The 105,317-nt window shown below is 40.0% G+C and overlaps 2 protein-coding genes across 3 annotated transcripts; one reads left to right on the plus strand and one right to left on the minus strand.

Moving 5' to 3' along the window:
- Positions 1–4,248: 4,248 nt before the first annotated feature.
- Positions 4,249–72,638, plus strand: OSBPL9 (oxysterol binding protein like 9). Of its 2 annotated transcripts, XM_082483266.1 has the most exons (24): positions 4,249–4,429; positions 16,346–16,396; positions 20,181–20,259; positions 33,131–33,207; positions 44,712–44,807; positions 46,887–46,934; positions 52,150–52,179; positions 53,040–53,090; positions 57,431–57,469; positions 60,492–60,585; positions 61,129–61,230; positions 63,534–63,693; positions 64,395–64,507; positions 64,782–64,900; positions 66,337–66,422; positions 66,903–67,077; positions 68,556–68,640; positions 68,905–69,015; positions 69,392–69,455; positions 69,566–69,706; positions 70,629–70,707; positions 71,097–71,188; positions 71,633–71,768; positions 71,877–72,638. In XM_082483266.1, the coding sequence occupies exons 1-24, from the start codon at positions 4,319–4,321 to the stop codon at positions 71,949–71,951; spliced, it is 2,214 nt and encodes a 737-aa protein (XP_082339392.1). In that variant the 5' UTR covers positions 4,249–4,318; the 3' UTR covers positions 71,952–72,638. The 2 variants fall into 2 exon arrangements, with proteins under 2 accessions (XP_082339392.1, XP_082339391.1); XM_082483265.1 differs by lacking the exon at positions 57,431–57,469.
- An 802-nt stretch (positions 72,639–73,440) lies between these two features.
- Positions 73,441–102,702, minus strand: NRDC (nardilysin convertase). The gene is made up of 31 exons (XM_082483264.1): positions 102,343–102,702; positions 97,376–97,703; positions 97,113–97,194; positions 96,346–96,499; positions 94,476–94,549; positions 93,202–93,297; positions 92,152–92,274; positions 90,619–90,676; positions 89,504–89,577; positions 89,244–89,313; positions 88,763–88,840; positions 88,220–88,340; positions 88,083–88,141; positions 87,413–87,467; positions 84,788–84,892; positions 84,388–84,511; positions 83,757–83,843; positions 83,440–83,559; positions 82,630–82,681; positions 81,363–81,513; positions 80,099–80,226; positions 79,573–79,735; positions 78,253–78,284; positions 77,813–77,951; positions 77,290–77,337; positions 76,873–76,925; positions 76,163–76,246; positions 74,716–74,806; positions 74,286–74,402; positions 73,936–74,025; positions 73,441–73,658 (listed from the first exon to the last, which is right to left on the minus strand). Exons 1-31 carry the CDS (start codon positions 102,666–102,668, stop codon positions 73,461–73,463), a joined length of 3,480 nt encoding a protein of 1,159 aa, XP_082339390.1. The 5' UTR covers positions 102,669–102,702; the 3' UTR covers positions 73,441–73,460.
- Between the last annotated feature and the right edge of the window lie 2,615 nt (positions 102,703–105,317).

The raw sequence follows: 105,317 nt of genomic DNA on the forward strand, positions 1-105,317 counted from the left end.
GGGACAATAATAATGCAGGTCTTTATAATGTTCAGAAAGAAAAGTCCCTTCTCTTGTGAAACCTAGTCCAAACACAGCCATAAGCTATAAGTAGAAACAGAACAGGGACCCTGAGGACTTTAATCCCATACAACCTGTGGTAATTTGATTTCTTCTGGTGTATGCTAATATGAAGTCATTTAGAAGACTCGGAAAGGTCTTAGCCCTCAACGAGGTTCCTTATCTCTGACCTAGAGGAATTTATGACAATTCATTAAGATCAGAGAAAAAATAGATTAAAATGGACAGGATTGGGAAAATTTATTGCTAATGGTTTTTATTTGCTGGGATCACACAGAAATTGGCAAGAAAGGCCCAAGATAGAATTATTTGTTTGCCTCAGAAAGACAGAGAACCAACTACTATCTTCATTCCACTGTAATGCTGATTTTTTTCATAAACATTTATTTTAAAAACAGTGACAGTATAATAAATCTATGCAGAAAATCTACTTACGATGGCACTTATTGGCATACTTGATTTAATTATCCTCTTTTAAGAATGATTGTAGGGTAAAGGTGATTCCTTCCCATCTATCTTCTCTCTGTAACCCCCAAAACCAAACATAATTCTGAAGAAATAAAATAAAAAATGTTTAGGCTCTGACATTGTTCTTGTTCTTAGTGCAGTTGACAAATGCATAGAGGGATTAGAAAATACCTTTAAAGGACAGTAGCAGGAGACTGAAGATGACACAGAAGGCTTCATCTTGTACTTGACTGTAGTTTATTAGTGCATTTGTTACCCATAAAAAATCAAATGGAGAAAATTTTTCCCTGAAGGTACAAATAAAAGACATTACTTGCTGCCAACAAGCAGAAAAAGAATCATCCACCATCAGGCTAAAACATAATTTCTTAATTATGATGATTATGTTGTCAGTAGTTGACACAGTGACCTGATATGACAATAAATACAAAATGAAACTACCAGCCCATTCCTGAAGTGGGAAAAGAAAAGGAAACAAAACATCATTAGTTCTCTTCTCAAATAGCTTCCTTATGTTCTACAGAACCCCAAGCAATTACAGCTGTTGGGAGAAGCTAAAGCTACTTTCACTGCTGCCAGTCACGCTCCCAGACACCCTTAAGGAAACCCACAAGCCACACAACTTCATCACTGAAGTTCTTAAAAGTAAGTTCAGCTGTAACTTCAGGAAAATTTACAACAGAAAAGCATTTTCCTCTTAAAGAATCAGACCTTCAGTACACTCCTGCTTCTCATTCCCTCTCCCCTAGTCCTTCACTGGTATTTACTCTAAATTGGCAGTACCTTCCTCTTGGCTAGAAACCATACAGATTTAGCCTGTAAGGGCAAAAAAAAAAACAAACAAACCAGATGTAATTTATGGGACAACCTTGGACAAAGGAAACAAACATAGAAGAATTTTTTAAAAGTAGGGTGCAAGTTGGGATGTCCTGGAAAACACAATAAGGATTGGGCATATCTGAGGTTTCCCCTTACATTCCTGCTGGGACACTCCGAGTACTCCAGAGCCACTTCATGGGCTAAACATGGGCTGGTCAGGAAATCTGTGTGTGGCTGGAACACTACAGCAAGATAATTTAGTCAAGGCTTCTATGTGGCAAGACAATGATGCTGGACAAGATTTCCAGCTGATGGAGCAGCACAAGGTAACAGCTGCTGCTTTCCCCGCAGTTCTGTTGATCGCTATAGTACCTAATTCTCTCAGATGACAGTAAGTACTCCACTTAGTGTTAAAGGGGGTAACATACTAGTCTTAATTTAAGTTTTGTAAAATATGGAGAACGCCACAATAAAACTATGATTACAGAAAATAACAGCTTTTTGTAACTGTTCCAAATTGGATACAAACGGAACATGTTAAAGAAAACTAAATTCTTCCATTAAGGAAGTAACTTACTAACTTCTATTTCAAGTAATTTTTTATTCAAAATCATTGATGCTGATGAGGCAATATACAAAGTATATAAAGGTAGGCTATATCACAGTTGTGGCTGATTTCAGTTTGTTGTACTAAAACATTTGCACTGATCTTTCAAAACTATTTGGATGGGCACCTAGAATCTTTATCAGAGAGATCTAGCTAATTAAGCCCAATTCCTTCAACAATGCCCTCACGAACCGTGTTCAATATATACTGGAGTAATCTGATATACACAGAACACACATCATCCTGGCATGTCAAGAAAGTACATAAAACTATATGATACTCTATCCTGAATGCTGATAAGAGACTATAATTTCATATGTATTTATTTCAATTTGTGTGGGTTTTTTGAAAAGTGATGATTCTCTGATCTCTGCCAAATTACCTAAAGAGAATACCAACACTACATTTCTAAAAGAAACCTTGACAGGTATTCCCCTTTAACACCTGTTAACACAACTTTTCCATCTACTGTAGGGCTTTTAAGGTCTACCTAAATTGAGCTAGCTAAAATACATGCTTTTCCTAGCGGAGACACATCTTCGGCATATTTCCACTGAAAAAAAAGTCAAAGACAACAAAGAACTAGTAAGATATTCAGTGTATGCCAAAGTTCAGCAAATTCAGCCTCTGGCAAACCAAGCTCTTCTGTGGAGAATTTCTCATTGAGAATGCTCTGCCTACAGACAGCCCTTTCACAGTTAAGCCAAGAGGTTTTTTTGCACAAGCTCTTTGCATAGTTTCAACTCTTGTGGCATAATACAGTCCAAGTAGTGATCTGAGATAATAAAGCTCCAGTCCAACTACAGCTTTGAATAGTAGTACTAGTAATGTTCTGGCACCATCTGATGTTTTCTGTTTTGCTTGCCTGGGTATAATCTCTAGGCGGCCACCCTTTGTTTAGTCAGTGAATCTAAAGAAGAAAACAGACTACTAAGGTCATATGCATCTTGAAAAAGAATGTTATCAAAATTAACAAGCTGGGGTTCGAGACTGAATTGTGCATTAGCTAGATTAAACTGGTAACATCACGCATGAACACACCACCACGTGACTCCAAGGAGTATTATAAAGTCAATGCTATAAATTCCACTTGGTAACAAACTAGTAAGCAATGTGACACGTAAAATGGGAAGATGGATTAGAAATATGGAAGTATTTCTTATTTTCTAGAATCAAACAGCAGCTCCGCCTTTGTGTGGTTCTTTTTCACAAAAGGGGTAACTGGGGTGATTTTTCTATTTAAATTGGTTTAACTTAGCAAAAAGTTGCAGTGTTGTAAGACACTAGACCTCCTTCAGCCCTACTATAACAGGATTTTTATATTAAAATAATAAAAAGGAAAAAACCACAGGTTTATATTTACTGGGAAAACAAAAGGGAAAAAAATGTATTCAATGAATACTGCAAAGATTACACAACAAACACAAACCTCATGGTATAAGCACTATTTCTGCTGCTATATTGTCGATCCCTAGGAAGGAACATGAATTTTTTATGTTAATGTACAACTGAAGTTACATTCTTGTATCAGAGAAGACCAGTGCCAAAGAACACGCCTTGCACTGAACAACAGCTTTACAATCGCCCATAGCTCCTGGGGAATTCATCCCACATTCATCCCTGGGGGGATCAGCCCACAGGAAAGCCGTGCGCCGTTTAAATAAGCCTTACCCTAAAAAGGTTCTCTCGAGTCACGTATGTTTGTTACACACTCTGGCCATGCGGCTCCTTCAGGAGAAGACCCGGGCCCTTGGACGCGACTGGCAAGCCCCACAGCCGCTGTGGACAGGCCAACAACAGAGAGGCAGAGGCACAAGCAGAACAGCGAGAGAAATCAGAAGGTGAAGTGGTGCCAAATATTTCAGGGGACAGGATAACGCCCTCCCGCCCTCACACAATCGAGGGCGTCCCGTCCCGTCCTGCCCTGCCCTGCCCTGCCCTGCCCTGCCCTGCCCTCACCTCACCTTACCACCGCCACCCCGCGGCCCTGCCCTCCCTCCCGCCTCGCTCTCCCTCCCCTGGGCCGTGAGGAAAAGCCTCACCATTGCAGGGAGCGGGTCCCTCAGGCAGCACCCACAAACCCAATCCCACCGGACATACAGCCTCCCCTCGCTCTCCCCTCGCTCCCCCCTCCCTCTCCTCACCACACACTACCCCGCCCCCGGCGCCCGCCCGACGCACGTTCCCACTGCGCGCGCAAACCACGCCCCTTCCCCGCCCGCCCTCCGGGGAAGTGTGGCTCCTGGCCCCGCCCCCTCGCTGCGTGCTCCGCCCCCTCCCCTCCTGGCGGCCGCCGTGTCTCTGCCCGGCTCCCCTCACCGAGCGGGCGGTGTGTGTGGTGGCGGTGCCGGTTCGGTGCCTAAGATGGCGTCTATCATGGAGGGCCCGCTGAGCAAATGGACCAATGTCATGAAGGGCTGGCAGTACCGCTGGTTCGTGCTGGACTACAACGCCGGTCTCCTCTCCTACTACACGGTGAGGGGCAGCGGCGGGCCGGGCGGGTGAGGAGCCGGGAGACCGGCTGAGGCGCAGGGTGGGGGTGGGGAGGGGACTCGGGGCGGTGTCACCGCGCGGGTGGCCAATGGGGAAGGAGGAGGCGGCGGGAGCAGCCAATGGGGTGGCCATGCGGGGAGATTGATCGGTGGGGGCGAGCGGCGTTGTTATTGTTGGCGGCCGGGGCGGGGGGGGGGGGGTGCGGCCGGCTCCGGGGCGGGGTCGTTGGGCGGGAGCGGCCGTTGCCCCTAGCCGGGAGTTCCTTGGCGGCCGGTGGCTCTGGAGCCGGCGTCGCCCGTGGGGGGGGGGTCTCGGAAGCCGTAAGTGGCTCCCGCCGCACCTCCCCCCCGGCGCCTCACACCCGCCGCCGGGTGCCCCAATGGAGCGGGGCCGGCCCGCTCGCTCCGGGCAGTCCGGAGCCTTGCTGGGTGATGGCCTCAGGCTCCCGCTGCCTCCGCGCCCCCCCCTTCTAAGCCCAGCGGGAACTTGCTCCCGCCCCGGTTTGGCCGTTGTGCCCGGGCGACGGGCCCGTGAGGGTGTCGCCTTTGCCGGGCGGCCCGCCCGCCTCAGAGACGTCTGCGCGGAGCAGCGATCTCCGCCGGCGCTTCCTACGCCGCGGAGCCCTCCCCCCCCCCCCGCGCACGGCGGGTCGCTCCCCACTTGGGGACGGACTTTCCTGTTTGCGTTGAGGACTTCCTACTTTCAAGCACGAACTTTTATAGTGCAGTGTGTGAAGAAACAGTGGTGTTTTCCTTCACTTTTTTTCTTTCTTTTGTGTGTGTGACAGATCCTGACTTGCTGACTTGTTCAGCTTCTTATATAAAAACGTGAATTAAGTTATAAATATTTTAAAAGTTAAAATTATTTTTTTTTTTCAAAGATAGGCCCTTAAATGAGAAGGTTAATTGGTTGAACCACGTGCACGCACAGTTTTCTTAGCATGGAGCAATTACCATTAGTGTGTCTATCTGGGTAAAACACAAATTCAACCTGGTGTAAATTGTGATAGCTTTACAGCAAATAATGTAACTTGGAGTATCATGCTATCTGTGAGGGTATATTATACAGAAGCATTGCATATAAACCTTTTTTTTCCCTAAATCTGGATTTCCAGCCCTACTAGGAGAGAGCTTATCTCTCCAGACCTAGGAGTTTATAAGGCTCTCAGCATAAACCAGTTACTGACTCTCAAACAATTTTGGTTCAAAACAACGTAAGTTCAAACTGCCTCACCTGGGATACGGATGAAGAAACAAAAGTGCTTTTATAGTTGCTTTTTAATGGCTGTTCAAATGTCAACTGCTTGACTAAGATGAATTAGTGAATGTAGTCTAAGTAGAGGTCCAAGGTGCAAAGTCATTTAATGCTCAGTTACAGAAATAGAAATCTTTGCCGATGACTAGTGTGTATAATAATAATTCTGGTTATTGCAGTGACTTTCATTCTATGGTCTTCACCTGTTTAATCAAAACCAGTTCTCATATTTCATTATTTCCTATGATTAGGTATCCCTACATATGCATTACACTTTTATTTTGTATAATGTTATTATAATGACTTTTAGTGCACACATTTAAAAATCCTTTTTTTAACTACCTGCCCTAAAACATTCAAGTTGAGATCAAGAAATCAAATCACATTCTTTGCTTTGTGTGCCTTTACCACTAAGAAATTCCTGCAGTTAACATTTATTTTAGAATGCTTGCTTTATCCATGTGCTATCTTTTCTGCACATATGTCCGTAAAGTACGTGTTATGCCATTCTCTAGGCATCTGAATTCATTCTTGTATCTAAGGGTGTGTGTCGTGTTAAACTTCAGCGAGTGAAAGACTGGCTGCTGAAAGAACCGATCCTTCAGCACACACTCTTCTTCATGTGTGCTGGCCTGATTGCTCACAGGGCTGGAGGGTCAGCTGGAGCATGGCTTTGAAAGATAGTTCAGATCAAATCCCACTTGACCACGTGCCTAACAAGTCCTAATATTAGCACTAAGAAGGTAGTGGGATACTCCTCCTTTCAGCTCTACCTTTAGTTTTAGAGTAATGAGTCCTGAATGGTAGTTTATAAGACTGTGGTACATAAGCTACGTTAATTTGGAATGTTAGCAGGTTTGGGGGCTTTATGTATGTGGGGAACTCGCCTCTGGTGATTCTGTATATGCAGACTTGTATTTTCAATTAAAGGCGTACCTATGTGATCAGGTACATAGGGACATGTACTCTGTTCCCTCTGAGCCAGTTTCAGTCTGAAGCAATATAGTTGCCTTGCTCTGCTTGTGTAAGTGCAACGGAATGATTTCCAGCCTGAAACTGGCCCTTCCCTCTGAGGGCCCTCCCCTCATGCATGGGTGGGGTAGGCTGAGGTTGTTCCACCCTGGCTGTATAGACATGCAATCTGGAAAGAGTTTTGCTGATAGGAGAGATTACAGTCAACTGATCAGCTTTTACCTGCTCATCACGGCTCGCAGACTCCTTAGTCCGTTTCAATCCCCAAAGTTGCGCATGCAGGAAACACTTTCTCCAGTAGATCGAAGAGCCAATTAACCTTTGGCAGAGGAGCTGTGGATAACTGCAGGGTAGTAACTTCTGATGCAGCTGAACTTTACGTTAGAGCTAGATACAGAAACATGTAGCTTCATAGGTGTGTTCTTGCACTGCTGTATTTAGCCTTCTTTGGTAGTAACTGAAAACAGACTGCAGAAAAGTATCCTTAATGTGGGATAAACATTCAAATAGTTAATGTACAATATAGTATTGCACTTGTGAAAAAAAAAAAGCACATAAATTAGTATGCTTTGTCTTTTGGTAAAATGAGTAGATATTAACCTACATATGTTTTGGATACATACATCAGAAGCAAATGAATTCAATTAAATTTACATTTCTGACATGATTAGAACTTTCAGGGAGCAAGGCAAAAGATTTTACGTCAAGTCTGAGTCGGAAGAAAAAGCAGAATTTAATGTTCATGCTTATTTCTGTTTTCATTTGTGAATTCCTTCCTCTCTACTTAGTTGTATTGCAGTGAACACTAGTAATACTATTTTCAAGTGTGAAGGCAAACGTTTCTCATGTGCATTTCCAAATTGTTTTACAAAGGTTTTTTACAATGCCAAATTGTTTGCTTTTTCCCCACTTCTTCTGTAGTTTGTGTTTTTTTTTCTCTTTCAGAATAGAAATGTACCTCCTCAAATTTGCTTATAATTACATTTGTTTAAATTTATTTATGAATTATGCATTTCAGAGAGTGTGATCTGGACTTATCCAAATATTGTCTGTACATAGTTTTGCTCAAATAAATGATTGTCTTATATCACAAAATGGCTATTTTTTTTCTTTTATTTTGAAGAGTTAAATATGAAATAAATGACTGTGTGCCGTTTTGGATCAGTTTGACAAATTACTTCTTTTTTCCCCTCAATATTCTTTGATTTGTGAATCCACCAATGTTTTCTCTTGAAGGTATAGCAAATGTAACTCTACTGAAGCATTATGTTTTTTTCAGTGTGTAGCTGGCTGCATTTATTGCATCTCTATTTAACAGAAAAGTCTCGAAATAGCTCATTTCTGCCTTCTACTGGCACAGCAGCTGTAAAGTTGTTCCGTGAGCTGGATTCCAGCTGAAAAATAACTTTCTGCTGCTTTATTTTTTCAGCTGAATTTGTTCTGTCATTTGTTTTCTGCATGTCAGTCTAAAAATGTGTGTTGGCATTGTATTGGAAGATAGCACGAAGACAAAGAAATGGCTAGGGAGGAGGAGGAAGTTGAACACAATTTGCTTTTGTTTGTGTTTTCTGGCAGAAGTGCTGTCTTAAATACACATCAGCTATAGCCTTGATTACCCTTGGGAATCCTGTAGAAATAGTCCAGAGAACCCCTCAAGGTTGAAAATCAGATTTAAATTCTTGGTTTGAGTGTACTCTTAAAATAAATATTTTAATTGTGTAATAAATTGAAAGCAGAACTGGCAGAGCTGTGCAAACAGTGCTAAAACCAGGGCCAGTAGATAGGAAGACCAGTTCCTTAAAGTATTTTAAAACTTTGTGGATATCTTACATATAGTGATATTGAAAGGAGAACTGTTCAAAGTGTTGTAGACTTAAACAGCTGCCTTGTATAGTGAGTGAGGGTTGCAAGAAAAAATTGTTGGTTTTGACAGCTCCATAGTGTGTATTCTTGAAATGAAACTGGGTAACTCTCATCATCTTAATGGTTCTTGCACCAATGAATGCCTAAAGAATATATTTCAGTGCTTAGATACTCTGTTGTTGTTTTGTTAATCATGCGTTCAAAATACTCTTAAAAACATATGCTGGTTGAATGCAAAATCTGTGTGAAAACAGTCGTTAGGGGCAAGCAGTTGTGGTGGTGTAAAAATATTTTTCCCCTCATGCTTTTTAAAGATTGCTGCTAGTTAGCAACTTTAGTACTGGTTGTACTCTATTGAAGAACTGCTTGGGGATTGTACAGTCCAGATATTGAGGAGGGGGACTCATATTTTGCAGCAGTTTCACAAACCTTTGGCGGTGAACTGAAAACAAATCTCGTTAACTTGATTTCAAATGATGCCTCTGAAGCTGGAGTCATGGCTCAGTGCCCCTGTGCTACAGACTTTCAGTTGAATCTGTTTTCGTGCTTTTTCCAAATACAGTTTCTCAATCAACAGCTGTGTGCAAAAATCTCAACAGGAAAAAAAACATCTGCTTTTGCACAAACATTCCCTTTGAGGTCTCTGCTTTCCATTCTCAGCTGAGGTGACACTTTCTTGTAATAACTTGATCTGTCAAATGCACTACAAACATGTGCTCAGTGGGTCTAATAAAAACAGACAAAACTATAAGCAAACTATGTATAATAAGAAAAAGATTTCTGAATTTACAGACACACGATAAAAATATTGATGGCTATTATGCAACACTAAATTGAGTTTTGTACGTAGCTTTAACTTTATATCAAAGGTGTTGATGCACTGAATGAATTGTCATAAGATTATAATTTAAGTAGTGGACTCCTCTTTAGTAGTTCAACTATGGGTCTGGTTTTAGGTCTCCCAATACCTGTTCATCACTTTGCAGTGCGTGCCTGTGGCATTTCTCGTCCGCTATAAACATATTATACCTGTTCAGACCTGTTCAAAAATGTCTGATGGGTTAATTTTGTACTGGCACTCTGAACTGCAGGTCGACTGTCCTCTCAAAGCTGGCCGTGCTGTCTGCTCCATTAAGTTGATGAAGTGTAGTTGGTGCTCACATAGGAGCTGGATCAAGATCAGTTTGGTACAGTTTGGTGAATCAGTAGAGTAGAGATTGTGCTAATTGTGGCTCCAAAGAAAAACAGTTCAGTACTAAATATCATAGAATCATAGAATAGTTTAGGTTGGAAAGGACCATAAAGATCATCGAGTTCCAACCCCCCTGCCATAGGCAGGGACACCTCCGACTAGACCAGGTCGCCCAAGGCCATGTCCAGCCTGGCCTTGAACACCTCCAGGGATGGGGCCTCAACAACCTCTCTGGGCAACCTGTTCCAGTGCCTTACCACCCTTAAGTGAAAAACTTCTTCCTAATGTTCAATCTGAACCTGCCCTCTTCTAGTTTAATGCCATTCCCCCTTGTCCTATCGCTACATGCCCTACTAAAAAGTCCTTCCCCAGCTCTCCTCTAGGCCCCGTTTAGGTACTGGAAGGCCGCAATAAGATGTCCCCAGAGCCTTCTCTTCTCCAGGCTGAACAGCCCCAACTCTTTCAGCATCTCCTCATGGGAGAGGTCCTCCAGCCCTTGGATCATCCTCGTGGCTCTCTGGACACGCTCCAGCAGGTCCATGTCCTTCATGGACAAATATATTCGCTTACCTGCAAAATCTCATCTATTGTGTTTTTTTTTATATATTTTTATTAGGTGTGCAAAATAAAACTGGTAGCAATCTAGAGGATGAAATTTTGTTGTTGTTGTTAGGTTACAACTTCGTTTTTTGGTTTTTAGCTATTTAGCAATCTTTCTTCAATGCAGGCTGGGATGGAGTAGTTGAACTGAGTCTAACGAGCTAATGAACTATCAAGTGAGAGAGACAGTTTAATGAATAAGCTTTATTTACAATAACTTAGAATTATACCATATGAACTTTTAGTAGCAATTACAGTATTTAGAAATCTGAGAAGATCAACATGGTGGTCAGATAGCCAGTCCTTTTGCGGGATACAGGCTGTTTAGTCTGTAGCTGTGCTTCTTGGGGAAGAGGCTGAAGGGAGGGTCCTGTGATTGTGCCCTATTTTTTACATCTTCATCCAGTTAAGGCCTCTCATGTATTAATTTCTTGTAGGATTCTATAAGCAGTGTAATTGCTTTTCTGTGTCAGGACTCATAAATTTAAGCCTTATTTTTTTCAGATGTACATTGCATCTGTTGGGGTAAATGAGCCCCAGTGGCATCCTCAATTGTGGCTGCAGTGTTTCGGTTCCTGCTGGATGACTGCATCCACAAAAGTCAAAGCTTTAGCTACAGCAACAACATGGCTGTTAGATGCTGACCCTCTGCTCAAGGAGTTTCTCCTCTGAGACTGGGGTGTACCCGGCAAGGAAGCTAGAGGAAGGGTGGGCTGGGAACAGCGTGTAAAGTTTTTAAATTGTTGGGGTTTATTTCTGCTTGAAAAATGAGGGTTGCCTTAGCGTTTGATCAGAACAACAACTATTACGGAAAGTGGTCCAAACTAAAGCTTCTCCTGTAGATGTAGTTAAACTGCAAAAATCACTGTTTATAAACAGAGCTTGTTCCAGGTTCTTCTTCCCTAACGGGAAATAAATGTCGTAAATGGTTTTGCTCATCTCTGTACTTATGTTAGAGATTTCCTTGACAGCACTGTGCAAGTCAAAAATGCACGTCTTCAAGTTCTGTGCTCTTCTGCACAAGCAGAAGTTGTACCTGAGAACTTTTGGAGGCAGACAGCACCTGGGTTTTATACTGAAATCTTAAACTTTCCATGCAACAGCTAAAATTCAAATGAAATGGCAGTAGTTCTAAAGATGAAGGAGGGCTGGGGGCCTTTAGGGGGTTAGGATTTAAATTTTGGGTTGCTTTGTTGTTTTTTTTTTTAATAGAGGCAGTTATTATTTTCATAAGAAGTTGTAGATTACCTGAAATGCTTTATGTTAGATAGTTCTGTATTTGATCAACTTCACTGTATGTAAAAAATAAACCAATGAAGGCCATATTTTGGGCGCGAGATACCTACATTCCCTCTGCATTAACACTGTATAGCTTTGGTAATTTTTACAAATTTTTATTTGAGTTCCAGTTGAAATTTATCTTGTGTTGCTGTCTGCTTGTAACCTATTCAAATCCATTATCATCAAAATCAGTACTCTGTGTATTAAAAGTTTATTGGAAATATCATTTTGTCTGGTTATAAAACTGATCACTGAAAAAAGATAGCTGCATATTAAAACTTTAAATATAAAAAGAAAGTAAAGTGTGGCTTTTGTATTAGACATTCAGGGATGTCTTTCTGCTGTATGAGATTTTGTTCAGTGAAATAGAATAATTCCTCAAAACAATTACGGGATGGCTTTATTTATCCAAGAATACTTGACCAAGTATAAGACATATTGGATACGCATTCCTAATTTCAACCAAAGGGTAAAACATAATGCTCTAAGGGGAAGCTGAAGCTGTCTGAATCACATTTTTTATAAAATCTTGGGCGGGGGTGGTGGTGGGTGGGGCAAATCTAAAATGTCAGTTGAGTTATGTTTTAAAGTGCTCTCCTGCAGCAATCAGTAAAAGATTTGCTGTATTCCAGTATGTGCGATGATAGCTGCATGCTTTAGTGCACAGGGAGTTCAGATACTGGAATGATAGGTGCTTTATGCCACTTAGGTGGAATGAATTGGATTTACCGCTTCATTATAATTGGTATTAACCAATTAAAGCTCTGTCTGGAGATGAGAAAGTTGTAAGTATATAGGACCACACTGTGAACCTGTGATTTATCTTGTGAATCTTTTTCCAGACTAAGAACATTATAAAGTTTAAACTTAATTTCCATTCCATTAAAATGTGGTATACAAGAAAAAGGAAGGCTTTTACAGTATCTTTTGCAGCTGAGTTGATAGCCAGTCTGCACAGTGGAAATGAGGGTTGTTGGGATTCTGCCCTCCCTTGCACTAGGACTTGCTCTCATCTTCCCTCCACTTACCTGGTTCAGGGATCTAATCCAAACCAAAATGCATGTCTCTTCTGCTCCCTTTGCATTTTTTTCTGACTTGGTTCCCTGCCTGCGGTCAGTACAATGAGCTGGGAGCGCTTTGCCTGGCGTGCCGGGGGGGCTGGAGTGTGTGATCCCGGCCGTCAGACCTGATGGGTTTCTTTCAGCTGCTGCAGAGTTGCATCCTCAGTCCAGATATTTTCTTTCCTGCTATGATTATGCGTATATTTCTTCTTGAAACCACCAGAGGGAGTAAGAGGCTCTCGCTCGTGTCCTCCCATTTTAGGAGGACTGTCAAGGCAGCGAATATAAAGAATGTGTGTACTCTAGTGAGGTGTGTTCCAAATATATACAATTTCTGATAGAAAATTATTGGAGTAACTTTGTTTCTAGATCCTTTCCTGGTTTTGAGCTTCAAAAAAAGAAAAAAAAAAACCAACTTCAAAAAATCTTCCCTATGTAGAAGTTTTCATTTGGGAAATCTACAAGGAAATTACATATCTGTGGAATTCATTACAGATGCACTGCTGGTCTTTACATCCATTTCATTTTTAACAGCTAACCTGTATTTATGTGAAAACAAGGAGACTAGTACTGATTGTAACATTCAGAAGAAAACTCTGACAAATTAGAGACAGAATTGAGTGAGCTATCAGCAAAAACATAACTTTATGTGAAACTCTGACTGCTATTTTCAAATTATATTTAGTGACTAGGACTTGCTGTGACTGCTTTGTGCTTTCCTTGCAGCTATATCTCAAATATGTAGCAGATGAAGAATAATTTCGTAGAATCATAGAATGGTTTGGGTTGGAAGCGACCTTAAAGATCATGTAGTTCCAACCCCCCTGCCATGAGCAGGGTCACCTCCCACTAGACCAGGTTGCTCAAAGCCCCATCCAGCCTGGCCTTGAACACCTCCAGGGATGGGGCATTCACAACTTCCCTGGGCAACCTGTTTCAGTGCCTCACCACCCTCAGAGTAAAGAATTTCTTCTAATATCTAAACTAAATCTACCCTATTCCAGTTTGAAGCCATTACCCCTCATGCTATCACTACATGCCCTTGTAAAAAGTCCCTCTCCAGCTTTCTCGCAGCCCCCCTTCAGATACTGTAAAGCTGCTATAAGGTCTCTGTGGAGCCTTCTGTCTCCAGGCTGAGCAACCCCAACTCTATCAGCCTGTCTTCATAGGAGACATGCTTCAGCCCTCTGATCATCTCTGATCTGCTTGCCACGCTTCTTCTGATGCAGCCCAGGACGTGGTTGGCCTTCTGGGCTGTGAGTGCACATTGCTGGCTAATGTTGAGCTTCTTATCCACCAACACCCCCAAGTCCTTCTCCTCAGGGCTGCTCTTGATCCATTCTCTGCCCAGCCTGTATTTGTGCTTGGGATTGCCCAGACCCACGTGCAGGATCCTGCACTTGGCCTTGGACTTCATGAGGTTTGCACAGACCCACCTCTCAAGCCTGTCTAGGTCCCTCTGGATGGCATCCCTTCCCTTCAGCGTGTCGACCACTCCACACAGCTTGGTGTTGTCGGCAAACTTGCTGAAGGTGCACTCAATCCCAACATCCATGTTGCCAACAAAGATGTTAAATAGTACCAGTCCAAATACCCTGAGGAACACCACTTGTCACTAGATGCCACTTGGACACTGAGCCATTGACAGCAACTCTTTGAGTGTGACTGTCCAGCCAATTCCTTCTCCACTGAGCGGCCCATCTGTTGAATCCATGTCTCTCCAATTTAGAGACCAGGATGTCACGCAGGACAGTGTCAAATGCTTTGCACAAGTCCAGGTAGATGACGTCTGTCGCTCTCTCCTTATCCACCAATCCTGTAACACCATCGTAGAAGGCCACCAAAATTGTCAGGCACGATTTGCCCTTAGTGAAGCCATGTTGGCTGCTACTGATCACCACCTTATTTTCCATGTGCCTTAGCAGAGTTTCCAGGATGATTTGCTCCGTGATCTTACCTGGCACGGAGGTGAGACTGACCTGCCTGTAGTTCCCTGGGTCTTCCTTTTTTCCCTTTTTAAAAATGGGGGTTACGTTTCCCCTTTTCCAGTCAGTGGGAACTTCACCAGACTGATGTGAATTCTCAAATATGATGGATGGTGGCACAGCAACTTCATCCACCAGTTCCCTTAGGACCCGCGGATGAATCTCATCACGTCCCATGGACTTGTGCACCTTCAGGTTCCTCAGCTGGTCTTGAACCTGGTCTTCTCCTACAGTGGGCAGCACCTCATTCTCCTAGTCCTTCCCTTTGCCTTCTCCAACTTGGGCAGTGTGGTTAGAATCCTTACCAGTGAAGACTGAGGCAAAAAAGTCTTTGAATAATTTGTTGCTGTTAAGACTGATAGTTCTGGTTCCTGTCTTTTTTCCCCCTGATATCAACAGGATTTCATTGTCTGATGGCTTCAGTGAAAATAGGGCTGGTCATAATCACATCAATATATTGTCTAGATGGAAGTGTTAAGATACTGTTGGGAAAAAATGGATATTTCAGAAGATGACATCAAGAGAACTTGTTCATGAGTTGCCAGTGATAGCCGTTTTCATGACTTGAAAGAATGTAGTTTGGATATTTGGATGGTAAGAGAGAAGGGGTTGTTTTAGACAAGACCTTTGCAGATAAGGCTACAATGGCATGTAATGTATCATTTGAAAAACAGAAAGAGTGTGTGTGTGTGAGTAGTTGAAAACCGGAAGATGTTTTGCATCTATCAGAAAACTGAGTATTTAGGATGACCTAAATGTCTTCTTTTTTTCTTTATCTTAAAAGAGTTTGCATGTGTGCTACATGGGCTTGCCAATATTGCCCAATAACGCTTACGGCATTGCCAGAAAGTTACCGACAAATCTACCCGAGTCAGTGCTGGGAGTAGCTGAAAGTTCAAGGTGTCACAATTTCAAGTTAGAAGTGAGTTGGCTGTTTAGAGTTGTCTATTTGTTTGGGATTTTTCCCCTGGAATTCCCTTGTCAGTGCTTCAAACAGATAGGTTCAGTAATTTAGCTGCAAGGAGGGCTAGTCTATAGGTTTGAGCACTGGTTGTGGGAACAGGAATCCTGTTTTCTGATCTGGGTTTTTACTGCTTAAATGACTATAAACATAACTTTTCTAGCTGTTGTAATGAAAACAGGCTGTACTATCTAGGAAGTAGACACAGAAACCCACCTAAACATGGTTTGCATCTGTATGAAAAGGGGTATGAATCTGGGAAACTTTCTGTCAGAGGTATAATTTCATTGCACAATTCAGCCTGCACAGCTGGATTTTCTTACACGGACACTTTTCTGACAATAGAAGAGAAAGGAGGAAGATGTAAATCACTATACTGCTAATTTTTAATATTTCCTGATTCCTTTCTTCTTCACTTCAGTTTACTTTCTATAAAGGTGTGGACTGTGTCTTCTAAATATTTTTTCAAGGTATCTACAAAACTTGTTGAAGTGGGATATTGTATGCTTATTTTTTGAAGGGTTATTTTTTCATACCATGGTTGTGTACTTTCTTTTGTGTGAGAACTAACCTGTTTTGTAACAGAAGTTGCATCTCATTTCATCAGTCAATAAAGCATTACACAAAAATGTTTTATTCTTTCCTCAGTTGTTTTGAATAACTAACTTTCTCCTGGCAATTCTTACTGTATTTGTTAATCCAGTGATCTGCTTTTTTTTTCTGTTTCAGTCAAAAGACAAAATGATGAGAGGATCACGCCGAGGGTGTGTTAGACTCAGGGTAAGTGTTGTTTTATTCAGTACTTAATGACTTACTGTCTATTATATGGCCTAATGGAGAGAACTGCAAGGAGGCTTTTGAGGTTTGAGCTCTATTCCTGACTCAGCAAAATACTGAAATAGTGAAAGTATTTAAAGAAAGAAAACATTAGAGGTCAAGTGACATGTTGTGCTAATTACATTCTATAGTTTTATATATTGTATAAAACCATACCTTTTATACATTGTGTAAAAAAGCATTATATGACAGAGTAAGATGGGTTAGTATATACAATTATTTTTAATTAAAAAGTTGCTGTTTGCAGTTCTCATTTCTTTGTGTGAAGATATATATGTGTGTGTATATGTATGTTCTATACCTACAGAAGTCATTGCAAAACGGCTTCCTTCTGTCCTTCTGACTTGCCTTTATTCTGTTACTGTGTCTTCCATTCTGCCAGTCTGGACGCTCTCTAGGCTGCCATTTGACTGTGCTTGAACTTAGTGAAACCAAGGAGGACTGGAAAGGGAAGGAAGAACACAGCAGGCAAATTTTTTGAAATATCAGCTGGGGTGGGGGGCTACAAAATGGGGAAACAGAGGTAAGAAGATGCAGAGTGGGAAAGCTGAGTGTTACCTGTTCAAGGCACTCTGGTTTGGCACATTTAACCTTGAATGAATACTGCTGTTGTAGCTTGAAGTGACAGTACTGAAGTGAGCTGGGAATGCTGTGATGTCTTTGCACATGCCCAGTTTCTACCTTGTGGTCATGCACTTATCAAAAATACTTCTTGCACAAGCCCTTCTATATTTTTTCCCAGTTCTCATAGGATCTCTGGTTCCAGTATGCACTGATCTTGTCAAGAGCTCATGTAAATAGGGGGAAGGAGTCAGGAGGGTAATGGGTATAAATGGGAGGATTTTGAGTCTAGAGAAGTCCAGGGAAGGTGAGCTGTGGTCTGACACACAATGTGATGAGTGTTGCAGCAGAACTCTGCTTCTTCCAGTTATTCCTTCCTTCTGCTGTTACTCCTTTCTTGTCTTTCTGTGGGCCTAATAAAGGGGTACCAATAACCTTTTGAAACTCTTACAGAGAATTTATGAAACCCATACAGAGAATTCACCTGGATTCCAGATGACTTTTTTGCACTTTACCTTGTTCAATGTATTGATATCTTAATTTAGAATTTCTTTAAGGGTAATGCAAACTTAAACTGCTGTCTAGAACATTACATTCCCAAAGATTCATGAGGATATTTTTTGCATTGGGCAGAAAAATTTAGTCTGAAAAATCATGCCTGCTTTATTAGTGTTGTGAGCCTGTCAGTGTGGAGGTTGGCCTCAGCCTGTCAGTTTAAGAAATATTAAAAGTGAACAATCTGTTCAATATTGCCTGAACCATCTTTATATGTATTTAATATAAAACAATCCCTTTCTCTCCCCCCATCTACCACTCTCCCACCCCAAATTACTCTTTGGAGTTTTCTGAAGATTTGCCGACTCCCCCATCCTTTCTCTGAATGTGTGTGAGGCTTTTTTTGCGAGGGAGGAAGGAATCTTTCTTTTTTCTGCTTTTGTAAAGCAGCTCCTCTGGCAGATGACAGTGACACTGATAGCTGAACAGATGGGCCTGTGCAGTCTGAAATTCTATCAAAGAGGTTTTCTGTTTAGAGTAATTGTTGATTTGTAACTGTAGGTGTGAACATAAACAAACATGTAATTTAAGCAATTTGGCTAAAATACTTCCTTTTTCTTGAACAGATTTTTAAAAGCTCTTCCTCACCTTTTTGCGCTTGATACCCATGTTTCACAGGCCTGAAGTTTCACCTTCAAGTTCTTTTGTTGACTGTCACAGTGTATTTAGGAAGGTGTGTTCGTAGAGCAGACCTTTTGCATTGCAATTAAGAGCGTGTGCCCTTTATGTAGCTTTGTGCTGAGATCACACACTGATGTGCTCTTCTTGCTCCTCAGTTTCCTCCCCCCACCTAGGATGGAGCAGGACTTAGCTGTCCTACCTAGTCTGACCCTTTTAGCCTTTCGTTACTTTTACCTGTATCCTCTGAGGAGAATATCTTTGTCATGTTCTTGCTGTCTGACTTAATAGAGTTTTGACATAGCTGGTGAGAAGTCGGACCATGATTTTGTACAACTTGCAGTGATTTGTTCTGATTTATTGTGTAGCAAAACATGTACTTAAAGCGCCAGATGTTTTTTATCTATCGGTCTATTGAAAAAAAAAAAAATCATTATGGCAAACTCAATCTGGCCCATAATGTCATGTCACTGGGACACTGCATGATTACCAGATAGTCTCTGAATGTAATGGCTGGTCATCTTTTTTTTGTTATGTCCTGGCACTAAAAGTATTCAGAATTATACTGGCTTGGGTGCACTTTTTGGGTGCCTCTTTTATAGTGATCACAGAACTGTCCTTGGAAAGCCTACATGGAAGATACTGTCTTGGAGAAATTAAGTGCTACGTTTTTGGCGGTGAAGGGGAAGAAAAACAGTTTGGAGCTATCCTTTCCTGCTATGTAGCCTTGCATTACATACGGTTGGTGCTATTCTTAAATAGGACCTGTTCATTCCACTCTGTCTTGTGGTGCCTGTGATAGTTGCAGCCACACATGAGCTGGTGCCATTGGCCAGAAAGCTCGTGTAGGGGCTATGAAGAATGTGTATGAATATGATTGATTCAGATCCCTAAGTCTGTACCAAAACAATTCTTATGTTTTGGCCAGCCTAATATTTACCTAATTCCGTCCTCTGCAGTTGCTGTTTGATACTTGGCTGAATGAAATGAAGCACTTGTTGGAATTGACGCACAGGCACTTGTACTACTGTTACTTGCTGTTTACTCTGACAGTAAGGTCGGAAATTACCCTTTAAATATGTGCACCTTCCGGAGATGTCTTTCCATTTTGTGGGAGGGGGAAGGATAAAACAGGTCCTGATGCTGTGTCTCCTGGAGAAGGAGAAGAGAAACTGAGTAAATCCATTAGTGATTTTTGAACTAAATGTTATAATTTCGTGGAGCTGGCAGAGGCATGGAATGGTTCTTTTTCAGTGTCGTCTTCTCCCGGGTAAAAAACTGTGTTATTTATTAAGTGTTTGAGGGGGGGCAGGAATGAAGAAGATGTGGATAGATTTGTAAATAGCCGAGCACAGATGGCCTTTAACTGTATAATTTATTTGCATTTCCTTGAAATAATTCATGAGGAATTAGAAGACAATGCTAGCTGCTTTTGATATATCCTGTTGACTTACTGTTAATATTTGCTTAGGGACTGAAAATTAGATCATGCAGTGTACCAGTGACATGACATGATGGGCCAAATTCATTCTGCTAGAATGATTTATTTTTTTATACACTGGTAGATAAAATCAGGTCAGGAGCTTCTTTTTGTAAAGTATCTATGAATTAGTATTTTTATACATGGGAAGTACTTACAAAATATTGCTCCTCACTCTTCTTTAAAATATAGGTCGGAATGTAGTAGAAAACTGTTTACTATAATGATGCTGTAGCATAAAGCCACCTCCATTACAAAAATAAAAGATGCATATTATTATCCAGAAAATCAGTTTTACAAAATAATTGCTGTTTTTTTTCCTGCAGCTAAAAATTTGTTCTTTTAAAGAACTGACTTGCATCCTATAATTAAACAGAGAATCTTTCTGCTCTTTACAGTATTCAGTTTGCTTCTAATTTGTCAATGCTGTTTAAATTCCAGTGGTGTAGTGATAGAGTGTATGCTGCTGATGTCACTGCTTGCCTTATCAGGATTTTGTTCTTTGTTTCACAGGGAGCTGTGATTGGTATAGACGATGAGGACGACAGCACCTTCACAATAACTGTTGATCAGAAAACCTTCCATTTTCAGGGTGAGCTGAAAGAAGAGATTGTTTTTTCTTATAATAGATTCCACTTGTATTTGATGGATGATTTTAAACGTTTGGCAACAGAACAGCATGAATGAGCACACTGAGAACATTCTGGATTCAGGGGTGCTGCAGGTTAGGCAGGGATTTACATCTGCAGTGGATACATATGTGCTAGAAAACGACTGTAGCTCTGGCAGGATTTGGAGATTAAAAATGTAAAGAATAAATCACTCAAGGGGAGAAAGTAATGGGCTTCTGATTATGGGTTTCGCTTACAAAATGTTTCTGATCTTCGTTATCAAGATACAATTATGCATTTCTGTATGAAGAGAATCAAGACTGGTCTGAAGGTTGCAATTTGTATCCAAATAGAACTTAATGCTCAATTATGAGGAGACTAGAGGCAACATTTGGCTTCAAGGTGGAGCTTTGCTTCAGGATTTACCAGCTTGCATTCATTTCATCTACATTTCTGTGTCTTGTCTGCCAGTCACCATTTCTCTGCTATTATCCTTTTATTCACATTTACTAACACCAATGCCATCTGCCACTGCTATGTTTCGTCATTGCATGCTATGGTTCACCGGTAGAAAGGGTAAGGTACTATATAATTGTTATCTACTCCTTAAATGATTTTTATCTGCAGCAATAGGACAAAATACTGTGATAATATTGACTAGAGAACTTCTGTTTTCTGAATGTTGAAATCCTAGGGAAGTGTGATGAAAATATTTTCAACTAACATTTGTTAGTCCTTTTGCTTTTCCTCTAAAATGTAGTGACTAAATCATTTAATTGCTTTGCATAGAGCCAGAAACTGTAAATATCCAAGAGGCACATTTGCATGTAAGCAGTCTTATTCATTTATATAAACTGGAATTATTCTATAACCTATATTGTACTGTTCATATTTTAAAATTAGTGATTTGGAAATGGGAGTTATCATTAATACTGCTGTTTTTATGAGAATAGTTCTAATGATAAATATTAACTATACACCATATTGTCACTGTCATCTGTATTCCTTGTGCTACAGTTCTTCTTAAATACTGCTGCTGTACTCTGGCTTTTCACTGCATTAAGCCTTATAAACATACCTTCATAATGCTGAGCTCACAGTAATAGTTAAATCTACTGTTCCCAAGGATAACTGATAAAATGCAAGCTAATTGCTAATGCAGTAATGGAATACCGTACTGTGGCAGTCTTTCAGTACTGTGAAGCTAAATACTGCTGAATATTTGAGAACTTGATACAGGTACATCTAGAAATCTCTCATCTTTAGTTACTAAGATACAACTTTTTTATATGTCTTGTTTGCACTGATTCCTTATATGCTATATTCTTTTTTGGGTAGTCAGATGTCTTAAAAGAAGACTGATAGTGTTTGATACAAGTAATGTTCTGCTCTAAGTAATATTGATAATTTTTGAACACCAGTTTTGTCACATAACATCTCATGCTTTATAATCTCAGTTTGTGTGCATTTCATATCAGGTCAGGATTCGTGTATGCTCCTTTAGTGTAGAACTAAGATGTTGTACACTGTTTTCTGTATTATGCTTTTTCTATTAGCATATTATGAAGATAACATCCCTGATATCCATCAAATTGTAATGATACAAGCACAGTATTAGTATATGTGTCTGTAAAGCAAAAATGTAAAAAGAAAGGTAAGATATTAGTGCTGGGATATTTCACTATAAAACAGCTCTGCTTTTTTTATACACAATCAGATAGAGCTTTTGGTCTGCGAGATAGTCATGGCTATAAATACATTCACCCTTTTTAAAAGAAGTCTTGTACAAGAGAAGACTGCTTTGGAAATGGCAACTTTTTAAAAGAGACAATCTCTTTCTGCCTGCCTTCATTCTCAAAGACAGCCAGGCATCCAAACAGTGTGGACCCTAGTTGGGAAAATGACAGAACTTTAAAAATACCAAGATTTCAAAGATCTGCTGACCTCTGTGTGCATTAGGGTCCCATCTGCAGTGGAATGGTTTCTCTTTGAGGCTGCAGAAGAAAAATGTTTTTTTGTACTCAGACTTTGAGCATTGGTTGGTGAAGACTTGAATCTTCTTTGGCCTCAGTGAAATTTTGCTGACAGGCAGTCATATAATTTGAATTTGGGAAAAGAAGGAAAAGCTGCTTACTGGGTTCATTAATTATTTCTTAATATTAGTTGCTCAAAATTGCACATCTGTCTAACGCTCTAGAGATGTAAGGAATGATATGAAGGGCAAATAAGTCATTTAAAGATGTCTGATCAGCTTCTCACAGGGATGTTGTTTCTATATGTATGTGTATGTGTGTAAGTGAATTTTTGAAGCGCTAAACCTCCAGCATCTCCCACTAAGATTTGCCTGTCACTGGATTTTGGGAAATTCTGAGTCTTTCCAGTGTGTAGTTGGTATTTTGTTGCTGCCTCTGACAGTCCCCCTCTATTCTGTTTGCAAATCTGCTTCCTAGTGGCCATCTCTGTATTGAATATTAGTAAAAGTTAAAACGTTATTGTTACAAAGAATATACAGGCTTTGAATGATGACTGCGTACATATCAAATGGTATCCATATACTTGGTACCAGGGTATAAAGGAATGAAGTGAATTGAATAAATATGGGCAATAAAACAAACAACATGTTTTGGTTTTGTCAGCTTTGCCAGAGCGCCCAGCAGATTTTTTCCCTTTATTTTATTGGTCCAGGCAGCTGTATTGATACATTCTTGACTGGGGGGAGAAGGGAGGGGTAGAATGTCCACAGAAATTTAAAAATTTATTTAAAAGTAATTGATTTCATCTCCCAATTGGTCCTTGTTTAGTCATACTGTGTATCCAGTTTCATGGCTTGATTCTAAGGCTTCTGAATTGGTAGATCTCAAAGCACTCCCTCATGGGCTTGTTCAGATTAGATGCAAAAATCCATTCAAGTTGCTGCAAGACATTTGGGATAATAAGGTCTAATGTACCTTCCTGTCAGGAAGCTCTTTCTTGATAATACATTTTTTCTTGCTGTAATACATGTCCCTATTCTAAATGATCCATGACCTTCAAGCACTGTGGTGTTTTTGTTTTTGTTTTTCTTTTAACATCTTCATATCATCACCTAGCTATAAGCTCTTTCCATTTGGAAAGTCAGTTCTTCTATCCTTCATATCACTTAGCTGCTCTTTCTGCTCACTAGGGTGCTCGTGGCTTAAATTCAAGAGTGGGAACATGATGTTCAAGATAGTCCATCAAGGGTATTGTTCCCTTCTTAATATTTGAATTGCTGTCTAACCTGAAGCAATAATAGCTTTTATTTGGACTGAAATACTTCACTAAACACACATTGTGTGCAGCAACAAGAATTCAGATTTTTAAACTCCTACCTGAAAATCCAGCTCTTATTTTTACAGCCTGCAGCACAGTTCCTTGGAAGGCAAATCAGTCTTGTCTCCACTGGTTTCTGTAATAAAGGATTGAAAGATTGGGAGCAGTCCAGTGCATTGATCTGAGATGATTTTGCTTTAGCTTTTGTCTTTCCTTTCCTATTCCTGCCACAAAAGTATCTGAAAAATGAAGCATGAATGTTGCTGTGCAACTTACTCTATTACATGAAAGCTGTTGGCTGATAAAGGTAGATTTCTCCTTCTTCCCCATCCTGCCCCAGTTTCTAGCTTGATTTGTGACTGCCTACCATCCCAGCTGAAAAGAGAGGGAGATACGCACAGGTTGCCTGAATGTTAAAAAAGCAGGGAATTTTTGTTAATGTGGGATGCAGCTATTACTAAGGATATACTGGGGTCCACAAGGGCCTTAGTTGCTGAGCAGTGTCAGAGTTTGAGATTTGAAGTATTTGTGTTAATTGTCAAAACTAAGTATTGTCAAAACTAAGCTTTAGACCTTAATTTCACCACTACTTGGGGAAATAGTCAATATTTATAGTCTTCTATAAAACCTCACTGTTGTCCACCAAATAGATGACAGGAAGCTGAATGCCCTTGAGATAAAAGAGGCATTTTAATCTATCAGATTACCCTGTTTAAATAACGATTCATAAATTGCAGCCTTTTCCCAAAAAAAGTTTTGAGAACTTTTCTAGATTGAAAAATGCCTAGAAAGAGATTTTGGTGTGAAATCTTGGTCTGTGCTGGTTTCCTCAATGATGCATATAACTGTGACTGCATCGTTTGCTCTAAGCTAACTTTTTTTCAGGGTCTTTTGGGGTTCTGGTAATGCTGAAACAGTGAATTCCTCTATGCTATGCTCAACGGTGCGTTTATATTGCAGAGGAGGTTGAGCAGCTATGTAAAACTTCCAGCCCTGTCTCTTCATACGTTTCCATCAGAGCTGTGCTGCCTGTCCTCCTCCCTTTTCATAATACAAATGTAACTTCTGCTTTGTGATCCTGACCACATCTGTGCTGCACAAAGCTCTGGGCTCCATCTCGTCCTCTCCTGGTTGGCAAAACTGCAAAAATTCCTCTGCGAACCACAACTAGGTTTAGCTTTTGCAGTATGACTTTTCCGTCTTCCTCTCTCTTCTGTCTACCTGCCTTTTGCTACTACTGTATTATACTAAACACTCTGAGCAGTTGGAACTTGTGACCAGAGCACAGAGAATGGTGAGTGGTTGTGCATTTACGGTTTCATGCAGTTGCTTTCTGCATCTGCAGCATCCTGTATTATAAGTGTCTATTTTCTAATCATACCATGAGTGTGCCATTTTTGATCGGCCTATCTGCACTCAATTTTTATGGTCATATGTAAAAATCTCTTGGTTTTCCTTTTCTTGAGGTCAAAGTAGCAGATTTCAAAATGTATGTTGAACTTGAGATTAGCAAAGAAAATAATACCGTGAAACAGTATCTGTGTGATGTGTCCAGTTGTTTTCTTATTTCCTTCCTCTGCAAGAAACAGCATATTTATTGCTTGTTACTTTTGGCATCAATATGAATCTATGATCTCAACTGTATATATGATACTTGGCAACTATTTGGGAAAGATGAGCTTTGTTGGTGTGAAAAAAAGGCATATTGAAAGGGAAGAAAGAAATGGTCAGAAAAGGTCACACTCTAAGGAAGGTAGGGATACTGAGAAGTTCAACGTTCTTTTCCCTCTGTTTTAACAACAAATTCCAATTAGCAATAAACTTGAGTTTGACCTGTTAAATTGAGACCTGTATTATTGGCTAAGAAAAACAGTTATATTTTTGTTCTTCTGTTTTTTTTTTTTTAGTTCAAGCCAAAATATGTTTTCTACCTTAAACTAGTAGTTTCTGACCTAGTTCAGTGTGATCTGCGAAGTCTTAGATGCACGCATACCTTGAAAGTCATTTCCAGAGTATACTATCAGGAGAAAGATTAGTAGAAGGGGGAATAATGATTGTGACAACTCCACAATTATACAGAGGAAATAAGGTACTGAAACTGTGTTCAACCTACTGACAGATATGGGAGCTGCATGTGGTAGAAGGTTATTTGTAAGCAATAAAACTATAGTATTTTGGTAGGCTTGTATGAAACTCTGCTTCATCTTGCTTGTTTTTCTGTGGTTTGAAAGTCCTTCAGTGACTTCAAAAAGATATTTATTTAGCCATGGAACAGCCCACTGACGTGTGACTTTTCCACCTTATTGGGCACTACTGATAAAATCTCTCTCCATTGAAATTGGTGGCAAAAATCCTATCAATCTCGATAAAGTCGTAATTTCACCTCTATCATCTGCTTATTTATGTGTAAAGATACTACATTACTTCTGCACTTGGTTGAGAAAATACAAGAATTTTGCATAAAAATCAGTGGAAGTTTTGTCAGAATGAAGGCTGCATAATTGACTCTATTGACTGTGGGTGTAATAGACTTTTTTACTGAGTTCTGCCTGTAAGTAGGTCACAGTGAATGAAAATAAAATATGCATTTCGCTTTGTGACAGTATCGTGTATTTATAAGTAATCTAGTGATTTTTTTTTAACTAATTCTTAAGGTTTTTCCTTCATCCTCATGCCCATGTAGATGCACACAGGAAAAAAAAAAGCACCAGTATGCTAATTCTGAGGTGATGTGTTTTGTATATTCTGTCTTCCAAGTACAGCTGTGCATGACCTAGAAATGCTAGTGGTAAATGCTGTATCGTGGAGCGGAGTTGTTAAACTTGTTTATATCTAATCTTTAGATGCTATCAAGCTTAGGCTAGGAAAAGTAATCTCTTTTATGATGTACTTTAACATTTGGTATACGTTATATAAACACATATAATCTCTTCACAACAAAGCAAGTATTATAGAAACTCTAAATTACAAAATTTATTCTCTTTTTAGGAAATTAATAGAGGCTGAGAGCATTTAATGTAGTTGCATTTCATTTGCCTTCTTATCCTCATAGAATAGAACTTTTTAAAATCCCTGCCATATCTGACTTAGCAGTTTGGGAAATTCAGAGATAAGGGACTATTTTAGGAGTCGTAAAACATCATTTTTCTGAATTACAGAAATTTCTCAGTAGAAGCAATGATTCTTGTCTTTAGTACTTTTTTATTCTATAATTTTCTCCTTGGTAAAATAATTGCTTTTCTTTCTTTGTACTTCCTCTAGGAAAGAGTTCAGAAATTTTTGTACTAAAAAATGGATGTTAAAATATCTTACGAATAAGATTGTAAAAAATGCACATCTTTAAAAATATTATTGTATTAAATCTCACTGTAATGCAGTTACATACTTTTCAAGTGTGCTTCTCTGATCTGGTCATAAATAGGACTGTGATTGTGTTAAGTATCCTCTGGTTGTCTCACACATGCCTGAGATATCACAACAAATTATACACGTAGCTTTCAAAGGATGTGCTATAGACACAGAGGGGTGAAAGGTTAAGCATATGGGAACAAATTGTAATCTAGCTCATAAATACTAGTTCTACTAGAAAAATGTAACAGCAGCTTAACTGACATAATAATGGAAAATTTGCAATGTTTCAGCCATTAATGATTCCAACCTCTTGCATACAGCAGTGAATATATAGCTCTATATGGATTTAGCTGGTTCTGTGTGCACATGTTCGCTGGTAAATTGCAGGGAAAATTGAGTTAATAATTCTGGCATTTAAAGTAGAGAAAAGCACAGGGACTGTTACTGTTCTCTCAACTGCAGACAGTATTCAGATATTTGTGGATAGTTGATGCCCTAGTAAAATTTGAATTTCAGCTGACAAGATAACTATTGCATTACTCACCAGATTAAGAACCACAGTGAATATTCATGTTATGTAGTGGGCTCCTATTTAATTTCTTTTTCTAATTAGTGTAAAAACATTTTAATCACTTACAAACAGCTGAAGTAACACCTTTATGCGTTTTAAATGCCAGATGTTTCTCATGTAGATGTCTCAGTGTTTCTTACTTGTCTTTTGTAATAGTTATTCTAGAGCCAGCCAAGGAAAATGTAACTCGTTTCTCTCTCTTGTGCCTGACCCTTCTTCTCTTTCTAGAATTTTTATGTCAGGAGGGAACAGATACCACCCCTCCATTTTTATATAAGCACAGATACTAATGAAGTTCCTTGGACTAGATAATAATTGTATTATCCCAAATATGTTGGCATAAAGACATGCTGGAGTAGCTTTCTTATAGGAGTAAGGGAGTGGAAGTAACTTTAAAATGGAGCCCGATCAAATCATTAAAAAGGTTGGCGTGATTTCAGGGTACTTGAGACAGGAACACAGGACGAATGAGCAAGGCGTTCTTGTCCTCTATCTGCTGAAGAAAGGCTCCAGCATTTGCTGGTGCGGAGTGGCTATTATGTTGTGTGCATCACAAACTTCTTTAGCTGAAAAGATATTAGAGCTTTTTCTTTGGCCAAAGTTGCCCTCTTTAAATCAAAAAGGGCTTGGATATCTAGCTTTTCCTACAGATGGGTGGATAATGATCTCTGACCATTGTGTGTAGATTTTTCCCAGAAATTGTTTCTGAGTGTGTTGGCTAATCTCTTTTTTGAATGTTAACATTGATTTTTTTTTTTTCGTTGGTGATCTTTTGGCAGCTGTTCAGTTCTAAATCGTTTTTACCATTAGAGGGCTTTTACTTGCACCTAATCTCACAGTAGCCATTTTGATTAGATTTAATGTAACTTTCCTTGCAGCTTGCTTTACTAAAAACTGCATCCTACTGTTTTCTGCATGGTTTTCTTAAAAGAGTGTATGGAAGAGAGCCAGGAGGATCTGCAGTTGATGATCATAGAATCATAGAATTGTTTGGATTGGAGAGGACCTTGAAGATCATTGAGTTCCAACCCCCCTGCCATAGGCAGGGACACCTCCCACCAGACCAGGTTGCCCAAGGCCACGTCCAGCCTGGCCTTGAACACCTCCAGGGATGGGGCCTCAACAACCTCTCTGGGCAACCTGTTCCAGTGCCTTACCACCCTCAAAGTGAAAAACTTCTTCCTAATGTTCAATCTGAACCTGCCCTCTTCTAGTTTAATGCCATTCCCCCTTGTCCTATCGCTACATGCCCTAGTAAAAAGTCCTTCCCCAGCTCTCCTGTAGGCCCCCTTTAGGTGCTGGAAGGCCACAATAAGATGTCCCCGGAGCCTTCTCTTCTCCAGGCTGAACAGCCCCAACTCTTTCAGCCTCTCCTCATGGGAGATATCCTCCAGCCCTCGGATCATCCTCGTGGCTCTCCTCTGGACACGCTCCAGCAGGTCCATGTCCTTCTTATGTTGGGGACTCCAGAGCTGGATGCAGTACTCCAGGTGGGGTCTCATGAGAGTGGAGTAGAGGGGCAGAATGACCTCCTTTGACATGCTGGCATACTTCTGATGCAGTCCAGGACATGGTTGGCCTTCTGGGCTGCGATCACACATTGCTGGCTCATGTTGAGCTTCTCATCAATCAGCACACCCAGGTCCTTTTCCTCAGGGCTGCTCTCCATCCATTCCCTGCCGAGCCTGTATTTGTGCTTGGGATTGCCCCAACTCAGATGTAGGACCTTGCACGTGGCCTTGTTGAATTGCGTGAAGTTGGCTTGGGCCCACCTCTCCAGCCTGTCCCGGTCCCTCTGGATGGCATCCCTCCCCTCCAGCATGTCTACCTTGCCAAACAGCTTGGTATCATCGGCAAACTTGCTGAGGGTGCACTCAACCCCACTGTCCATGTCGCTGACAAAGATGTTGAACAGTACAGGTCCCAGTACCGACCCCTGAGGAACACCACTCGTCACTGCTCTCCACTTGGACATCAAGCCGTTCACTGCAACTCTTTGAGTGCGACCATCCAGCCACTTCGTCCACCGAGTGGTCCGTTTGTCGAATCCATCTCTTCAATTCAGATAGATGATAGATAGTCTGAAAGTTAAACCAGTGTCCTGAACGGAGTGTGCTTAAAAGGTTACAGTGGTTTGTTTCCCTGCAGTAAGCAGTCTTCTCGTGGCAGCATTCCTGGATTTATCGTGGCCGAGACTTTGTCTTAGTAGGGTTGATGAAATTCATGTGTTCTACCTCAGGATTGATCATGCTACGCCATGAGTTTGCGACATCTAGTATATGAGAAAAAAATACAGCTTTTTTCCTTTTGCTGGACCTTGGTAGAAAAAGCTGTAAAGTGGGCTTTTGGAGGAATAGAAGCTTCAAAAGTTTAGTTTATTTACGAGCATGAGAAAGCCAGTTCAGTTTTTGAACTGTACTGATTGGTTGGTTTCTAGGTCTTCCCTGTTGCTGTGAGCCTTCTCTGTTCTGTTTGTGCTTCACATACAAATCTTAATGTGGTAACCTTTATTAACGGGCCACTGTATATTGAGATTAGTATTGAACAAATACAGTGACCTCTTTTTGCTGGCAGTATGGAAGGTCATAGGAAGTCTGTTTCAATACAAAGATTAATTCACTGGTCTGCAGCTTAATTGTTCCTTTTTTAGTTTAAATAATGGTGGGCAAAAAACTTGAACACATGATTTTTGTATCCCGTGAATTACTTACTAGCTCCTCAATGACTTGTACCCCAGTTCCCCAGTAAGATGATCTTTGGGACTGGGAGATGGTTGATTAAAAAAACCACAGAAAACCAGAAAGCAAACCCAAGAAATATTACACACATTGAAGTATGTTAACCGCTGCCACTTTGAACGCACATTTGAAAAGCTGAAGTATTTGAAGTACTGATAGATGAATGACACAAGTAACTATGTTTTCTGTTCAATGGTGACTGGTGTAAGAGGCATAAGCTTGATTGATATGTCTGTCAGGACTAGGCAAAGGGGCCTGTGCTCTGTAAGCAGAACCAAAGAAGCTAATAAGCATTACAATTATAGGCCAGAGGAAAATACACCTGATCCTAATTGACTAATTCAGTAATTGAAATTAGTGTTAAAGTGTATGCTGTGCTGTGAAAAAAGAACAGGGTGTTTGTGTGTGCATGTGTGTATATAATGTGAAAACAAAAATTACAATTTGCACACTGCAAAATATATTGGCTTAATGCAGTCATCTTGGCAGAGTTCAGAGGGTTTCTGTCGCTTCATCCTGTCTGGTTTCACTGCATTATAAACTTCTACTCAGCACCTACTTCAGATTTTCAATTAAAATATAGAGAACTAGCAGGAAGAGCCCTTGTAAGTTAGTTGTTCTTTCTAATGAGCTTTTGAGAGTAATACAAATGGCAAAATCCAGCTTTTTAATACTTGGTGCAGTTCCTGCAGGAAAGTTACTTACCTGCTGTTCCAAGTAACATTTAATTACCTTAACTTCTTCCTACAGGCTTTCTTTGTGCATATGAGAGCCTTTCAGATAGATACTTTCCCTTATGTGTCATTTCTATTTGTGCAGGTTAATGGTGTCATTACCAGAATATCTGTGGCAATTGATCACACTTTACTATTTTAAAAGACAATGAATAGGGATTGACTTGTAGTATCTGGGGAAATATGTATTTTAAAAAAAAAAAAAACTAACTAGATTTCAAACTAGGCTTTTATTTTTACCTTGTGTCTAATGGAAGTTTTGCCCCACTACTTTGTGAGGCCACCTCATCAGTTAGACTTGGAGCAAGTTTCTATATTAAGACATTCTTACGTACTTCTCACAAACAAATAAATTGTCAGTTCTTTCCTGATAGTTTTGTTAATTTGACATAATTAGTGTATATATACTGAAGTAAATGATGCAGTATGTTTATTTTTATATTGATAGGGTTTTCTCTGGGGAGTCTGGAAAAAGCTACAGCTTCTTCCACCTAAAGGCAGGGAGGGGCATGAGAGAGATTCTTCTATGGATTTCTGCTTTTCCCTCCCTCATCCCTTCCTCTGGCCAATGAAATACCCTTTATAGTAACTGATGTGTGAAAAAGTAATAATTTCCTAAAGGAGGGTTTATTTAACATATTTGGAAGACCTATGGTGGTTTTGAGTATGGATGGGTTTGAGCTGCAGGATTCCAAAGAATAAAAGCAATGGAAACATAAGGGTGAGAAAGGGAACACTGAAAACAAAGCATTTTGAGGCTGGAGAGTACGTGTCAGTATAAAAACTTACAGATATTTCCTCTGAACTCCATAACAAATAAGTCAGATAGGAATCTTGGTTCCCTGATTCATAATAGGTACTAGCTCACTTAAGCTTTCCTTGCTTTTAGCAGGCTTCCTGTTTCTTTTAAATACCTTCCACTTGAATGAGGAACTAGAAACAATTGTCAATAACTGTTCTAAATCTGTATATGGGCCAGTTTGCTTACAGTCTATTTCATGCCTGTGGATTTTTCTCTTCTTTCTTCACCTGGAGTCCGCTGATTCTGTCTGCTCCTGTGTTTTTTAAACACTTTTAGAGCCCAGCAAGTAACTCTTTCAAACTAGCAAAGTAAAGGAGGCATGTCTGTACTGGCGGTAGGGGGGGAGAAAAGCATTATTTGGGGAAAAAAAGAAACAACAAAAAAAGGCAATGGTAGTCCTTAGTCTGCTTTGATCTGTTCTTCATCTTCCTTCTCCAGCTCCTCTTCTCTTCCTTGTCCCCCAAGTCCTGAAAGCCATCCACGGCATCCTTTAATCATCACTTAATATATTGCTTTCTTAACTATCACCGTCTGCAACTGACAAGCATAATCATTATCTTTTGTCATTACTTCCTGACATCAATTCTTAATTAAAACTGTATGGTGGTCTGTTGCAGAAGTATGAAAATATTATTGTGTGTGTTGTTTTTAACATACAATTCAGGTTCTATTCAGTTATACAGTAGGATTGCCTTGAGTTTAAAAAAAAAATTATTATATATTTCAGATTATTCTTTGTGCTTCATTATTCACACTGGTGACGTGTTAGAGTTGGTGTTTGTCCTGTCTTATGAATCTGTATCTGAAAGGCTAACTTATTCAAATTTACTGTGTCCACACTGAAGTAGAATTACTGGATAATATATTACAGATTGAAAAGCTTCTCATAACTAAGAAAATTTAAAAATGACTGAATGAATTAAGTGAGGAATATCTATGCAAACTCTTTTCTCATGTATGCCCCTAAAGACAGACAAGAGACAGGTAATCACAAACAGCAATAATGCAGAACTTTCTTATATTTGTCATATTCTTATATTTATATCTAATTTTTTTTACTTGACATCTATGGTACAGAGTCATTAGTAGAAAAAAAAATATATCAAAGCATAAAAGCTTTTTGCATGCATGATTATTTAAAACATGTCTCCAGTACCGTAGAGTAGATTAACACAATAATGTTACAGAGCTGTAAGCACAGAAAAATAAACAGGATATTAAGACAACTGTGGAATTACATCCTTGGTGACTTAACAAAGATAGTATGGTTTGAGTTCCGTATTTAGTGAGGATATCAGATCTGTTTGCTTATGGCTTTTAGTATGCTGCATATAATTTAACAATATCTCTTGAATACTTTTTCAGCTCGAGATGCTGATGAGAGAGAGAAGTGGATTCATGCTTTAGAGGACACCATTCTCCGCCATACCCTCCAGCTTCAGGCAAGTTTCACTTTCACTTTTAACTTGTTTTACTTTCTGTTTTTGAAAACTATGAAGTACTAGCATGACTGCTAATATCAAACAAATCCTGTATAACATCTGGTAATTCTATAGCCTATACAGTCAGATATAGTAAGATGTCAGTATAGTTACCTGAGATTAGGTTCAAGTCTTTCTGTTACTATTTTCTTGTCTTACCATTATGAAAAGTCAGTATAAGACTTCCCTTTATTAACTCATATTTTTAATTGCTGGTTCGAGACTTACTGTTGGACATTTAGTTCTTTCTTTTTTTAACTGGGAGGTAGTCCTTTTTTTGGTCAACCCTGCTGTGTGCTTGTACACCACCTAATTTTGAAATGAAAATGAGACAGCAGCATTGAACCTCTTTCTGAATGAATGACAAAAATGGTAAATAACTTGCATTTGAACCCACTGTGTAAGCTGGATATTGTCAGTTTTCTGTTTCTAAAAACAGATGGTTAGACTGAAGATGGTTCTTAGCACTAGTTATTTAAGATCAGTTTCTGGTGATACTCTAGACTTCGACACGTGTATAAGACTTGCTAAACCTTTATTTTTGCCCTGGAGGGAAACCCAAACTCTTTGTGAAAGGGATTTTCTCATACTTGGTTTGTACCACAAAGGTGTCTGACAACAGTGTAGAAATCTCAAACCAGGTATTCATTGTTTGTGTTGAACAAAGGTTTGGTATGCTTTCGGAGCATGGCAAGAGAATTAGGTCTCTTAATGATTGATGCTGTATGAAGAAAGATACACTAAAATCCCTAATCACAGAAGGACAAGCAGCTTATGAAGACTGATTTAGGTGACATTTGCCCAGTCCAAAGAGTTAGAACAAGCCTGAATTTATCCTGTCCAACTTTAGGCACTTGTGCTATCTCAGTCAATTTCCTTTAATTTCCCATTAAACCCTGGTTTTCAACATTTTTTGACTTACTAAAGACCACTACAGATTTTCTAGTGGATAGCAGATCCCTAGATAAAAATTCAAGTTTGACAATCAGCTTTGTATCCTAGTAACATCATGGATATTTTAGAAGTAATCTCTCTATCAGTAGCTGACCAGAGACTGAAGAACTCTGCTCTGCAGTGGGTGCGAGGAGACAGAGATTATCTAGAGAACAACGTATGGATTTAGAAGGGCTGAGCTGCCTCCCAGGGGATGCCTCTTTCCTCAGAGTCCTCTCCTTGGAGAGAGAAAGTGAATAGGTTAACGTCAGTGGTCCCATTTAGGGTCTGAAATGAAATAATAATCTGTGCAGTTTTCTTTACCCGGAAGACTTTTTGTGGCTCGGAGATACAGACTAGAGAAATGAAACACCAGAATATACTGCAGTTTTATCAAAATGTACACTTCCACACGGTCTAGAAATTGTGATCATAGTTTTATTGGCAGACATAGATTTCGCGATTGCAGCTAATAATGGAACTGTTTCACATTGCATAACCTGTTCACATTCCAGGAGTTTTTCAAACAAGTAAGGAATATTTAGATTAAAAAAAAAAAAAAAACCAAACTAAACTAAATTAGTAATTTATCTGGTGATATTTGACAGAATAATTAAAAATCTAGAACTGATTCGTTAGAAACATGTCCTGATCCCCCTTAAATATGTCCAGCATTAAGCACGATACCTCGTGGGCCGCTGTTGTGTGCTCACCATTCATTTTCAAGAACTTTCTCCAAGGTGGGGGCGATACAAGCTTTTTGTTCCCGTGGCCCTTATTTCCAGACTGGCTGGAATACCGTTCGCTTACACCCCCATTCAGGAACCGTCAAGGCTCACCATCTTCATTGGCGTGAGCTGTTGACCAAACAGCAACTGAAAAATTTAACAAGGCTACACCTCCTTTACACAACCTGTCCCTCACGGGTCAGGCCGAGCGCTCTGTCACCGCTCACCTGCGGGGCGCTGCTGCCTCACCGGTGGGACGTGCTGGAGGAGCCAACAACCTCTGGGCTCAAGTTAAGGGGTCTCCCAGCAGGGCCGAGCAACGGCTGTCTCCCGAGGCAGAAACCCCTCGGTGTCGACAGCCGGCCAGCTCCGCCCGCCGCGGCCCGCCTCCCCTCACGGCGGGGCCGCCGTCCCCCCACTACCCCCCGCTGACCGCCATTCTCCTGAGGCAGACACGCACCCCGCCCACCAGCCAATCGGCGGCCGCCTTATTCGTGATGCGAGGGGCGGGGCCGCACCCGGGATGGGGGGGTGCCCTTTCCCGCCCCCGTTCCCCCCCCCCTCCCGGCGGAGCCCGGCGGGCGGCCAGCCAGCTCCGCCGCTTCGCACGCCTCCCTTCGCCGCGCCGCACCGCGCGGAGGAATGGCCGGTGTGAGTACGGGGGAGGGAAAGACGGAACGGGGAGGAGGAGGGGCGGGGGGGTCAGGCAGGCGTCTGGGCTGCCGGTTGTCCCCCCTCCGGGGGGACAGGTCCCCTACCCGCCGCCGCAGCCCCGCGGCGCCTCCCTGACTGGAAACCGAGCGCTGCCTCCTCCCCGCGGCGGCCGAGCGGCTCCGGCCGCTGTCCCGCCCCGCCCAGGGGACCGGCGGCGGAGATCGGCGTTAGGGGAGCCCCCACCCCGCGGGGGGACACGGGCTTCCAGCGCGGGGGGACTGGCGGAGGGTCCGGGAAGCATTCGGGTTCCTCAGCGGAGTCGCCGCCGGGTTTCCGTGCGCCCTGGAGGGAGGGATGCTTTCCACCGGTTACAAGAGCCCGTTGTATACAAACACGTCTCGGCTTCAATTAACATTTAAAACAAAACGCCACTTCATGCACTTGGTGTTCTTTTGCTTTCATTTTTACTTGGACAATAAAGTCAAATGAGTGCTTTGGGAGGATTATTGGCTCAGCGGGTACGGATGGGGGTTTGAGAGCTGTCGCAGAGATTATTTTCTGTAAGGGTGTTTTCTTAGGTTCTTAGTTTCAGTCACAAACAGAAACGTGGTTATCTGGCATATAAAACCCTTATGCATCTGGTTTTGTCGAAAATGATAGATCTTTTCTGAGTCTTTTCAGATTTTTTCATGCCACTTTCGGTCTGCCTGTTCTGGAGATGCAGTGTTCAAGTTTGGAAAGTCAGGCTCTGATTAAGTTTTCTTCAGAGTGTCAAACACACGTGAGAAAGTGTACTGAAAGTACTGAAGTGTACTGGTGGTTGGTGTGTTGTGCGAACCAAATCAGAAACGATAAGGAATTAATGCAAGGTGGAGAGGTGAAGTGGTATCTGGGTGTTCTCTAGTCTGCTAAGTTTTGCTAGTTTTGTTTTTGCCTGAGTGTCCTACTGTGTTGTCCTTCAGTCTTTATGATGGAATTGTTTTTGAAACACTTAAAAAATAATTAAACACGCTTCTCCCCCCCCCCCCCCCCCCCCCCCCCCCCCGCAACAAATCTAAACTTGCAAGAATGATCTACAGTCAAGGAACTGAGGAAGAACTGAGTCATAAATATATAGAATGAGTAAAGGCATCCTAGCTGTCCAGACGGCTGACAATTAGTAATGTTGTATTCAAATGAAACAAGAACAGGGAGGAAACGTTTCAGATACGCTTGTAATCTAATTTCTCTGAATTTTGAAACTGAAGTCTGTTGTTCTGCTTGCTGTGTTTTTGTGTGTTCTTATATTAAAGGCATCGCTAAAAATATGCATAGTTCTTCTAGTATGAGCTTTGTCTATTGAAAAGTCCTTGAACAGTAGATGGTGCGGTAGTATTGGAAGTACCTTTCTGAATCCACCAGTGTTTTTCCCCTTACCCCTCCCAAGATGATGATGTGGCATTAGCAGGTCAGTGGCTTTGCAGTGGCAGCACATCAGTTGCCTCATACCCAGAAGAGACAGGAGGAGGGGTGTGCATGGGTTGAAGGTATATTGTGGCTTGGGTTTCTTGTTTGTCTGGGCAGAGGCAGGAGGGTGATAAGTTATCTCAAAGTTTCTTTTGTTCCTCACCAGAATCTTATGTCAACTAGCAATCCCATTCAAACAGCAAATGCTTCTAGTCGTCTTGTTTAGTGTAAATGTTCTGCTTTCCTTGTCTGTCTTTCAAGTGGCACCCTAGTGCTACAAGTACTTTTTTGGCTTGAATTCTCCTGTGCAAAAAGAAAACCCCTTGTAGATAACTCGTGTTTAGGACGGCAGTAACACATTAACTTTCTTCTTTGATCTGAAAACTGCGAGATCAGTTACAATATGAATGTACCTAAAAATCACCGGTAACTATACTCTTCTTTTGCCTAAAGGGAATTGGGTAAAAAACTGAATACCTTTAAAAATTATAAATGGCTGAATGTGTGTGTATTCTGGTGGTGTTTTGGTAGTGTTAGGATCCTGTCTGTAGGAGACTGGTCACTCTGAGCTGGAGGGATGAGCTTTGCTTTTTTTTTTTTTACTACTTCCCCTCCCCCCCCCCCCCCCCCGCCCTTTCCTCCCGTTAGCTGAAACTTTCACACTCATTCTTGCCTTAAATCCCATGTCTTGAAATATACTTTTCTCCTCTGCTGTTCTAGTGATGCTAGAGCATCTTCGCAAATGTCTTAAAGTGGCAACTAAAGAGGCTGTTAAGAACTGGATGAAAGACAGCTACCTACCAACTTGATTTAAAAAAATAAATAAAAATACAAAGCTGAAACTTGCATATTCTATAAATAAGTTGTCTTTCATGCTTTCTGAGGAGATATGATGGTGATAATTCACATTAGAGAGTCTTTAAATACTTGCAGGCTACAAAATATTTCCTACCCAAACTTATGAAAACCCTTCAGGTAATGCCCCAAACTATTTTAGCCTCTAAGTGAATTCACTGGAGAGACAAAGGAACAGAAATCGCTGTCGGTAGAAAGGTGAGCCATTTCTTACCACAATAAAAGTGAAAGGAATTAAAAAAAAATTGCTCTGTAGCTTGGTACCTCTGTAATTTAAACAAGATATTTGCTTCATAAGTAGCAAATAGTAGGGTAAGAAAACTATATTCTAAGTGGATCTGGGATGGTTGCTGTGAAGAATGATACAATGGCTTAAATATAAAGAGTTCCACCATGGCTTCAGTAATACTGAAGAGTTGGTACTGCTGCTGGAAGCAGTCCTGTCTCACTTCTCCTGGCAAAAGGGAAGAGGCAGTGCGGCAAGAACAGCAGAATTTGGAACTGGTTTCAGAACTGACCCATATTAAAAATACTTTTCCTGCTGCCCTCCCTTTCTGAGTTTAGTTTTAACACAGATTAGTTTCTGGGCAAGGTAAATGTTTATGCTGACTCAAAAGAAAGAGCAGAGTAGAGGTGAGAATAAACAACAGAGGAACTGTTGTTTTCTTGTTCACTTATGTGGTGTAAAGTGTTTGTGAAACCTTTGCTAGTAGCAGTTCACCTAGTATAATGTTTACTAGGATTTTTGATGACCTTTCTAAAGCTGCAAACTAGAAAAAAAGGTAAAGTAAAACTTTTTTATATGTATCTCAAGTATATTCTATTGTTACTCACTGGCTTTCCAATGCTGTTTCTAGTGTGAGTCAAGAATTCTTGTATAAAACTAAGAACAGGTTCTTTTTAGATAAAGAATATATCCAGTATAGATGTGTTTCAAGAGCTGGTGGAAAAGCATAGAGTTGACAGGCATGCTGCCCTTTTTCAAATTTTACTAACAAAGTAACTATGATAGTGAATAAGCACGTTAGCACATGTGCATTATCTACCTATATAATAAGTTATGTAGGTAAATGAATGGGGCTCTAGGATATACTTAGTATTTGTGAGGTTTCAGAATTGTAACATGCTTTACATCAGTATGTAAATACTTCTGGTTTTTGAACTCCTTCTGTTTTCCTAGAAGACCTGATAATATCTATAGCTACACAGTCTTTGCTAAGCATTTTGTGTTTTGCAAAGCAGGTATACTTTTATTTTATAACTGCAATATTCTTACTGTTTGGAAGGCTCATATGCTTTCTAGAACTCAGACATTTGTTTTTAAACTTATTTTGAGACACATTCTGAGCTTTAAATATGACTTAAAAATCTAGCAGAGGAAAAAATATGGTTGTCTTTGCCACAAATAAAAAGACAAGAAGGTGCCATTGTTTAGTGGCTTACTAGTTGATTTGTTGGGGTTTTTTCAGTTTTCTATCAGTGGTTCTTATAGGCAATGTCCTACCTGACAAAATCAAACATGCTGTAGGGGGTATATTTTTGATGAGGTATTGTGGATGGAGGGAAAACACTCATTTTCACTTCTTTAAACTAACTTCCACAAGATTTTTTTGTTGGACTTGAAATCCTAATTCAATGAAGAACAGAGCATAAGTATCTTCAAAAAGATAAGAAAGTCTGCTCTGCACAGCTTTCCCTTTTCCTCCCTCAGTAAAGCTATTCTGCAAGGACAGCTCTTGTCAGTCTTTGCTGTTGCCTCTATCTTTTTCATTGTTTCCCTGCCTTCATTACTGTTCATTTTCCACAGAGGTCGTTATTGTAATGCTTTTATTTGAGAAATATATTTGAATTTTTCCAGTATGCTGCTTCTAAGGATGATGCAATCTTTTCATCCCATCCCAGTTTGAAAGAACGAGCTTAAATTAGGCTGGAATTTCTTCTCAGCATGGACAAGTTTTGAATACAAATGCATTAGTGGTATGCATGACTTCTAATTTGGAGTACAAGGAAACAACATATAGACTCCCTTAGTGCTAGCAGTTCTGCAATGGAAATAGGGCTCATAATATATATTTTTAATTGGCTTATATTTTGTTGTTGCCCTCCTGTTTACCCCCTCCAAAAAAAAAGGGTCATGTATGAAGGGAATAATTTTGCAGGACTCCTAGTATGAGAGTTCCTTACTGAACCCAGACCAGCATGTAAACCCTTCCTAGGATAACCTTCCTGTCTGCTCACTCCAGGTTACTGGATAACACTGGGAGACCATTAATTGGGTAGTCAGTGTCGTGCCGGGCCCCGCTTTTTCCTTTCTACCTCTACAAACATTAGGATTGGTGTATGCCCTATAGAGTCTGCTCTTAGAGCTTTTGATATGTCCTGAAGGGGACATCCCAGAAGTTGTAGGAGGAATGAGGCAGAGAATGCTGTTACCTTTTTCTCTCTTCTCTAGAGTTGTTACCAATATGGGTTTCTTTGTGGGGAGGAGCCAGATACCAAATGTATTGTTTGGGGAGGTGGTGGGTGGACTAGAGGTTATACAAATTACTTGCTTTTGCAGCCATTTCACCTGGTAATATAACTGTTAATGCCTTAAAACATACATTAACACAAAGTAGTTGTTATTTGAGGGAAATAAAGTGTACTTACCAATAGATCTAGTTATTCAGTGGAAAACTTTGGATTGGTACTGACAGTAAGAAAGCATCAGTGTATTTCTGAAGACCTAAAATAGTCTGCATTCCTATTCTTTTTTGTAATTTGAAGATACTTATTTTAGAATCACAGCATAAGTTCAGCTGGAGAAGACCTCTGGAAGTCAGCTGGTCCAAGCCCCTTCTCATTGTGAGACCAACTTCTATGTTAGATCAGGTTGCCTGGGGTCAAATCCAGTGGAGTTTTGAACTCTGCCCTCCGAGGGCGGGGGTTCAAAAATATCTGCAGTTTATGAATAGGTGAGCAGCATATAATACAAGTTTCTCATACAGATTTGATTGCTAGTTCAGATGTGCAGTTCCCTAATTTACGTGTTTAACAAACTGTTAAATGCCATTCTATTGACTCTGCTCACCCTTTTCTTTTGAAATCTCATTTCCCACATGGCAGGGGAGGGAAGAAAGCTAAAGAAAGAGAAAAGGTCCCCTTTTTTTCTCTACTGTGTCTTTGGATGACCAGATAATGAAGAAATAAGGATTTTTTTTTTTTTATTCAAATCTGGACTTTGTATATCTGCTCTTTCTAAATTACTGCTGGGTTTGAAATACTGATTGATTTTGTGTGCTATTTATACAGTGTTTTTTTCTGTGCTATTGCTAATCTTGATATTTTTAACTTTCCAATTATCTTTTGGTTTTCAATTTTAAAACTGTGAGAACTTAAAATTATTAACCTAAGCTCATATAACACAAACTAGTAAATTTGCATAGTGGGTTATGAAATTTAATCTAAACTGTCTTTATACTAACCAAGAGCAAATAGTGAAGTGCCACGGCTTTAAGTACCTGTCCTTCTTTTCAGAATTATTTTCATATTTTCTCTCTGTACTATGTCAGCTTGACACTATACTTGGGTTTATGGCTTTCTCTTGATGTTGATTGAACATTTAACTTTCTAATAGCACTTTTTAGGTCACAGTTTTCACTAGTGTTTGATGTGGAAGTCTGCTCAGTTATAACACTAAATGTTTTAATCAGCTTTTCCCTTCGTGCTAAGAGGTTGAAATTTAAGAGTGGCATTTTATCTTTAAGCCACCAGTAGAAATACCAGATTGTTACATACTAGTAGTTATAGACTGACTGAAATAAAAATCAGCATTTTTATGCGGCATACAGATGACTTGAACCATGAACTATCCTATAATGGTTTAGGTTGGAAGGGACCTTAAAGATCATCTAGTTCCCACAAGAACAGGTTGCTCAAAGCCCCATACAACTTGGCCTTAAACACTTCCAGGGTTGGAACATCCACAGCTTTCCTGGGCAACGTGTTTCCGTGCCTTACCACCCTCAGAGTGAAAAATTTCTTCCTAATATCTAATCTAAATCTATCCTTTTCCAGTTTAAAGCCATTCCCCCTTGTCCTATCACTACATGCCCTTGTAGAAAGCCCATCTCTAGCTTTCTTGTAGGCCCCCTTCAGATACTGTAAAGCTGCTATAAGGTCTCCTGGATCCTTCTCTTCTCCAGGCTGAACAACCCCAACTCTCTCAGCCTGGAGCACCTCTCTCAATAGGAGAGGTGTTCCAGCCCTCTGCTCATCTTTGTGGCCCTCCTCTGGACCTGCTCGAACAGGTTCGTGTCCTTCTTATGTTGGGGGCTCCAGAGGTGGATGCAATATTCCAGGTGGTGTCTCAGGAGAGCAGAGCAGAGGGGCAGGATCACCCCCCTCAACCTGCTGGCCTTGCTTCTTCCAACGCAGCCCAGGATGTGGTTGGCCTTCTGGGCTGCAAGTGCACGTTGTTGGCTCGTGTTGAGCTTCTCATCCGCCAACACCCCCACTTCCTTCTTCTCAGGGCTGCCTTAGATCCATTCTCTGCCCAGCTTGTATTTGTGCATGGGGTTGCCCCGACCCACGTCCAGGACCCTGCACTTTGCATTGTTGAACTTCAGGAGGTTCATGAACTTCAAGACTGCCACAACTTCTTAAATATGATGCATAGTGGCTTGGCAACTTTGTTCACCAGTTCCCTCAGGACCTGCAGATGTATCTGATCAGGTCCCGTGGACTTGTGTACCTTCAGGTTGCTCAGCTGGTCTCAAATCTGATCTTCTCCTACAGTGGGCAGTTTGTTGTTCTCCCAGTCCCTGCCTTTGCTTTCTGCGACTTTGGTGGTGTGGCTAAACTATGTTTCTGTGTATAGTATCTTCAGCAGACATTTTCTGTATAGATCATGCAGTTTTGGTGTAGGAAACCTGACCTCCATAATTTTAACTGAGCATGCTAGACCATTTGCTGAAATGCTAGTGTTGGCTGCTAGCTGTACAGACAACTCAGTTTTCAACAAGGAAATGGAATACTAATTTCATATAGTTTCAGATCTAGTTTCATTGTCATTTAAACTTTACTGGTTTGAAGGAATGTCAAAAGTTTCTTGGTTGAGAGGACTCTCCCTTCTGCCTGTTAGTTTCTTTTTGATAACTTGTTACACTGGGTGTTTTTAATCTTTTCTTAATTTCTTGGCATAGTCAAATTGGTTGCCTTCTTTTCTTCTCTTCTTGTCCCTCCTCTTTGTTTCAAAACACTATTTCTAAATTTGTCCAGTGTGGACTGTCTAACACAGGGTGAAGTATTGTTTTGGTTTTGTTTAGTGCTGGTTTACAAACTAATCTGTACAGCTAGATTTACTCATGTAGAACTGTTGTCAAGATCTGGGGGTTAGTCTGTAGCACAGTTAAAATTTAGCAAATGAATAAAGAATAATATCTTCTACAGTCAGTAGGTGGCTTTATGTTTTAGGGTAGGCATGATACCATGCACACAGCTTGATAGACATGAGTAAGAGCAAGTCATTCTTCTATTGCTCGCAAGTGTTCATGCCTCTAAAGAGCCATCAATAAAGCTCTTAATAGGATGGCCAATTATCATACAAAAATAAAATAAAGTATCTGTGTTTACAAAGCAAACAGTGTCAAAGAAAAATTTATGCTAATCTGGAATTTCACAAATATGGATTGCCCCTCTTCCCCCATATGAAATGTTTCTTCCCCGCTGTCTGATCTTTGCTCAGACTCGTGAGATTCTCAGCAGTCAAAACAGCACAGTTGATGTTTCATAAGAGTTTGAAGTGAAGACAGTATATTTTAGATCAAGTATTTAGGCCAGTAGGAGAGTCTTGTCACTGCTGTAATGTTCTCAGGATTGTGTTTCTGTTATAACTGATGTTTGCTTCTTTATCCTCCATTTTTTTTCCTCCTATATATTTAACTTGCATTGTATTTTTATTTTAAGCTGGGAGTGGTTCAGTATTTGTTTTGCAGTTCCGTTTGCATTAAAGGTATTATATAAATAAACCTTAAATGTGTTTACACAGCATATGTGCATGAAGTCAGGAGTAATCAATTTCAAGAATCCTCTCTTTTCTTTCCTGTCATTAAATATGTGGTAACCCTGTGGGAGTTTGTTCAGGTCTTTAAATACATGGTTTATCGGTTTAAAGGTAGGAATTATGTTATATGCAGAAGTGTGCAAGAAAATACAAAAGTAATCATTCTCATGGCACTGATGCTTTGTCCTTGTTGGCATACGTGCAACAAAATGTAAGAAATCAAATGTGGTGACAAGGATGCAAGTCATTATAGCTGTAAAGGAACTAGAGAAACCAGGAATAATAATTTTGAATTTTTCAGCTTAAAGGTAGGTCAGTATTTAAGAAGAGATTTAGCACTCATTGGTTCAGTTCTTAGTTAAGAAGCTGTGGGTTGAGCAATATTGTCTGAAGTGTGAAAAGTGCAGTCATCCAATTGGGCATGGTTTTGTCTTCCTGAACTGAAATGTAGGAACATGTAATCACAAGGCAGTCTTCAGAAAAACTTGAATTCTCCATTATATTTTCCAAAGAAACTTTAATTAGTGTAATGTAAGGGGATTTGTTCAGTTATAAGTAGTAAAATACTGTGGTGTGTGATGATTATACCGCCAATGAAAATGCATAGCAATTTACTGTTACTGATTTAGCTGCAAATGGAAGACAAATGTGTTCAGCTGTGTGCCTGTGTTTGCATATGGCAGGATGAGAGCCAAGGCAGCACTTTATCAGTCAGTTGGCGGGCAAAACCATTATTTTTGTTATCTTTTTTCCTCTTCTGAAACTCTAATTATATATTTGATATTTATTTATTTATTTATATCTAGGGTGTGGATTCAGGATTTGTTCCCAGCGTTCATGATTTTGACAAGAAACTCACGGAGGCTGATGCTTACTTACAGATCTTGATAGACCAGTTGAAGGTATGGTAACTAACTGGTGTACTTACTGTATTGGAGTCTGCTTGTCAGTGTGGATTTCAAGGTCTGCTTGAAAGGAAGCTCAACAGAAGGAGAGAGTCGTGTTTTATGCTTGGCACGTGTTCTGGTCAATGTGGGAGGCAGAGAGAGCTCATCTGGCTGAGCTGACTGTGAACTGGAGAAAACATACCTTTTTTTATATATGCAGTCTGCTGATGATAGAATTTTATTTTGTCTTTTTCCCTAGCTTAGGATGTTACATAAGTTTTAACTACTTCTGAAATACAGGGATTTTTACTATAAGTATAAAAATGAAAAGTTATAAGCTAAGGGCTGAAATAAGCTGGAAATGGCTTTCTCTTAGAACGGATCTTGGGATTGTTAAAATAGAGTCAGAAAATTAGAATAACCCAAACAGATTTTATAGAATGGCTTACAGTGGCTGAAACATTCTTTTGTGTATATAGCTTCATGGAAATGGCAGAAATTACTTAGGTTTAATTTTAAAAACATAATTAAATCATTGTATTGCTCATAGTGTTTTTAGAATGTTATATATATAAATTTTTAGAATTTATCTTGAGAAAATGTTGTCAAGTAATATGTAACTACACTTGCAGATAGTTTCAGACTTTGTTGCAGTAGTGGTAGATCATCTATTCTTTGTCCTTGAGTGAAAACATTCTAGAAATTTTGTACAAATACAGTTCTCTTACATTTTGTACCTGTGTTTTAAGAGTTGGTGGGAAGGTGAGGAATGATGAGGTCATACATATCTCAGTACTCACCTTATTGAAAAAAAACCCTAGTTTTTGCTGCTGGTTAGGACATTTTTTCCCATGAATCAGCAGGTTAAAATTGCTGTTAAGATTGCTTCAGTTCTGCTGGTTTGGATTTTTTTTTTCCTGATATAGAGGGCAAATATTGCATGTGAGATATTCAGCAAAAATTCAGTTGCAAGGGAGGGTTGAGAGGGGGAAGAGCATACCAACAAAATGGAGGTGGGCAAAAGAGATGCAAACAGAGTTCAGAGCTAAACTGCAAAGACTTGATCAGGAATTAGCTTTGTCTCCTGCTCCGGAGCCATCTAGCATGTTTCACTGAAGAAAGGTATTTCAATCTTTACACCTTCTAATTGTTATTTTGGGCCAACTGGGGGAGGGGGTATAGGAATTAATTAATAATGAAAGAAGAGTGAATTTGAGGATGGACAGAGACCAAGACTACAGTCTTTTTTTAGAACCAGAAATCATCCCTCAAGGGAAAGGGAATGCATGAGTAGGTTTTAGGCAGGCAGTTGAGTGAAGAACTGTAGCTCACTTACTAAAAATTACAGTCTCTTTTCTGAGCAAGGGTGGATGCGATGAACTTTTGAACATTACCCTTAATCTTTTTTCTTCCTTGAACAATTTGTACTTAATGGTTATTTGTATGTGCATCTTAGAGCGATCTTGGAGGCAACTTTTAACTGTTTCAGCTCAGCTTGTGTTAAATACGCATGCAAGCTTTTCATTAAGAATTTGTTTCACTTTGCTTAGCTGCATCTCGTATTCCACTTTTAAGAAAATAAATAGAAGTTAATGCTGGGAAATCATTACATATCTTCCCAAAATAAGTGCTTACAAATTTTATGTGATTTGAATCGTGTGCCTGAATAACAAGGTACTTGGAAGGTTTGATAAGGGTGAGGCTGTTTTGATAAGTACTCTATATGCCCCAAAGATCTTTCCTGAAATAAAAGAAAGGCAGTTGGAGGTGTTCTGACAAGTGTCACTTTTGTTAATTAACCTCACTTTTTTGTTCAAATTGTGGTAGAATCATGGCAGACTGAGCTGTGGAACTAGCCAGGCTTTGAGATTTGGTCTCTTGCAGGATGGGATAATGTTAGAAATTAGTTACAAATTTGTTATCACAGATGCTGTAAAGAAACACTAGACAAAAATGGCTTTGAGTCGTAATACCAGAATTGTATAACTTAAGTACTTATTAAAGGCTTTTGGTTTTGAAATTTTGTGTTTCTGCATGATTTTGTATGGAAAAAGAACACTTTCAGTATTTTTCACAAGTATCTCTTTCTTTTAGCTCTTTGATGAAAAACTCCAGAACTGCAAAGATGATGAACAGAGAAAAGCAAGTACATTTTGTCTTAAATATTGCTTATTTTGCTGTAGTCTGTAGAAATTTAAACATTCTTGGTCTATTTTCATATTCCTCAAGCTGTCAAAATCACTTAAAGCAATTTGAATAACTGATAACATTTGTGTTGTGAATAGGCGGTAAACAGAATTTTTAGTAATAATGGGTCATAACATTAAAAAATATTTCAGTCCGTAGGAAATGATTACTTCTCTGTTATCCAACCATCTAAAGCCTTTTAAACTTAAATTTGCTGTTTTTTCATCTTAAACAACGATGAGTGTTTAATGTTCGTAGGAATAGCAAAGCTATTCTGAAGGACAAAAGTAAATACTAAGAATCATGTATTTTGCATAATCAGTCTGCATCCTGCGTAGTTCTGTGACTAGCCTGCCACATGTTGGAAGTCTGAGAATACCGTAATTCATTCACCTTAAACGAGGATGCCAAAAACGTAGCTTCCTACATAAGGAGCACTACTTTTCTACTGAGGTTCTAATTCACTTAAGTGTTGTGTGTTTTTTTGCACCTCCTCCTATTCCACTCCAAAGTCAAGTTTGTAGGTCCGAATTCAATCACTATGTTTAAGAAAGGCTAGCACATACCTTTGGTGGTGTGCATTTGACATGAAGTAGCATGCTGGTTTTGTGTGTTAATTTGTGTGGTGTGGAGGAGAGATTTAACAATTCCTTATGAAGGTTTTATTACTGAGGAGTTGCTTTTTTTTCTCCAGCAAATGCAGTAATTTCAACGTCGTAAAGTAGTGGTGTATCTCCTCCTAGTTTTCCACCTTCCCTCCGGTTTCCCTTGTGAAAAACAAGCTGATAGTCTCTTGGTGTTTGGTTTCAGTTTTGAAAACAGTTTGATGCTTTCAGTGTTTAGTTTACTTCTTTATGATGGTTGTGACCTTTCACTTGTTTGATCCATTATGTGGCGTCTTAGAGACTTCACAAGTGATCGTCTTTCTGCAGTGCTTTTGCATGTACGGGCATTTAAAATAACTTTGAAGTACAAATGTTCTCTGTGTAAGCATGTTTAATCTCTAGACAGCTGACCAAAAGAGTAAGATCTAGAGATTTTTTATTTCTCCTTTGGTGTGTCTTACTGGGAAAAGTTCTCCTTCAGTTTTGACCTCTCTCCAGATGCTACTTTGCAGATCAGGCAGTACTTTCTTCTTCCCTGTGACAGTGTTTCTAATCCCTGGAGACTTTCCACGTGTTATGCTGATTTATTTCTTTCTTTATCTCTGCAAGGTATCGATGGAACAGAGAGATTGACTTTCTAGAGAAAGCAGGAGGCTTGTTTAGAGGAGGTCAGCTTCCTCTGGTTTTAAACCTTGATGAGCGTTGCTATTACTATAGATTCCATTTATTATCTATTAAAACTGAAAAAGACTTGGCAAAGCATTCTTTTGATCATGTCTCTTCCTGTACTAAAGCAGCTAAAAGGCTTTTTGATACTGTATTTAGCAGTTTTGGTATTTGATCATGGAAGTATGGTTCAGCTGACAAATTAAGAGCTGAGCGTAACCTGCAGGATACTTCCATCCAACCCATATTTTTTTTCCTCTGAGGAAACAAGGTTTGGTTATTTGCGTGTTACAAGCTTCCCAAGTAGCTGAGTGCTGTTTTCTGCAACTATTTATGGCCAGGCATTTAAAACCCAAGCTCTTGTTTTTGCAAGTGTACAGAGCATTGGATGAGCTGGTTTTCAGTTACAGAATATTTGGCCTTTTGAAGATAATGTTGTAGGGTTATAGGTGTTCTGAGATGCTTCTTCTTTCTGAGATATGATAATCTGTTGAACTTGGAAGAAGACAGTACAGATGTAGACTTGATGAATTTTGAAGACTGAAAAATATTATCATGAATTCCCTGTGTTATATCGATACTCCTGGCAGAACTACAACTAGCGCTGTATAATGGGATCATACTGTCTCGCAAACACACTATAACTAGCAGTGCTGCCAGTTTTGCTGAGTCTGCTAACAGAGTACAATGTATGTATCCAGTTATGTAGGAAGTAAAGGAAGGAGCATGATCTGAGGGTACGGGTGTTTCAAGGTGAAGACAAGACAGGACCTTGCTTTCTTACAGTGCTAGCAATATTATTGATGAGAACTCGAAGTAAACTTTTCTGTTCCGTTTTGTGAAACTATCTTGACCACGCATAGCAGGGAGAATAAAACTGTAAGCATTCAAAAGCATCAGAACAGCGAAGAGGTGTATATTTGGCAGGCTGGAACAAAGCTGACATGACTTAACAAGGTTTTGGAGGGAAATGTAGCCTGCTTAAGCTGTTTGATTCTCAACAAGTACTTTTTGTGAAGTAAATCCAAGGCTGAGCGCAGAGATTCAGGTTGTACCATACTGATTCTGACCACAAGTCAGCTACCCCTCTGTGCCTCTGCTGCCTCTCTTTGCTGGATGAGCTGATCCTTCTGTAGTCACAGAATTGTTGAATGAGGCAAAAATCATGTTCAGTGAAATAAAATTAGCTTTCTATTGGAATACCAGTGGCTTCATAAAAAATCAGATGTCAAGGAGGTGCAACGGGCAGCAAGTAGATGGAGTAGTTTCAGCAGCAGCCTGCAATTTGATTAGATTAGGTATAGCATGTGGCTGCATTCTGCAAATGTAAGTCTGCAGGGAATTGAAATTTGAAAATATGTGTATTCATTACCTAAAACTAGGGAAACTGTCTTATTAAAGTTTTCTCTTCATTAGTTTTCAAAGAGTAGGGATATTGAAGGGAGAAAATTGTGATAACTTTTAGTAGTAAATTATATTCTTTGATTTTTAATTAATTTTATTGGTAAGGTTTTTTAATCTTCAAATACCCTTTTTTACTTGTTTATGATTTCCTTACAATTTTGTATTTTCTAAATTACCTATATTACTTTAACGTAAGTTTAAATAAAAGATGATAAGACTAAAGTTAAAAGGATTGTAGCAGCGTGTACACATAGCAGTGTAGTTCTGTACAACTGATGAGATGAGATACAAGCGTTGTCTTAACTTCTTCTCCAAACCAACCACTCTTGTCAGCATGCCGGTTTTGTTGCTAGTGACCATCCACTTGTTTTCCTCTCCCCTGTGTCACGTGTATAGTGTGTTTGTGTAAGATCTTACAGGGGGAGAGTTCACAAACTTTTTTTTATGGCTGCTTACATCACCGTTCTAAAATAACGCATTGCTCATGAAAATCATGAGAATTCCATGTCACTGTTTGCCTAGCCCTAAAGAAGGGGGCTGGTGCTCTTTAGAAGGCTCTTCACAGGGACTGAGTATCTCTGTCTTGCCTTCCTCGCTCTCATAGTTTTGTGTACATATGAAGAAGACAATATTCCAGTTCCGTGTGCTGTATTCCTTCAAGGTAGCCATATATCACAAATGTGAAAAATAATGGATTGATGTGTACTGTTACTACTTAAGTTGGCCAGCTCACAAAGAATTCATTTCCATAGAGGAAAAGATTGATTCTATAATTTGTGGCTAGGCCTTGGAAACCAGGTGTCCTGAGGTTTCTCCTATCTCAGATCTTCTGTGTTGGACAAGTTACCTATTTGTGTGTACCTATGTGTAAGAATAACAGTGCCTTAACTAGTTTATTGCTTGGAAAATTACCAATGGGTAGGGGGGAAAACAACGTGGCTGAATTTTGCGTTGTATGGCCTGGTGTCACTTTCAGATTTTCAGCAAAGATGGTATCAGTGAAGGGAATGAGATACCACTTCGTTTGGTGTGTAAATACTCTATAACATTTTGGGGAAAAAATAGATAAAGAATAATCAAAACTGCTGACAGCTGCCTACTGTTGGCTGTAAAGCTTTGAGGCTGAATGATTTATTTCAGCCGCATAATCTTTCATCTGACAAGATCTGTACATTTGGGTACATTGCCTATTCTGTTTTGGTGGTAAAAGGGTTAAAACTTCACTGCTGTCATATTTAAAATGCTTTTTTTCAATATGTGTTGATAAAGTTTGGACTGGAAGTATAATAGAGACATGAAAAACAATACAAAGTAATTTTTAGCTGTTGGCATATTTCTCTGCTAGCAGCATAAGTAAACATGATATAACTTTGTGATATAATGTCCATGATATGCTGTTTCCTAGATCAGCATGATGCGGTCTTTCCAGTGGAAAAGTCAGAGGCTGGGTGCTATTTGGCCACCTCTTGCCAATTAATCATGAAGAAAATGTACCGCATCCTTATGAATAGTATATAGAACAGAGTATAACTGAAAAAAATTTCCCCCAGGTATTGGCTAGGAAGCTGTCACTGCATTCTTTTTTTATTATTTTTTTTAATCCACAAGCTGAGACTGTTCATTCCTGTAGATTTATAGGTGCACGTTGCTCTCTTATGGTGTACAATTTGGCTCGCAATGCTGTGCGGGGGAAAAAATTTCCTTTCCACACTCTCATTATTTAACAATCAAAAAGACTGTGACTCAAGTCACGAGACACTCATACTAATCAAAACAAAGAGGTCCTGTAATTGAATTAGTAGAGGTTCAGTGCTGAGTCCAATTTAATAATTTTCCCTTCTGCAGACAGACCCAAGGACATCAACAGGATGCATATGCTTCTTAGATAGGTCATGCTTATGTTGTAAAATGGCATGCAGATGCCTTTTGCATGCCTGAAGTGCAATTCCACACAGGAAATCTGTATGAACCAGTGTTTCTAGATAAAATTAAGTAGGCAGATTTCCAGATGCACTTCACTGGAGGCTTAGAAAAGAGCAAGAACATGTGTGCACTGTTATTTTCTGTGATTTTGTTAAAAAAACTGCTGAACTCCATCTGTTTATTATACTTGAGTGATGGTAATTTCAAGTAATACTGATTGTTGGAATGTGCCACCATTCAGTACACTATATAAGGATATTAACTTATAGAGTGAATTTTCATACTGTATTTCATTTTTGTTGGTGTTATGCAAAACCAAGTGTAGACTTTGGTTAAATATGTATAGTGTCACTGCTCAGAAATTCCTAACCTTGTCATCTTTAAGCTTTAATTATCAGTTTGACTTTTGGCTTGTCAATTGCAAAGTGAAAATTGTGTCTTTAACATGTTTGTTGCTTTCCCTGCCCCCAATATAAGATTAAAATACAGTGCTTGTACAGTATTTAGGTCAAACTAGATGCTGGGAATTCTGTCGTTAACCACTCGATTTTGATTTTATTTTTTTTTTACAGAAAATTGAAAGTCTCAAAGAAACAACCAGTGTAAGTTTCTTTAATTTTTGTATCTATTGTATATAGATTCTGAAATTCACCTTATTTTCTTGTGAACATTTTTAAAGCTTTTTACAGAAAAGTGGGAGTCCATAATAGGTCCAACAGTGTGATGGCAGAGGGAGCTTGGTTCTGGTGCTGTATTCAGATTCATGTCTAGCACCTTAGGATCATAAAATCATAGAATCGTTGAGTTTGGAAGGGACCTCTGAAGTTCAGGTCTGTAGTCCAACTCCATGCTCAGAGCATGGTCAGCTAGAGCAGGTTGCCCAGGACAAACTCCAAGGATGAAGGCTTTACAGCCTCTCTGGGAAACCTGTTCCAGTGTTTGATCATCCCGAGAGTAAAAAAGTGTTTTCTTATGTTTAAGGTAAATTTTCTGTATTTCGCTTGGTGGCCATTGCCTGTGGTCCTGTTACTGGGCACCACTGAGTAGAGCCTAACTCCGTCTTCTTTACACCCTGCCATCCCAAGCAGATATTGATCCCCATTGATAAGGTCTCCCTTCAGTCTTTTCTCCTCCAGATTAAATAAGCCCAGCTCTCTCAGCCTCTCTTCACATGACAGTTTACCTGCTTGCAGTTCTCTGAAAGTTTGAAGCTGACCTCCATTTCACCCTGACAACCTGTGTTGTATGTGGCTTTTGGAAACTTCAGTTTTCTACTGCTATGTTTTTGGCTGTGGAAAAAAAAGGGGAATGGAAAGTAGGGGTTCTACAGAATTGAGCATCCATTTAGTTCTCACTTAATATTTCAGATAATATTCTGTATAACTAATAAAAATACCTGTAGATACAAAATATTACATGATAGTAATACAAGGGTTTTTTTCTGTTATTTTTGTTTCCCCAGAGCATGGTAGAATCAATAAAACACTGCATTGTGTTGCTACAGATTGCTAAAGTAAGTACACTATAGACTATTCTGAATGTTAATTATACAGCATTAATCTGTGTGAAAAAAACTGAAACCTAAAAATGGCTTCTATATGATCTAGGAAAAAAAATATAAATAATTGGTATAAGTTGATTTATGCTACTAATTTAATTGAGTTTCTGCAATACTGAATTCCACAGCAGGCGGTCCTGTTAATGTTTGTGCTAACAGTCATGTTGATGACAAAGCTTTTTCTTTTAGATAAACTTTCTTTTGTAGAGTTTGCTATTACACTAAATAAGAACTTCAACAAACATAAGGGTGACAGAAGAGAAACTTAACAAAACTCTTCTTTCTGCTTCATTTTAAGAATGACTAACATAAATAGAAAAAGGGAAAATTGTGATGTTAATTATCTAAGCTGGTTTGACAAGGTTTTTAGTGGGTCTGAAGTTCATGATGATGTTGGAACTTCTTGAAGTTTTGAGAATGCACTGTGGGTAATGCACTTACATTCTTGACTTAAATATATTGTTACTTTTTAAAATTTAGTGAGATTTGGATTTTTTTTTTTTGTCAAGGTCTGCTCTTATAGGCTTTCACATTCTGTATTTAGGATATGTTAACTATGAGTTGCTGATTTATACCTTGAGACCAAAGTGAAGTAAGTGTGTTGCAAATAAATTAATTTATGGTATTTTCAGAATGTAAGACTGAATTCAATGAGAACACATTCTGATTTACTCAGAAATAGGCATAAATTCTTCAATCTTTTTTATGTAGTCTAGATCACCTTTTTGTAGCTTTCAAATATGGTACTGCTGTTTGTCTTCATTCTAAATGCCAGATATGTTGTACAGAATTTTGAGGCCAGTGAAAACGAGTATATAGAACCTTGTAGGATCAGCAGTCATTCACTAAAAGGGTCAGTGCATATTTTGTGAAATTCAGATTCCATATCAGTAGCTTAAGAATTCTGAAGAAAAAGTGCATTGGTTAACAGGCTTATACAAAACTGGAAATATTTTACAAGTAGTAGGGTACATTGAAATAGTTGGTGCCACATGAATCTAGAGCTACAACACTCTTTATTTAACGTACAGTGATACTATTTGAATCCTTTGCTGTAGTGATAGCAAGAAAAGCCGTGTCAGTACTTAATAATTTGCTGTTATTTAGTACTGGCTGTATTTAGAATTGTTTTAGTACAGTGAAACCAGTAGAGCGTATGTCATTCTTTAGGGATTTGGTGGAGTCAGTTATAGGTAGATTAGATAGTAGTATGCTAGTTTTCTTATGCAGCTATATGCGGCGTGCTTTATTAAGGTAACTGTTGGAGAAACTGTGTGCAACAAATGACTTGCTCATTTTTTGTTAATTACTATATAAATGTGTTTAATAGTTGTTATTTTGACAGAGGTTTAATTCCTCTGAAATTTTGCTCTTTTTCAAAAAGCTCTGCTATGTAATTAACAAATCTGAAAGAGCAGAATTCTAATTTTCTTTTCAGATTTTTTATCAAAATTGGCAATAGGTGGCTGAGTTAGCTTTCTTGTTTCTATTGAATATCAAATTCTATTTCTCCTATGGGTAAGTTTATTGGGGGACAGACAAATACGATTGCTTATCTTGGGCTGATGCTAAGCTTATTTTGAAGTTGGTTAGGTGGTTTGCTGATAACGGGCAAAACTGAACTTGTAGTGGCACTTGCAGTCATTTTTGGTCAGGTTCAGTGCTTTACTGCTCCAACTACCATAAAAGCGTAAAGGTAGGTAGAATTTGGGCCCCCAAAGATGCTAAGACTTGGTTTCTGTTACACTAAATCAGACCTTGAAGTCCTTCATTCAGTAACAGTAAATATTAACCAGTGCATATAGATGGGTTTATCCATTGAGGAGTAGGGATTTGTGGTTGTGTTTTGCTAAACCGTATCTAAAGCTCTTGTAGAACTATTGAAGATAAGGCGGTTTAAATGTGTGGTTTATGCAGAGCTAAGTGGAAGATGTTGATCCACATATAATGAAAAATACCCTCTGTAAATCTACTCATTATTTTAATAACCTTTATTCTACTTCATCTCTTCATCTTCTTCCTCTCTCTCTCTCTCTCTCTCTCTCTCTCTCTCTTCTGCAACTATACTTGTTGACTGCATGGCACTTCTGTTCCCCCTCCCCTCTTCTGTAAACTGTGTTTGGGTATCCTCATTTCTTACTGCTGTGGGAAATGAAGAATACAGGATTTTTTTGTTTTTACAGTTCTGTAAGTTGCATGTATATGAACCATTATATATGTAAAATGTACTGTGTCTGACTGATAGCTTTCTGTTCTCCAGTATAGAACCTTTTAAGATTCTGCAAGTTTTTTTCCCAAAGCTGTAAGGCAAGTATGACTGCTGACTTACACTGCTGAAAATAAATCATATTAACAACACCCCCCCCCCCCCCGCCCTTTTTACTTCTACAGTGCCTTTCTCACTAGGAGACAGACTTCACAATTTCATTCTGGTTGTTTGCATACCTTGAAAATTGTTACCACTTCTCTATATACTCAGAACATCTCTCTGTTTCAAACACACAGCCATTTATTATTTGGATTATTTGGGTACATTCGAGGCAAACCTGGGGTTTTTTTGTGGTTTTGTGTTTTTTTTTTTTTTTTTTTTTTTTTTTTTAATTGTGTGTTAATTTGAGCTGGTTTGTGTTTTTTTTAAACAACCTGCCTTAGAACTTTTTCTTTAAACTTACTGGTAAATCAAGTGTGTAATCATGCTACTTGTATTTGAGATGACCCAAGGCACTTTCAAAATAATGATGTAAATACCAGCTAAATAGGAATATGTTACAATACATACGTCGCTTATCAAAAAGTGATCAAAATAAACTAAGTGGGATAGGTAGGTGGAGCATTTGGCTTGTGTTTTCCCCTGTGTGTGTCCGACAGATGAAGCTGTCCAGCTTTGCGGATACTCTGTGTGTTGTAAAAATATATGTAATGGTCTCTCAGTGATTTGGTAAGCTACAGTCTTATAACAGAAATTATTATATGTTTTATGAAGTAGCTCTTATAATTTAAATATTTATTTTTGCATCTTTGTCTTCCCTTTTTCACTCCTTCGTTTCTGATCGGTCTTGCCTACTTGGTTTTGTGGCATTTCTTCCTTCCTTACCTCATCAACATACCACGTTGCTGGTCTTGCATTACTGAGATAGAATAGCCAAGCTTCGGTACAAATGCAGCATCTTTGTGGTTTATTTCTTAGGTCTTAGACATGATAGCATAACATGGGAATTTTGTATGTTGAAAAAAAAAAAAACGATAATGTATTTGGACTTCAGTGTTACTCATTTTTTCTTTGTAAGTTTTCAACCCAGTGGAATTCATTGCCCTTAGTGTCACTTTTGTCATGGAAAGCCTTGCTTAAGAAGTGCCAACTAGCATACTTGACAGTTGAGCAGCCTATTGCCAACTGTCTCACCTAGGGAAGAACATATAAAGTATCAAAACATGAGTATATGCCAACTTTCTTAATACTATTTACAGCTTTTTTTTCTTGTTCCTCTTAACAACTGGAAATTTGGGGAAATACTCTGCAGACAAGTTTTATGGCTTGCACTGAATAAAATTATGGATTGATATAATGGTAATATGAACTTTGCAGCGGAAGTGAAGAGATTTGGCATAGTGTTTAGTAAAAATTTATACTGTTGCTGGTACAATGTAAAACTATGGTAGCTGTAGATTGACACTAACTTGTTTGTTGATAGGCTAATTTCCCCTGATGAGAGTTTTATTCCATACATTGCCTGCTCTTTCACATATGCTTCTGGGCAAAACCCCCCAAATCCTAGACTGTAAATAATCTAAAAACATTTTAAAATCTAGTGAATTCCAAAAGGCAAAAGGTAAAAAACATTTTACTTATAAAGGCACCTCTGCCTTTCAAAAGCAGAACGTGCTTTTGAAAACTTGACCTATATGCTAATTGCAGTTCTTTGGAAGCTGTGAACTTTGTGTCTTCTGGTTTTCAGGGACTCAGTGGTGCTACAGACCATGTTTTGGGGGAGTCTTAGTTATTTGGGAAGAACCTACATTGTTGAGAGTAATTGTGCTCAGCAGTGCAGAAAGGGTATTTTAAAAATTGTTCAAATTTGTGTGGACAGATCCTCAGAAAACACTAATCTTCAGAGGTGCAGTGATTATGTGTAGAATTGTTTCTTCTAAGTTTATTTACTGTATCGGCTGATGAGGAAGATTTTATGGCTGAAAATGTAAATGTTCCTGAGAGAAACTTGCTGTTCTCGCATAACGCAGAACTGAGAAGTCGTACAAGATTGTTATGTTGATATTCTTAACATTTTTTCCTTAAGGACCAAAATAATGAGGAGAAGCACGCAGATGGACTTATAGTAAGTTTAAACCTAATCTTTATCTCCCTTTATTTCTGCAGAACATGTGAACAGAGACCTGAATTTCCACTCATTTTGCAGCATACTTTTTCCTTTCTCTAATTTACTGCTTCAAGTGTCTTGTTACTGTTGAGTCGTTAGCTTCTGAGGTTGGCTAACACCCTTGACTTTAGAAAATACAGTGATCAGTTTGATGCTGAGTGTCTTAAATGGCAGTATTGTAACTAAACACTTAGATAAAAATCTGCCATGTGAACAGATGAAAAGGAAATCATTGGGACAGAAACAGTTGTGTGTTCCATCTGAAGTATCCTTACGTATGAAATAGATGAGCTGTCCGTGTGCTTCAAGTAGTTTGTCTTTCCTACAGCGCTGCTTATTTGACTCAAATTTGTATTATGTCTGTTTCAGCAATGTTTCTTCTTTAATCTAACTTCTGCATTTTTAATGTAACTTCTGTCATCTTTCGTTTCGGTCACATGTGACTTCTCTTTCTTCGTTCTCTTTTTGTCACTTGAGTACATTTCAGATACTTTTAATAGGAGATTGGTTTCAGTAAAATGTAACTCTAAAAATCATAGTGTTTTCATTACAGCTGACAATAATACTCAAGCTTTCTTTGTCGTTCCATTATATACAGCTTTAGCAGTATGATTTTCTGGTATGAACTTTGGAGTAAAGATGCACATGCAGATTTTGGTTTTGTGCTTATTGTAAGAAGATAAACGATTACCCTGTGGACAGTCACATAATTCGGGTCTTAGTGTAAGGGAATAGGTTCTGTTGCGTGCCCTGGAAAAGAGAGGTCATGCAGCAGACACTGCCACAGTTCTGTGGCAGAGGTGGTGGGCACAGTAGATCTGCAACTCGGAAACTTCATATAGATGTTACAACTTCCTGTAGTCTAAATTTGATTAGCCACTATTCTAATTGTCTGTGGGCTGGCTTATGCTGGGGAGGAAAAAAAGGTATTTCTGTAAGAATATATTCATTAACTGATGCATCAGTGATTGTGAAGACTGCGATTTTGATGCCATTGAGATTGATGTTAGCTCGGGCTAAAGGCCAGGATTCCACTTTAAACTTAGGCAGGAATATGATCAATATTTGATACTATGGTGGGATGATGGTCTTGTTTCTACATGGTTGGTTTTAAGTTGTTATTATACTCAGACAAGGAAACTTTCAGGTCTGCCTTCATCTTTTACTAAACCACGAAGGCATACCCCAAAATATCTAACAAGAAGCTCCAGTTCATGTTGCAGTCTGGAGAATTGTTTAAGGATAAGTTTGCAATCCTGCACACAAAGTCAAAGTTACTTTGTTGTTGTTTTTTTTTTTTCCTTTATGACACCAGTGTTCTCTATCATGTAGAGATTTTTAGTTTCCCTAAAAATTAGGGGAGATAAGGATAGCAATAGCATCCTGTGTATCATAGGACCGTCTTGATTTTTAAATTTCTTAACTCTGAAAATGGAATCATGATTTTAAACTGTGAAACATGTGGGAGAGGGACCTACCTGTGTTGCAAGCATAACTGCACAAGCAGTTGAAGTAATGTGTGAGGGACGTTGATTTAATGCTGGAATACAGTGGAGTAACAGCATGTGTACTGGATTGTTTATTTGTATACTATTTAGTAACACCAATGAACATGTAGAAAGCTATTTTTATGCCTTTTTTTAAACTTGAGATTTTTTGAAGATAAACGGAATAATAGTTTTGTTTTCAATCAAATAAATTCTGTGCTATAAAAAAAAAATCTTCACTGATTTTTTTTTTATTATTATTATTTTTTTTAATGTAGGATAAAGTTTAAAATTACAGTTAACCAGGAAAAGAGGCAAGAAAAAAGTCTTCCTTTTGGGGGAAGATAGGTGGAGGAAAGTTAAAATGACCCTGTTTCCCTCAGTCTGCATGCAAATAGAAATTAATAGACTAAAAGGGGGGAAGAACAGTTGGAGACTCTCTTCAGTTTTAAATATGGATCTAAAAAGAGGATAGGAATAAACATACTGACTAAATTCAAAAGCAAAACTAATCTCTTTTTTAAAAGCAGAACTTTTTTTTTAAAGTAGAACTCCGTATTGTCTGACCACCCCGTGCTTGATACTCTTCAACTTAAGCACAATAGCAAGATTTCCTAGCAAACGGAGGCAAAGATTTTCACAGCTCTGACACAGATCGATGGTTTGAAATTGCAAGATGATTGGAAAAGGGGTTTACGTGCCTTTTTTCCAATTAACAACCCAGAACAATGTACAAGTTCTGGGTTTTGTGTGTAAACATATAAACCAAACAATGCTTAAGATGATAACAAAATTACAGGCCAGTGACGCAAGGCAAAATCATGCTGCTTTGGATTAAAAGACATTGAAACTTAGATTTCCACGAGGCTTGTTGTATAAATGCCAAGAACATATACTGAAGTCAGTGACTTTTGTGAGTGTCGGGTTGAATTGGTGCTTCATTTTCAAAGTGCCCACATTCATAAGTAGACTGAAATGTCCTCTTCTGAAAATGCACTGAAAACTGTCAGCTTGCGTTGGAAAGAATTTTGGCAACGAGGCCACCTCATGGCTGTAAGCATGCTGATGATTCTTGTTTTAATTTATGGGTTGATTTACTACGGTCTGGACAAATTAATTAAAAAAAAAAAAGTTTTAAAAATACAGATTACCTATCCTAATTTTTGCTACATAATTTGTATCTAACTTTCCATTATTTGCATGCAATACTTATTAATGGAAGGAATATCAGAAGCTAGAACTTGAAATAAGAATTCTTTATAGGACAATTCAAATCTGTAGCAAATCCAGTTTGGTGTAAAGAATTAAAGTATTACCACTTTGAAAGTATTTCTCATGTCCTCAACTGTCAATTTGTGTTTTACTTTCTCTCTCAGGAATTTGCTATCTTGCATTTGGGCATTTCTTGTGCTCACAATGTTCTTGCTATCTATGCTTTTTTTTTTTTTTTATAATTGAGGAAAAAAAATGTGCTTTTCTTTCTTTTGTCTCAGAGCACTATAAACCCGGTTGACGCGGTATATCAGCCCAGCCCTTTGGAGCCGTCAGCGATCAGCACGATGCCTTCCCAAGCGGTCATACCTCCAGGTATGGTGTGCAGAAAGAACCTCAGCAGAAATATTCATGAGCAGAGCGGGATGCAACTGCGGTCTAGATGGAGGGGCTGCGTAATGGTGGATAGCTTCTGTGTCACATACGAAACATAAGTGCACACTGCACTTAGTGGTGTACGCTCACCACAGCGGTGCAAAGGAAGGGAAAGGAGCAGGACATGGAGCTTCCTTAGCCACGGGTAAATCTGGCTCTTGTTCTGTGGATAAGCTGGTATATTTTAGTTGCTCTAAGTTACTAGCTTACATTTCTAATACACTTCATTAAAATAAATGAAACTAATTCTTAGAAAATATAATGCTTAAATAACTGCAATTTTTAAAAATGCCATCTTTACTTAATAATAAAAACCAGCAAGATAACAATGAAGGAAACGTTTTTCTGTCTGAATGGCTTTTATAGGAAATCATTTCATTTTTGAAGATGAGGTGAAATAATGTGGAAACTCCTTCCCAACAAAAGTATAATTCTCATATTTAAATATACATTTTGGGTTTAACATATCAAAATGTCCCTTAGAACCAGCTCAGTTGTGCAAGTCAGAGCAGCGACCCTCATCTTTGCCAGTGGGACCTGTAGTAGCATCACTTGGAAATCAGACTCCAACACCAAATAGTACAGGTACAGTTCTGTGTTACTGTCTTATTGAAGTACAAGAAACAAAACCTGAATGTATGCTGTCTGTAACCTAATGTAATTAGCTGTTAATACAACATTGTATTGGCCTACATCTTGATTTTAATCGACACGTATTTCAGTGTTGTTTTAAAATCAAATTATTCTGCTCTTTCTCACACACCCCCCCATGTATGCATAATACATAACAGTATTACCAGTTTGCTATTTTGTCTCCATCATTTCAATCTTGCAGTAATCCACACAATAACTTTGCAGGTAATACATCATGTGTGGCCTTTGGGTTTTTTAATTCATTGATTCCCTTCTCTCCCCCTTAAATAATAGCATTAGTTGGGCTTTTTAAAACTGCAATAGATGCTTCGAAGCAAAAGTTGCTATAATAAATATGAAGTTGCTCTAATGATCTGTTTACAATTCCTATAATATTTTAGAGAGTTTTTTTAAAAAAAAACATAGCTACATATTTAACATATTTTTTTTATTATCTGTGTATGTTGACTGTTACTTTCTGATAATTTGTATTCGTTATATTGTCCAGTCATGCTAAAACTCTCTCAGTTCCCTCCCAAGTTTTTTTCTAAGCTTGTGTGTAAATGATTTGGTTGTTACTTTGTTACTGCTCTTCCTTCCCAGAACACTAATATGTGTGTTAAACTAGTATTTCCCCCAATCTGAAAAATGAAGGATACCACTGCTGGCTTTTTCTCCTGCCAGGAAGTTTCTTTTTTTACACCTTACTCTATGCATCTCATCTTCTAGTTAGTTTCTGATGATTGTTGTTTGTGTGAATACCTTAGTTTGCTTAATAACCTGTGTTGTGACTTAGGCTTCCACAAAAGGTCTGTGTCAGTGTAACCTGGTTTAATTGCTATGACTCTTTTGAAAAATGGGGAGTTAGCAGTGAGACAGGATTCATGTAATCCAATTTAGAAACTATTAATTAGATTTTTTTTTTACAAATATGTCTGTAGCTAAATTGGAAAAAGATGTTTTGGGTAAGTAGAATACAAGTTGAGTGAAAACTGGCTGGACTGCCAGGCACAAGGCTTGCGATCAGCTGTGTGAGGTCCAAATGGCAACCAAGTGACTATTGGTGTTTCTCAGGGGTTGATACTGGGTCCAACACTGCTTCACATCTCAGGCAACCTAGACGCAGACGTTGCCAAACTAGGGAGAACAAGGGATAGGACAAGGCTGCCATTCACAGGCTATGACCAGCTGGGGAAGTGGACTGACGGAAACCTCCTGAAGTTTGATGAAGACAAATGCAAAGTCTTCCACCCACCTACGATGGGCATAGCCCTCAGCCTGCCCTGTTGCATGGGGTTAACTGCAGTTTGGCGGAAGAGTAGCCAGGGGTCTTGGTGAGTAACAAGTGGAACGTGAGTCAGCAGCGTGCCCTTGTGGTGTTGAAGGCTTTGCTGTATACTGAGCTGGATTAGTGAGAGTGTAAGAGAAGGGATTGTTCCTCTCTACTTGGGATCTGTGAGACCACATCTTGAGCTCTATGTATAGTTTTGGGTTCCAAGTACAAAGACATGGACCACCAAGATGAGGAAGCTGAGGCCTGTGATGTACTTAGAGGCTGACAGAACTGGGTTTCTTCAGCCTTAGGAAGGTCAAGCTAAAGTGGGATGTTACTGCTGCCTTCTGCCAACTATTGGGAGGATATGGAGAAGACAGAACTGGGCTCCTCTTGGAGATGCACGGCAAAAGGATGAGGCAGTCAGCACAAGTTGTAAGAAGGGAAATTCCAAGTACATATTAGAAAATGTTTTGTTGTTCTAATGAAGCTGATCAAACTTTGAAATAAGTTCCCCAGAAAGATTATGGAATCTTCATCTTGGGAGATATTTAAAACCTGCCTAGATGCGATATTGAACAAACTGGTATAACTTTGAAGTTGTCTGGGCCTCGAGTGGGAAGCTGGACCAGATGACTTCCAGAGGTCCATTCCAACATAAATCATACTATGAATCTATACAAGTTTCCAATATTGTTGTTTTGCCTTTAATTGACAACTTTAGGGAAAACATGTCCCTATATTTTATTGGTTTTCTGTGTTCTTGATTTTCCTTGTGACCTTTCTTTTGTTATCTGTTAAATGAAGCTGAACATGAACCTGACTAATTATCACTTCTATTTTTTTTTTTTTAAGATGTTATACCTTCTGAGTTCACGTTGGTCTTTATTGATTTGAACAGTCTTACTTATAAGTTAGAACTGATGGATTTTAAACTCATTTGTTTGTTTTTATTAAATCTGTAAATTATAATACTCCATAGGAAGTGGGCAATCGGCACCTAGCAGCAGTCTCACCTCTCCAAGCCATGTCAACCTGTCTCCAAACACAGTCCCAGATTTTTCGTACTCCAGCAGTGAGGATGAATTCTATGATGCTGATGAATTCTATCAGAGCAGTTCTTCCCCAAAGCGATGTATGGAGTAAGTGGCTGAAAGTACACAGTGCGTGCTGAATACAATTTTTATCTACAAGGGCATGGCTTGTCTGCTTGTAGAATTTAGTTAAGCTAAATAAGCGAATAAGCTACATTGGCTTTAAAAAAACAAAACAAACAAAAAAGGCGGGGGGCGGGGGGCAAAAAAGCCACTCTGTCCAACAGAATAAGATTCCTCCTCCTCCCCCAACGCAGTTGTCTGTGAGGGATGCAGTATTTTCCTCTGCTCCTTCCCATCCCATCGGGAATATATGTTGACAAAACTCTTAACATACACTGAATTTGGGAAGCCAACAGCTCGGAGATTCAGTCTCAGACCGTGGTGTATTTCATAAGTATTTGTTGCAGCTTTTGGTAAATAGCCAAAAAATTTTTTTGAAGTTGACTGCCTTTTCCCAAAATCTCTATTTACTTATCTTTTTTATGTATCAGAAAATTAATTTTAAGTGATGCTACACATTTCAAAGAGGAATTAGTCAGCTGTTTTATGCCTTCAGGTGTTACTATCTTACACTGCAGGCTTTCCCATGCGTTCAGCTACAGTCCATTTTAAGTTTTCTGTGAATTAGCATGCAGCATGTCTATCAGTAAACTTCTTAGGGAATTGTTGTCTATGTATATCAAATTAGAATAATTTGGTCTGAATTAGTTCATTGTGAATTGTGAGAATTTATGACTCTTCTTCAGTTCTTCAGGGTCTGCTGCAGTCCTGACCCGGAGCAGTACAGGAAGCAGTCTGAAACGTCCAGATACCACAGAGTCCCTCAATTCTTCCATGTCTAACGGGACAAATGATGCTGGTAAGTGGACTGCGAGAACTTTCAGTAAGGAGCTCTTGATCTTTAATCTTTGTATAAACTGTGTCAGTATAGGTATGATGATATATATATGACAAGGTACTTACAGAAAATGGTTTATCTACTGTTTCTTTACTCATGGAAGATTGCTGAATTGTAGGATTTAAGAACCTTAGTTTTATTTATAAGACCTTTTTGACAGCTAATATATATGCTAATTAAATATAGTCTGTCTTTGAACATTTAGAGAAAAACAAAAGCAATTTGGTCTTTCTAGATCTCTTCGATCCTCCTGATGATCGAGATGATGATGGGGAAGGAGAATCAGTGGAAGAACATAAGAGTGTTATTATGCATCTATTGTCACAAGTTAGATTAGGAATGGATCTAACGAAGGTAAACTTGCTGACTGTTCATGGGGAAGGGAGGGGGAGTAAACCCTGAATTCTGTGTAAATCAGTTCAATGTTAAAGAAATAATTTAACTCTGTATTTGTTCTGAGAGCTACTTAAGCTATGATCTCTCTAGCATGGTATTTTTTTAATTGGAGTTGTTATTGGGAGGGGGAAAATGAATGCAGAATAAATATATCCAATTGCTAAAATCTGTTTGGGAAAATAGCTTGCTATGGGAAGTAACTGTTTGTTGTCTTTGAACCTGGCCCTTGGAGTCCCTGTAGAGCTGGGATAAGAGGAATGCTGTATGCAGTAGTAATGTTTCTCCTCACTAGAACAAAGATCTACAAAGCTTCCTAGAACAAAGATCTACAAGGTTGCAGTGTATGGTGACATTTAATAGACGTGAATAAAATAAAAGAGGGAATTAAGCGTATAGTGAAATGCTTTGCTTAATGGGGATCTTGTTGAGTAAGTTGCTTGTGTATTTTAAAACGCTACCTGTAGGTCTGGCAAGTAGAGTTGGGTTTTTCATTAATGTGATTCATGTTGGTGTCTTCAGGTTAAACAAACAGCATTCTGAAGGTGTTGATCTTTCTAGGCAGCTTGGTTAAACTTAAATAAGTAATTCCAGATTGAAAAAGACTAGGAGAGATCAATCCTATCATTAGTTTCCTTAAGTTAGATGACTCTTTTAACTGTCCAGTCTGGAACTCACAATAGAGAATAAAAAGATAAACTTAGAACTTTTCTGGAGAAATAATCAGCAGCTCACAAGCAAACTATGGAAGTTTCTGGCAGTTCTCAATAGAAATTGATGCAAAATGTGTCTGTTTTGGGAACTCCTGGAATAGTTGAAAATTACTGATCTCAAGTTAAGCTGCCGAGAAGCATCATGAGCATGCATCTTGGCTGCATTGCTTTAAAGTCAACAACAGCAATCAACACTGCTTTCAGCAGAGGTCTATACTGCACTGAAGCAGACAGCAGATCCACAGGAACGGAACCTGCAAATGCTGTTAGGGAAAAAAAGTAGTAGGGAAGAGATTAACGTTCATCTTGATGAAGAGACACATGAGAGGATGTGACTACATGGAATGAGATTCTGACTATACCTGAAAATTGACACTGTACATAAAGATGAAATTAAATGATCAGTGTTATTGTAATCAAGAACACCTTTTGATAAGCTCAGCTGTGTAGTTGTATATGCTCTAAGGAGAACTTGAATTTAAGTCAGACAAGAGACAGTTCCTCTGAAATCTTTGGTTTTATAGAAGATGCCAACTGACCTGCATATGTCAGAACTCATTGGCAAATCAGCTTACAGGCGTACGAAGCCTTGGGTGCTTTGTATGCTATTTACAGTTAGTACGTAGAATGCTTTTGTGCCAGATGTTAAAGTGTCTTGATCTAGGGTTGTTTTTCTTCACCTAGGTGGTTCTTCCAACTTTTATCCTGGAAAGAAGATCACTGTTGGAAATGTATGCTGACTTTTTTGCACATCCAGACTTATTTGTCAGGTATTTGATTTTTAAAGTAGAGCATTAACTGCTTCTGATTATTCATAGAATCGTAGAATGGGTTGGGTTGGAAGGGACCTCAAAGATCATCTAGTTCCAACTCCCCTGCCATGGGCAGGGACACCTCCCGCTAGACCAGGTCACTCAAAGCCCTGTCCAGCCTGGCCTTGAACACCTCCAGGGATGGGGCATCCATAGCTTCTCTTGGCAACCTGTTCCAGTGCTCAGCACCCTCAGAGTAAAGAACTTCTTCTTAATATCTAATACATTGTTATTATTTATGGCCCTGTGGGCTGCCAAAAGAAAGCTTATAGTTTTAAAGAATATGACTTGGGTTTAAATCTAAACTTGAAAAATAGTCAAAGTAGTCCATCTTCTACTTGTAAAACAACCAAATATCCAAAAAGCTTTCCTGTATTTGAGGTACCTGCTTGTATTTCATTTTGCCTGTTCTTCTTTTCTCTCTTTTGGCCCATGTAGCATTAGTGACCAGAAGGATCCGAAGGAACGAATGGTTCAAGTGGTTAAATGGTACCTCTCAGCTTTTCATGCAGGAAGAAAAGGGTCGGTTGCTAAAAAGCCTTACAATCCTATTTTGGGCGAGATCTTCCGATGTCATTGGGTATTACCAGGCACTGAAGGTGAAGATGATATGGTTAGTTTCTTGTGGTATGTTTTTTGGTGCCTAGAATGCATGTGAGTAACTCCCAAAGCTTTATTAATTTACGGATTGAAATGGCTTATGCTATGTTTAAGTAGCAAAATTGACAAACAGTGGCAATTTCTTAACTGACTTCCTCCTGCTCTTTGGACAGAGGTTTAAAATATCTTGCATAACAAAATTTGAGCAATTAGCTTTTTAAGAACTATTTGACATGTTGGAAAGTGTTTTCTTTTTTTCCTGAACTGTTTTATAGCACTGAATATGAATTCCTTTTTTTCCAAAGTTCTGATTTTTGTCAGTTCTCTAAACCCTTCTATTTTTAACAGTGGGACTTCTTTCCCTCACTTACAACCTGGAAAGAAGTGCAGTTTCTCCGGTGTATTTTAATTCTCCTTTTAAAATCCTTTTGTAGACATCTCACGTTTGCATTCTGAGCTTGGATGATGTTTCAGTTGTACATCTGTGTCTGGTCAGTACTTTGCCTTTTGTACTTTACCGGAGTACAAAAGGCAAAGTGAAGGACGCAGTAACAGTAGCGCCACTCTTGTAATCTGAACGCATCTGCCAGTGTGGGAGCTTTTCTCTTATTTGCCCAAGTTTCAGTGAGGCTCAAGGATTAATCAGACTTACGCACGTGAACCATAGTCAACAAGGTACCCCACTGATTTGAGAGAAAAGCTCCAGCACTTACAATGCGGCCTGGTGTGGGGGCTTTGTGGGGTTTTTTAACACCTCATTTAGGCTTCTCAACCTGGGCAGTGTCAAATGATGACGTGGGAAGTGCTGTTGTGAGAGCACTTCACGTACCCTTGGTATAGTATATCTAAACGTGTGATTGTTCAGATATAAAACACATATTTTTCCCCACTTAATTTGCTTTCCCCCTGCAATTAATTTGCTAGTTTGCTCAAATCTTTCTCTTGAGGTGAATGTTTGGAGTCCCGTTTACTGGCAAAAAGACAATATTGTATTTGTGCTTCCGGTATTTCAAATGATGAATTACAGTTTTCATGATTTGCCATAGGAAATGAATGTTGTTTTATGGCTTTTTTATACATATAATCTGATCATTATTAATACGCATATCAGACTTTCTCAGAAGCAAAAATGAAAACTATTTCTGCCACTTATTTCTTACTAGTTAATAAGAAATTAAGTGGATTTAAATATTACTTTGTAATTGGTTTTATACATGACTCTCAGTTTAACTGTTGTATCTCCTCAAATACATTTACACTTAAAAACAAGAGTAGAAGCTGCATGTTGTTTAGAAAGCATCGTAGTTTCAGGAGTAAGGAGTTATCACCCATCAAATTAGCAAACTCACAGATATGCTAACATCACTGCAATACATTTTCAGACGCCTTCTTTAAATGTGGAAGCAACTTCTCTTGGAAGCATCCAGTCAGTCACTTTCTGCTGTTTTGTAAACGCTGTCAGTGATGAAAATCCTCTCTATTGTCACGCAGGAGCCCGTTTCAGAAGGACCAGTTCCATGGGTCAGTAAAAGCAGTGTAACGTTTGTGGCAGAGCAGGTCTCTCATCACCCTCCAAGTAAGTTGACAATACCTTTGCTAATAGAGATGGCATCTGGATAGGAGCAACAGTAAAGTCAGCTTTTGGTTTAAGTCTTGGGCTTACAATTTCTCTCCAAATTTAAAAGCTGAAAGTTTTCTCTATGAATTGTTTTTGTGAGAAATAAATTGCAAACTCTGTTGCCACACAAGTATGAGGCACTGAGATATTTCCTGATGAATGAATTTGGAAACAATAATATTAATGTCTTGTGCTGCTGTTTTTTAATACCTTTTTCTTCAGTTTCAGCATTTTACGCAGAGTGTTTTAGCAAGAGGATACAGTTCAATGCTCACATATGGACCAAGTCAAAATTCTTAGGAATGTCTATTGGGGTTCATAACATAGGGCAAGGTATGTGTGTGCAAATTTAACAATAGAAAAGACATTTACATTCTGCAACTAGGATTTTTGCAGCAATTATTTGAAGTCATCCTATTAAACAAAAGGAATGTTTGATTTTATGTAATTTGAGCTTACGTATCTAGGAATTGGTGATTCCTTCTGCACACTTTGGGTGCTGAAATCATTTAGGGCCCAGTTTTTCACGTAAACACAACTCTCCCTGCCCTCTCAAGAAGCGAGGCATTCTCAGCCACTAAATAACACTCTTCACCTTTCCTTTTTATGGTACCTGGTCTTAGTGAATTCTTTTAGGAGGTCATTTTGAAAAGTTTTGTAGAGGATTTGCTGGAGGTTTTTCAAATCTGTTTTTATTTTTCTTCCACAGGGTGCGTCACATGCCTGGATTACGATGAACACTATATCTTGACCTTTCCTAATGGTTATGGAAGGCGAGTAAATGCTCTATTTGGTATTTCCATTTGTAATGCTTTTTAATATTTTGTTATTCGTATTTATCAGTTAAAAAGTTATAAATATATACATACATTTATATTTGCAGGTCTATTCTTACTGTGCCATGGATAGAACTTGGTGGAGAATGCAGTATTAATTGCTCAAAGACAGGTTATAACGCTTCCATTGTCTTCCACACAAAACCATTTTACGGAGGAAAGAAACACAGAATTACAGCTGAAATTTTGTAAGCGGGTTTCTTCACTTAATCTCACTTTTTCCTGTACTTAAATGTTGACGGTGTTTTTTCAAGACAGTCAGGAGCGCAAAATGCCGGAACAGCTACACCCAATAACTTAGCTCATGACTACCTGTCATGGGATGCCATTTTATAGCCAGGATTTGTGAGAGGAAACCGGTGTAAGCCTGCGTCCTACCTTGTCCTGCTTGAAAACACTCAGCTCTTGACCAAAAGGAATTTAAATTTTCACTCCTGAGTTATCCAAAATTTCTTAATTGCTGTCTCTCCTAAACACAAAAATACTGCAGCAAGCCTTGTAATACTGCTGTTCGTAGCGTGTCATTAAAGCTTTGCTGCAGATTTTTACATATTTATATATGGGGTTTGGTGGATTTTGGTCAGACCCTGTGCACATGCCCAGAGCAGAGAATTCAGTGGAGATTCTCATCTTATTTGGAGATCTGCTGTAATGTCAGTAAGTGATGCTGACAAAATGAGGTCCATCACTTGGTTTTAAATCACTTCTTGACACGTAGTGGTAGACATCATTTGTGAACTAGTGTTTGTTTTTCCCAGTAGTCTGGGGAGGAAGCTTTGAGTTTGTGAAAGCTTTTTACTCTTAAACTTATAACTCCAAATCTGTTTTGAAAGCCTCTAACTAGTTTCCTGAACTCTCAATGCAGATACAGCCCTAAGGCAAGACCTGTCTTATCCTGGAACAGCACTTCCTTTTAAGGCTTATCCAGTTGAACCAATTCATGCAAAACTCACTTGTAGACAGAACCCTCATCTTTTCTGTATGGGTGAGGGATGTTTGAAGGGCTGATATAAATCAGACTGTACAGCAACTAGGATAAAGTTTTGATCCTTTAGGATCTTTTAGTTACTGTAATACAACTGAGAAATTACTGTTTCTTTTTCTGTTTAGTTCTCCTAATGACAAGAAACCCTTCTGCTCAATTGAAGGAGAATGGAATGGTGTCATGTACGCAAAATACACAACAGGGGTAAAGCAGCTTTTTTTCTTTTTTTTTTTTTTTCCCCTTTTCATCATCATCAGAAATGGAAGATTGTGCTTAAAAGTGGGTTTTTGGGTGGTTTTTGCTTTTGTTTGTTTTGTCTTTTTGAAACAAAACAAAACAAACACGAACAGTTGGAAACTCCTATGAAGCTGCCCAAAAGATAGCAAGATTGCTGAATTCAGGATAAAAGTTCTGAATTTACTTTGGTAATTTATTCTAAGGTAACTTGATTTTTATAGCAAGAACAGAATCTAAAGAATGATGGGTTTTCATTTATTTCCTGACACCCCGTGTACTAGAGTGTAAGCATATATAAATTTTAAGTCTGGATAAAGAACTGATTTTTTTTTTTTTTTTTAAATCCCACTACCTAGGAGAATGCTGTCTTTATAGATACCAAGAAAATGCCTACAATTAAGAAGAAGGTAAGGAAATTGGAGGACCAAGACGACTTTGAGTCTCGCTGGTAAGAACTTCAGTTAAATGGGCAAATTAATATTATTTTTTTTTAGTTAGACCCAAGTTTGCAGTACACAGTTTGAGTAATGGTACACTTAATCCATTCATTGCATGGCCAAACTGTGCTCCTCGTTAGCCTTTGCTGCAGGTACAGGGTACAAGCAGGTTCGGGTTTTAATTGGGAAGAGGAGACCTATAGTTCTTGGTCACATCCTCATTGGGACCAAATGTTCCAGGGAGGTCCAGAGAGCTTCACTACAGCCCCCCCATTCCTGGCAACGGACAGTTCAATTGTGGTTTAATACATACTGGTTTTTTTCTGCCTTTTCAATAAGCAAGACCTACCTTAATTCAAGCTAGTATCAATGACCAATAGCCAGTAATATGTTCTACAGCCTTGTAGCACTTGGCTTCTCTAAAGCAGTCTCCATTCAAATTTCTTTTTTTTAAGCTTATGGAAAGATGTAACCTATAACTTGAAAATCAGAGACATCGATGCTGCCACAGCTGCAAAGCATGCGCTTGAAGAAAGACAAAGAGCTGAAGCCAGAGCCAGAAAGGAGAATGAGACCTCATGGGAAACAAGGGTGAGCTTTATTCAAACAGTGTAAATGCCCTCTAACCTGTAGCATTTGTTCCTTTTCAACTGAGTCATAAAAAGCTTCCATCTACCTGATTATTGCCTTTTTTTCTAGTTATTCCATGAAGATGGAGAATGCTGGGTTTATGATGAGCCGCTGTTGAAACGACTTGCTGCCAGTAAACATTAAGTGGGTTATAAAACCAGAAAACATTCAAGCCTTGGCTTAGCAAAGTTTACATCCGATACCAAGATAGTCATCAGTTATCACGTATGTACCGTTTGGAGAACCTGCCCCCTCCAGCTACAGTGGTTCCTATCTCAGGGATACTGGACTTACTGATGCAGATAAGCAATTAAACGAAACCAGAAACGTCTTGGCTGTGCAGTAACTTATATTGGACTCCGCTATACTGGCAGTGTACTCGGGCTCCAAAGGCAGGCTGCTGGAGCCCCCTTCCTGATGCTTCTCGAGCAGGGAGAATCTGGGCCGTGAAGCATTTACACTTTGTATAACCACTGTGAAGGCCATGGCATTGGTATCACTTGCGTAATAATCCTGGGTCCTACATATTTAAAAAACAAGAAAGGAGATGCAAGACGTCATTTAAATCTAGCTAATGTTTGGAATGTGTAAATATGAGGATTCCTTTGATGGGACAATTTGTTAGAAAATGCTACGTAAATGTTATCTTCCACCTGTATGATAATCAAATCTTTTGGCATTTCAGTGTCTTGCCCAAATAACTTTGTTATTTTGAGATTAAAATGTAACCGTAGATAATTCTACTCAATGCATCTTAAAGCTTCATAAAATAGATTTTTCAAACTTCTCTTATGGACTTTTTATTTATTTCATAATAAACCTTTGCAGCAAGACTGTTTATTCAGCTGACTGATGATCGATTGTTTTATGTGACATATATATTATTTTTTTTCCCCACTGGAATCCTTGTAGCTAAACCTCCTTCTGAAAGTAGTTAATGAACTAGCAAAAGGAGCAGCATTTGCACCACCCACAGGAGAATTTTTCTGGAATCTACATCCAGCTTTGCTTCATTAAGAAGCTCGCCAGCATGTTCAGTATCTTTGCATTTCTGTGCTTTTGCTTGAAGTTAAATAATAGCCAAGTAAGTAGCTATATGTAGCAATCAAACTATTTTTCTTTCCACAGTTAAATCTAGCTTTTATTTGATTGCATCTCAATTTCGTCTATGTTGCATATACAGACAAACTAAAAAAAAAAAATACCAACCCCAAAACAGTGTGAGCTTGAGGCCTTGGGCTTCTTTTCCCCCTCCTACCCACTCTGTCACTCCAGGAGAACCGTGGAGTGCTTTCTTTGAGAGCTGTAACTGCTGCAGCACTGCAGGAACAATGCACAAGAGTCTGAGCAAAGAGGTGCACAGCCCACCCCTTCAGACAGCCGGAGGGGAGAACGGGGCATCTTTCTGGTGGTGGTGGTGGTGACTCTGCCGTTGCTCCAGCTAGAAGTCAGAGCTGTGCCTATTCTTAATGAACGTGGGAGATTAATGAGAAAGGTTGGCTGGAAACTTACTTAAGGAACGCTTCCTCAGGATCTGAATGGACATCTTTGTCCCAGCTAACGCTACAGCCCAGTTTGAATACAATAGGTTTGTCATGTTTATATTGCAGAAAGCACCTGTATTACACATCACTGCGGGGCAAGATGTCACTTTTATTTTAATATTTTATGGTAAGGGAGAACATTCAGAGTTGATGTGTAAGCTTTGATGTCCTTGATGGAAGTAACGTCTGTCATCAAAGAAGATGGGGGCAAGAAAATAAGATGAGGTATTTCACCAGATGAAGAATTCTGTACTTCTGAGAGCGCTGTAACCTCTGAGTCCCCTTCATGTTTTCCATATCCAACCACCTGGAAAAAAGTTACCAAAAAAGAAATTTGGCTCTAAGCGCCTATAATTTGGATCTCACTCCATGTTTCTCTATGCTGACAATTACGTACAGATACTTGAATGCAATTTGAATGACAGTAGGAATTGGAAATGTAGACAATACGACCAATAATGTGGATAACCACCAAAAGAAAAGTTGAATTACGCAGCTCTTCTACCACAGCCTTACTGGGCTCTCTGAGGTTATCAACGTTTGGCGTTTCAGAAGTTGGCAACGTGGAGTTGGCAAACACTCACGTGTACGCTGAGCACTTTCTTCTTGTTGCTTCTGTGAGCTTGGAACCAGGTGACCAGGTCTGATTTTGTAACAGACTTCAGTGCTTCAATCTGAAACCCATGGGAATGAGATGTAAGTAGCACAGTGGTGATTCAGGTGATTTGAAACGTAAAAATGGTTTCTCTACAAACCGTGTCTCGTTAGATAAAAGAACCTTTTTAAAATAGCATGTAGTTTTAGAATAGTATAGAATAGTAGTGGAACTAGTAGCATAAATCCCCCTATTTGTGCTTAGTGTTTAAAACTGCTGCAAAAAGTGATGTGTGTGTATGTTCCATTTGGCATCGCTGAACAACGAGGGACCACCAACCTCACGGGCGAGTCTGTCAAAGAGATACTGCTGCGTTACAACTTCATTCCAGTTCCTGTCTACTTCTTCTCCAAGATGGGAGTCTTCACATTCTTTAAGTTTTATCAAAGCTGTAACCTACATTTGAAAAAGATATAAAACAATTAATTTCAAAGGGTGTAAACTACCTTAATTTACCATCATAGTCACTGGAGTTGAAAGAAAACCCAAATTACATTAACAAGGTAGTTCATTGATTTCAAACTTAACTGTCAATGGCCAGAGAGCACATGTTTAGAGAACAACTGCAAAATGGAGTAAGACGCAGGATTTAAAAGTGAGTCCTTTGTCCAGAAAAACCTCAGAAACATGCCAAATGGGTGTAACCAAATCCTCCAGTTTAGGTATCATTTAGTAGTTCAAGGAAGAGCTTTTCAAATTCAAGTTTTACCTGGGTGCTAAAAGCATCTTCAGTTAAATGCTTGATTTTCTCTTCAAAGCAAGAAAGAAACTCCTCTATTTTCTTGTCAACCAATTCAGAGCTAAAAGAGAGTTAAATAATTAAATCAGGTAGGAAAAAGAAAAAAAAAAAACCACAATACTGTGGGGTGAAGTAGCAGAATTGCCCTCAAATGATGAGGGAACCGCACTGTAGTACAGCCAACAGGAGCATGTGCCACAGCCCTGCACATAAATAGTTATTTTCTATTGCATTAAGATGAAAAGGAAGAAAAATAATGTCATGTGAGGGACTGTGAGGTTTCCGAAATGTTAAAACCTTCACAGGTGACCACAGACCTCAGTAATGGAAGTGTCATCCAAATGTAAAAATTAGACACAGCAGTACTCTGTGCTAATTAAACTTTCGCTGACACAGTATTGTTTTTTTAAAAGTTGCATATTTTTCACATACCCGGTCACCTTTGGCAGGTCCCACGCCTGTAGTTAGCCCCAGCTGAACAAAACCGTAATATTGTTCTGTCTGCTGAACCTGAGCCAGAACAGCTCTACAGGATTTACTCGGCAACAGATTTAGCTCTCGTGGCAGAACAGCTTCAAAGGGGCAGTGGGATATTTTGCTTTAGTCTTTGGATTACTTTCCCCTATTCAAGTCAGGACTGCTGCAGTTATAAGAAGCTTAAGGCTACTGCTTTATTTAGGAGTTGTTTTTCAGTCCCGATGTCGCAGCTGTCAGCAGCGTCACAAGCTGAGGCCAGGAGTACTCGCTTTTGACAGTCCCTGTGGGCCCAACTCCCCTCATGGAACAAACCCCTCAGCCTGCCGTGGCCTGAAACAGGTGTGAACGCTGAAATGAGAGCGGGTGCACGGAAAAAGCTCAAGCAAAAGCAAACTGAAATGGGCTGTGACGATCTAACAGAGCAAGTACAAGACTAAGTGAAACTCTCTCAGTAGTAATTTTTCAGCTGGATGTGTAAATACTCCCACTTGCACACAATACGACATGTCAACAAGGTTTGATACCTCACAATATGCCGTGAGGCTCAGCTCTTCAGTGCCTGAATACGTGCAAGGTCCGCTGGCCGCCTTGTTAAGCTTGACATTTCTAAAACCAGCGGCCATAAATTTCCTGGGCTGAAGTCCTCCTCACTCAAGCGACAGCAGCAACAGCTGCCATTTACAGAGCTGCTCTGCACAGCAAAACACAGGGAGGAAGGGCCAGCGGATTCCCCGAGTCCCAGGCTGCAGACCCACGAGACACTTCCTCGAGCCGAGTCGGTGTGCATCAGCCAGGCCCTGCTGCCCGAGCCTCTGCCGGAGGGACGTGGTGGACACGGTGTGGTGAGGCCACCAGAAACGGGTGCTGGCAGCTCAGGGGCAACTCCCGCAGCCCAAGGCTCCAAGTGGTGACAAACAGTAACCACGGCGCACGCACTTACTTGTATTTAGTTGCCTGGGTTGCTACTGTGACTGAGAAGCCAAGAATCCCAGAAGTATTCCTGCAGGTAGGGTACACGTGGTAGCTTAAAAAAAGAAAAAAAAAAAAAGGGAGGGGAGAAACAATAAAGTCATTCCACAAGCATAATTAAAATTTTATTTGCAGACATGGCACAAGTTAAAATAGTGTGGTACTTTAGAAAGAAAAATCTCAGATATAAATTCTCAATAGTCTTCTTTCTTTTATTTCCTGCATCGCTGCATTTCAGTGTTTTCTCATTTTTAGGAAATCCTTTTAAGCTTGGCAGAGTGTCTGTGTTTGTGTTCCCACAAACTAATTCATCAGAGTGACAGACCCAGAGCTGTGAAAAGCTTGTTCCAGTTTCCCGAGGTAGAAGGGTGCCTCTGAGGGAGGCTGCTACGCACCACAGAGCCGCTGTGAAAACAGCCCCGGGGAATGGGGAGCTGATTTGGACAGCAGAAGGAACAACTTGATGCTGAATAATTCTGAGTGAACACACTGGTAATAGATGCAATTCTTATAGGACTCAAAAGCAACTTGGCTGCAGCTTGTATCAACGGCTGCTCCTGGGTTTGATGTGTTTAAGTTGCTGTTTCCATTACAATAACTGAGGAATTAGCCAGCGCAGGGGTTCCAGAGTGAAAATACTGGGGAACAGCACGTCGGAGCTATCCTCCACAGTGAACTCACCCGAGGGTCTGCTTGGTTCTCAGGAAGTCAAAGCAAGGCTCTTCCATGTGCATCTGAAACGGAGCGCAAATGCGTTACAGCAGAAGCGATACTCCTCTGCAGCCACCCCTCGGGCTCCATACAGAACCGCGATCACAACATGTGAAAACAACTGAAGTGCCGCCTTGCCAAGTACACCCACCGAGTAAGAGAGGTCTCACTCTTCTGGGCTGGTAGCTAAGAGAACAGTCTTCCACACTGTCCACTGCTGCAGCAGTTGGGGGATCCTGTCCCAAACACTCACAAGTTTAACCAGAGTGAGCCATAGGTATCTGCTGTCCCCTTTGTACCATTTAGCCCCATGGCCTTATCTAAGTTCCACGCGCTGTTTTCAGGGAAGACACTTTGATGAGTTCGGAGACACAAACACTAACTTACCACAAGCAGCTCCATAAGGGTATATTCCCTTAGGTTCCTGGCTCCTGACTAGAAAGAAAATGAAGAATTTAGGGTGATTTCGTGGAGTTAAATGCTATAGTTCAGACCAAGGTGAGAATTGTGGCACACATCTCAGCCTGGACTGTGGCACTAAATTACAGTTCACAGGAGGGACAGATGGAAAGTTCTTGTTTTCCACAGGGGCCTCAATACGGCCTTCAGAAGAGAGAGGAGGGGCTCAGCCCAGGACCACGAGATCAGTGGTGAGGGCGCCAGGAAATCAGCAAGGCACAAACCCAGCCACTAGCACAGCCTGGGAGGGGAAGAGGCTGGTCACAGGGAGCGCCACAGGCTGTGAGAGCCCACCTGGGTTTAGCCTCTTGAGCCCTGGGTGAGTGCTCACAGGAGGTTTCAGTGCACTCTGCAACATCCTGTCCAGAGACTGCTCTCAAGGCTGGGACACAAGCACAACCGTAGCAGCAGCAGAGGGAACAGGCCAGCGCACACCAAGCTAACACATTACCTGGTAATAGACCGTCACTTCAGAGTTGGCATCACCTTTGTTGAGAGTCTTCACCTTACAGAGCAGATGCGTATTTGGCAAATCCACCACCCGGAACTGAACAGGGCAGGAATGGACCAGGGGTGCAAACTGGAGCTTTCTGAAGGGAGAACAAACAGCAGTGTCAAACACCCGCTCGCATCTTGCCCCAAACCAATACAACACCCAGGCATTTTCACACTTGCTCAGACATTATTTTCCCCTTCCCCAAACCAGAACAATGTCCTGCTTGAACTGCTATGATGAATGGTCACCTCCGGCGAACACCGGCAGCACCGTATCCAGGAGGGGAGAAGGGAATTTCTGCATCGCTCCCACCCTGGCCCCTTCATCCAGAAGAGAATCTTAACTTGATTATAGTTTCCCCGTAACGAGTGGTGCAAGACTCAAGAGATACTCACTGAACAACATAATTCAGAAAATCCTTTGCTTCCTAGGAGAGAAGACATAAACATAAGTATTATTAAGAAGATAATTATTACCCCAATTCTCAGCCACACACCACATGCGGCGCATTGCTTGAGAAAGTGACCCCCCGAGCAAAGAACAACCGAGCTCTGTCATGCCATCTATGTCCCTGTCCCCTCGCCTTATCCTGAGTCCCTCCGGACACCTCTGCACCAAGCTGCAAAGCAAACAGAGCCTCCAGGCAGTTTCTTGCACTTTTAATTTCTCCAGAAGGAGAATACAGAAGCCAGAGAAATAGTGTCAGCCTTCACAACAGCAAAGGGTGCACACAGGAGGAAATAAGGTCCCTCTCTCGTGCACAAAGTTGGAGCTCGAGGAAGAAGACTCTTGGAAAGTGGAAGAAATGGGAGGAAGTAAGAGAAACAGTAAAACTGACATAGGAGTTACACGTGCCACACTGTGAAAGGAGCTCAGCTCACACAGAGGCTACAGCAATAAAAGCATTTTGAACGAAGGTTCTTAGCAAATCACGATTAGATTCTCAAACCTCCTCCTGTTCCACAGCTCAGGAGGGGACAGCTGACATTACACGAATCTGACCTCCCGAAGGACATTCGCACATTTTCTTTAGGAGGCTCTAAACAGTTTGAGGACGAACACCACCAGCTAAGACAAACTTCTTGGCACAATTATAACTGCAGAAGGTTTCTCTCCCATGCCACACAGGCACTCAGGGACACTGGATACATGGAGCTGAGCTCCATTACAACCCTATTTAAAAAGCCTGACGGGACTATGGGTGACCTAGTCCCAGGGTAGACGACTTCGATGCATACTGCAGGAGTTTAACAAGACTGAAGATGACTGGACTTCAGCGAGGTTTGATCAAACCATGCAGGCAATCAGATTCCCGGGATAAATGTACTTTGAGGGAAGCCTCCTCCTGCAGCATCACCGTGGCACTTCCTCAATATCAAATATATCAATACACCAAACAATATTAAAAAAACGGTGACAGCGGGGGCATGTGTCTACCACATTTTACAGTATCTGCAATTTAAATCCAAATTTCTGAGGAAAAAAAAAAAAAAAAAGCCCTGTTCAAATTGGCAGCTATGTAGTCCCCAGTGGCTTATCCAGATGAGCATCCCCGACTCCTTAGAGGCGAAGCTGCCCTGTACCAGTGAGTCTCCAGACTGCCAGTACAGGAGAGGCGGTCTGCTGGCAGGTGAGTGCTGGAGTTGCGGCAACTGTGTTAAAGCACGTTTTAAGAACAAGTTTCAGGGCACATCAGCTGCTGGAGCTGTACTTACTCTGCTCGTGAAGTTTCCCTGTACGAGACCCTCTACAAAGAGCTGTGATTTGAAAGCCTTAACAAAGGACGAGAGAGACTCGATGGAAAGGCCGTTCATCAGCGTCTGGTATTTATCTATCATGGACCACCTGCCGTGTTCTAAAATCAGGAGACGCACATCCCTGCAATGCAAGAAAGAAAACAAAACCACAGACTGTCAAGAGCTGTTTAATGTGAGACATCCCGTTTCTGACTCAGGATCATCCTGGAGAAAGGAAGGTGGTCCCCAGGAGCATTGCTGTGGGCTCATCCTGCCCTCCCTCAGCACTTGCTGTTGGCTGCAGGTCACCTCAGAACAGCAGCTACCTGCATGTCCAATCTGACCCACGTGGTTGATGCGCTGGCTGCAGAGCTGCTTGAGCTCCCTAAGCCCCAGGTTAACCTTGGGACAAGCCTCCACGAGCACTGAGCAGTGATTTCTGAGCTCTTCAGCTCAACCTCAACACTTACTCCGCAGCCACTTTTTGCCCTCCCCCAGAACTCACTTGGCCAGAGTCTCCGGTTTGATGAGGATGTTGAAGTATGTTTTCTTCAGCTGCTCTGTTATCATTTCAAAAACTGCTGGAGTAAAGCTGAAGTCAGACAAGTAATCAATGATGAGCTGAAACAGAAGCTGTAAAGAAAACAGTTTTAAAGGGTTTTTGGTTGGTTGGGTTTTTTTAAAGAACAAATTTAAATTTAATCCTATACAATAATAATTAAAAAAACATTGTTATTTGGTCAACGTAAGAGATGTGCAGGGTTATTAAAGCACATTCCTTAATTCTGTTACATGTTCTTCACTAAACAATTCTATACCAAATTACAGTCAGTTTCAAAAGGACTGTATTTTTAGAAAGTGAATGAAATAAGCTCAATATCCCAAATCAATAGGAGTTTCCACATTCAATCGCAACAAACCTAGCCTGTAACTCCAATGTTTCTGTATTAGATATTCCAGTTTTTCCTTTTACAGGTGACTAGCACAATGACATCACAACAGAGCAACATTCACAATTAAAAAAGAATATTCTGACCGTGCTATTTGCACCTCTGGCTTTTTCTGTTAAACCTCACATTAATAAGCCTGACAGACGATTGCCAGTCTTACTAAAGCTCCAGTCAAGCTCTTGCAAAGCAAGTTGAAAGAAACTTGGTGTTTCTCTCCTCTCTGACCATTACGTCCTCTCTGTTTGTGCTTGCCATGTCTCACACGGCCGGCGTTTAGAGGATGGGAACAGGGCTCCCCCAGTCATCATAAGGTAAGCTCTTCGCAATCCAGCAAAGAAAAACTGCACCCAAAATGAGTATGAATCTCCAAAGCCGTTATCTCCACAGTCAAATTGTAAACAAACCCTATTTTCAGACATGCTTCTCCAGACAGAGTGCAAATAGCCCGAGCTTATAGATGGAGAGGCTCTAACACTCTAAGGCGACGTGGGAGACTCGTTGCTGTTTTTAAAGGAAAAGCTGGTAAAGTCTTAATGGAGATACAGTTATTAATTGAAGGAAGATTTCTCTTAAGTCAGCCTAAGGTCAGTATTTTGAGCTTATTTAAGTGAATAAAACTACATCTTTACACACGTAACCACAGGAAAAAGCATTTGCTGCGTGATCCCGTACCTGAACAGAGACACAAGTTTTCCAGTTCATACTAGCCCATCTAAACATGCAAAGCTCCAGCCAGCTGGGCTCCAGCTGCCAGGACAAAAGGCACATACACTGAAAAGCAGCACGCATAGGAGTATTTAGAAGATCAGCAGTACTTACAGGTAGTTTATGATTGAATCCTTTCACTCGAATGACTAAGCCGTGCTCCCCAGCTACCAGCTTGTATTCCAACTGAGCGACGTCTGCTTCATAAGCTGGTTCACCAAGATTATGGGAAAGGATGTTTACGAATGTATCAAACAAAACTATGCTGGATGGAGAAAAGGGCAGAGGGTTAAAAAGAAGTTAAAAAAAAGAAGGAATACAAGAGTAAAACAAACAAAACAAACCCAATGAGTTTGATGGTACACACGAGTTCTCCAACAGAAACGAACACTTGAGCAAAATGAGATTCAAAAAGAAATTTTCAATAAACAGAATCTGGAAATACAGAATGCAAGTTTCCCTTTCTCTAGAAAGCACACGACACTACTTAACAATTATTTTAACATTCGGCCATTCTTTGCAATGAATAAGATTCCAGCTTCACAAAATTTAAGATTTCTTCAATTGGCTCAAAACACTGAATAATCACAGAAAATGGAATTACTACACTTTGTGTAAAGGAATGGGGGACAGAGGGACTCAGTTATGCTGATGACTTCAGTAATGAGATTATTATTTATCTATCAAGATAAAACAACAGCTAGAGGAAATCAGGCTACACAACGTGGAAATTGCAGTTTGTGCTTTCAGGTATTGGTTATTGCCTGGATCGCCATTCAACGTTCAAACTAACAAAGCCCTCATGAAAACAGATTTGTAAAGGCTTTCCCAAAACGTTACTTGTGCAGGTCTCAGCAGGCTTATTATAAAAGCACTAGGAAATTTGTTACAAATGGCAGTGCTACCCTAAGACTAGCAGAAGTGCAGCATGTGCAGAGTTATTGAGATCTGTCTAACCAACAGTTGGTTTCTAAATGCTGCCAATAGTCTCTTCACCTGCTCCTACAGGCTCCCAAGTTGCTGGTTCAGGGCATGACTGTGGACTGCTCTTTTCACGACCGATTCCTTCTCTAAGCACTTCCTTCTGGTACGTGCACTGCTGCTGTTACATTAATTTTTCCAGAACTTGCACTGGGGAATAACACAGCATGAAACTCCTATGCATCTGTTTGCTACAGTACCGACCTGCTGCAGAACCACTCTCGCCGAACTACAGATAAAACCACAAGGAAAGCGTAAAAATGTGAGAAAAGGAAGCCTTATTCTATTCCGGTTTAAAATTAATCTCTCTTCATCTTTGAAAACTTCATCGCACCTAGTGAAAACTAGGTATGGGAATTTAGTTACTCTGCAAGGTAAGTACAAATAATATAATCCTTACTTCTCTGCAGATTGCTGTATCAATGGGGAGATCAGATGGAAACGAACATAACCTGGTGGTGGGGAAAGAGAAACTTAAATAAGCAATTGTATAAAATACGACAGCTTTCTAAAGGCAAATATATACCCATCAGGTTATTCATTTGAGTCTAATGAAAATGGTCATTCAGCTACCAGAATATACTTTTGCTTACATTAAGTAATCACCAAATCTTTTCTCTTTTTCACTCCAAAAACTTCCCTTAAAAATATCAAATAATAGAAAACGCAAAGCCGTGCTTTGCAGTATACTAACTGACATGATGTGACCAACATAAATAAAAAAGAAAACTCCACAAAACATCTGTTTAACAGACACTAAAAAATGTGATATTCTGCTTAAAAGCAGCAACATATTTTCCACATTTGTCTCAGATCCAGGCTATATTTTTCTGTTTCTGTAGCGCAGACTATAGTCTCTTCTAATTCGTGCATCCCTTCACTTTCAAGCCTTTGTCTCAGTGTCATATTGTGTCTGCCAAATTCTGTCCATAGTCAGACACATTCAGAAGTCAGTATATGTCAGCGATTCCACTTTTTAACCTGATGTATCAGCAGGGTTTCTTTGTTGCAAGGTTTACCTTGCTTGCAAGGTAGTTTACCTGCTTCTCTTTTATTATAGCTAATAAACACATCAAAAGGACCATGGAAGAGCTGACAGTAAACACCAAGTTTAAATGGTGAACACTATCACGGGTTATTTGCCTTCAAATACATTCCAGCTGGTAAAACCAGAGACTTCCTATTCTTTGGAAAGCCGTAAGGCGTTTACCTTTTGGGATTTTGAATTTATCATCCTTCCTGTACCAGAGACAGCCTTGCTGTGTGCTTAGTGTTTTGACTGGATATTCTGTCTCAGGGCAGTCAGCAACTTTCAAAGCAAAGTCAGTGGCTAAGGAGAGGAAAAAGCAAACCAAAACCAGGAGTTAGTGAGTTCCACAGACACAGACAGGCTACATGCATGAAAGTCTTCAAAATTATCAACACAATACATTTTCCCCCTCCCAGTTTGCTAAATTATATGTAATAATGCTTTCCTGGACCCAAAGAGCATTTGGGGAAGACTTCACTCATGCTTAGGTGCCTTACCTATGTATTTGTTTTCTTCTGGAAGGTGTAAATCCTGATTTAACTCAAAGTCACTGGCCCATAAATCACTCCAGTACTTGTCAATATCTATTAAAAAACATGAAATGCATTTAGTTCATCAGGAAGGTAATGCTATCCTATTTCCTAGACCACACATCTCATCTTTTTGCTGCCTCCATGAAGATTTGCAGTACAATAGGAGTTTCTTAATGTTACCTAGTTCATCATGACTCTTTCTAAATCCCTTCCTACAAACTCCCCTGGTGCAGGACTGAAGCAGTCCTATTAAAAAGTAAATCAAGCCTGTCTGCATTAGTAATCCAGCTACCAACATGCCCTGTCCTTCATTGTGAGTGTTCTTTTCCCTGTTCAGGACTTGAATGGCAGCCAAGCGGAGGGCTGGCTGGGATTCCCGCCTCCTAAAAAAAAAAACGTAAACTAGGGAGTGTCAATCAATTGACACCAAACAAAGAACAATTATTGAGTAGGACAGAGTATTTGACTGATGATGAGGTCAGTTTAGCACTGAGAATTCATTTCTCTGCTTCCCTGTGGTTGTATTTTGTGTTGTCACCCTTTTAATATCTCTACTGCACGAATCAGACATTCTCCAAGTTTCTGCTTGTTTTACCTTCCACGCTGTACTGCGTTCCAAACCACTTCTCTTTTAGATGACACTGGCCCTCATTGGCAGCAGACAGCAAAACGAGGTTGGCTTTCTGAGGACTGAGCTGGTTAAGGGCATCAGCAATGATCTACAAGTTCAAGACAATACTTCAGTTCAAATGCAACTCTGGCTCTGCCTGACCCGGCAAAGACTTCTCAGTCTGAACATAGCAAGAACAAGACATAACAAGCTTACGGAAAAGAGCATTTCCTTTCTGTATATAAAAAAAGGCTGTTTCAATTAATACAAACCCTGTGCCTGTATTATGCCTAATTATAAATGTCTATATATGTGCCTATGTTATATAGTATCCCCATACTTCCCTTACATCAAAACATGTAATCAGAGTTCAAAGAATATTTACCTCAGGCTTGTATTCAAACAAGAGCTGGTCTCCTGTCAGAAAATCCTCCTTCTGAAACAACTGCATGTTCTCACAAAGGCTTTCCACATAGTCAACTGGATCTGTCTGTAAGCAAATAAATAAAGCTATTTTTCGCATAATCAGAAAACTAAAATAGTAGTTTTCTGTTCTGAGAAGAGCTTTCCTGGTCAGGTATGTTGAGCATGAGTTGCACGCCGTGCTTGTTACAGCATTTAGTTTCAATTATTAAACTAAATGTATTTCATAACCATATCTAACGCTCAGGACTCCTCTGAGAATCCTGAAATATCAGATACATCATCCTTGTAGAAGAAACCTTGAGCAGGCAGTTTAGTGTCATTAAACCTACTAGGTTAAAGACCCAGTAGAATGCACTCCTTGCCTCCAGGGAACACAAGAAGAGTCCTGCAATTCAAGATTTAAAGTGATCTGGAACCTGGGAAGAGGAAGCCAAGGAACTGCTACTGCATGAGTATCTGATTCTGCTCCTTTCCTAAGTTCTCTGCCATGATGTACAGTGTGAGGAGGAAGAGATTCTCCTATTCATCCATGAAAGTACAGATTGCCTTTTAATGGTGTAAGACTGCCTAGTGGAGAGCTGCTTGCTGAGTGCTTTGGGTTTTTTGTGAACCAGCCAGCATCACACTGTAAAGATTCTGGGTCCAGATACAAACCACAGCTCACCTGAAAAGTGAGTTTGACACATCCGTGTCTTATAAATGCGGTGGAAAACACGACCAAGATTTTTTTAAGACACTGTACACCTGAGGAAACATTAAACCTCTCTTGGGGCGCATAACTGCTTATCCCAAAACCATGCCCCTGTGACTATTGTTCTTTAGGATGGCCACGTACCAGGTCCTTCCATCGAACAGAAGAGTGGGCTGCCATGACTAAGCCATTCATCTGTCCCCGAGACGCACAACCCTGTCACAGAAGCACATAACTATCTCTGTTCCTTGCTTTCTGAGCACTGTCAGTAAACTCTTAATGACCACTCAAAATCAACTGGCCAAAAAGGCAGGACTCTTAACAGTAGGTATTTCCCTAGTGTAAACTGAGGTGTTTTCTATCCCCACCTGGCTCGATACTGGGAAGTACATAGTCTATTAGAGCAGTAGCAGTTTTGAGGAACATAAAATTCTAGCTGGAAGTGCTAAAAAGTACCAAGACAACTAACAAGAAACTTTCAGGACTAAATAGCTTTACTTTGACGAAAAAGTCAAAGTTTAAACTCAGCAACCTCTGTTGGCAATGTTTAAAGAGGGAATCGTAAAACTGTATGTAGGGCAACAGGAATTCATTCCTGTTCCGTCCAATATACTAAATAGCCATCCTTCACAGATTTTTAGGTCTTCTCTACTGTTCTGGGGAAAGCTTTTGTTAGAAGACAGTCTGTTGTAATCTTGTAATAGTTGCACTTTGCTAACAAATCCATAAAAGTGGTATTCCACTAAAAAAAACATCACATGGCATTTAAAAAGATGCACTTGTAAATCATTGCAAACTTGTTCCTACCAAAGAAATCCACCGCTCTGTTATCTATCACTTGGGGTTGTTGGCAGCAGTCCTTACTGCCTGTATCACTCGCAAATGCCACTTCTGCTATTCAAAGGCCACTCAAGACACTCAATATCCTCCATATGCTATTTTGAAGGCAGAGTTACAGATCCAAGGATTTGCTAAAAATGACATTTCTAACATCCTGATGCTCACAGCAGACTGGCAGGTCTTAAGAGTATCTGAAAATACTTGGAGCATCTGGAAAGAAAAAACCTCCACTTTCATTATTTCCTATTCTTTTTTTTTTCTCCTTCCTGCATCTGTGTACCTTAAAGAAACCAACAAATTTCAGTGACGCTTTCAAGCCATATATGTAGTATATGGATCTGTTTTCCCAAAAGGAAATTTTAGTGCCATTCATGAAAACCAAACTACCTAAGAAGAAACAGAACATGGCTAAATGTAATGAGAGTAAGAAAGTCAATGAAGTGAGGCTTCTCAAATTATCTAAATTGTGTTCCCTTGGTTTTCTTTACCTTTAACAAAAACAAGCAAGATTTTCGCTAATTGCTATTTCAGTAAGCCAAGGAAGACTCGATACAAAACCACATTTAACTGTGTAATGTTGCAACAGCAGACAAGGGGGTCATTAGCACCCTAGCCTCTGTGAGGCCAGGTCACCAGCAAGCCACACGCTTTTCACGCAACACTGCTTTTCTAGTTCCAGAAATCAGCAGGGCCAAAACAGCTTAAAATAAGTGAAATCAGGCAAAAATACTGAAAAGCCCCAAACAATTTGCAGAGCACGATTAATGAGCGCCAAAGTTCACACACAAGGGCCAAATGATTAAAACTGAAAAAGAGCCTACCTAGCAGGTAGAGAATGAAAAAAGTAACATTTAATTCTCTTAAGGAAAAAGTCACAATATTTCCCTAGAATACAAATTCTTTCAGCAGAATACAGCCTCATTAACTGCATAATATATTTGTGGTTGAATATTCTGAAATATTCTGTGGTTGAAATTCTGAAAATGTGTTTCAAAATTTAAAAGAAATGCTTTTATGGTTTACCTATATCAACACAAAACAGTGGATGAATACCTGTTCCTGGTAGTGAAATTCATTCGCTTCAATCTTCTGTATTTCTTCCCATATTCTGTAAAGGAGGGAGAGGACAATAAAAGTGGATTTCCTCCATTATTCCACAACATTTACTGAGAATCTGAAAAAAACCAGTCTTCTAGGAAAGGCACCAAAGGCGAGTTCAGTGATTCATTCAGGTACAAGACATAGAAGCCAGCAAGCCAGTATTACACACATTTCTCTTCCATACAAAAGGGCATTTCTCAATTGGCAGAAAGTTCTGCTATTTTCCAAAAAGGAAGAGACTTAACTAAAAAGAGTCAAAATCTGATACCAAATTAACATAGAAGATAACACCAGAACACCACAGTCCTGTCTTTCCCTGATCTGGGCCAACAAATTTACTTAAATAAACACAAAACCACACCCAACACCTACACTAGTTCAGCTTCTTAAAATTAGAAATTGGATCACAATAAATCAAACTAAAAGCACCAAGAAACGAGCATAAACATTTAGCAAATTCATTTTTAAACTTTTTTAAACTGATAGGTTTTCCACACAGACAAGCTTTACCTGTCTCACCGTTTACACTCTAGTAACTCCACAAAAAGCGCAAACAATACAAATAAAAGGCTAATGGAGCAGGACAATCGCACAAATATCTGATGTAGTGGCAAACACTTGCCTTTTATCTGGCCCTCTTTTCTGCAGCATCTTCACATACTGAAATACAACGTGGGCAACCTGCAGACAGAAAGGAACAGATTAATTTTTCCAGGTCCTAGAAAAACAGTAAGAAAATCAAGTTGCAGTAAACCATACCTCGTAGAAATGCTTGTAACCTTCATCAGTCAAAGTCACAGAAATGCTGAAGATGGAGTAAGTGGAGTTCTGTTCAAATCCTGTCTCACCATTTCCTCCGTATAATGCAAGAGCCCAAAATCTATGGAAGTTAAAGGTACTTACTAATTATCCGTTTCAGCTTTATTTGAGCTTAGTTACAACCAGCATATCATAGCTTTACTTCAGTAGCTTTCAATCCGTTTACACCCAGTTTTTCCAACATAAAGATGTGAACCTCAGGGTACAGAATTTAAGAAAAACAATGAAAAAGCCAAGTTACCTTTTGGAGATCTTATAAAGATCAGTCACAAATACTGCTGATCCAGGTATCACAGACCAAAAGCCACTTATTTCTTACTTGGGTCTATCACCAATTTAAAGAATACCACTACAAAACACTGACACAAAAAGGCAGATGTGGCCTGCTTTTATATATATAGAAAACATATATACACAAAATAGATTTTGCCCTTATTTTAATGATAGCAAAGCATTTAATAACTATGCTTAAAAAATACATACTTTTTCCTAAGGAAAGAAAGAACACTGCCTTTGCCTTCGTGTCCCACCAACCAGGAAATATAATGAAGAGGCTTCACCCTAAAAGAAAATTTGAAGGAGATTAAATGCCAGGAGGTAATGCCTTTCACAGAAAGAACTGAAATCACTAGACAGATGACAAAAATACACACTGTCTGTTTCTTCACAGCAAGTTTTTGCATTTTCAGGCAGCATTAGGATAATAAGATAAAAATGTGGGAGTTCAGAACATAATGACTGATCTGAGTCAGTGAGGAACGACGTTAAATCAGCTGTGAACCCATTCCACTCAATTTATGAAAAGAACCATATCTACATCAGTTTAATTCATTTGGAAAATGTTCCCCTAGCTGAACCAAAGTAATCTGTAACACAAATAAACAAGATTCTTTGGTTTGTTGTGAGAGTTAATAAATTATTCACAACATAAACATGGTAGAAGTAAGATGCAGCACCATCGTACCTGTAATACTGTTCTTGTGGGGGAAGCGCCCAAGTGATACTCAATGAATGAACTTTCCTGATTGGAACAACTGAACACAAATAAATTTATTGAATATAAACATACATAACTAGACATAGATAAGAAATTTTACATAATGCAGAAAGAATGCTTAAAAGTTATTCAGAACCACACAGAATTATTTCACAAAGTATCCAGATCTCACAGAGAAAATACGAAGCTAGGTATTCAAAACGTTTAAACAAATCTATTTTACTTACCTCTGTAAAGCTTGTGAAATTCTGGTGTGTCAAAAGGCTGAGTCAGATGGCCAAAGCTGGGTTTGGGTAAACCACTTAAAAGCAAAATTAAAGTGTGATGTTAATGGCACGGATTCAAGGCTACACTGAGGCAATCACAAGACGTTAGCATCCATAGCTCTGACGTGACAGAGGCAACCACAAGACATTAGCATCCATAGCTCTGAGGTGACAGAGGCGCTACAGCAGACAACCAGAAAAGGGCCCTTAACAAAGGGTGCAGCCCAGGATCCACCCAGCCCAAAGTGAAAGGCAACCCCTGCACGCTGCCCACACCACAGAGTAATTACCCAAGATTTAGGTACCCCATCAACTCCTCCCTCTCCTTCTGTCCAAGGTGGTAACAATAAAAAGGTTGCTTTCCTAACAGAGGGGAGGAAGGCCAAGCACAGTGAACAACCTCCTGCGCTGGCCCTGGATCCACAGAATCCTGATGGATTGTCTAGTGGGGAAGGAGGAATGAGAAGGACAGGGGTGGGGAGAGATACACGTGTCTCTCTATGGCATTAGACTTTCACAAGCACATTTCCATGCAGCACAGAAATAAACGTCTTGCAAAAGTAGAAAATGAAAGGGGAAATAAATGCTTTGCAAGTTAGCAAAGCTTTTGCAGAACGCCCTTTTTAGACAGCACATTGGAGTGAATAATTTAAAAAAAGGTCAAGTTCTAACTGTTTGCCACTCTAAGGATGAGACTTGAATTCAAGATATGGGCTTAATTTATTTTGCTGCTGATTATTTTTGACATAAAGCAAAGATAAGAAATGTAAAATGATAATCTAGGTTTGAATGATTTATCATAAAATCAAGGTATCAGTACATATTAAGCCAACACTGCTGCAAGTTAGCCCCACGCAGCTTGCAGGCTAAATAATTGTTAAGCATAAACAAAGTCTTCCTGAAACAATTAATGTCAGTCTTTCCAAAGTTGCCCATTTTTTTCTAGATAAGAATGCTAATTAACAAATGTTAATTTCCTTAGCTTCTCCAGCAAGGGATGTTTTTTTAAGCACAGTAATTTTAAGAACAGATAATTGTATAATTTGTAATGCCTTTATACATCAAAAGAATCTTACTTATTTGGGATCTCAGAGAAGATTTCTGTCACCCACTTTTCCAATGTATCCAGTGTTTCTAATAAGGAGAAAAAAAAAAGAAAGCCAGAAATGTAATTTCCTGAAGATTTAAGAGAAATTCTTTACCTTATCTCACTAGTTCAGTTATTTTAAAGAGGCTGCAAGTCAGTAGATTTTAAAATTGCAAAGTTCTAAATTACAAGCTTCAAAGCTGTCGGTTTGAGCCAATTCCTGATATTCACTGAACCACATCTTGGTCATAGCTCTGGTTTTCTATATACTGCTGAAATCTCAGGCTGATACAGCTGGGATTTAAAGTTCAGTAGTATCTGGTGTGACTGTGAAAATGAATTACCAACTTAGGGATCTACAAAATCACCAGTACTTGCTAGACTTATTCCATCCCTCTATGTCCAGAACATATGCAGCAGTTTTCACACCTACAGTGCTAAGAATTCCTTCTCCCCATTCTCTTTCCTAAAGGAAATGTGTCAAGAACCAGAAGTTTAATTTTTTTTAAATGACCGTTTGCTTGTATAAGTAAGCATTTTGTATTCCGAAAGTGATGCTGTATATGCTAAACAATGACAATAAAAATGCTGGGGGTGAAGGGATGGACACTCACAGTTTCTTTCGTTTTAACAGAGACAGAAATATAAAGTTGCCCTGGCTGGCTATCAGTCCCCATGCTTTTCTTTCCAATCACGAGAAGAAATAACTTTACAATCCATTACTACATAAATGATTATTCAAGAGGCATTCAATGCCCTAACAATTTTACAGTCTAGACAGAAAAGAAAAGCATAGGGGAAGAAAAGAATTACCACCTCTATTATTACCATCTCCATTTACAGATGGTAATTGCAGTAAGTTTTAACATTCAACAAAACCCCTAAGCAAAAACTTAACTTGAATGCACGCAACTATTTATTTTCAGCACGGGTCTCTACTACCTGCTTAACTTCTAAAACCTTTCTTTCTTTTACTCTCAGCAGAAGCGACCCTTAGGTCTGAAGTTCTTTGCTGAAATGAAACTCAATTCCATTTGCATAGAATTTTTCAGTCTAAGGGGAAAAACCTTAGAATCGCTATTCATCTTAGAGAAATGTCTTTTATTTTAAGGCATCTTTTGAAAGAGCCCCAAAACAAGACAATTGGGAGACCCAGTCTGTTTCCCAATCGTTTTCTGTGGAGGTTTACTCTTGATGGCAGAGAAATCAGCAGCATAAAGTGGTCTGACTCTACATTCCTACAAGATTATTTTTTAAATATATCTTTGAGATTTTACATTCTGTGTTAATCTGGAACCTATTCAAAAATTTCAATTAAAAGTTACTTGAAAAGTGGCAGGATGACAATAACACAGCACAATTGCTCAAGTTTCATTTGGAAACCAGGCTAAAATCTACATAGAAATACCTCCTGCAGGACTGGACAATCCACTAAAACTGCTTGGGCTACAGCCGAACTGGTGCCAAAAGCACTACATCAATAGCAGCAATGAGCCTGTTTTTAAGGAACAACTGATGTTACCTTTAGATTGGACAACTAAAGTCATATAGTGAGCAGAGTAATGGCGCTGCCAGAAGTCCCTCAGTCTGGTATAGGTATCGATATTATTCATTTTAGGCTCATGTTTGAGCGTATCCGCATTACCTGTAAACATTAAAAGGTGGTTAGTCATCTAGACACTCTTTACATCAAGACCAGATATACTGAGAATTCCTTTTCCTCCCCTGGCACCGAGTCTAGTCATGGTAAGCATATTAAAAATACCTAATAGAAATCTGGACTTAAAGGAATGTTAACTGAAATTTAAATCTCCCAATTTCTAGCTCCTATTACAAGGACAGTTGATATTTCTATGACAAGGGAGGAGAGAGTCTTCTTGCATTATCACATCGCCCATACCATGTACTGCACAGCTCACTGCGTGTTGCCAGCTATTCCCTCAGCAACAGAACTTGCAGAACGGGGCAGGGGGGGAGAGACAAAAAAACGATGTTCAGTATATGTCACCACAGAACTTTATAAAAGTTCCCTACATTTCAAAGCTGGCTAATTCTATTACCCATCACGCTGCAATTTACATGCTCACCAGCATCTCAAGGGTGAGGGAGCTAGGACTCTATTGTCCAGGAGAGGAAGGACAGATTTCCCTTCTGCTCCACTCACATGGCTGTGAAGGTCTACTTCTGCAAGTTCAACAGTGAATTATTTACTCTGAAAAGCCCCCTTAGAAACAAATCCAGAAACACTTTATTTTTCTAGGAAATTTTCATAGTAAAAAACAAGCTTAAGCGAGACAGAGATGATTCAGAGAGCACCACCTTTACATTAGCGGAAAGCTACATGATTATACGCCTGGGGCAACCTAGCTTCAACATCAGCAAAAAGCAGTACCAGAATGAAAAGTATGTTAAGCAGCTTTTATCCCCAAACATTTTACTGTAAAATAATTGCTCTAATACTTCTGAGCAAGGCCAGTGTTTGCTGTGATAAGACAGCGCAAATTACTGCATCTTTTAAGTGGTTAAAAGTTCAAGTATTGTCACCACTTTATAACATCAATTCAGAACTTACCCCAAAAAAATTTCTTCATAGGATGTCCAGGCCTGGCAAGACTCCCAAACAGCATCTCCTTTCTGTTTGCATCAGAGGGTCTTGCTAGCTGATACTCTGTTAATTTACAGAATTTGCAGTGGCATGCATCAAAATTTGAGGTCATGTTCCCACAAAAAAAAAAAAAAAACCAAAGCAAAACCCACAACCAAACTGAAAAGGAGACATACCACACAGATGTAGACTGAAATAGTTTTGTTTTAATGGACGATGAAGTAGTGAAATAGGCTAAGAACCAGGACTCGCTAGCAGTAATGAATGTCAAGAGAAGAGGAAAACTAGCTCATTTGAGAAGTACAGACAGGGATAAGGAGAGACAGTGTGTACAGCCCCAGTCTGTCCTGTCTGAATGCTCTCAATCCGATACATTTAATGGGAACATGAGGCCATCAACATTCTACAGAGTCAGGCGCTGCAGAAAGGACCAACTACAAAACTGCTTCTCCCACATATCACATAGAACAACTTCTAGCCTAATAATAAGAAGAAATTGAAAGCTGAGCAAGACAGTTTCCAGAAATGCAGTTTTACAATCAGTTTACACTAACATAAATATGGGATTCTGCCAAAATCAAGAATTCACCCTCTCAAACTGCATTTTCCTGTTTTTGCTGGTAATAAGAAACATGCAAAGGAGAGCTGTAAAATAATTATTTTGGCTGGGTTAGTCTGCAGCCAGTTCATCAAGCTGGGCAGCTCATTACTACAGCGTCAGTAGGAGGGAAGGAGTGGATCTGCACGAGGAAGGCAGTGCGAGTGAAAGCGTCAGCTGGCTTAAGCTGCTGAAGAAACCACACCTTAACTCAAAGCAGGTCCTTTTTCATACAAGGACTTATTTAAATTCAAATATCAAATTGCTCAGTTTTCATTTGTCAGAGGACAGATGAAAAAGACTTAGAATACATATTTGAACCAGTTACTATATCTAACAATAACTTTTTTTTTTTCTAAAACAGTGAAGTTTTATAGGCAGCCTGGAAGTATTCATAACATACTAGAAAAATCAAGTGAACACTCCGATCATTTCTACGCCAGGTTCAATTTCCTTCTGTGAAGCAAATTTGTAGTTATTAAGGTGTTAGAATAAGAAGACAAGCACAACGACCTTGACTTATTGTATTTACTCCACGGAAGACAGGAGAGAGCACTGGGGCTATGCTGGAGCTATAGGCATGTTATTCACTGTTTACTTCTTTAAGAAGATGGGCTAAACACACAGAAAATTATACTCTTACCACTGTCTACAGCCTCGACTTCTCGGTCTATTGCATCCCTGATCATTAGCGGGTGAATGAAGAATTGTGCCCACCTATGAAACAGAAAAATTCATATGCTTTTCTTCAGTGCCTATTAAGCTAGGGAAAAAACCACAATGATTAAACCTAACATCCACTATTTTTTGTTCATAATGTTGCTTGTCTTACTACAGATTTTGTCATTTTTGACTGTACTGTCTTAAGGAAAGATAAAAGCCAGTTTTGTGATAGCATCAAAACCCAAAGGGCAGGGTGCCCGTGCTCCATACAGTAGGAATGAATCGGCTGGATGCAGGAGAGCATGACAGTAATGGATGCACAAGTATCTGCCTTTACATCCTAAGAATGATCATACCAGATCAGACAAGGGATCCATCTAGTCTGGTTCCTGCCTCTGACAGGGACCAGTATCAAATGCATCAGAGGAAATCCTCGGTTGTTTATTAGGAACAACATGATCATAGGGAAAGTTTCTTCCTAACTCCAGGCAACAAATTCTTGATTCATGTCCTGGTACATAATCTTTGATATCCATTACAATTCTATTATCTACTATAAAAGTCAGTCATCCAGATGCATATATTCTCATGTACCCATAGAGAGCAGAGCAATGGAAAGGGACAAATCTGCAATGAATGGAGACTCTGCAGAAGGCTGCCAGGGAACCTAATATTTCTATTTTATTTCTTAAGGTTTTTTTAATCATGCATTGAACTTGTTGAAGCAAAAGGTTAATAGTAATACACTGTTGACAGAATTCTATGGCTACAGGACCCACTATTGAAAAGTGGTGTCTTTCTATTTCTTTAGATCCACAAGTGCTTAAATGATCAGAAATCACCATCATCATCCGTTTATCTTCTTTGCATGAGATGCTGTTCTACAGAACTCAAATTTCTGTGGTTCCCCTCCACTACAAGAGCTGTTGTGACAGATTGCAATTATATATGCAATTATATATTTTGATTCTTTTGCACTTCCAAACACCCAGAAGCTGCACCAAGCTGCAAATGAAAGCTGAATTTGGCCCAGTAAAGTAAAATTTAGGCAATGCTTGGTAAAATGTGCAAACACTTGTTCTTGGCATCATCATAGGAACATATTTTGATCAAAGTAAGTTCTCAGCAAATTCTGCTCTCCTGAGATATTTTACAGCACCAAGTATATTCAGCTGAGGTGCCCCTATGAATGAGTAATTTGCTCTCACTGAAGGAAACTGTGTCAACAGGTGGAGCTCTGTTGTACTAACATGTCCCACAGCACAAAAGAGCATGTTAAATACTTCTAGCAAAAGATACATACTTGACTGAAGAACCCGCATTGGGTTAAATGTATCCTTCTGAGGCACACCTTGTGCCACAACTTTCAAGGCTGCCCTTCCACCCACCCACTTTGATGAATTAGACTTTGATGAATTAGAACCAAGGGGGGGGGGGGGGGAAGTAAAACCCCCACTAACTCTCTCAGGACAGGTATTTCAAAGGATGAATCACTGGGATTCTTGGAGCACATCCCCTCTGAACAGCTATCACACTGCATAAAATTTCTCCTGTCACCAGTGCTACTAGTTTAAGGGTGGTAAAACAAAAAGCTACATGCATTAAGACTTACATGTGGATCCTAAGTAATCACACAGCAGCTACACTGGCATTATCACAAAAAACAGTAAGATATCCAGAGGGAAATCATACTTCCTTATATCAAATATCCTCTGTGGTAGTAGGAGCACCTATGGAAGTTCAGCAACAGCCTTAATCACCCCAAACCAAAGAACTGAACAGCTACACCCAACCTCCTGAGGCACATAAAAACATTTGTTAATGTCTAATCACCATTTATATGAAGTTACCTATCAAGCGCTTCTTTGAAGTATTTCCTTTGCACATCAAACTGGAAGACTGTCCGCTCACAGTCCGTCGAAGCATTGTCACTGCCCCCATGTTTCTTCAGAAACGCATCAAACCCATTCTCATCTGGGTACTTCAAACTGCCCATAAAAACCACTGGAACAAAAATCAGCAAAATTACCAAGATGACATTAATTTGCTATTCCTAATTGCAGCCATAGCAACCCCTCTTCAGCACAGTGTTACCTACAACTGACCCACAGTTCCCATGCAGAGGTTAACTACTAAGTAGCAACAGACTATGTAATCTGCCCAATAATTAGTGTAAACTGCCTTTAGCAGAAGGCCCAAATAGACTGGAAATCACAGTGCCTTTCTAGGCATCATTGGCCTCAATTGGTCAAGAGTAGCATTTTAAGATACATCTGGCCAGAAACTTTATGTGCTTTCTGCACCTGTATTACTAATTCATCATCCTTTAGTAGAGAGATAAAGGTCTGTGGCTCCAGCCTAGTTTACAAAGCCATAGGTAACATGCTTCCCTCCGTATTTAATGGACAACAAAGGATGCTAATGCATGGCCTGCCAAAGGGTATGAGACACCTTCTCCCATAAAACAGTTCCTTACTAGGTATTTTTATAAAACCACAAATTCATTTAACTAATGAAAATAAATTCTGGGATTCTCATAGGAAACGAGAAATTCAGAGCTAAATAGCACTAATTATGCACTGAAGCTGGAGAAGATTAAATAGGAGCAGATACATACTATGTTCCAAGAAGTGTGCTAATCCAGGCAGATCTTCGGGATCAGAGAAGCTGCCAACAGCAATGCAGAGGGCTGCTGCAGACTAGAGAAAATACAACACTCAGTAAAAGCTGCTTCAAGCAGGAAAGTGACAGAACTATAAGATAAATCAATCAGAACAGGCACAATAAAAAGAAGGTCTGGTCTCAATGCCTAATCACAAGGTTTCAGAGCACAAGAAAGCTCTCTGTGAATTTCTTCACCCTACAGCTTTAAGTACATACCTGTTTTTCTGTGCAGCCTCTCTTTCTTGTCTCTTCTTTTTCCGCTAGCTCTTCTAATTCACTGTCATCAGGATCATTGAAATCCTCATTATCTCCATCATTGTCCTCACCCTCATCCCCCTCATCACAGTCCTCATCATCAAAACCTTCTCTACCATCTTCGATCTCAGCTCCGGAGTCATCATCTTCATCACTTTCCTCTTCAGATTCATCATCATCATCGTCTTCCTCCTCCTCCTCCTCCGAAGATAAAGCAGCTGGGGCACCATCCAAGTAATTCAAATCCGAAATCAAAAGTGCACATAAGCCATTTTGCAGTTTGATATACCTGAAAGAATAATTATTTGCAATGAATACACACATTTCCCAAACCTGAATTTTCAGAATTGCAAACATTTCTGTATTTCCTACAATAGTTCTGTGCTCTTCAACTGAGATTTCCTAATGAAAATGTAATGGTAGCTAAGAAGGTGATCAGTTTTATAGTGGGAAATTTAAAAATGCTCTTCTGCTATTTAACAGCTGTAAGAATAAGAAAGGAGCAATTCAAGATAGTAGCAGAAGCCCTTCTTCCCATAAGGTCAGGGATGCTGATTTGGGCTTTTATTTCTCTCTGTGTGAAATATTTAAGCTACCAGCACCCACTCAGGGAAAACTTCACATACTTGGAATAGGCAAACCCAAACTTCAACAGCTTGTTACGCTTCTCAGGCTCTTGGAAACATATATTATGTGATAGAATTAAGATCTTAGTCTTTGCTGCTAAATAGGCCCCAGAGACTCCATTTTTATTTGATTTTATCAATGCTTTCTATTAAATGGGGTCCACAGACATAGTAGGTAGAAAGGACAGATCCCCTCTGCAGGCTTAATAAAATAAGTCACAGTGGGCTGGCTTGGTTACTACTATCAAGCTGCAATATACACAGAGTTCTCTCTGTGTGTGCATACATAAACAGAATTTTTTATATGTGTGTGTGCATACATATATATTTATGTGTGAAACCCAACAATCCCTCTGTCCAGCACCATTCTACAACTTTTCAGACTGAGGACTGGACACACCAATGCTCTGCACTACGAGATATCTCAGCAGTATTCGTTTCCCATCAGATCTGGAACAGACAGGCACAATTTGTCAGAATAGCCAGAGCATCCCTCCCAGGAGCTTGCACCGGCTAGTACGCCAGCTGCAGAAAGGAAGGAATGCTGCATCCAGAAAATAGTTGATCCAACCAAAGAAATACGGCAATATAGGTGGGTGGTATCTGATCCAGCAAAAAAAATGCTAGTATAAAACAAACCCAGGGTCACATCCCACATTCCCAGAGAAATCTGAGTTACAGAGCACAGAATCATAGAATAGTTTGGGTTGGAAGGGACATTTAAAGGTCATCTAGTCCAAACCCCAAGTTTATAGCACATCAGAACTTTGCAGTGTGGCCACTGTTGTAATTGGGTAGCAGAACTTTCAACACAGATTTCCAGCTCAAGCTGGGGTTTCCAACTCCACGGTTCCCAAAGTTTCTCACAAGAAATCATGTTTGGTTATCATTATGCAATTTCAGCATTTCCCAGCAACAAAAGCACGTGTTATTATCAATATTCCCATTCAAAGTATGAAGTTTTGCTTTTTACTAGAGCTGCAGGCCACCTCCTATGGCCCTGCAAACCACAGATGAGCTGGGAAACAAAGTACTCTTTGAGTAGGTCTCCCAACTGAATTTCACGGGCACGTATTTGGAGGAAAGGGGTAAAGGGGGTATTGCAATAAGACTTAAGCAACTCCGAAATGAAGAAAAAAACCCACGCTTTTTGGACTACCAAGTCCATGAAAAAAATGAAGAACAAATGTTTATTAGTTGTGTTAAGTTTATGAATTATGACCACTCACCCAACAGGAATTGACAGCACTTACTCTGGGCCAAGGTTTCATAACCATTAACACACCTGTTTTGCTTGCTGCAGAACCGCTGAGCAGTACAAATTTGTTCAAATCAAAAGCACAAGTGCATTTTTGCTTGTTCAAACTACAGCACATAGCATATAACTTGCAGAAATGCTATGACTAATTGCAGGAGGTACAGGTCATACTAGATCCACGCTAATGTCTGGGTACAAAGTTAATCACGCATACAATTCTGAAAGCCACAGTTACACGTGTTTGCGCCATATACACGTCACATTACGCAGCTGCAGCACTTCCGAATGCACAACTGGGGTCCTAAAATCAGATATACTGTATACTCGGGCACTTCAGCCCCTGAAGAGCTTGGAGCAAGAGCCCCAGACAGTGACAAGTCAATGTTGCTACAGCATGTCTTCCAGCACAACCGTCATCTTCTTCACCTCTGCATACAACCACCTTCCTTCTTCAGGTTTTCACAGCCCATGAAGAATACTGGCTTCCCAGCGATCGACAGATAGTCACGGAAAACAGAGAACAGAATAATGCTGTTCTTCCATAAAACTGTTTAACCAGGTGTATCCAGTAGCTCGTGTTGATCCTTTCTACATACCTCCATTAAACTAATGGAACAAATGACACTAATTTCACATTACTCATCTTTGGTCTTGTGGGTGTTACATACTGGGACAGAAATCACCCAGCAGCAAGGCAACAATTGAACCAAGCTGTTGTTGAAGGCTATCAGATTTCACTTCAGGAGAATCTAGAACGGTATAGGTTATACTGAGCAGAGGCACAAACTGACATAGGTGTTCTTTACTTTTTCCATGTTTCAGTCCAATGGAAAAGGACAAGTGTAATCAATACATAAGTACCAATTGGTATGCAAAATACAGTACAAAAAAATGCAATCGTGTAATGTAGAAACAGAAGCAAGTGTAGTCCAACTGCTTTTCTGAAGGACTATACAGGCATTGATACAAATAAAGCTTAAATATAAAGGAGAATTCAAATTCTTAAAAATACTGTCTAAATATCCTGGTTAAGTTTAAACAGAATTTTTCTCACACCAAGTTTTTTTTTTCCTTATATCAGTGATAATTGTTTAGCAGTTAATATTGAAATACTTATCAATGCATGGTAAACACTTAGAGAAATGTTTTAGTTTCCCAAATTACCCAAAACAAGCAATACAAGCCCATGAAATTCCATATATGGATGAATTTAAATAAAACATACACTTTGGTAGAGATAACTACCCACTCACAGCTCTAATGAACAAAACCAACTTTGACTATGACAATTTTTGTCTCAACAAACTCACTTTTGAAAATACATTCTGCAATCTCTGTCAGAGCTGTTTTGTTTTTATGATCACTGTATTTGAGAAGATAAAATATAAGATTTTCCACTAAGTTAAGACTGATGGCACCAGATGGACACATTAAGTCCACTGTGACTGGTCTGCAGTATACATCATCACTGATGCATGAATAGAGGAGAAAGTGTACCTGCATCATCAAATCACCTGCCGTTACATTTACTTAAGAGGTTGTATATACTTAGTGGACATAGGTACGCTTTACTTTCAGCCACACTGAAGTTCTCCTTCCTAAGGGTAACGTTTTCTCTGTTCTGTGCAAGGCACACTTCCCACATGCGGAAATCAGTCTGAAAAGATGTGACTCTCCGCTTCCAACTAAAAAAATCCATTAAGCACGGAGAGTAGGATTTCTGGAAGGCGTTGGTATTAGTTTATTTTATGCTATAAGCAAACACACTCTCCAATTCTCTACAGGCAGAGGAGGTTCCTGAGCCTCAAAAGAGATAGCCAATGATGGCTTTCAGTGGACTTCCCCAGTTTCATCGCTGTGCTGTGTCAGGTAGTAAAGGCAGAAGTTTCCTAAGCTGCTAGTCTCCCTGAACTCTGCAGGAAGACAAGCCTCCTGCAAAGTAGCCTGAGTAAGAATGCCAGCAGGAGAGGCAGGCAGAGATCCAGAGGAAGCAGCAAGGAAGTAGGGCAAGAAGGGAGGGAACAAGTTTCTCCCTAAACCAATAGGCACAGTCCTCTTCACACAGCCAGCAGGGAATTTCACTGTCAACCAATGTCACTGCAAATGCAAAATTCAGTTCCAGGCTTAGACAGATTCTCCACTGGCTGCACAGATTAGACATCATGAAGAATAACGATAAAAAAAGCATCTCTAACAAGGGCTGAAAAATCTTCTGCCTAACAGAAAGAAGTTATAACAGCGTCCCTTCAAGAATGACTGCCTTACAGCATCCAAAGAGCTGAACCTCCACCGGCCATTCTCAGCTGAGTCTCTCACTGAGAGAAAGCCACAGATGCTGTGGGCTGCGCTCAGGGAAGGTGATCTTTTTTAGCACTTTCAGAGTTATTACCCCAAAAAATACAGATGAAGACAAGCAAAACAGCAGCGTGAAAGTAATTTCTGTCTCAACTCACTGACATATTTGTGTTAAAATCTGGAAGCTCATCTAAAATGGGAAGAGCAACAGCCTTTTTTTAAGTTGGCATCTGCTCCGTAATACTTCAACCACATTTCACATTTCAGCTTAACACTTTCGGAACAGAGCTGCCTGGATGAGGGCTGCAAACTAACCAGTATCACTGTGCCTCGAAAACATAGTGTCACAGCAGTCTTTGAACAAGTACTGATTCTTCCTTTCTACGCAAGCCCCAAGCCCATTACTGTATATAAACCAGAGAGCCCACGATGAGAAGAAATACACCCGTGAACCCTCCATTTTTCACAGAGAGGCCCCTATTTCCCCCGTTCACCAAGTGGAGCCCAACCTCAAGCACCTGAGGTTTCAGCTGTGCTGGCGTGCCCGGAGTGCCGGGACACGGGGCAGGCTGGCACCCAACCTTCGGCCGGGGCTGGTTTTCCGTGGGCAGGCGGGGAGGGGAGGGGAGGCCCCAGCCCGCCTCAGAGACCACCCGGAGCTGCCTCAACAGCTGCCCCCTCTTCCCCTCCCCTTAAGCCTTCCCCGGCCAAACTCCTCCCGGGGGAGGCTGGAGGCCGCCGGTCCTCACCGGTATTGCTTGGGGTCGCTGGGGGACTTGACGATGTCGGGATCCCCCAGGTTGGCGCCGGGCCCGATGTCCCCGCGGTCCTCCTCATCCCCCTGAGGCGAGCGGCCTCTGGCGTCGCGGCCGCCCTCCCCGGCCTGCTGCCCCACCGTCAGCTCCGGGCAGCTGTAGTTGGACGTCGCCTTGTTTCTACCGGGCATGGCGGCGGTGGCAGCGCACCACAGCGGCCGGGCAACGACGCGCACCGGCCGGCCGCGCCCCGCCAAGCCGCGGGCCCCCGCCCGCACCGCTCTGCCCCTCCGTGCGAAGGCGGCCACGAGACTGCGCATGCGCCGCCGCCGGCCGCGGCCACCCCCGCCCCGTCGCCCCGTCGCGGCCCGGCCAGCTTCCGCCGCATAAGGAAGTAGTGCTGATGGCTGCGACGGCTGCGGAGCGCACCAGTCAGCGCCCGCCGCGGTGCCAAGTGGGGAAAATGGACCAATCGCAGGCCAGCGCTTGGTCGGCATGGGGCTCTGATTGGTGAAGAGAATGCTGGTGGCGTGGGAGGGGTGGGGGAAACCATAGGTGGGGAGAGAGACGGAGGGAAAGGCAGCCCCTTTCAGAAATCAGACAGAAAGGACAGAGAAATCAGAGAGAGAGAGGAACGAAAAAGAAATAGAGCCAGATTCTGGGAACTTCTCTCTGTGACGCCCCGGTCCGACATTTATGCCCGCCTGCCGTGTTAGCTATCGTCCCCCCCACTCTTGCGTTGGAACAGTCCAACCCGCGGGTCGGCGGAGGCCAGCCTTCTCCTCTCATTGCCTTCAACTATTGGTCCAAGCAGCTGTCGCTCATTCCTCACAGGGCCAATCAGCTCGCGCAAGCCGCCCGAGGAGGGGCGCAGCGCCCAGTCCCCTCAGCGCAGGTACCGTGTGGTATCCTGAATAGCTGAAAGTTTGTGCCGATTACTATTGAACACTGTTCCGCGTTTGCTCAGTTTTCTGCTATTCCTCTAACATCAGTGCTGTTAGCTATTGTGTGTGCGCCTAAGTATGTTACCTGCAAAAGAGATGGTGAAAACAAAGTTAAGGGGGTAGAGGCCAATACAAATGAGGGGGGCTGTCTGAGATCCAGAGATGATAATTTCGGCTGGATGTCTAGGAGGGTAATTTAATTTAGACTGGATGCCTACCTGACACTGTATTGCTTTATTTCTCCACAAGATGGAAGCCAACACCCGTGTCTAACCCAGAGCCTCCTGTATGGCTTTTACTGGAGAACCGCGCGTGCAGTGCTGTATTGTACACAGAGAGAAGCCTGTGAAGAAAATCGCCTCTCTCCCTCACGTTCTTGTACCCCTTTTTTATCTTGTAACCATACTGTTTTTTTCCCCACACTGCTGTCCTAGGCCACTGCCGGTCAAATGGAAGGCTCTATACGAGACCCCATCAAGCATTTGGGGTTTCTCTGCAGCACAAGCAAGTCTTATTTCCCTTGCCTTGACAAATTACTGTCTCGCATTCTGCCATTACCTCTTACAAGTTAATACAAGTAACAATTATTATTGACTCTCTGATGATACAGAAATAGCTGCGTGCCACTTAAGGCTTTCTCTGTAGTTATTCACAGCTTTTAATGTAAATGTAAGATGATGAGATACACCTCGCCATTAATATATATTTTATGTGTCAGTCGCCTGTGATGATTTGATTTCTTATTTGAAATAAACTCTGCAGGATTTCTGCACCCAATACTATGTTTCTCCATGTATGCAACATAGGGCAGCGTAGAATTCGTAACTGTCTTTTCCAGTTCTTCAGACTATACTGCCATGTAGCTACTTGCTGGCTTGTGCTGTAAAAAACAATTCTGCTCATCCTAGCTTGAGGGACCTGGAATGTAGTTGCATTCTTCTTAAAAAAAAATAATAAATTACATCTGACTTGACTGGAACACAATGAAACACAATTATATATTGGGTAGAAAAGAGAAAGGTCTTGGGGGGGGGGGGGGAGTAAAACATCCATTTCTGATGAATCCAATTTTTTTTATCATTGAGTTGCTGGGCTGAAAAATTATTTGCACTGAGGTACTCCCATTATACCTGCACAGCTCAAAATCATCACTCCCTGCTCTGGAAGTTTTTATTTCTATTTGCTATTACACAAGTTGCCGGAAAACCTGCTTCTGCTACAATTAAAACACTGCACTGCAAATTTATTGGCCAACTAATCCTTCTTTTCACTTTGTTTTAAATCTATGTAGTGATTCCAGATTGCTGGGCTCAAAGATCATCATCCTGTCAAAAAAAGATCAATGTAGTTTGATGTATTTTAAAAGGATTTAAAAAATACCGTCTTTATACATGCACACGATTGCCTAATACGCTAGTCATGCAGCTCACACAAACTCTCTGGCCACACCCAGTGACTACATTTCTCTTTATTTTGCAGTTTCAGGGGTTTAGATACAATAACCACGTTCCACAAATCGCACTTTCAGTACTAGATCACACACGCCCAAAATATGTCACAATAAAGATTTCTGAAAGCGACACACAAACAAACGAAGGGAGCAAGCCTTTAGCACAATGAGCTCAAACTACATAGTTGCATTTTTCTCCAGAATATTGTGCTTTTGTCTTAGAACTATTACACATTGAGACAGAACGAAATTACAAAGGCATTTGCTAGTGTCATGATCCAGCAAATTACAGTGCAGTGGGCAGATACTCGACTCCAGTTTCTGACATCAGAAAGTTTCCTCGGTCAGAGGAGTTCATAGGCCTAAGGTAAAGCCACAAAACTTTTCAGAATTTTCACCTTAATACAGCAAACTCTCCGTATCCACCTAATTTACACTTAAAGACACAATTTGCGATCACTGTTTGGAGCTGGGATGTGCAAACAAGTGTGTGATCGTAAAGGCATACAGCGTATGTAGTTTCACAGATTCGCAAAAGCAGTTTCTCCATATATTTCAGAGAAATACAAGCTCTG

This window comes from Vanellus vanellus (genome assembly GCF_965231255.1).
Source record: "Vanellus vanellus genome assembly, chromosome: 5".
NCBI lineage: Eukaryota > Metazoa > Chordata > Aves > Charadriiformes > Charadriidae > Vanellus > Vanellus vanellus.

Coding starts and splice junctions, on each gene's coding strand:
- OSBPL9 (XM_082483266.1), top strand. CDS start 4,319: ATGGCGTCTATCATGGAGGGCCCGCTGAGCAAATGGACCAATGTCATG. Junction 64,901..66,336: donor TAGGAATGGATCTAACGAAG/GTAAACTTGCTG, acceptor TTCTTCACCTAG/GTGGTTCTTCCAACTTTTAT. Junction 71,769..71,876: donor AGACCTCATGGGAAACAAGG/GTGAGCTTTATT, acceptor CTTTTTTTCTAG/TTATTCCATGAAGATGGAGA.
- NRDC (XM_082483264.1), bottom strand. CDS start 102,668: ATGCGCAGTCTCGTGGCCGCCTTCGCACGGAGGGGCAGAGCGGTGCGG. Junction 92,275..93,201: donor TATGAAGAAATTTTTTTGGG/GTAAGTTCTGAA, acceptor TAATGTTTACAG/GTAATGCGGATACGCTCAAA. Junction 87,468..88,082: donor AAAAGAGGGCCAGATAAAAG/GCAAGTGTTTGC, acceptor CCTCCTTTACAG/AATATGGGAAGAAATACAGA.